Source organism: Haemorhous mexicanus, chromosome 1, assembly GCF_027477595.1.
Source record: "Haemorhous mexicanus isolate bHaeMex1 chromosome 1, bHaeMex1.pri, whole genome shotgun sequence".
Taxonomy (NCBI): Eukaryota; Metazoa; Chordata; class Aves; order Passeriformes; family Fringillidae; genus Haemorhous; species Haemorhous mexicanus.
Genome location: NC_082341.1, coordinates 41,709,438 through 41,828,645, shown reverse-complemented (window position 1 = coordinate 41,828,645; position 119,208 = coordinate 41,709,438). Strand labels below are relative to the sequence as shown.

The 119,208-nt window shown below is 39.9% G+C and overlaps 3 protein-coding genes and 1 long non-coding RNA gene across 4 annotated transcripts; 2 read left to right on the top strand and 2 right to left on the bottom strand.

Moving 5' to 3' along the window:
* Nucleotides 1-8,338: 8,338 nt before the first annotated feature.
* Nucleotides 8,339-40,696, bottom strand: CNOT10 (CCR4-NOT transcription complex subunit 10). The gene is made up of 19 exons (XM_059846949.1): nt 40,497-40,696; nt 34,818-34,909; nt 32,105-32,266; nt 31,451-31,601; nt 30,327-30,472; nt 29,347-29,433; nt 28,562-28,645; nt 27,702-27,819; nt 26,690-26,839; nt 24,776-24,978; nt 22,076-22,197; nt 21,304-21,480; nt 18,617-18,697; nt 13,860-13,973; nt 12,406-12,536; nt 11,623-11,658; nt 11,394-11,521; nt 10,082-10,157; nt 8,339-8,632 (listed from the first exon to the last, which is right to left on the bottom strand). Exons 1-19 carry the CDS (start codon nt 40,516-40,518, stop codon nt 8,478-8,480), a joined length of 2,235 nt encoding a protein of 744 aa, XP_059702932.1. The 5' UTR covers nt 40,519-40,696; the 3' UTR covers nt 8,339-8,477.
* Nucleotides 40,697-42,939: 2,243 nt separating this feature from the next.
* LOC132327608 (uncharacterized) lies at nt 42,940-67,068 on the bottom strand. The gene is made up of 5 exons (XR_009486560.1): nt 66,897-67,068; nt 54,529-54,621; nt 53,322-53,383; nt 47,535-47,711; nt 42,940-44,987 (listed from the first exon to the last, which is right to left on the bottom strand). It is a non-coding gene; the product is annotated as an uncharacterized LOC132327608 (long non-coding RNA).
* A 50-nt stretch (nt 67,069-67,118) lies between these two features.
* DYNC1LI1 (dynein cytoplasmic 1 light intermediate chain 1) lies at nt 67,119-92,838 on the top strand. The gene is made up of 13 exons (XM_059846930.1): nt 67,119-67,356; nt 67,651-67,724; nt 78,359-78,475; nt 79,973-80,203; nt 83,378-83,547; nt 84,701-84,794; nt 86,417-86,552; nt 86,931-87,042; nt 88,566-88,625; nt 88,753-88,797; nt 89,313-89,433; nt 89,602-89,760; nt 91,890-92,838. The coding sequence occupies exons 1-13, from the start codon at nt 67,190-67,192 to the stop codon at nt 92,000-92,002; spliced, it is 1,599 nt and encodes a 532-aa protein (XP_059702913.1). The 5' UTR covers nt 67,119-67,189; the 3' UTR covers nt 92,003-92,838.
* A 6,928-nt stretch (nt 92,839-99,766) lies between these two features.
* CMTM6 (CKLF like MARVEL transmembrane domain containing 6) lies at nt 99,767-111,814 on the top strand. The gene is made up of 4 exons (XM_059846897.1): nt 99,767-100,239; nt 105,011-105,187; nt 106,124-106,219; nt 107,677-111,814. Exons 1-4 carry the CDS (start codon nt 100,117-100,119, stop codon nt 107,830-107,832), a joined length of 552 nt encoding a protein of 183 aa, XP_059702880.1. The 5' UTR covers nt 99,767-100,116; the 3' UTR covers nt 107,833-111,814.
* The last annotated feature ends 7,394 nt before the right edge of the window (nt 111,815-119,208 follow it).

Genomic DNA, 119,208 nt, shown 5'->3' with positions numbered 1-119,208 from the left:
TACCTCTTTTCACCTGATAGCTAAATTAGTTTGAAAACAGTTACTGTTTCTTTTCATTAGTGCCCCTAATCTAGGTAACAGAAGAGGTTAGGAGGAGCATTGAAACAGGGAAAATCAAACCCTTTTGATTTACTTTCTTGTGAAATGACTTAGCGTTTTTTGCCCCTTCCCATAGAGAAACCTTAAGGGAATAACGTTTGAATTTGTTAGAAGTGGTACCTTTTTCCAAAAGTAAGAAATAAGCACAGCTTTGGAGATTCAGGGTTTGATTTGGAGAAGTCAACAGTTGTTTTGCTTTGTTTTGGGGTTTTTTGCTCAGAGAGGATTGCAATAACTCTATCACAGATTAATTTTTTTTTTTTTTTTTTTTTTGTCTTCTGGCTTCCCCAGAGAGCTGGACTGAAAATTTTGGGAATAGCTACTGTAGCTTTTAGGGTGGGTGGGATGGGCCTGGAGCTCCCTGCTGCAGGATCTCTGGCTAGAGATCCTAGTGAAGAGTTACCAGTACCAGCTAAAGGCAAACTGCATCAAGGTGAAACTTTGCTGCTTCTTTTCCCAGGGCAGTACCAAAGACTTCTGTGTAAAATTAAAGTATATGGTCCTTAAAGGCTTGGAGGCAGGGGGAAGTTTGTCCTTTCGGGGATATAGAAACTGGTGTTCTGAGAAGCAGAAACTTTTGGGGAGAATAGAGATCTCTTTAGCAAAATGTGACTTTGAGTCCCTGGAAAAATTTGGTTTTATTCTTCAGTTTCCTGCATTCCAGTTTAGCTGTTCAAGCAGATATGGTCTCTAACGACCTGTAGCTTCACCCTCTGGTGTTGGCAAACAAGAATTGTTTAAAGTGGGCAAGAGAGGGCTCTTCTTGCTCTCTGCAGTGGAAAAACTCATGTGTCAGTACTCGAGTTTGGAAATGCCATGGGATTTACCTTACTGTTTGCAAGAGAAGATCATTGAAATGTAAATGTGGTCGTTGTCAAAAAGTCTGAAGAGCCTTAACCATCCTGCAAGGAAAGGGTTCATCTCTCTGCCAGGCACCATGCACAAAAGTGACCTGAGGTTGAAAGGCCCTTTACAAATGTGTGAGAAATCACAAGGTGCACTTTCCTTCTTGCTGCTTTTCCCCTCCAAGAAGTGTTAACTTTCTGAGTTTTGTAGAAATACCAATGATGTGTGCAGACAGAGAGAGCTGCTGCTTTAGAGGAGGCTTAAACTAAATGACCAGAAAGAGACAAGAAAGATTCATGAGATGGCAAAACCTCTTTCAAAAGACAGAGAGAGGAAAACCACCTAAATTAAATGGGATAAAACAACTGTGCTGCCTTTCAGCCAAAGCCTCAAGGAAGCAAACTCTTCAAAGCAGTGTGTTTCAGTTAGGCTTAATCTTAGGATGGCATGGTTTAAAAACAGTCTTGAAAGGATAATCTTTTATACAGGTGTCTGTCAATAAATTTCTGTGGCCACACAAAACATGTATCAGAGAGAGCTAGTTTACCTTCAAGTTTTGCAAGTTCTGCCTTTGTGCATGCCTCCCTTCTTGGGGGTGGCCTTCAGTTGTGACAGAAGTCCATGGTTGTCTTGTATTATTCAGCCCAAGAATTATTTTCAGCTTGGGCTGTGAAAACTAATAGCCTGCAAGATCTACATACCAAAGAATAGTGATTTAAAAAGCTTTAATGTTTAATCTGCAGTGTCCTTGCATTTATCCTGTCATGTCTTAATGAAAACGCCAGGTCTCTCTCTAAATGCTTTGACCAGAGTGGCTGACAGTGTTGAAGTGTCCTAGAAACGCTCTTGTGCTTAAATGCTTGTGGGGTTTGCCCTTCTCTGTGGCTAGAAGGGAGTTGTTTTTCCAGGCATTAAAAAAAAAAAAAAAAAAGTGCGCAGTCAGGAATGTGTCGAACTGGAGGAACGTTGTGCCCCCCCCCAGCCTGCACCGTGTGGAAGGTGACAGACACTGAAGTTGCCCTTTGCTTTTTGAATGGAGCCATTGCACAACCCTGCAGCCCAGCTCAGTCAGGAAGAGGAACGGCTTAAACTCTTTCTGAGTTGCTGGCTATTTGACTCAGTGGGATTTGCTTGCAAACCGAACCTTGAGTGTTTGACCTCATGTTTTTGGGGAGCTTTTTCGTTTTAAAAACACTACTATTTAGCTACCCAAAAGAATTCCTTATCTTTGTGATAGATAGTGCTAAGCACACTTGGTCTCATTGAAAAGTGGTAGTGTAGCTTATAAAATGGAGTGTTTTATATGCAATGAAAAAAAGTAGTGCTAATATACAATGCCAACATCAGATGCCCCATAGAGGCCTATTAAAAAGTAATAAATGATATTCCAACCTTGCTCTGCTTTTCCATGCATGTTCTCAGGTTAATGCCCCAGTATCATAATGTACATGCATGCAGAGAGGAAAAGCAAGGCTTGGAAGCTGGCCTGCAAACCAAGCAAGCATTTAGAGTAACCTTCTTAACTAGGGGAAGTGGCCTGGAGAAGGGTAAAGTGAGTGTGAGCCTCTTGGTAGGGGAACAGCAAATGTGGGGGACAGAGCTGTCTACTTGAACTCCCAAAGGATTTTCTCTATGCCAGGTTAAACCAGTGGCTCTCTGTAAACCTTTTGCTTGACCAAATGTTATCAGTAATCAGTGTGGCCGGTTTGGGTGCTCAGCATATAAAGCAATCTTGTCCTTTCTCAGAATTATTAAAGCAGGAACTTTAGTAGCAAACTGAAGCAGATTCCGTACTTGATAATGCAGGTCCTTCACATAACTTGCTCTTTTTGATTTAGTACGTTTTAAATATAACTTATTTAAGGAGGCCCATAAACCTGAAACTTCCAAAGAAAGCAAGGAAAGGAAGATAACACCTGAAAAGTAATGCATTTTAGGGCCAGACACAACCAGCTTGGGAGAAAGAACAAGTCACTTGGATGTGGCTTTCCCTTGGAATTGGAGGAAAGTGGGCCCAGTCCGTTACGTTGCAGTTAAACCAAAATTGATTTCTGAAGAGAGCAGGTTTATAGACTCATCTTGCCATAACTTTGATCATAAGATTTCTTTGTTCAGTTCTAGTTAAAAAAAAAAATATTGTGCCAAAGTTTTGTTTATTTTTTAAAGGAGTGTAAGCCAAATGGTGCCAAAAGGTAATAGGGTATTTAAAAGTAGAGATATTTAGACAAACAGTTTGGAACTGTATAAAAAAGGAACACTGGTACTTGAGTTAGACAAATATTGTACCTTTGGTCTTTGAGTCCTTGGGAGTTTGAAACCCAGTTTGCTGTGGTACAAAATGCACAACTAGAGATGCCACTATCTTTTGCTTGAAGTTCTACCTCACTTTGCAGAAGTAAATCATCTACCTCAATTTAGCATCATACAGGTTTGGGAAATAGTTGAGATTCTGCCTGGGGGAAGGATTCATCCTGCCTGTTGGAAAAGCATTTTAATTGAAACAGAGATACTAAGTGTGTACTTTGTGGTGACTGCTTGCTTTTGTTTGCTTTTGTTTCTGCTGCCTGCCTATGGAGATATTAAGCTGCCCTTGCTAGAGAATCTGTAAACAAAACCAAACGTTCAGGCAAACTGGACTGAGACCTGAAATGCTTCCGAGTTTGTTCTGGTTTCACTACGAGGTATGGAAGTGTAAACTTTTGTTCAGTATTATGACACTACTGGCTGATGTGACATCCTTCATGTTCATTTGCAGTGTTCTTATGTCCTTAAGACCTTTAGGTCTTCTCTCTACAAGAGAAAAACTTTTATGCATGCCTACCAATGTGACCTGTTGGGCAGGGCTGGTGTTATGATTACTGTAAACACAATGCTATACCAAATGCTTGAAGGGAATAAGGTCCTGGGTTTTTATTTTATTGACTTGGTGATTGTATTAGTAGCTTGCTTGACTCAATGGGATTTTTTCCACCATGACAAGCCAATCAAGTTCCTATTCCTGGAGGGCAGCTTAGGTTCAGACATACTCAGGAGAGGCAGTTTAAAACCAGTATCTTGGGGTTTTAGGCAAGCTGAATAGTGACATGCAACATACCCCGTTTGTACCTGTGGAGTTAAGTTGCAGAAGCATACTTTCAGACTACTCTGTTGGAGGAAAAAGAAGTCCTTTTTCCTCCCCAGCTCATATTAAGGGGTGGCAGAAGTGGGTACAGAAGACCCCTAATAACAATAGGCTGTGTTGGGTTTGGTAAATGTTATGGTGGGAAATGTACATTGATGTCTCTAAGTGATCTTACGGGTTAACAAGCCAGACTGGCATCTTTTTCCATCATTGTTCAACCAATAATGGTTCTAAAAATGCTTTGTGTACCTGCATGGTCTTAGACCTTCTATTAATGATTGTATCAACTTACAAACTCAGGTAGATAATTTTTTAAGCTCTTTTCATAGAGCCTTACTGACTGAATGTTAAGTGTCTGTGTACTGATGTAGTTAAGTAACTTCCTTTTGAACTACCAGACTAGTTAAAAAAAAAGTCCTTTTATAGGTTTGTAGAGTACTTTTCAGACAATGTAGTAGTTTTTCCTTCAGAGGGAGAGATGCCTGTTTCTGAGGGGGTTTTTTTAGTGTTTTTTTTGTTTTGTTTTTGTTTTGGGTTTTTTTCTCTAAAATGACTAAGAGGTTTTTAACTAGTTTGTAAGGTTTGCTTAGTCACCTGAGTTGGTGGGGGTTTCTGTGACTCTTGTTTGTACTGTGCATTACCTGTCATGCCCTGCTCGCTTTGTGCACAGGTCCTTGGAGGAGTTGAGGGTGTGAAACACATGCCTGCAATTTAACTCAAATAGAAGTTGCAAGCCTTGAACAAAATGAAGCTCAGCCTCAAGAAACCAATGTCTAACATGCTGTTTTTCCCCCTCCCTCCCCTCCCCTTTAATTGGCTGTAGATGTATGCCCCATCTTACAAAATTTTCACTACTGATTTATAAGTGGTGTTGTCTCAGTGCAGGTTTGCATTGGGATCCAGGCTGATCTTGTCATTCTTTGGATGTTGGGCATCTTGAGTTGATTTGGTTTCTTCGTTTCCTATTCTGTTATTTCTTTTCTACTTTAGTAACTAATCATGCTGCTCTCCTAATAATAATAAAATATCTCAGGAGGTCAGACAGTGCTCTGCTTTTAATGAGCTGCTCAGAGCTTTTGTATCTAATTGAAATAAGTCAGGCTGTGACAAAAATCCCTGTGCTCCAAAAAGAGCATCACATTTCTACTTGGACAAAGAGTGATACAATTTTTACTTGTCAGATGTTGAGTACTGCAGAGAAGAAAGCATGACAGGTTATGTGCAAACTTTTACGTAGAATAAGTGAACAAAATTGTTAGAACCCTTGTGTTAATGGAGGCTTCTGAATGTATCTTTGTGGTCCATAGGGAAGGCTGAAGGATGTAGCAAGGAGACGATGTATCAGCTACTGGCAGCCTTAAAACAAACTCAGTGTCTCTCTGGACTTTAAAATGTTCCTATGCAGTTTATTTTATTTTTGTTTAATCAAATAAATGTGAGGTTTTTTTCACGGCAACTCTGTGTGTGTGTATGTGTGTTTCTGTACCACCCAGGAAAAGCCTTCTCTTCCATCAGGATGCAAAAAAGAAAAAGCCCTTCCTGGTTGTTTGTGTTATTGGAAAAAGTCCTCATTGTCATGACTGGAGAAAAGAGTTGTGATATTGAACTCACTGCTTCAAATTCCATCCTTTTTTTCCAATATTTTGCCAGGAAGTTTTTATGGTTTTAACTTTTTTAGGTCCATTTCTAGGTTTCCTTTCCTTCACCTTGGCCACTGAAAGAATGCTTCTCCTGCATGGCAGTGTAAAGCAAAACCACCAGAACATTGAATAAGTCTCTGGCATCTTACAGGACAGGTTGTCAACAAAAGTTTCGTTAGTGGAAAGCTGCCATTTTTCCTTGATACCTTGGAAAAGGTTTGAAAAGAAATGGTGAGCCTAGGAAGATGCTCTTCAGGTGAGATTTGAGAATGAAAGCCACTGACTGAATTCCCAGCACGGGTAGCAATGGAGGTAGATTCCAGGCTCTGGAAGTGCTGCCTGCTTTAGCTTTTCAAAGCCAAGATGCCTTCTGGGCCTGTACCACTGTAGGGCTTTCAGCACCATTCCTCAAAATCCTTCACCAGGCCATTGCCTTCTTCCTGCTGGAGCAGCTGGCAACATGTCAGGAGTACAGAGATCACTTCAAGTGGGAGGGAGGGAGGGCGAAGGCCCTGTGGAGGTGAGGACAAATTTGTCCAGCTTCCTGTGTTGCTCTGTGTTCCCTTGGCTCCTCTGTGCCCTCCTCCTGAAGACAACTGGAACCCAAAAGCTCCCTGAACACCAGGAGATGGCTCAGGACTCTGCTGGATGAGTGCTGTCCAGTCATCTGGGCCATGGGCAGAGCTAAAGGTAACAGCAGTGGCCACAGGCACGGAGCAGGAGCAGTCCTGAGGCAGCAACAAGGCTTGTGGTGTGTGGTGGGGGAAAAGGGAATGCACCCCTTTCTCCTGCTGTGGGAATATGAGCCAGTGTGCTGCTTCAGGGGAGATCCTGGAGGTAAGGGGAGAGTGGGGGGAGAGGGACAGACACCCTTTCCTTCAGGAAGGGGGCCCAAACCAAACTGCTGAGCATTATTGGGTTTACTAACTTAGCCCACTGCTGAGCCTGGGCTGCTCATGCTCCCCGTTTTACTTGACCTTCACTTCTTTCCTACCAGAGATTAAAAGGATTGAAGGGAGAAGCCAGGTCCTTGGCTGCTGCCTCCCTTGACGTGTTGTATTTATTTTTTTCCTCTCTGTTAATAGCAAACGCTGAAAGCTGAGCGCCGTCATCCCCGCCCGTCCGTCCCTCTGTGCGCTGCGAGCGGCGCGGCTGCTGTGGGGGCTGAGCCGCCTCGGGGCACCGGCCGGGGGCTGCGGCTCACGTGCGCACGCGGCTGCGATAAGATAGATGTGCCTTATCTGGGAAACAACTGCATCCTTCACCAGCCCCGGCACGGCCGGAGCATCTTTTGCATGTGAATGCCCCGCATTCCTGGGGGCAGGGGGGGAAGATTCTTCTCTATTCAGGGCCCGGGACCACACAGGGAGCATCTTGAACCTTTTTGTATTTATTCAGTCAATCTACTCTGAGGTAGAAGATCTATCAGCTCCCTTTCTTCTCTCTTGTACTTTTTTTATTCCTAGTGTTTCTAAACTGCTTGCCCCTACCTAAGGACAAGGGTGCGTTGCAGCGATAGAAAAGTTACTGAAGAAGGCTGGGCTGGATTCTGAAAGGATTGAAAAGCAGGGCAGGCAGTTATCTGACAGGAGACACAGTAGCAGGTCCCAAGCTGCTGCTGTCCTACTTCTTGCTGGAGAGACACCTGTGCTCACTCCACAACTTGCACATTGTTGAAGAGACTTGCTGTGCTGTTTCTGTCAGCTGGTTTCTCCAAGATGATGGATACAATCCTGCTGCCTTCCTCTCCTGGACGCATCCCTCACACACACAGGGCAGGTCCCAAATCCAGGGTGCTGCTGGGAGAAGTGACCTCGGTGCTGGCTGGAGACAAAGTACAATGCTGGCAGCACAGAGAGATAGGGTGGTAGCTCAGCTCTGCCCTGGGGATTATCAGGATAGCTGAAATGGCACAAAACAGCCCTGGAGGGACTGTGAGAAGAGTGCTGGGCTCCAATTATCTTATACCTCTCCCATGCTCACAGTAAGTAACCAGAAGGTCCTTGATTATGCTCCATCTTCCTTTGAGTAAAAGGCAATTTTTTTTTTTTTTTGGTTAAGAAGAGAGGTATTCCTCTACATTGGAAACTAGATTAAAAAACTACCACAATTTACCCCCCCCCCCCCCCCCAAAAACCCCAAAAAATGAAAAAAAAACCCCAAAACCCCATCAAAAACATCCCCCCAACCCCCTACTCCCCACAAAAAAAACCAAACCAAAACAAAAAAACCCTACAAAAACCATCCCAAACCCAACCTTTTTCTTATAGCCAGATCCATGCTTCCTCCATAGCTGCACCATTACACCATTCTGTTGGGCAAAGGAAAACCAGCGAGGGGGAAAAAAAAGCCACCAAAAAAAAAAAGCCAACAGAAACAGGCTCCCTCTTTGTCCAGGAAGAGCATGGCTTATATATGTCAAAACAGCAGCCAAAACAACAGCTCAACTGCTCCTTCAGGACTTTACTTCAGGTAAATGGTTTTTTCCACTCACTGCTCTCCCCTCTATTCTCTTCAAAAAGAGCTCAATTACACACTCGGATTTTTTTTTTTTTTGTAAATAAACCACTGCTCCCGTTTAAAGCAAGTACTAACCTCCCATCATTCATTTAATAACCTTTACAAACAAGTCTTTTGGTTTACATCTTTTATTAAAAATTTACATAAACAAACACACTCCAGCAATTGGGGTATTCAGGTGTCCTAGGTTAAAAAAATATACAAAATCCCAAGCCCCCCTGACCAGGGCAGCAGCAGGTTCAAGCACAACCTCACTTCCTTTGAACAGTGGTGAAAGCTGGCATCTGAATGGGCTGGATGGAGTGGACTGGCTGGAAAACAGGCTTTTTCCTCATGTCAGAGAGTGTTTTCACAGAAGGGAGCAGCTGGTTCCTCTTGATGATCTGCAGTGCCAGCTGTGTGTTACCTACAAGACAAGTTTCAATTAAAAAACCCAAAATACCAGTTAATGGCATATGAATTATTGTTCAGAGACAGAGCTGATGAGCCAGCCCTGGGCCCAGGCCAGGTACACCAGCAGTCCTTCCTCTCCAGTGAAATGCTGGCACAGATAGGAAAAGCAGTAGACAACAGGAAATTTGAAAAAAATTAGTTTTGATTGAGTCCACCTATTCTTAGCTGAAGACATCAAGCTTTTACCTCAGAGCTGGAAGATGCCAAAGCACCTTCTAATTTCCCAAAGGTCACCTCTTCTCTCTCCCAGCTGCACAGTGAGGCACTAGATCTCACACAAAATCCCCTCACACTGTGACACTGCAGACAGTAATGCGAATGCCAAAGGGATAAAAAGATGTTTTCAAAAGAAGAAATCTGATTTTCAACTGTATGTATGGTCCAAAGAACTACCAATATACATGGAAAACTTACTCTTTGTTAAAAATTAAACTTGTAAAATTACAGGAGAAAAGGCACTGAGTTGTGAGGAGAATATTTCTCCCTCATAATTTTCTTTCCCTGAAGTTTTCGTTTCAGAAGAGATGCACCATTTTCTTGTCTTTATAGGAAAAAAAAGTCTTTCGCCACTTTTAGTCGTGTACTTGAAGAGGGTGAGGGAAGAAAAATTTCTACTCTCTCTATTTTCTACTCTCTTCTGCTCTGTACAACTTTGTTGCAGAAATAAAGGTTTCCAAAACTCCATTTTAGAAACATCTTTGTAAGAAAAGCATTGTAGCAATCTCAATTCCAAATGCAAATGCTCAAATCCTCTGCCTGCCTGCAGTGCAACATCACTGAAGGGGAACAGGCACACAGAACATTTCACAGCACTTGGATATAAAGTGCTCCCCGAGGGGCACAGGTCTGCAACCATGACAGCTTCAAGCAGCAGCTGCACCAGTCTGCTCACAGTGCAGAATTCAAGTGCAACCTTTCCAGTTTCCCATTAAGTAGAGCTTTCCCCTCCTACCAACAAAGTGATCCTTCAAAGGAGAGCATTGAGGAAGAGAAAATTATCAGTATTATTATCAGCTTTGCTGCCATACTTGCTACACAACTTCATTGGGAAACTTGGATTGTGGTTGGCTTTTAATGGAGAAAGCTTTTCAAACCCTCTTTATAGTAGAAACTTCAAGGGTTTTACTGAGCCCATCCAAGACTGCTGACTTCTGCACTAAGATAGGAAACTTCAGCTCAGGAAATGAATGGTTAGGTCTGGAGTGTGTGAGAAGAGGATGGCAATAAACTATGGAAGTGAAGGTGCACATACATGGATGCACAGCAGTGTAAGATGGTGGCAGGGTCTAAAGGGTATTGTTCAAAATACTGGCACAACTCTCTCTATAGAGTAGGAATGATGAGCGCTGCCCTTCTCCCCTTGTATCCCAAACTTAGGTTGCCTGAACATCTCCCAGCTTACCGTTCTGCAATTCAAGATACACAGCCAGCAGGATGGCCTCTGGAGGGATCTCTTTGGGGTGGATCAGCGAAGCAGCCTTATTGAAAAAGAAGAGGGTGGAGAGAAAAAGTGCTTAAGAGAAAGATCCAGAACAAAGAAAGTGCCCCTTGACAAGATCAATTATCAACTAAGACCAGATTTTTTCAAACTCATACACTCCATCAGTTTTAAACATGCAAGGAGAAATTGCAAGATTATCTACATAGCAAGATTGTTTCACACTAATTAGCAGGACCATCTGCTGTTTGCTTATGTTCATATGGATCTGTATTTCTTGGGCCAGCCTAGCATGGTTTCCTGGTGAGGTGACAGGTGAAGAAGGTAACCTCCACTGCTCCAAAGTTCAGAATAAAAAGTTAACAAGGATTGTTCATTAGCTTTCAATATACAACCATTTTCTAGCTATGAAGTTAATGAATTTATTGTAGATGCAGAGCCCCACTGTATTTTACATCCATGGGTGGCCTTGCATTCCTCTGGACTTTACACAGGTGTTTCAGAGCCCAAGCAGACACGTGCCCCATCATAAGAAGCCTCAGGAGGAAAAAGAGCCAGACAACTGCCTTAAGCAGCTGAGAGCCTCATAGAATTCAAATCTGTTCCCATACACAACCACTGTGAAGTAACTTGGAAGCTGCTGTTTCAGTTTGTAGCTCAACAATGCACCCAAGCAGTCTTCCTGACAGACAGGAGTGGCTGCAAAAAGAGAAATATCATGACTGAAAGAGATGGGTCCTGGCCATGAAAAGGATCAAGTGACGTGACAGGCTAGGTGGAGACAGCATTTCAAAAGCAGTACTTGAGAATTCCTGGGACAAGAGGCAGACAAGGAGCATGCTTCCGGCAGAATTGTAGTTTGTTCTCACAGCCTTAAAGATAATAGTTCTGATGGTGAGTTATTAAATGACTAGGGAGAAAACCTTCTCTGAATCATAACAATTACTACTAGACCATTAAAAAGACCACAAAAAACTCAAACAAGTTAACTTAAATAACGTGAAAAGGCTTCCCAGCCATCTTCCACTGTTCTGATCTGACCTAAGAAAAATAAAATGCTGCCTATAGTGGTACTGAACTTTTTTCACAAGTAAGAAATTTGGAATTAATGTTTTTTCTAATAGAGACTGGTTCATAAAGACAGAGAAAAGCCATCATCTCAGCAGCGTCTGCAAGTAAGCTGGGCTGTGAAATCACCAGAATTCACTGTGATCTGAATGGCACTTAGAAGGAAGAAATTTGTTCCTGAATCTGCCTTGAGATTTGTTTTTCATACCTGATGAAGACACTTTCGAGCTTTGTCATATTCGCTCCTCAAGCAGTAAGCACTTCCAAGGTTAAATAACATCATTGTTCGAGCAGACGTGACCGAACTGGGGTAACATTGTGGTGTCTGCTTGCCAGCTGCAGTTAAAAGAAAATAAAATTCTTTCTTTCCTTACACTTTTATTCCAACTGGCCAAGTAAGTTCTTGTACTCTGCTGAATACAGTGGTTGGTACTTACAAGATTCCATTGCCTCATTGTCTCCTTTGTCAGACCCTGCAAAGAAAAAACAAACACAAACACAATGTTCTGTGACCTTTTTTAAAGGTTATTACAAAAATAATACAAAGATACAATTTTCTGCTTTCTTCACAGTCTGACATTAAAGAGGGAAAACAGATACATTTGCTCAAGAGTTTACATCATTCAAGACTTCCTATCTTCAGTGTTGTGCTTTTAGATTTGCAGATGAGTACAGGGAGTTTAAACTGCAGGCATGTCACTGGAATCAGAGCTGCTGTAGACTCCACTATACTGATATTCTGAAGTACTTTTCTCTAACAGAATCCACACTCCCAACAAGAGGACTAAGATTAAGTTCTCTCCACTCCCTATATCTCAGTAAAGTAAACTGCAGTGGTATGACAAAGCCTGGTTTAAAGACCAAAAAGCTGGAAGAGATGGTATAAAACCCAAACTTAACCATAACAGCACATTTAACAAAAGCAGCTTTCAAAAGTTTCCTTCAAATAAGTCAGAATACTACAATATGCAGTCGTATTAATGCTACAGAATTAACCACCTCATAGGAATGACAAACAAGGAAAAGACAGGCCAAACACAAAAGTGGGAACTGAAGCCAGGAAAATAAAAACACAACAACAAAAACACAACACCCTCCTGCACCCTGCAATAACCTACAGGGCTTAAAACAAAATATCTTAATCATCACTATATTTGTGTCTACAAAGTTACAGCAGGAAGGCAGCTGAAAGCATAACCAGTTATAATGAAGTGTGGAACCTTGATCCTGCTCATTTGAAGAGATCCCAAGGGAAACATCAGTGACATTCTCGGGGTTCAAGTGAGTGATGGCATCAGATATTCTGTCTAGAGAGATGAGAGCTTCTGCTGCATACAAATGCCCAAGAAACCTACAACAGCAAAGGGTCAGGGTATAAATGTCAGCACAGCAATCCCCACAGTTTGTTATGAGAGACAAACAGTGCAGTTTTTGTTGTGAGTACATGGGAACTGTTACTGGGAACAATAGCATGGAAGTTAACTTGCTCATAAGGTATTGCCATAATACCAGTTCTACCATTTACTGCTTCTGGCACCAAAGTTATAAAAAAATTCCACACCTGAATAATGACAATTCATCCATGCACAGGAGTTTCCATTCCACAGAGAAAGTACCTTGGTGGGGCCTTATTCAGACAATTAAGAAAAGCCACCCCAGAACATGGATATATCTACAATTTAAAGTGTTATGTTATTTTACATTCAATAAAAATAAAGCACCTGTTTTCCTGGGACCAAGATATATACGTTTTTGTCTTTGCAAAAGACCTGTTATTTGGCATTTCCTTCATTACATAACAGTAACACAAAATTATGTGTTACCTTGCAAACTCCTCTAAGATCTTGCTAATACAAAGACTCTGCAAAAGGATGAGCTGCAGTAGTGTGAAAAACAGAAGCCAAAGAATTTAATTGGCATGGGCCAGTTTAGAGCATGGTGCCAGCATATAAAAATAAGCACAAGTTTTGAAAAATATTACTACTGTAAAAACTGTAGTATACTACTTTATCCTGTGCATCAAATGCACAGTGTCAGAAGGATAGGACTGAAGTTGCCTTCTTTGAATTTGTAGAGCTGCATGAGAACTGGTGGGTAGAAAAAGAATGCACTTTGAATATCCTTCCAAAAAATACAGTGCCAAATGAGAGGTGAACAAGAGAAACTAAAGAATGGAACCTACATAAGCAGCAGTAGCAGGTGAAGTGACAGTTCTGCACACACAAGATCTGTTACCCTGAGTGACTGAGCAAACCTTCCCCTCTGAGGCTGCAGTTTCATAAGTAACCTTTCAGCTGTGTGGGTTTGGGCTGATGTTGGCTACCCACAGCTGCACATCCCTGCCACTTGTGCTGTGCCAAGCATGTGCAATCCTGCAGTGAATCACGAGAGACCTGATGGTCCTGCTGCTGCATGGGACCCAGAGCTGGAGAAACAGTAACAAAAGCAGCAATTGATTCCAAATTATGTGGAATTCATACACAAAGGAGGGAATTCATGTTCCTGTGTGTCAATGGACATTTAGTCAGGGCTTCAACAAGAACAGGAGCAGGCCAAGCAATTCTTTGCATCAGACACAAATTTGGCAAGCAACTACAGACATTGGAAGCTTCAACTCAGAACTGTCCAGCAAAAAACAGGGCTGAGAAAGAAGAAATGACCCCATCAGACTTACTTAAGAGATCCTGAGAGCTTTGGTTGCTGCAGAAGTTTATCTGCATGATTCAATGCCATAAGGTTATCTCCCAAAGCCAGAGCCACATAAGCACTACACGCAAGGATCGAGCACCTGGAAGGAAACAGACAAAAAAACAAAGGGGAGTCAGCATATTAAATGGAGAATTCTGTGATTCCAAATACACCTGTTAAATCTTCTTTCTTGTTTAGGGCTAAAGAAATATATCAAACTTTCAATAATGACTTCTTATCTAACTATGAAGTAAAAGAGTTTTCATTATTTATGGGCTCGATTGTCCTATCAATATAAACTAAGGATCACCATGGTGTGCTCAGTAAGATTTTGCAGTTTTCATCATAAATAACAGACTAAAAAAAGATGGACTTCACCATGTATCATTTTTCTCATGGACAGTTTCCCTTTCTCACACTCTTATTATTGGTCTTGCTTTGGACTCTCATTTGTACTCCTCTGCCCTCACCTTCTGTTGTAGAGAAGAGTAGCAGGTTTCTAGATTGCTGTAAGACACAATCTACAGACACAGAGTAGCTATCAATTAAGCTGTAACATATTTCACTCTTCTATTGAACAACATCTGCACACAGGGAGACAAACACTGGAGAATCTGGCATTTTCAGTTTTGTGTTCAACTGAAGGCTGTAACCCAGTGCCAAGACTCTGAGTGATTTTGTTGCCATCACAGACTTGCTTATCTTTCCAAAACCAGAAAATCTCTGGCAGTTCATTTAATGAAATCTGAACTACTCACATTTTCCATCTTCAAACAATAACCCCACATCAGGACGCCATCATTAGGCCAAGCTTCACACTTTGTAGTAACTGCCCCCCTCTCCAAACACTGTTCTTGGGGATATTTTCCACTTGGTAAAACATCTTTCAGTGCAGGCTGCCTTGTCCTCAGGGCACAAGCCTCTGCCCACGACACCCTGCTGTGAGCAGGACTCTGTTCTTCTCCAGGGAGGACAAGTGGATGCTCTGAGTGGGGTCTCACGTTGGGAGCGATGGGAGGAGAGCCGCGGGCTCCCCCGCTGGTAGGCGGGCTATTATTGCGCCAACCTTCTGGCAACTGTCAAGCCCACTTTCGGTCCAGCAGTAAGTCATGTAATTCATGGCAGGACCTGGGGTGCCTTTATTCCCCTTTCCCAGGAGGCATGCTCCTTAATTATGCACAAGTAGGATAAGAAACTTCTCCAGTGTTTTCCCCTACCCCCCACTTCCTCTCCACCGTGTCCACATGTCACATCAAATCTGAGCACATACAAAAGCTTGAGAGAGGGAGAGGAAAGCTTCCCGAGCTCAAGTCCCAAACCTAAAATATTTCTGAAAGGTTGTGACTGGGAAGGGGGATGGAATGGGGAAAACAATCTCTGCAATAACAGCCTGCTTCTAACTAACCTCTTTTTGTCTCTACCTCAAGGAAGTACAGCTTTTATATCAGCAGAGATGCTGCGTGTCACCAGCAAAATACCCTTAGACACAAGTCAGGGCCTGGAGAGTTGGTTATTACTGCCCTTCCCATCAATGTGTGTTATATTTCCCACAACTTTTTTAAAGCCTATTTTTATTTCTGCAAGTGTAAATTCAAACACAACACATGCTCCAATCACGCGACAGGATGAAACCTACTCCTCTGCTTTAAGCACTAACCACTGTTTGCTGCAACATAAGAGCAGGCAAAAGCCTTCAGCAACAGCCATCTAAAGAAGAAAACATTCAGATTTCCTCCCATGCAGTTGTGGTCTAGCACTTGGATCCATTATTGAGTTGGCTGAATCAAATGCTCAGGAGAGCTGACAGCCAACCGGAGCAGAAGAATTGCACCACAAGGGAAAAGACAAACTAGTTTTTCACCCCGGTCAGGATTCTGACAAAACTCCACAGGTCGCCTTTGAGCACGGCAGACTTCCAGCATCACCGAGCCTCCACATGCCCTAAATAAAACTGCCTTTGCACTAGGAAAAAGAAAAATGTTTTTTTAAACTGCCAGATTATGTCAAACAGCCTCTTGTGTAGGTCTAGGCAACAGGATTTGTCAGCCCACACAGACTGTAAATTTACGGAACCCAAGCTCCACATGTGACTTGCCTTATTCCTCAGGGAAATGGCAAGCCAGAGCAAATCCAGTCCTTCAAAACTTAGTATGAAGGCACCAAAAATGACTCTTCTAAACCATTAAGAGAACGTCACTAATCTGAAATAATTTTGAATAGCTAAGCCCAACAATGGATACAAAATACCTACTCTTTATGTTTCAACACAGGCAAACAATACAAAATATTAAGAAATACAGAATGCAGACTGTGCTTACTCCAAGGGGAAGATCAGCAGCAGCAAAGGGGAGATGAGGGAAGAACTACACAGTGGCTAAGAGTGAGAAAGAAGAGAGTGAAACAGCTATGGGTGATAATCACTGTAAGCTTCTAGTCTTGTGACAGGGCCAAATAGACCACTGCAACCCTTAAATGGATAACTGAGGCCAAACTAGGTAAGTGTGGAGAAAACAAATGATTCCTTTAACTCTATCTGCTTTGAGGGGCAAAATTGAGGTTCTCACACAAACACCTTCAATCTAGGGAGAAGGACAGCAACAGACCTTGTTGTAGTCTATCTCAACTTCTACAATAAAATCCACAAAATTTTCCAAATGTAGAACCATGGTCTACCAGAACATCTTTTCTCTTGATGTACCCAAACAGTATTAGGTGACTGTGGTGTGTGGAACATACCACAGCCTGAGAGCAGAGCAGGGGAATTGGTTTGTCCAAGGATGAGAAGCAGCAAGGAAAATTGTTTAGAAGAAACGCAGAAGAAAAACCTTGAGTTTCTGCTTCCAATGCATAAATTCTTAGCAATGATTGGTGTCCTTAGACTTCTGCTTGTTGCTTTTAAAACCTTGCAATTGAATTACTGCTCATTATGAGAATAGTCCACTCAACTAGTCCACCAATTTGTGCAGAAGTATCAAGCAATATATAGGACATGTAAACCTTTTCTAGACGATATTTTTAGCTTTTAAAAACTGTTCAAGGGCAAAGATAAGTCAGGCATTTTGAACTCTTACAAGGATGTTCAACTGTATAAAATCATCCAAAAAAAGCATTCACAGTCCCTTTTCGGTTCTAGAAGCAATAGAGGTTTTTCAATTCAGCGACTTGCCAGGAAAAAACTCAACAGATACCTATTCCTTAGGATAATCCTTGACAACATCCAGAATTCTTTTTTCTTAATTTTCCTGGACTCAACAAGAATTTAAATTTTTTCACTTAGCTCCTTAGTGAGCAAGCCTACAGGACTACTATTTGAGTGGAACATGTTTTGCTGTTCACATCTCAAGAAGCTTAGAAACAGTTTCAGCAGAATCACTTTCTAGGAATGTGTAGTCCTCTAAATTAAACCAAAGCATATAGTGGAGAAAAAAAAACCCCAAAGCTTTTCCTTTCCTTATATGAAGTTCTTTACCAGAAGCAGCTCACTTCCTGCTGAACTGCTAAGTTTTTCCTGACATGTTGTCAGATTTCATCAGTAGATAACAACAGCTGATTGTGAAAGATAAGACTACATATTAAAAAAAAAATCACAAAGTGACACCGTGTAATTTTGACATGTGTCAGCCACATTTTCAACAGTCAGGAGGAGAAAAAACCCACAAAACCCACAAGCAACCCATATCACTGTTTTTAATCCAGCATGTTATATTTCAAGTAGCATACTCTTGTACCACTCCAGAATAAATAATCGATGTTGCCTCACAGATTCCTCCTGAAATGCTTTTAAATGAGTACAAGAAGATTTGCTACATGTAGTGGAGCAAAGGAAAGGTTAAGCTGGTCATTATAAAACACAGGTTACCTGGGGTTAGGCTGAAACAGAATGTTTACCTAAGAGTTCAAGTGGGAAATTACTGTATGCTTTGTCCATAACAGAAACTTAAAACAGATTTCTTTTTTCTAAACAGGTGCAAGCTTTATAGTAAGAGATTTTCAACAGGCTGGAAGCCACCTGAAATAATTAACATTGCCAGTAAATGGTAATCTTGTTGGGGAAAAGTAAAGAGACTCCAGATAACATGATACTTATTTACACACATGTGAGTTATTCCACCTGCAGAACATTCAGACTCCTGAACAGGCAGTTTAAGGATCTTTGAGAACACAGACGAAATCTACAGTGAAATTTTACCTATATTTTTCCATTGGGAGAAAGTCAAATGCCTGGACAGAGGCACTTTTGCTTTCTATTTTATGCAAACTATGGATTTATTCCTGCTGAAAGGAACACCATTCTCATTGGTAAAAGCAGCTATGCTGCTTTCCACTTTCATTTTTTTTCCCATCCAACAAGCATATAACATGGGGACTGAATTCTTAGCTAGCCTTATTGTGGCTTTAATTGGAAAAGGTACATACAGTAATTTCCATCCCCTTCCACCAATGTCAACAGCCATTCTCAGACTTTTTAGACTTGTCCTTATGAGATTTGATATTTTCAGCTTTGCCCAATATATAACACCAAACTTACAATACTGGAATCAAACAGACTGATCTACCTAAGCTGAAATTCTGGATGGTTTCTATTTGTTCAGATTCAAAGCCCAGAAGAAAGGAACCACACACATTTGAAAAAAAGATTACCAGCTACAATTCAACATCACAGGTGGCTACAAAAAAACTCCTAGGAATCACAATTAAGGAAGAGGCTTTTTTAATGGTGGATATTTGATATTATTTACTTGCCTTAAATTCTCCAATTCCTGTTTCTTCAAAGGCGAAGAAGGAGGAGCTGCAATGAATTTATCCCCTTCATGACTTTTATTGCTAGAATAAAAACAATGTATTACTATAATAGATAATAAAAAAAATTCTCAGTGTATTTATTCACTCCATTTAAAAGAACATAAATTCTGCAGCTTAAAATAGAGGGAGTTGAAGTTATTCACAGATTGAGGCACATGCTCTTATCCTAACCATTCTAATTGAGAAGGAAGAAGTGGGACACTTGCTGGCAAGGATTTGACTGACAGACAAAACAACCCACACCATTCTTCACAGCCTTGAACTATTTTTGAAGTTCAGTGTAGGATAAGCATTTTTAACTGGAGGGACACAGAATGCATCTGTAGCTTCTCTTCTTTTAGCCTGTAGGAAAAGCAGTAAACTAGTTTTCTCTCTAGACCTCTGAAAACTAGTTACATAAATACTCTAGAAAGATAACCCACAAAATGCTACAGCTTCCTTTAGACTTCTAGCTTCCCTCTATTACAAAATGTCTCTTCTTTTTTTTTTTTTTTTTTTCTCCTTTCTCCAAATAAAATTCCACTTTCTTAAATTACACCTTGTTTTTTGGGGGGAGCATTTGCGGAGTATTCATTCTATTTAAGAAGTATGAAACTTCACCCTCCAATAAGCTGAAAGAACCTCCTGGAATGAGAATTGAAGAGACAGCTAATGGCTGTATCTTGGCAGTGAGAGACACCAAGGTCTAGAAAAAGATTTAAAAGAAAATTCAGAATTGAAACTGAATCTGTCCACTTAACAAGAACTTAATTTATGAGTTTCATGTCTCTCTATTACAAATAGGTAAGATAACTCCAACATTCAAAACATACAGTGGAAATCTCCAAGGAATTCATACTCAATACTGCTGTAGAGTACATACTTCATGCCTTTACCAAAAATTAGTTCAAAAAAATACCCTTAACCACTAAAAGTATTCGCTCTTTTCTTGTGAATAAGAGGAGAATCTGCCTTAAGAGTCAGCTTGCTCAATTAGTGGGATTTGCTTTAAAACCATCCTGTTCAATTAGTGTGATTTTCTTCACATGCCTTGTATGTTTTACTGTTCTCTCACAGAGGTTCCCTTGTCAGAAGGAACAAATCCTTAGAGAACCTTTCAGAATGTGACACAGAAATTCAAGAACAGCCTCCTTTGTTGGATATTTTGAAATTGGCAATGACTACTGGAAGATATGAGGGAGTCCTTTCTTTAGCTTTTTTTCAGCTGAAGAAGCATCTGGTTTTGAAAGCAGAAGGTAGCAAAGGATCTTCCCATACAGGGCATGTTTTCCTTTCCTCACTCCTACAAAAATAAACAAAAACCACCCCAATAGAAAACAAAAAGGAGGTCTTGTCTGAGTAAGGGCCACCACTTTGTTTTCATCACTGCCCCTTAGTGAACCCCAAAATCTTAAAACTGAAGTCCCATTAAAACCAGAGAAGCTTCATTTCAGTGGGCTGCATATATAGTTGCCAGAGAACCTCCAACCTTAGTAAAGAGAAAAAGAAAAAAAAAACCCTACAACAACCAACCAAACAAAAATAAAAACCCACAACCACCCCCTCCTCCCTCCGACTTCTATAAATCATTTGGTCACTTGACAAGATAGATTGTAAATGGAAAAACAGAATTATAGAGAGCAGCTTTCAAATATTATTGCAAACAGTAACAGCCACTGACCCCCAGCCACAGTCTATCTGCAGACAACCTCAGAATATATGAGGATGCACCTTGTGCCTGCCCAACACGGTATGTGTACAGTAAATCCTGCCTTGTGACAAATGGATCTTATCTTCTTAACATTTATCTGTACTCAGGTCTGACAAAACCAGTGTGTTTTTTCATTACTCTCTAAGTAGTTCAAGCTCTACCATAGAAACTTTTTCCAGATGAGTTATTGTAACATTTACCCTCAAAATGGTCTTTAATGAAAGTGTAGACTATGATCAAAAGTTATTCTTCAAAAGGAAGTCCAGAATGTATGAGGTGATGCAATAAATTAAACCACCTTCCTTTAACATACATGTCTACAAATTACTTTTTCTGAAATTTTATTGACAGGAAAGATTTTTCTTAAATTCTTTTCTGCAAAATATGATTTATTAAGCAATAGCTCCAACCTGATTTCCTACTTACTTTCTAAATCTAGTTTCCCATTTTAATGCAAACACAATAAAGCATACTAGGGCTGATGAATGTCAAATCTGATCATGGGGAAACGTTTACAACTGAGTTTCCAGACATTCAGATATATATTGAATCAAGTACACGGTGCACGTGCGCTCACACACAAAATCACTGTAACATGAAACTTCACTTACAATTAGAGAAATACCAATACGCACAGCAGGAGGGTGTGGGAAAACATAACATTTGCAGCACCGAAAAAAAATGATGGCCAAGGGAAAAAATAATTTCACTGTCTAATTTAATAAAAGCTGATAGGGACAGGAGGAATCAACTCAGTATTTTATTCTTAAATTAAAACAACAAGCAGCTAAACAATTTCCTTGAACATACCATTATTAAGAGAATTTACAAAAATGTTCTGTTTTTCTGCTGGCCAAAAAAGGTAAATCACAGACACTGACTGTTGGCCCAGAGTTCCTCTAGATAAAAAGAAGGGCTTATATTCAATTCTGTTTACCTGCATGCTTCACTGCTTTCAGTGTTTTCTGTATTTCCCCCCAGCTGATTATTAGTTTTAGATCCATTTTCCTGCTTGGGCTCCTGTTGATCTTCTGGCAGTAGCAGCAAGGCATTTCTTAGACAAATGGCTGCAAACTCCATGCTGGCTACAGGTATTGCTGAGGACTGCCCATCACTTAAAGAGACACAGAAGTTGACCAATAAGTAGCAATCCTACTAAATTAAAAATAAAAGCAGAGCTCCAAGAATACCTGAATGCAGAGAAAACTTCACACTAAAAATGTTAAATAACATCTTAATATACCGAATTTAATTTATTAAGATACAGTATCTTGTTATCTTTACATATTGAAAATACATCACAATGCCCAAATAGATTCACTAGATTTTTGATTTCACTTACTGAAGTTTAATGGCAGAGCAACTAGATTCTTCCTACATTTCTCTAAAGTGAATTACTGAAAATACATATTTTTAAATGAGAAAAAGGGGACAGATTTAGCTATCTGAAAATAAAATTTCAGATAAATAAATTTTAAGCTTTAATGCTCATCTTACTTACAATAAACACACAGTTAAGCCCTCTGCTGGCTATCACAGAGGAGGCACAAAATGATGTTTAAGACTCACCAAGCATTTTAGCATGCCTCTCTCTTCACTACATGAATGAACAGTTATTCCAAAATAGCTTTAAAATCTCTGATAAACAGATATATATCCTTAACAAAGCTATAGAAATAAAATAAATAACCCACGGAAAACATACTCACTTATACACAACATTCTGTATGGACTGGGATGCTAGGACTATCTTACGGTGGTAGCCTTGACCTACTATTGATTGCACAATTCCCTTTTTGCTGGGAAGACCTTTAGTCTCTTGTTCTGATGTCTAAAAGGAAAAAAAAAGAGCTTAAATATCAAGGCTATTGAATGAGAGCTTGACAAAGTAAGTGAAGGCTGAAAGAAGACCTTGAACCCTGCTAAAATATAAGAATAATGGATACAGTTTTAAATCTAAAGTACAATGAAGGATCAGGCACCTTCTATTGTCTTTGTGTTGCAGAGGGGTTTTATTGCACACAGTGTAAGCACAGATTAGTTCTGACAGCTTGCCTGATAGCCTACTGACCTAGTTTCTCCTCTGTTTTGAAAGCAAAAGAACAATGAACCAAGTCATATTAAAAGAACTGACAGGATATCTAAAAAGAAATAATTTGATCTGCCACATAACATTCAGACTTGGCACTGTAACGCTTGCCATCCTCTCTCCCTCTTACACAGCACTCAAAATGCTCTTTGGAAAAGCTGCTCCCAAACTGTTCCATGGAGAGCACAAAGCTGAACAACAACACACGCAAAGATACATTAAATTAACTTGTTTAATGGATTGTTGAGTATGCAGACACATTCTGGGGGTCAAATGAACTTAAAGTACCCTAATTGTCAGTCCCAAGAATTATCTCTACACCATGTTTATGGGGGTTTGTTTGGTTGTTTTACCATGAGCCATCTTAACTTCATTGGTAAGTTTAGTGAGTGATTAAGAGTTGCAGTTTTAAGAAAAAACTTATCATTCCAAATCTGGACTTTCACAGCTGTAATTTTTCAGAATTTATCAGAATCTACAAATAGATTGACATAGTAGCATAGTAGTAAAAATATTGACATGGTAGCATTTACTGCCAAATAAAAAATACATACACTGAGTTTGGATATGAAGTACAAATTTCAAAAAAGGTGCTTGAAATGCAGGTGTTTAAAAGGGAACCTTCTTCCATTAATATTTTATGTTTATAAAATACTAAAGTGGGTGAAAATCAGCTTCAGTGAAATTGCTCTTCTGCATGATGTTCAGAGCATAAATATGAATCCATGCTTAGATATAAAGGAATACTACAGCAAATTGAGTTAGAAGGTCAAATTGAACATATTATTGACTTAGGACTTCACTTGTCATGTTACAAATTTAACAATTTAAAGATACTTTCTCTTTGCTTTTAATATTAATAGCATCCAAAATATTTTTTTTTTCTTTTAAGGTTACAAATTTAGGGAGCAAGCTGGTTTTTTGACATGAATTCAAGCTCTCTGGTAGACCACACATCATCATAACTATACAGGAAGAAAGCCTCAGGAACCTGGCATAATCTACTACTTTGGCTAGTCTGCAGTAAATAGGGAAATGCCCCATAAGGATCTGTATTTCCCTTTTCCAGACTGCTAAACAATATCCTTGTAAATAGAATCCTAGCTTTGGATTTCTGCCACAAAACCACTAATCCACTCTCATACTCAGCTTTTCACTAGAGATGATCAGATGTGTCTTCTTTATCTATTTCTGACTTGCATCCAGTAGGATTGATACAGAAAATTGCAAAATTAGTATGAAGAAAGCTGTTCTTCCTGCATTTGCTTTATAAAACTCAGGCAATCTGACAAGTAGCACATACAGAACACAATCAGTCCAGTTTTGACCCAGCACTCTTGAATCTTCAGTGCTCTACCTCTGAAATCAGTATACAAGCAAACCTCTGGTATAAAGTTGTATTTTTCTTAAGTTCTCTGAAACAGAGATACCAAAATATTGAGTACTATTCAAATTCCCAAAGGGAAAGTTACTAATTTTGTAATTGGATAATGTGCAGTAAATAAATGCACAGAGGCAAACCAGAGAGGAAAAACAGAGAATTCAGGGGTGGGGGGAAAATATAGTGAATATAGCTATTTGCTCAATTCATCCCACACATCCTGTGTAAGGAGTGAAATGGGCATACTGTGGGAATAGCTGCATAGATCATGCAATTACAGACTACATCATCACTCCCCCACACTTAAGGGGTGAATTACAGTTTTTACAGGGAATCAAGTACAGTGTATCTTAATTTCACAGATGTACTATTTAAGTGCAGTTTTTTCTTCCTGTCCTCAGCCCTCTGAATTTTATCATATGGGTTTATCCTAAGCATACATGGATCAGCAGGTTGAAAACAAGATGTCCCAGAGCACATGCAATATGCCTGCCACCAGCCGGTTCCACCAACTTTGCCAGGAGAAGAAGGTGAAGACTTAGCAATTAGAGATTCCATTTCCCAGCAGGTGTGATCCCAACAGTTTCAGGATAGAGAAGGCTGATCTCTGCTTCCTCAGCCTCTGTCACTTTCAGGCTACCCACATGACAAAGTCTCACACCACTTAATCTCTAGTGGACAATGAGTGAGGAAACAATGAAACTTCAGAGGAGCTTTGGCTGCATGAAGAGAAAAAGACCACATGCAAAGAGTTCCCTTCACCTGTTGCAGCTCCAGATTAAACATGTAAAAGTACATATACACAAGAAATAATTAATCTGGATTTAAAGAGGTGTTACAACAACAGGCCTTCAAAATACACAGCTTAACTCTAGGTATTAGTTCTACCTTTCTGTAATCACATGCCATACTTTAGAAGAATTTTCCAAAGCTACTTACCCCTTTATTGGCAGCAATGCAGCATTCTGCTATTCTCAGCCACAGACGAGGGTTTGAGTGATAAACCTGGACTGCCTCAATCAGGCATTCAAAGGCAGCTAAGGGCCTCCCAATATGTAAGAGCTGAATTCCACAGTTATAGAGCAACTCATATCGTTTGTTAGTCAGTAGTGTACACATGGGTCTCCCTGAAAATTTTTTACCTGCAAAAAAGGATTACATTATATTGGATGTGCAACTCAAGACAGCACAAAACTAACAGGAAGAGGGAAGCTGAGAGAAACACCCCAAAGTTACCAAAAACCCCTCTCATTGCTGAAATCCACTAGCCTCCCTCTGCAAATTTCTTTCATATCAAAACTGATTTCAAAGACAAATTAATTGTATTCTTAACGAAGATTGAAGTACATTAAATGCTAACCTAATACGTTCCTTATCACACAAGCTAACTATACTATACAGTAGTACTGAATCCCAGATTTGTGAGAGTACACATCTACACACATTGCAGAGAATACAGATTCCAGAAGAAAACCACTTTGCTGTTAACAGCATAAAACACTTTGACTACGGCTGCACTTAGGTCCAGAGGACAAATGGGAAAAAAACCAACAAAATGCCTGATAGTGAGTATATTTAAAAAAAAAAAAACAAGATATGAAAACAATTATAATTTCATCATGAAATGATGAAGACTGAGTGAGGAGGCCCTCTATAGTCAGATAGGAGAGGTCTCACATTGACAAGCTCTGGTCCTGTTCTCTGGGACAACACAGAAGGGCATTAACAATCCAGGAGATTCCTGGAATGTGTTTATGATAGCTTCCTTCTCCAAATGTTGAAGGAGCCAATGAGGACAGGTCCTATACTGGACATTGTTCTCACCAACAAGGAAGGGCTGGCTGGGACGGTGAAATAGTGGAGTCTCACCCTGCTTAATCTCTAGTGGACGATGAGTGAGGAAACAATGAAACTTCAGATGACATGAAGAGAAAAAGATCACATGCAAAGAGTTCCCTTCATGAAGGGGGAAATAGTGGATCCTTGGGACAGTAGAAATATGCACAGGAAGCTCACTACACTGGACTTCAGGCAAGTAGACTTCAGCATCTTTGGGGGTCTGATTGGTACAATACTATGGGATAAAACCTTGAATAGAAGAGGAGCCCAAGAAAGCTGATTAATATTCAAGGATTACCTCTCCCAAGCACAGGAGTGATGCATCCCAACAAAGAAGTTTGACAAAAATGCCAGGAGGCCTCCTGAACAAGGAGCTTCTGAACAAATTCAAATACAAAAAGACTACAAAGGGTGGAAGCAAGGACCAGTAACTTGGGAGGAATACAGAGAAACTGAGCAACCAGGGATCAGGTTGGAAAGCTAAAGCCCTGACAGGATTCAATCTGACCAGGGACATCAAGGGCAAAACCAAAATCTTCCTCAAGTATGTTGGTGATAAAAGGAAAACTAGGGAAAATATGAGCCTCCTCCACAAGGAAACAGGAGACCTGATTACCCAGAATATGGAGAAGGCATCCTTCATGCCCTGATGATTCTACACATTGTCAGCAGGACTATAAATAACCTATGCAAAATAGGTCACAAAAACTTCTTTTGTCATACCTCCCTAACTGATGGACAAAGTCTATAAACAAGAGAGAAGTAATTGTCCCATCACCATAGTACATTAAGAAAAACAAAAAAATAAAGAACATATTTAATCATCATCATGTATTTCTGGCAACAGCAACTACATTCTTACATCAGGTTATCATCAAAATTCTCACCCCTCTTACCCTGCCCTCCACAAAGAGATGGAAAGGGAAATTTGCTGATAATTACTCAAACCTTCTGTTCTTTATTTCCTAGATTTGCCAACCCCTCTTCCATCATCTGTTTTAATCTTTTGCTTACCTGGATCTGAGCTGCCCGTTCCCAGCTGTGCACATGCATTATCATTTTCTTGCAAGGCTTTTTTAAAGTAAAAAATTCCTAAATTGTGCTTTCCCATTGCAAAGTGGATGCAGCCAAGATTGTTCCAGAACATACATCTTAAGCATTCACCTGAGAGAACAGCAAAAGACCATATTTAGAAAGTGAAAGTTGTTGCTAAACCCACAAAATGCTCCAACCACTTTCTCATGGGTCAGCATATTATGGCAGTCTATTAAACATGTTTTTCAGTGAGATGCTCATGGGCGCCAATGTTATATCCAATATGACATACACATATATTTATGCCAACCTAACCATACAAGCAGGAAATGAACTCTTCTTCCTAAATATATGTTCAGGTAACACTGTGAGAGGTTTTTTCTAAATAATAAAGGACAAAAAATTTAACTTTTCACTTTTCTGCTGGTGACTGAAGTTTTACAGGGTTAACATGGATAATAAAGACAAAAGAAAAAATAAACACCCTAAAAATAAAATAACCAGACTATTAGCAAATTAAACAGACATGATTTTAGTCATAGCCTAGGAAAGCTACTAAATGAACAATATACTGTGCAAAAAAGCTAATGCAAAAAAGTTATGTGACGGTAAAGCTTTCAAAAAAATTTTAAATAATAAAGAGAATTTTAAGCATAAAAACTGCCAGAGAGGCCTCAATTCTAGATCTAATAAGTTGCCTTTTGTTTCATTTATAAAGAGACTCAGTCATGAGCCTTGCATATATTACACAACTTTATAAATCCATTTTCACGGACAATCACAGCCTTCTGTAGAAGAATGTTCAATGAAAATCACTACAGTGTTTTGTGAGAGTACAAGAAGAAAGATGAAACACATCCAGCATATAAATCCATGACTTTCAGGGCTGACACTGCTAAGTAATCACTAATATCCTTAAAAGTGATATTAACAAGTAGTCCTATTATACTAGACATTGAAGTACCTGCAGGATGAAGGGTTTTTATGTTACCTGTTTTCATGAAGCCTGGATGTTCAGCAATGTTGGCACTGTTTAAAAGTTTGACAGCTTTACGGTAATTGCCTCTCAAATACTCAAAATTGCTCTTAAGAAAGAGAGAAGGAGCTGACTGTGAAGGAGAAAACAATAGTTAGTTATGTCTTGGTTGATGATTTCTACTGCTAGTGTTATATCACTTCACAAACTTGCTTCTGCTGCCATTTGAAAATAAATGGGTTTAGGCCGTGTTACTTTCAAGAACTCTGTCATGAACTTTAGAGAATCCCGTCATGGAAGTGGCTAAGGGCAAAGCCTGTCCTCTAATACCATCCTCCAGACACCTCCCCTCCCTGCAGAGTTCCTCATAGGCTGTAATCTTCCTAGTCTACCAACACAGACCTCAGAAGGTCTTCTGTTAAACCTTCTTTTCAGCAAAACATAAGCCTCCAAAAAATGTCAACAAAAAGAAAAAACCAACCCAAAAAAATGCCCACACATCCCAGAATTAATCCTTTATAAACTGGTTTAAACTACCAATTACATCAAAGTTTGTAATATGCATAACATCTATAGTAAGCTAAAACTTATTTCATTTCAATCATAAAGAATGCTGAACCTGTTTATTATACAATGTTTCACTGTTATTTTGGCACCACAGGGCAAATTTTTTTAGAAACTGAAAACAGCACAAATAAGAAAATTCTACATTAATTGCGTTTGCAAAGATATTATAAACCCAACTGACTACATAAACAATTACTTCAAACATCCACTTTCAATAAGAACTTTTTTTGTAAAGAACATTAGGAAATTCAGTTTTAAGTTACAGAACACATCTAGATTTGAAAAACAACAGTCTTAAGAATACTTACATTCCCAGCTGTATTCATAACAGACTTGATCTCCCTTTTGCATGCTTTTAATGACTTCATCTGGATATAGGCTCTCACCTTATACTGTCAAAAAATTAAATTTGTTAAATAATGTACAATAATTTCTGCAGGTTTGCAATACAAACTGTATCTAGATATTTACTGCAGAATATTTAATAACATTTTTAAAATAGGTAGCAAAAAGCTATTCAAAAAGTCTTCACAAAAAAGAAATTCTATTCAGATTTTAAACACCACATTTATAGGGTTTGTATTTCCAATAAGCAGATGAACACTTTGTTCAATGGCCAACAGCTGCTCCATATTCAAACAAAGATAAGAGCACTTAAAATGACAAACTAATTAAAATAATCTAACATCTTAAACCCAGACATTTACCTACTAAACTGAAGGTAAGTGAGTATGCTAATAGAGAAGCACTCTGATTCTCCACATATTTTTCCTTAGAACAGTACAGTGAAATAAAACCCAGCTGATTTAGACTGTTGGAGGTTCAACAGACAATTTCAATGCAGCAAACTGCCATGTAAAGAAATAATTATAACACACAGGGACTGAAATGGTGGTGGTGGGCAGGATGTCAGGTCAGTGTTTCCTGTACGTGAAACTTACAAAAATGAAGACTTAGATAAATTCGTTTTTTGTTTTACAACAAGGAGAGAAAGCATCATAATTTGGGCTGAACTGGTTTTGAAGGACATGACACTCAGATTTAGAAAACTCTCAAAGAAGTGTTCTTGTATAAAGAACATGCAGACCCTTACCTGATGTATCTTAGATTTAGCAACTTCTATTAAAGCTCCACTTTCAGCTTTTTGATTAGAGGAATCTTTATTGGTATTATTACCTGACTGTCAAAAAAAAAAAAAAAAAAAAGAGGAAGCATTACTGTTAGTCACCCTTTAAATTCAGTTGACAGATTCAACTCACATGAAGAAAAAGAAGTATTTAATAGTATTAATAATAATAATATTGTTTGAGTATTTAATATCAAAATATACACATCCTACAGAAACTAACTTGAGTTTAACAATCAAAATCCACAAACCACACCAGCCTTTGAAGAGCTGAATTCTTTACTAACATTAGTGTTACACTATGTTGCTCTGCAGTTAACAAGAATTCTTTTGGCTAGAAGGATGACATGCACATTCTAGAGTAGCTCTTTAATACTTCCTTCAGTAGAATTACTATATACTTAAAGAGAGAATATTTTATCTTAAGTGTGACATTCCATCAACAGGAAAACACTGAAATGCCCTTTCTTCACTTCCAAGCCACCACTGATTTTCTTGATTTTTCCAAAAGGCACATGAAAGATTTCATCTGAAAGTGTGCCTCATACTTTCAGATACTATGTAAAAAAGATACTTAATTTCCCACCCTATGCTGTGCAACTCAGCTCCTCTGACACTGACTTCCCTTTAAAACTTAGGATCTCATATGGTCATAGTCAAAGACAAACAATATTTGACCCAGAAGACAACTGTTTTTCCAGAGCAAGTCTCTGACTGAAGAAAGACATTTTAGCTCCCTGGAGTAAGAGAAAAGGATGAAAAAGAGGGAATAAACAGCTGTTGTACACAATTAACTCAGTCACTAAAATATTTAACCTGCTGGCTAAAGTTACAGGTGATCTAACATAGTCCTATAATTCCAAAGTCTATTAAGATACTAATTTTGGATTGAGCTAAACCATACTTCTGATAAAGATTTAAAGGCATTTGTATGATTTTAAGCTTACCTCATTTTTTCCATTCTTGCTGTTATTGTTGCCTTGTGAAATCATTTTTTCCAGAACAGCAAGCAGATGCAAGGCTTTCTCAGCTTGGTAAGTTAACAGGTATAAGTCTACAAGCAAGAAGCACACAGCCTGGGCAAATTTCTCTTCTGTGAAAAGCAAAGAAGAAAAATTTGTTTTACAGTTCTAATACCAATCCCTCCAAACATGGATGGAAAAGAAACTACTGTAAAGCGCCATTTATGCAACATTATGAGAAAAATCAACATACTACATAAGAAAAAAAAATGCAGCCATGTCCAACACACAGCTAAGTACATACTTAAAAGAAAGCTCATTTATTCAAATAGCATCAGCATAAAAGCACAGACTAAAGACAGCTTAACAAGTATTTCATGTTCATAGGTTCTGAGAACTGATCTAAGTAGATCAGCACCAAAGTTGTAGCATCCAAACAGACAGAGCCGTATGCAGATGTAGAATCCCACAGAACTTACAAAGATTCTGCAAAACACACCTCTGTTTAGCAGACTTCAGAGTAAGTCCCAATTATGCATATTGAAAATTGGGAGGAACTGAAGCAGAAACACAGCGGCATTTACTTAATTTACTGAGACCCACACACATACATCCTTCAGCCTTCTCACTTATAAAATTTAACAAGGATTATGAAATTATTTTATACAAGTATGGTAATTCTACTACATAAGGTATCATAGCTTATAAAAGTTGCAGACTTTGTATTCAGATATAAGCATATACAATTATGTATTACCTAATAAAGGTATTTAAAAATGAGTGCCCTAAAAAACAGACACCCACCCGTGAAGTTGCATGATGACTCAAAACATTAGATTTAAAATAATTTCATTAGCTTGTACATTATTATTTAAGTTGAAAGAATCCATTTCAGTTTCATAGCACTTGTCTGCTAAAGCTCTCTGAAGAACCTTCCCCCAAATTTGTCTGTTGTCCTTGATACAAGTAAAACATATTCATTCCAAACCCTACCTAATTTCTTAAAACCATATTAGACAAATTACAAATCACTTGTCTGATAGAAGAATCTTGTCAATTCAAGAACTACAGAAAGAAAATTCAGTCTTTTTCACTTTTTGCCTACATACCAAAAGGCTCTATGAACTGGTACAGCTTCTCCCCAACAGATATAGCTTCAGTATACTGACGGAGATGGTACAGGATAACAGCTTGATTGTAGTACAGCATACTGTTCTCAACATCATCCAAACCATCCATTTCTTCAACCACAGAGTGAACCTGAAAATAACCCACTTGTTTCATTAAACATTCAGTACCTATAATTTTAAAGTACTAGGCATTTAAAAAAAAAACAACTCCAAAGCTATGAATTTCTCTAAAGGTAAATTATAACTTACTGACCTAATAAACTTAATTGTTGTTGCACATTAACACAGAAAAAAAAAAACATACAATGAAATACAAAACAGTCAATTGAGGAGTAAAGTAATATTTTCACTTTTTTATTATTTCACAAACTATTCCACATTAAGGAACTTTCTGCTGGAAGAACATAGCAGGTCCTTCTGTTATAATCTCCATTTTCAACAATAGTTAAAAACACAACTACAAAAACTGTCTTACAAGATTAAACTGACTCAGGTGTTTAAAAGTAATGTCACTTTCTTATTTTGTTAAATCTATGGGACAAGGAGCAGAAGCTTTACTTCTACTTCACTGAAAGAATCCACCACCAGTAATAGTACTCAAAATCAAGTACCATGTCAATACAACTGCATTACCTGGTTTTTCAGCTGGTTGAGGGTTTGTCTCAAATTGTCTGTGGTAGTCTGATTACTTTTACAGAACTCTGCAACAGCAGTATTCAAAGTTATTTTGTAGTCATCTTTGTTTATGTCTTGAAGGGTGTTTAGGTGTTGTAAACAAGCATCATAGTTTCCAGCCTGTAAATCGCACACATACCAGAAGCATGCATTAGAAGATACAGTCTTTCCTTGATCAATACAAGTGAACTAAATGTGTATACACATATTTCATTATTTATGCAGATTAACATGGATGAGAAGCAAGTCTAAATGTTAAAGCCATATCCAAACTTCAAAAATAATTTGGTGGTATAAGGACAAATTAAGTAGCTGATTACTATTAACAGATGTTTCCATGAAAAGTGTTATTCTCATTTCTCTTATCATATTAAGTTTCAAGACTCTGTTTCCTCAGTTTTCATAATCTTTCCCCATTTCATGAACACGGAGCAGCTGCAGTTGCTTACACAAGTTCCAGCACAACATTTTATGTTCAGTCTTCAGTTCATCTGAATATATAGTGATTTACAACTTAATCTAGAGAAGTTAGCTCAAAAGAGATTGGAAAAAGAAAGTGTCGCCTTCCCAGAACAGGTTTAAGAAACATTTTTACAAGCCTTAGCTGTTGGATAAAGTATTCAATCACCTAGGAATGCCTAAACAGAAACTAGGAGCCAAGCATGATGCTCCACTGATGTGTGATCTAATGGAAAAATCCCTTTCTTAGACCACAGGAGGACTTCAGTGGCACCAAGGAATGAAAGAGTGGCATCACTCTTTAGGCCTGGATGATGCTTCACTTGCAATTGCTAAATTCCTACACAGGAATAATCACATTCACCTCTTCCATATCAGAGTTACTTCCAATGTGGTCAGACAGATAAGCAGATGCATTTCCATCTCTGTCAACGGTTCACACCCAAAAGCTAAGCTCTGGAGTACCACCCTCCACTTACTCCTCCATTTTCAGGTGCTGTTGTTCCACAGAGCTTCTCCTGGACTGCTGCGTAACCTCCTATTAAAGGCAGAATACAACAGAGAAGAGCTCTGGGGTCCTTCTGCTCTCCCCAAGAAAGTTGCCATTCTGCAACTCCTTTCCATGGAACCATTCCAGTTCCTTCAGTCTCCCAGGCAGGCACAGTTATACAACTTAGGGAGATGTAGCAGGACCCTGACACATTTTCACAACTCTAAGCACCAACAGCATGGATTGCCTTCTGATCATGTGCACAAACATAGGAACTTGCAGCTCAACTGCTGGCATGCTCCTTAGTTGAGACAGTTCATCTCCCAGTGGTTCTCTTCCTGTGCTCACACTTGGAGCTTCTCTTCAGTAGGAGCATTCAGATCACAGCAACAAGGCTTCTAATCATGGCTGGACTACAAACCTTGAACCTTTAAATGTTCGGGTTTTCTGATGTTTTTCATCAGTTAACAATCCTTTATGCCACTATACTAGATAGGATCTAGAATATAATACCCAAATTTATAGGAATTCTGTCAAGACTGAAACAGGACATGTAATATGATAAAGCAGGATGCAAGGCAGCCCACAATGCTATCTGGAGCCACTCAATAGCAAGAAATTGGCAAACAAGGCATCAAATTAATTCTGCTCACATCTGTTGCCACCTCACTCCATGAACTCAGGGAATTCCTAAAGCAAGAAAAAACTTGACAAGATAAACCAAATACACTGGACCAGGATAAAAGTAAAGATGAAATCATTAGCAGATCAAAAGTATTTTAGGCATTTAGATGTGTGGGCAAGGTGGAAAACAAATGACTCTCTCATTTGTCTTCAGTTCTCTCTTCAGTGTCTTCAGTTCTCAGGATCAAATGCCACTGATTAAAATGTTATTGAAAAAGAGCAGTTGAGCTAGACAGCTTTCAAGAAGACATCAGAGAACAATACAGTGTTAAGAACCAACCATATGCACTTAATGTAGCAAAATGAGTGAAACACAGAAGTATGAGTGAAACATTGAAGCAAGAATCTCAAAAGACAACACTTAAATTCTTCGCTGACTTATTTCACAAATTTAAAACTGAATTTAAAGCAAGGTATTTTGGAGACAGAGATACAATTCAAAGGAAAAGCAATTATACTTCCTGTCACACTATATAAAATTAGGCAACAATACAAAGAAAGAAATAAACGGAAACCTGAACTTTAACACAGAAGGAAAAAAATCTTCCAAGAAACACAAAACAAGTAATAGATACTGGCTGTAGGTGTTACACATTCAGAAATGTTTTATTGCAAAGTGACAGGATACAACACTTTTTGTGAAAGAATATAGTATAGCATGATGCTAAAACACAAGTGTTTGTTTCATTGCTGTTTTTTAAATACATGAGGTTCCTTTAAACACTAACACATCATTTTTAGCTTGATGTGATTAATTCTTCCAAGAGATCATGCATTTCCAATGCTGATGTAGAAGAGAAGCCTCATATAGCTTTTAAGGTTACTAAGTTTTGAAAATCAAGATTAAAAGTGCTTTTGTTCAAGTATCCTGTTCACTCTTTTCACATCACAGCAGATAGAAAATGCATGTTATGTCTTTATAAAACAACTAGCACTGCTTTTGAACATCCTCTGAATGTATTTGCAGCTGTATTAAGAAAACAGGAAAAACAATAACACAAGCCCACTTAGAAGTCCCAAAGTCTGACTTTGTCTTACCTGAAAAGCTTGTAATGCACTGCTCGACAATTCCTTTTCCTGATCAGTAATCCCAGAAGTACCTGCTCCTTCATGTTTTTCAGCACTTTGATCTGTAAAAGTGAACAGATTACAACAAAGCTTGCTAGTGTGATAACAGCTGTGCAGCATAAAAACTTTGTTTCTTCCCGTTCTCAAGGTCCTCCTGCCAATACAAGTAATTTTCCAGATAGTGTAGTAGGGACACTGCTACATTATCTATATCCCAAGTTACATCTCCTACCACAATATATCAAGTTATTCTATACTCCTAGTGAATTCCTCTCCATGAAATGTAAATTATGGTGCTCAACGAACAACCAAAGTCCTGCAAGTTAACTGACAGCCCATACATTTTAGAGTTCTCTTTAAAGCTGCAACCATACACTCGGATTGTCTTATTTTGCTCAAAAGTCAGCAGTAAAGGTACACATTGTGAAATATGTACCACAGTGGGTTAGATGAAAACCCACACAAAATCCTGTATAGTGCTTCCTAAACAGCAAGCAAGGGATACTCTAGGGTGCAACAAAAACCACAGCAAACACTGGAACTTTCCCACAGCTCCCTACTTTGGAAGAATATTTCCCCAAATAAGAGGCTGCACTTGAACCACCACTGTTAATAACCTCTGACAGATCTAATATATTTTTTTAAAAAACCACTTTATACTTTTGTATTCTTCAATATACTCCATGAAATGCTGTCTGGTGATTATATTGCAAGGCACAAGCACATGCTGCCTGCTCACTTTTTCAGCCTCACTCCAAATCTTACAGATATTCCTTTCAATCACATCTCTTCCAATGTGAGCAGGAGCAGTTTACATCTTCCTCACATTTTTTTCCCAGAATCTTCTCCAGTTCTACTACACCCTTTTCCAGACTAAGACAAGAACAACATGAAGCAACTACAATGGTGGCCCCTTTATGCATTTATATAGCAATGTAACAAGGTTTTAATTGCCTTCCATTTTTTACACTGAATTCCTAATGATTTATGTTGCAGTCCCTATTGAGCATATTTTTCAGAAAGAAGTCTACTAAATTCTTTTGTCATCATGTAATTAAGAATTCAGTGAAGTTGCATTAAAAAGCACAGTACACATTCCATGCCAAAGAAGCTGAAAAAAAACCTCCACTAAGCCCTTCCTTGTGCTGAACACAAACTACTGAGAAAAAAATGTAACAACCACACAACCACCACACTGAAGAAAGTACTTCTAGGAGCATTAATTAATGTGCTACAACATACAAAAATAATTTCATGTTTTTGAAACAAAGACTTTATAAATCAGCAATGGTTTCTGCTTCTGCAGAAAAGTATTTCTTGAATTTCACAGTGGAAGATCTGCTCTAAAACATGTTTTGCTATCTTAATAGACTATGTAGGCTATGTAAACTCAATGCCTGCTTTCTCTTCCCTATAATTTGGAGATATAATGCAAACTCCACTAATTTCGTTTTCACTTTGAACAAATGAAAACACTTAGCTATGAGCTCCTCTGCAAAATCCATTCCCCATAACCACCAATATCCGGATCTTCTACTACTGACCATGAAAATTTACAAATACAGGACAAATGACAATCATAAGGGGCAGCCAAACCTCAGAAGATTAATCATATAATATCATCAGTAAGAACAAAACAGACTTAGCAATCTATAGAGTTTGTGCCTGTTGCTGGGAAATAGTGAGATTCCTTCCACCTGCAAAAACACTATTGCCCCCTGCAACTGAGCAAGAATTGTAAATATTTGGTTAGGACTTTCATCCTGCATTAAGATGTCAACAAAGTAGAGATTTTAAAATCTCAACAAATCTTACACCAGCAAGAGTAACCCACTTGTTATTTGGACAAAATTCAGGGTTCAGCAATTTCAGTACTCTGGAGGGATGGATTCTCAAGGGCCTACACCTGCTATGAAATCTGACTGCATTGATCAACACCATTTGCACTGCCTTGTCCTTCAAAAGGAAAGGCAAAAGAGAAATTTAAACCGCAAAAAAGCTCAGAATATTTCTGATGTGCCAAAAGCTTTCCACATTGAAAGAGGAAAGGAACAGGAAGTACCTCTGCTTCAACCTAAATATAGCATAGATCTGATTCCAGCTCTAAACCTTGTGATTATACAGATGAACTAAAAGTTCTCACTCTCCAAGGATCTTTTGAACAGCAGCAAATAATCAAATGCATCTTCCCTCCAACTTTCATGCTATCAATGGCATTATCTGCTTTACTTGCTCAGCATGCCTGTCAGATTGTGCCGGTAAAGGTAACCACAGTGCAGAGCCTTGAGGCACTAAAGGTTTTGAAGCCGATAACACTCAATCGGATCAGATTCCTCACATACAGGTTTACCTAGCAGAGAGCCATCAACTACCAGGTACATTACTGATTACTGCCTTTGTATGCAGGTTTGGAAGACCAGCTTCTCAAAAGAAATCAGAATTCTGCAGTAAAATGTCTTCAGTGAAGTGACAGATAAATTAAGAGATACTAGTCTAAGGTCTGCCATAAAAAACTACATTTACATAGCTTGGTTGATGTAATTCCTGAGGAAAAATCAGGATGGATCTTCAAATTTCACTGTCTCTCTAAACTTGTTGCTACATTAAACAAACACAAACAAACCCAAAACATAAAATGAAGCTGGGGACTACTTTAAGCAAAACCAGAGCTGTCTCTGTAATCCAATCAACTGCACCTACTAGCACTCAGTAAACAAAGCAGGTTTGTGAAACCCGAACTGGAAGCTTATCAAGAAAAAAACTAAAATCCAGCTGATATCGTTCACAGCATAGCTCCTTCCTTTGAAAAAATTACAACAAAGCACTTTGGACAGAAAGGGTACAGAGTAGCCAAACACACCTGAAACTTGTTAAAGACCTAAAAGCCACTCCAGTTTAATGTGATACTGCCATTCTTGTTTAGACTGGGATCTACTGCGTCAGCTGATCTTTGCCATCAGAGATCCCTCCAAGGAGTCACCTGAAAGCTGGCTGGCACAAGGTACTGAACAGAACCCACCAATTCCACTGAAGTGGCAGGGGTGGTGAGGAGGGAGTGCTCCTGTTCTCTTGGCTGCAAATGGGTATTCCAGTGCTTGCACATAGAACTGTTACTTCCATGTTCCTTGAAGCACTTGAAAGTGAAACAGTTAGGAAACTTGTTCCCTGGCAAAAGAAGCAGCATGCCTTGCTCACTTGGGCCCCTTGACCTTTGGCATTCTTGCAGAAGCACGTGGTGAAGGTAACACATGGCACACCAGTCATCTCCAATGTACTCCCATCTGTACAGAAGCCACAACTGTCAGCTGAAATATCAAGAGCAGTGAAGATTCCCTACTTCACAAGCGAGAGAACTTGATTTATCTCTGGAATTTGTATTTAAACACGGACCTGTTTGCTTAACTTTTCATTTGTCCAACCTTCATGAGTACAGACCAACTCTAAAACTAAAACTTGCGTAGGTTCAAAAGGGGCAACCTGGAAAAGGATGTAAAAATCAACTGCTCAGATTTCGATCTAGAGGAAGCTGCTGCACTGAGTTGGAAGTTAAAGAATCAAGCCAGGAATTATCTTCCTAGCTATCAATCCTGGGACTGAGCAGCAGCAACACTACGTCACAGAGGCTGGTTTGCTTTGTACAAGCAGGAAGCTGTTCCTCCTGGAGAAGGTGCATCATGGTGGACAGCAGAACTTCAGGAAAACTGTCTCTATGAAAGGAGAACAAGGAAAAGTATGAGGCTGACACCTCAAAAGGAAGATTGCTCTCCTCACAGGCTTGCTGCCAGAATTTCATAAAAGGAACAAAAGTCACATCTCCCACGTATGCATACCTGATGACACCTGAGAGTGACTGCAATCATTATCCTTCTCATACCTGCTCTCCATTTCTCCAAGGACTGCTGTTCCTGAGCTCTCTTGTTCCTACACCCTGCAAATTACATCTTGCATGAACTGTGCTGTTGAACACCAGAGCATCTCTGGAAATACACTTATTTCCAAACTCTACAGGCAGAGGGATAATCTCTTTCTTGAAAGGGGAGGGATTTATCATATGATTCTTGCTCCAAAAGAATTTCAAAGGGTATGAAGCCCAGCTACTACAGGATAACAGTTTGTGGAACCAAGACTTATGTTTTAATTTTTGTATGAAGCCCTTCACTACCAGCATAGGTACAACAGGCTTCTTTGGTGCTGTGCAATAAAAAGCAAACACTTCTCAGTGGAAAGCTACCTATAGCTCGCTGCTAGAACAAGTGCAGCATGTGGAATATCTTGCCATAGCTCACATCTTTGATTCATTTCACACATACTTTTAAGAAAGTAAAACTGAAAAGTTCCTTCATCATTTCACAGAACATCAACAAAAAAAGTATTAAAAACTTGATGCCAATTTTTTGGTGTAGTTTAGCAGTTCTTACACTTACAGTTCTTACAAATAAACACATGACAGTTTTGTAAACATCACTCAGTGCAGTATACTTATTTTCCCTGTAATTTTTTTCCAAATTTTCCAAATACTGAGGCATTTCAGATTTAATATCCAGAGAAAAAAAATGCTAAAGGTGATTTTAAATAATGCTCCCCCCACATAAAAACAACTAGAAAAAAAAGGTGACCAGAAACAAGACCAGAAGGAATGGCATGAAGCTGTGTCAGGGAGGTTTAGGTTGGATATTAGGAAAAGGTTCTTCATTCTGAGAGTGTCTGGGCACTGGGATGGGTTCCCCAATTGGCACAAGCCAAACAGAGTTCAAGAAGTGTGTGGAAAACACTCACAGGCACATGGTGTGATTCTTAAGAGATGTCCTGTGCAGGGCCAGGAACTGGAATTTGTTAACCTTTATCGGTCTTCCAACTCAACATATCCTACACTTCTATTAAGCAGACCTATACAATTCTGTAAGTAAGGCTTTCCTCCACATCGCCCTCTTCACCATCCCCCCACAAGCTGACATCTGACGGGATGACCTTCCCTACAATGAAGACTTCTTGCATGACGGGGAGCTGTACAGGAGATGGATGAGCAGTAGTTTAGCAGTGCTACACAGCAACTGTATTTGAGATTTATTCTGTCTGTTTACCATAACATGGCTTATGTTTTAGTCTCAGTAATTTCTCTCTGCAGTGTCTTTTCAGGCCCGAGTTCAGTGAGGACGCACACATCCCCTAAAACCAAAGCAGCATCCCTGAGGGAATCAGACTGCACTCCAGCGATTAAGCAGCACCACCAAGAGTTATAACCTCCCTTGTACCTCCTGCATGCCCCAGTTTCACAAATTAACCCAGAAGCTCGACTTCTGGAGGGGTTATTAAGCTCTGAGTGACACAAATACACAACTCCCCCCCCCCCGCCAATACGAACATAGGGCCCTCCCCACCAAGCTCTTCCCGGCCAGGAGGGGGCAACAGCTCAGCGCCGCTTGCCGAGGGCACGGAGGGCCCGGTGCGCACACGACCCCGCCGGTGACCCGCAGGTGTCACAGGGGTCCCTCAGAGCGGCCCCGCGCCACGGAGCACTACCTCTTCGGCGGAAGGACACGGCAAACAGCCGCACACGCGGCTTTCACCGGTCGGCGCGTGTCCCTCCGCGCCGGGCGGCACAGGCCGGGGCGGGCACGGCGGGGCCGCAGCCGCTCCCCCCGCACTCACCCGCAGCCTTGTCCGCCGCCATCTCCGCCTCGGCCGCAGCTCCGTGCGGAACCGCGCAGCCCGAGCGCGCCGGTAGTTGTCGAGAGTCCCCTGCGCGCTGCGCCACAGGCACTGCCCGACCGCCACCGCCACCAACCGACCGCTGGCCCCCGGCACTACTTTGCCGCCGCCGCCGCCGCTGCCCTGCGCGCGCCGGGCCCGCCCCGCCGGTTGCGCCGCCCGCCCCGATTCGCCCGCCGCTTCCGGGTTCCCGGCGCGCCCGCGACGTCCGGTGGTTGCTGGGGCACCGCGGATGTGACGCCAGGACGCGGCGGGCGGGAGGGAGAGGCGAACGAGGCGGGGCCGCCATGTTGGCGAGTGAGGGCCGGGGTGTGGCGGTGCGTGGTCCTCCCGCGGCACGGAGCTCGTCGGCAGCTGCCGGCCGCTGTCTCGAACGGGTTTTGTCCTTTCTAACCCGTTGAGGCGTGCCGGCCCTCATCAATGGATGTAAATATCTAAAGGTCGGGTGCTAAGAAGATGGAGTCAGGCTCTGCTCGGTTGTGCCAAGCAATGGGACAAGAGGCAACGGGCAGAAACTCATCCGTGGGAAGTTTTACCTGAACATGAAGATGAACTTCTTTACTGAGCGGGTGACCAAGCACCTTAACAGATTGCCCAGAGAGGCTGAGGAGTCTCTATCACCAGGGATACTCAAAACCCCCCTGGACACAATCCTGTGCAGTGTCTTTGGACTGTCTTGCTTGAGCAGGGAGGCTGAACCATCTGAGCCACTGTGGTCCCTTCCAACCTGACCCATTCTGTGATTCCCTCTGGAGCAATAGCAGTGACCTAGAGGTTTCCATTCAATGTATTCTCTAGTTTATGTGGATTATCAGGCGGACTGTTTAAAGTGTTGTTAGGGTGCTTCTCACTGTTCTAATTAATGGCAATAAGTGCCCAGTGCAGATTCGGCACCTGCATCCCTTATTCCTTCCTAAGTTGCTGTTTGGGCACTGGACACCCAAAGCCTGGCAGGGGGACAAAACCCTCATCACACTGAAGACCCCAATTAGCCTTTGTAATGGTTGTTACTATATTTCTTAATAAATTAACAGGCATGGGATAAATGGCACTGGCATAATCATGAATATTAAAGATCTTTAGGTGTTTGTGTCCTGTTCCAGGCCCTTCAATTCCAGAAGGACATAAAGGTGCTGGAATGGGTCCACCAAAGGTCAGTGAAGCTGGCTAAGGGTCTAGAGGATAATGAGGAGCAGCCAAGGGAGCCAGGGTTTTTTAGCCTGGAGAAAAGGAGGCTCAGGGATGACCTTATCACTCTACAACTGCCTGAAAGGAGGGTGTAGTGAAAGGGAGGTCAGGCTGTTCTCCTGGGCAACCTGCAACAGGACTAGCCTCAAGCTGTGCCAGGGAAGGTTGGGCATCAGGATGAATTTCTTCATGGAAAGAGCAATTAAACAGTAGAATGGATTGCTCAGGGAAGTGACAGAGTTGCTGCCCTTGGAAGTGTTTAAGGAAAGACTGGACTTGGCACTTAATGCCATGGTCTCTTTGAGGTGCTGGACTTCCTGATCTCAGAGGGCTTTTCCAAGTAAATGGATTCTGTGATTACTTGGATCTACCATAAATAGTATTTAAGCATTCACCTTGGCTACGATGTATCTTGGTAGGCTCAGCAGCCACTTGTTCTGACTCTTTGGCAGGGACTCTGTGGATGAGTGCAGAGGAGCCAGGTAGGGGGCTCTCTTTTGAACCCTCATATTTACAACAGGAAGTAGGATGAGGTTAGAAGGCACCCCAGAAATGTCCCCTTCAAGCACCAAAAGGTTCCCTGTGTCTCTGTGCCTTAGAGTCAAGCTCCACAGACACAGGGACAGTTGCCTTTAATGGCCATCATCAATGTACACTGTGTGCTTCTTCTGTGTCACTGTGGGGTTCGTGTCAGACCCTGCTTACACAGTGATAGTCAACAGTTATCTGTTGATATGGGAACACTTTATTATTTCTCCAGACATGGCTCTCCAAGATTTCCCCCTCCCCCCACCCCTTCCTCATTTATTCCTGTTAAACATCACCTTGTTTTCCTACTTGTGACAGCAAGTGTAGATACACTCAGTTCTGATTAAGAGACTTCAGCTTGTATGGTTTTCGTCTCGTTGCCAGCAGACAACAATTGTCAAGACAGCCCAGAGTGTCTCACGCACACTGCACCTATGGTGTGCCTCTTGCACGTTAGGGGAAAGTTGTCCTTGGGGAAGTCAACAGCTAAAGGGATTCAGTGGAAGCAGGATTTCTTAGCAGTCTTCTTGCAGTGGCTTCCAGTGACAGTGTTCTCCCTAACTCTGCTGTCAGGCCTCTCAGAGAGGTCAGGTTTGTAGGTAAAGAAAAATTTAACACAGGGAAACAGTGGGGAAGAAATGCGCTCTTAACACACACCAGCTCTGAATACATTTAAATCACAGCTTTTAATGAGCCAGGCCCTGTAACATGAAGGATTCTGAAAAGGAGCAGGATTATTTCAGGAATTTGAAGAGCAGGATGATTCTTCCTATTTTGTACTTGAAGTTCTGAATGTTCCAAATTATGTCTAATAACTTACTATTTATCACCACTTCTTCAATTCATCTTCACTCAACTCTGATCCTCAGTCTTTCTTTTAGACATATATATGTGAAAGAATCACACAATCCTTATTCTTAAATATCTTATTCCAAGTCTCTGAATTTGTTGTATCTTCTTTTGTAAGAAAGAGCTGTTGGATGAGTATGTATTTGCAAGTATCTGCAAGTAAAGTTGCAATAGCAAGTCCTCCTGATGTGTATGTATTTAACATTGTAATTATTTATTAATGTTGCCATTCTATTTATTTATATGTGCATATATATATGTAAAAAACATGTTGCTTTGGTAAGAAATAAAACCTATAATGGGAAGAGCACTGTGCTACAAGTGTAACTGCATATTCTCTCTGATTTTATCAAAACAAGGAAGTCACCAAAAATCTATGCTGAGTGACCAAGCCAGAATCCAGAATGACCAATGTGGACCTGATATGGATGTCCATGTCCCTGTCTCCCATGCTTGGTCCAGTGTTTATTCCTAGTGCCTGAGCAGGAGCCTGCTTGCTCCAGAGCATGTCACATCAGGATGGGCACCATGGTGAATGTGCTGTGCTGTACTGTAGCTTTTCTTTAACAACCATGTCAAAAACTACTTAGCTTCAAGTGTGGCAGCCCTGGTATCCAGTTGCTCTTCTTCCACATTGTGACATCTAGAGGACAGTAAGAGTTTGCTTTATCCATGTCTTGGCTTGAAAAGACAGGTGTCTACTAAGGAAGGCAGGAGCCTCCTTTGAAATGGAAAATGTAAACCCCCTCCCTCCGAGTTATTATAATTTTAAATTAAGGGGCTCTCAGGCAAAGATATGGGAATAGGGACAACAGTTCTTTCCTAGGAAAATTAAAAATACAAATGCAATAGTACAACAAAAACCACTATCAGAATACAACCTGACACTCTGTTGGTCTGGGTGTTGGTAGCAGTCCTGTTAAATGGTGGCTGCAGCCCTCCTGCAGCGACAGGTGTGGTTCTGTTGAAGCAGTGATCCTGTAGAAGGGTGTGCTCTTCCTCTGACAGTCCAGTGGTGGTGTAGATGGACCTGGTCTTCCTCTGGGAATCTAGTGGGAAAAGGCTGCTTGTGGTGTTCCAAATCTTAGATTATATCCAGGTAGGAATGCTTGGCTCCTCCCCCTGGGTGGAGCAGCTCCCAATGGGATGATGTAATTTTATCAGTCATGCAGTGAGACTCAATGGCCCATTAACAGCAGGTATCTCCCAGAGGGAGGATTGCTCATGGAAGAGCTAAAGAAAACTGTCCCAGCTGGTTTTGACAGGTGGCCCAATTAACAGTAGATAACTGCCCCACCTCTAACAGATGGCAACAGAATACACACCCCCAGCCACATTCTTGCAACCTAAGACAACCCATCATGTCATAATTTTACCACAGGACTTGTTTACCTGAGGGGCACTTACAGCAAGCTTTGGTATAACTTCCATCACCATTTTGCATGTCTGTGGCTTGTAGTTCCAAAATAATTTCTCTTTTTCCATTTCTAGGGGGCAGACAAAGCAATTTTTATCAGCTGGCCTTTTTTTTTTTTTCAATGTGGATTATTTTTAAAAGGAACTTAAAACAAATAAAATCTTTTCTTATTAATACTCAATAACTTATGTGTGTGGAGGTTACTGAAGGAAAGGAAGAGACCTGCCCTTTATTACAATTCAAACACACAGTCATGCAATCAAAAATGTTGACATTTTTCCTTCAAAAATATTGTGGTAGCATCACTACTTTCTTCTAAGGAAAGAGAAGCAGGTTTCTTGCATAATTGTTTCTTATATTATACTATTGTTTCTATGTTATACGAGTTCCTTGTATCATTTGCATGCTGCTTGGGATCTCTGGTCTCAGGGAGTCAGGCACGCCATCTGCTGTGGAAGATACAGAATAAAATCAAATACCATTTGTGAGAATAAAAAATGTGTGTGGGGAAAAAAAAAAAAAACCACTCCTAAAATATTACCTCTCCTGGAATTTTTTTTTTTCAGGAAAGAAATTACAACAATTCAGGCTTTTAAAACAAATCCCATTCTGAAGAAAATAAACATGGTACAGAGATGGGCAGTTTTTCTAAGTTTCTTTTGTCCATTTCTCCCTTAAATTGTTAGAAGCCCAAAGGAGCCAACTGTAATTTGTAATTCCAAGGACAGTGGGGGAAGTGTTAGGAGGAATAAAACCTATCTGCTCTCAGACAGAGTAGTCTCAGCTTCTCATCCCTGCCTTGTACACTACCTTCCTTTAGCAGACTAGATTAAGTAGAAGTAGACCAGAGTTTTCTCTTTGCTTTTGGCCTCAAAAAGCAAACTTTTCAAGGCTCTATTTCAAGTCCTTGGAGACCCAAACACAGCAATACAGCAATCTCCTACGCAGCCTTACAGCAGTAATGAGATGTAGATAACCTCTCCACTGATCATACCAGCATGACCTGGCTAGCAGAGGAGAAAATCAGGATTTGTGGCATCCCTAGTCACTGCCAGAAGAGATTTCTCTCACTATGGAAGAGAGAAAAGAATATGGGCAGGTCCAAAGGGACCTGTGAAAATTACAGTTTTTTTCCAGATTCCACAGTATGAAAATCTCAGCAGTACTTTGTCTGCCTAGTATATTCTGAAAGAGAATTTAATGGAAGAAATTCTTTCTATGTTATTATTAAAGCTCCCTCTCCTTTGCCACTCTAGTTTAAAAGCCATTACCCCCTAGGTGGCACTGTCCAATAAAACAAGGCATGTTTAAATATGGAATGATCATTAAGAAAGAGTCATTAAGGTTGGAAAAGACCTTCAAGATCAACCTGTGGCCAAACACCACCATGTAAGTAAACCACAGCACTTAATGCTATATCCAGTCATTTCTTGAACTCTTCCAGTGATGGTGACTCCAGCACCAGGAGCAACAGGTTGTACCAATGCTTGTCAGCCCTTTCAGTGACAAAATTCTTCCTATATCCAACCTGAACCTCCACTGGTGCAGCTTCAGGCCATTTTCTCTTGCCCTGTCACCAGGCCTGGGAGAAGAGGCTAACCTCCACCTGGCTACATCCTCCTTTCAGAGGATTGTAGAGAGTGATAAGGTCCTGCCTGAGCTTCCTCTTCTCCAGGCTAAACACTCCCAGCTTCTTCATCTGCTCCTCACAGGACTTCTGCTCCAGACCCTTCATAAGCTTTGCTGCCTTTCTCTGGACACACTCCAGCACCTCAATGTCTTTCTTGACAGTGAGGGGCCAAAGACTAAACAGAACTTGAGGTGCCGAGCACAGGGGGACAATCACTGCCCTGGTCCTGCTGGCTACACTAATTCTTTTACAGGCCAGAATGCCATTGCCCTTCTTGACCACCTGGGAACACTGTTGGCTCATATTCATCTGGATGTCAACCAACACTCCCAGGTACTTTTCTGCTGGGTCTGTGGAATTCTTGTTTACAATGTAAACTAGTGTAAGTATGTTGAATTTAGCTATTAGCCTCAGCTTGGTAATCCTCTTTTTCTGAATCTGTCTCTCAAAGTCAATAAAACATGCTGCTGTGAATCTCATTTAAATACAGTATTTTTACTTTCAGAGTGCTTTGGAATATATTTTCCTGGAAAATTATTGCATATTGCATGTATTTGTTCTGTCTGTGCTCAGTGAATAAACTAGCAGAGGCTGTGCTTACTTTGGCAAGTCATTCAGAGCAGCAGGAGCAGATTGAGGTGTAAACTGCAGGGGCTGAGGTTCCTGACAGTTCCAGTATATATACAGAAGTTATTTTGCATCTGGTGGGAATTGGCCCAGCACGGCACATCATCATCACCTATTTTAAAACTACCTGAAAAAAAGCTGTTTCAAAAAACTTCCTCAACCACAGGACCTCTCAGAAGCACCAAGTTCCCCCTTCACCTGTGTCCCGTAGATATGTTTCACACCAGTCTCCACTATGTACATAAAAACTTCACAGGCAGGAGGAAGCCCTCTTTTCTCACTCTCCAGGTTCTGAGTGACACTATTTTACTTGTTTCATATCCTGCTCTTCACTCTGGTGCTGGAACATGGATTGCTTGGTGGCGCAGGGGAGGAGGAATAGCCTTTGCCCTCCAGGCACTGTAGCAGTGCCAGGAAAACACCTGAGTACACCCTTCTTACTCCTTGTTTTCACATACAAAAAAAGGAGACCAGAAATTTTCTGACAGTGTTTACCACTGTGACAGCTTTGTTCACAGCCAAATAGAGATGCTGAGCCTAGGAGACAAACTTAGAGGATGTTTGGGATGTGGAAAGAGAACAAGTGGGTGCAAAACTTCTGAGAGCAAGGGGGTACCACTGAGAAACAGGGAACTGTGGAGCATAAGGGATTTAAAGGAATGATGCCACAATATTCTCAATTAATTTCTGTAATTCCCTTTTGAGAAGAGGTGCTCTGCTTTTCTTCATATTATAGTACCTGGTAAATAACTCCATCATGTACATCCTCTTTGCTCATTCAAGATCTCCTCTGATTTTCATTGTATATGGTATTATGTGCTGTCCCTTCATCTGGCTCTCACAACAGCATCATTATCTTTTTCTGGTAATGGGTTTAAGTCCAGACATCATCCAAATTGTTCCATGTAAGGCTTTCCTAGGATAAGAAACAAAATACAGTTTTATATCATCTTCTTAATTTTTCTCTTCTTGTGTCATCTAGAAGAAATCTGCCTACCCAACTACACATATGTGGTGATTCACATATCACCATACATGTGGGGTTGTTTTCCTTCCTGTAGAGAAGGCTAGCAAAAATCTTACAGAACTCTGGTTTCCAGTTCAACTCTCAAATTGACTGGAGTACCTTTATTTCAACAAAAGAATGCTAAGACCCAATCCATAACTTGCAGAGGGGCAAAATTTCCAGTGTTACCCAGTGAGGAGTAAAAGGTCTCTAAAACATTTTGTGATTACATCAGCGCCTTTTAGTGCAAGCAGGAATTGATTTATTCCTAACAGGAGGATGTCTGCGTGATGTTTGTGTTTATGTCCAATGTGTCAAGCACTACTTTGTGCCCTTCAACATTGCAGAGCTTTGACCCTTTTTAAAACACAGAACTAGAAAGCAAATGTACCTGTGATGAATCAGAGGCTTTGAGGAAACATTGGTTCTTTCAACCCAGCCCTAAGAATTCTTCCTGTGCTGGCCCAAGCTGATATGCACACTTAGTAGAAAACTCCAATACTGGATGTCTTTGGTTTGCAACAGCTAGGAGGTTGGAGCTTATTAGGAAATTATATTATGTCTCAAGCACTGAAAAAGTAAATTCTTACTAATGACTTGTTTGTTGTAGTTATTATTCTCAGCATTTCTCCAGACATTCAGAAATTGATTATTTCTCTCTTGAGAAGTATAAAGCAAGTTTTTTCACTAAAGAAACAAACTATTTTGCTGATAAAGCCTATATGAGATGTTGCAAAAGCCAAAAAATGTGTTCAGTACAGTTTTTCTACCTTAACAGTGTACAGTAGAATTTTTATGTATGTTCTCATTATTTTTCCTCTTTTTTTAAGCTCTCACAGGGATTTGAGTAAATTTGAAGGATTTTTTCCTCTGAAACTTTTAGGAGCTCAGAAACATAAGACTGCCACACTATTTGTTGAAAGATGTTAAGTCTATAGTGATGGAGTTGCTTTTTTAAGAAATAGGAGGGGGTTTTATACATTATTTGTCTAAAATTGTAGGCCTCTGTAAAACTTGCATCTAAATGTCATCATGCTGCACATCTGCAGATCATACTGAAATATCCAATTTTTTTGTTGTGAAAAGCAACAGGAAATAGCCTGTTGGCAGCTACTATGTTCTCTCTGTGAGTCTGTGAAGTTCTGACTCAGACAGCCTCCAGTTCAATCAAAACCTCAGGTTTTAATGATACATGATTAAATACAAAGGGGGTTTTGTTGTTTTTTAATTAAATTTTAACTTGCTGTGTTACATCCCAGGAACAAAATACTGCATGTGATCCTGGATGAATGCAGGATAAAAATCCTAACCCACATGTTTTCTTTATATATAAAGATTAATGTAGACTTTATTTTATTTCAATAGTTCAAGTTGACTCTTGAATTTCCAAATATATTTGACTGCAGTAGTAATTTCTGAAAGCTATTTTAGCTTCTTTCTATCTGTCCTTCCTACCTAATCTAATTCAGTTGTAAATGCACATGGCTTCAAAGGAAGGAGGAAGAAAGCATAATGAAAATAGTCTATATGCTTCAAAATGTTAAGAAGATGGAAAACTATTTAAAGAACAAAACATATCTCGGGAGCTCGAGAATCATTGTGGACTGACATATGGTAATCGTATGTCAGCATATGCCTGTGCTGCTTCTACAGCATATCTCCATTTGCTAAATTCTATTTGTGTCCAAAGTTGTAGCAAGAAGATCAAGTTTCAGTGCACTTAAAAAAAAATGTACAAGCATGATTACATGTTTAAGTTTTAGTTTTCTGTAGAAGCAATCCTGCATATTTTTATTCTTTCCTTGTTTCCTTGCTCCTTTTTCTGATTTCAGAGACCATCTTGACACTTCAATTTACCCATCTCACCCCATGTTAATTTCTTAGTATCAAGAAAATTGGGACCAACTCCAAGATTAATAAGTATTTATTTAAAGTTGGTGGGGGGGGGGGGGGGGGGGAGATTCAAAAGATGCATTGCATAGAAACGTGGAATTAGAAGAGGGGAAACAGTTTCAGTTTCCTGCTCTAAATCTAGTAATTTAATAACCTAATCACTGAGTCATTATGTGTATTTTTTTCTGGTTCCTAGAACCCAGAAATCCCATTCTGAAATAAAGAAATCTCCCTTTGGAAAATTTTGCTGAAGTTAATATAATTTTAGTTTCAGTTAAATAGGACTATTAGAAAAGTGCTGGGAAATTTCAGATGCAAACTAGGTGTGAGTTATGAGCTAACCCCAATTCTCATGTTGTTTCCTAAGAAATATTCCTTCCTCCATCTCAAAGCTGAGGATATCTGTTTGTTTCAGTTTTATAACCTGTGTTAAAGCTGACAAACTATATATTGGACTCTTCTGGCTACTAGAAGATAAGTTATTAGGAGCTGCAAATAATGTTGACAATTAACAGCAAAAATACTGAGTATTGTATAGGGGTCTAAGATTCTTTCCATTACTACAGTGTAAATGGAAAGCATTTCACTTAAGGATACTGCATGACAGGGAAATAGGTTAGAGCAAGAAAAGATTCCAAGGGTAACATTGTGTTGTTTGGGTTACACAGATAAAGTAAATGGAGCACGTATTTCCTTTCTATCTGGAAACAAGCAGTGAAGAATTTCAATTTCCAGTCAGATGGGCAGGGAGTGGATTCTCCGCTCAAGATAAACCCAAAATAACTTTGCCAAAGGAATGTCTCTAGATTGACACTGCTATATTCCAGATGAGAAATCCCCCCACATTTCTGAGTCTCAAGCATGGATGAATGCAGCAGACCGGTGAAGCAATCATTTAATCATTCAGTTCCATTAAATGGGACATTGGTTAGCTACATGCATCAAGAGCTAGAAAAAGGAGAGCTACTTTGAACATGCACAGGCCTTGGGATTAGAAAACCACCACGACTTCTGCCCAAAGATTGCTGCACTGAAATCTCTTGGAGGTTTTTCTATCATAGCCCAGCACTGTGGGGGTGGCTGAGAGGCTGTGCAATAGTTGCTGCAGTTTCTGCTTCGCTGCATTACCTTGTAATGACATTAGCACATATTTAACATTCTGTGAGGGGAATGCTTCCCTCCTCCTCCTCCCTGCCGCTTAGAAACAGTGAAGAGATGAGATGTGACACTTGAAAATGCTATAGTACTGTGACCTCACCGGGGTATAAGATGGTCTTAGTGGAGGCAGAAAATTCAGCTGCCTGAAGTACTTTTGCTTCATCCAGCTGGTGTCCTACTGCCTGCAAAGCTGCTTCCAGACAGCAGTGCTTTGTTATTCACTTGACTTTACTAGCCCTTGTCAGAGTTAATTGGATTTGTGACATGGTCAGATGTTTATTTCTTGATTCTGTTGTCCTTTGCCTTACAGAACACATATGCCAGGGGAAACAACAGTACATCCAACAAATACCAAACTATGAAGAGATACATAGAAACGCTGTCCAACTTTTTAGGAGATAAAATTTAAGGAAATGTGTGCTTAAAATATTTCCCCCCTCTAATTTATGACAATATTGTCACTGATTTATTACAATAACTAAAGCAGTTATAAAACCTTATGTTTAAATATATCTACATCTCTCTAGACAGTCAAATATCACATTCATTAATGTTGTCATGTATAAGTACCCAACTAAACCTTATTGTAGCTGAATGCTGTTTTGGGGAAGAATGCACATAAATCACATAAACAAAGGTTACACTTCTGGTAAAATCTCAGTTTATTAAGTATTTGAAAAACTTATGCTCTTCATGAAAGCCACTGCCTACAGTGATAATTTTATTATCCTTTTATTATATTATTTTATTATCCTTTGTGTAATAACTTTAGTTTTGTATGTGAGATTATATATAATAGTAGTTATACAACTCGCTTTCTAAATCTTTGGTACTATTACTGATGTAGTATTTTGCTGTAAATGTTTTTAAATAAAATGAAAAATGTTTATGAAGTTATTGATACATCTAAATGATTTAAATCAAAAACCAAAAAATTACTTAATTTATAACTGCTACAAAAAGCATGAGTTTTAGCACGGAATCCCAGAGAAGGTTTTATTCTGAAATGCAGTCTCCCTTCTTACAGAAGTTTTGGTTGGATGAGAGGCCTACACGTGACCTTAGAGAACAGATAAACACACACACATGCTCACAGCACTCTGGAAGTCACAGTGGATGCAGTCTTTTCCTCAGGCTTGAAACAAGAGTAAATCAACCACAGTTTTATGTACAAGGAGTGTATAGCAATACCTGAACAGTCATGCATATGTCAGCACGAGCTAAATTTCATAGATGTTATATGATAGTAAGAGCAGGAAGAGAGGGGGAGAGAGAGACAGATTGACAAAGCAGTTAAGCATGGGCTTAACTTTAAGTTTGTATTCAAATCCTCATGAAGTCAACAGCTATGCAGTTGGAGCTATGCCAGGATGGAACTGAAGATGTGACCATCAAAGTCTACTTTATGTAAGCATGTTGTTACTAAGTTTGTAAGCAGAAATGGAGTTAGGCTAGTGCAAGAGAGTAATAAAATCAAAGAGAAACTACATATCATCACGACAGCAAGAGACAGAATGTATGATTTATTTCTATTTCATTCTAATTTTATTATTAACAGACCCCCAGTTCTTGCAATACACATAACGCTGCGGTAGCACAGGGGCGAATCAATTGAGCTTGGTGTCATTGTGGGCAGCTATTTGGAGGCATCTGAAAAATGCACAACAAGACTAACCTCCACTCCAACATATTGTACTAGCTGAGAAACAGAAGAGGATTTTTTTTTTAAATTATTGTACTTTCACCTTTTGTACTGATTTTGACAGGCCATTGGTTCCTTAAATAAGGCAGTGTTTAGTCCTTCATCTCTTGCCCTGTGAGGTAACATTGTATAAGCCAAAATAATGTCCACCTAGACTCTGAAACTGTTACTCTATCCCGCTAGGAACTTCAGGAATAGACTAACTGCCTTTAGTGGGGCAAGGTCTGAAGTAAAATCACTAAGCAATTTTACTGAAAAAGTTACAAAGCTGGAGAAATTTCATCAGAATATCATCTTCTATTGTATCACTGTTTCTATCTGCCAAATTAATTACAAAACTTTCTTATGCTCTACTGTATTATGTTAATTTAAAATTCTTCATTACATTTCCTTGAGGGCAGTCATAAAAAAGGTATCATCTCCAGACAACAGTCTATAAAATATTTGGTGTATCACAGTTCCTTCATTGCATTCACATGTGCCTTTCAATATCATTATTTAGCTTCAATAAAGTTGAGATTGATTGATTTATTTACATGACATCTAGTAGCAATCTACAAACAATAGCTGGAACAGAAAAAATAGTTCTTCTCCAACCCTGCCTATTATTGTGGAATTGATTTATTTTTGGAATAGAGGCCCATTAGGAATGCTAAGTTTTCTAGCAAGCTATTCAAAATGCAGCAAAATATTAAAGAATAATCAGGAAAAGGAAGAAAAATTGTTTTGTGCACTTTTATTATTTATTAACCTGAGTTGGCACTTACTTTGATACAAAAGTTACACATGTCAGAATGCTCCATGCTCTTCAATTGTACTTTTCTCAGCCCTAAAAAGATACGATAAAAAAATACTAAGGTCAGCAACCATGTACACACCAGCATAAAGCTTATCAGCTTCTATTTATTCTTACAGCTCTTTCACAATAGATTATTAATACCAAGGTTGTATCAACTACCATGAATATTTAACTAATTAAAAAATTGCATATTAGTTCACAAGATATAACTGATGCCTGATTGAATCTCAAATAAGATTAAATATTACTGGGGGTGGGGGGAGGGGGGAAAGAATGTCTGTTAAGATAAAAGGAAAGCACAAAACCTCAACAAAACCTAATGCTAATGTCACAAGCCAAATTCCAACTTAAAAAGCAACATTACTCTAGACATGCTGCTGCATTTTTTGTCGTTTCTTCATGAACCTTCCTCAGAAGCAGGACTGCTACAAAGTGATGTGTTAAAGGCATCCACCCCTGCTTTCAGGTACAAGGCCTTCCTTAGTGACAGAAATAGGATGTCCACTTATGAAACAATTTCTTAAAGTAAAGAAAGTGGGTTACTAAAAGCTGGCACAAGATAAAACATTTCCAGGCCTGGAAGTTCCTTAGCTTCCAGCCCTGCCAGGAAGCAGGAGGCACAGCCCCTCAGCCCAGGGTGACAAGGATCCTTTGGGAGAGAGTCCATCTGGCCACCTGCTCAGGGACCTGCAGCCCTGCAAGTGCTGCCAGCCCTGCCTCAGAGGCAGCTGCAGCTCTTGGAAGGCTGGGCCACCTGCCAAGTGGATGGGTAGAGAGCTGGCAGGCAACCAGCAAGTTTCTGGCAAAAATTTGACAAGCTTGGGTTCCACAAGATTTCTCTTTTAAAACATAAGAATGCTACCTTCTCTTTAGAACAAAATACTAAATAGTTTATGTTAGGAAGTGCATTTTGTACAAGTCCATTTTCTGCCTCCAAAAATACATGTTGAGTAAAATTTAACTTCACCACAGTTTGTGGTGAAGTTCAGATAAGACCAAACATTAAGCAATATATGCCTAATGAGAAAAACTAGTATTGAAGTAAATAGAACCACACAATCTACCTGGTATGTCTGTGTCACCTGTTGCTTGAGCAGTACAATACAGGGCACTGCAGAAATTCTGCAATTAGTTCTAAGAAACACTGAAGTATCGCAAGCAACGTATCTGCTTACCCATGGCGCTTCCTCAGGCAGAGGCAGGCAGACACTGACTGGAACAAGGGGTTAAAAATGTAACTCTCACAAGGTTTTGTTGACTTTCCTTAGCTAGAAATAGAAAAAACAATGTGATTTCCTGATATAGCTCAGTATGAAGTTGTCTCAGCATAATTTTTAATATGTATTTTAGACATAAATTAGCACATATTAATGTTAATAGAGTTATAATGCTTATTGTGTCTGAGCTAGAACCTTCAGCTTGGGTTGTGCAGTTTGCTTACATATTTAAAAGAGCAGGAAAATCTACAGCCCTCCTACTGCCAAATAGCATAAGTAATTAATCAGCAACTACTTAGCTCTTGAACTAGCTAAGCTAAAGAATTCTAGCAGCTATACTTTTGGGGATTGAAGGCTGAATCCACACAAATGGATCCAATATTCCTTCTGTGCTGGTGTCAGTGCTTTACACTCTGACAGGGTGGCTGGCAAGCCCCAACCCTAGTTCATATTATTCTATATTCATATATTGTTTTACAGTCAGGAGTTCACTATAAGGAATGCTGAAAGAGTTGTCCCTTGTGAGTACCTACATCTGACTGAATTTGGTTTTCAATATTCACCCTTCAGCTTTAAACAAATGCAGGTTTCATGCACTCAGCTAAGTATTAATTAGCCTGATACCTATCACTTGTGGGGAAAATAACTCTATGCCATGTTACGTTCCTTCAGCACTTATAAAATTGTGAGAACCAGTTTCAGCTGTTATATGCACTTAAACTTCTGCCTTTTTTTTTGTGCAGGAACCTAAACAATCTGTTAATGAAGGTAGAAATCACTGTAGCAGAGAATCACTGTTGAAAACACCAGCATTTATGGTATCCTTTTGCAGCCAGAAAATTCTGTTGTACCAGTACAAGACTTCCGAGAGAAAATACCTGGCAAAAGACAACAGAAAGTGCTAAGTCTTGTCTCAAAGTTTCCATTTTATATATTGCACTATAAAATGCAATACAGTGCAATATATAAAGATGGTAGAGTCCAACTCTTCTTCCTTGATAGCCAGCAGGAATAGAGGTAGTCAGTACACATTTCAATGTGCTGCTGTCTCCTGCACTGTCCAGACCATTGGGAGAAACTGTGCATTCCCTGTAAGGCTTCCACTTATGGATATAATGATGAATATAATATATTTGGCTGGCTTCCTAACAATACCTAGCAGCATCCAGCACACATCCTTATACTGTAGTAGAATATAAAAATTTTGTAAATGTGGAAAAGAGACACATTTTCTGAAGTCAGTGAGTACAGCTAGAAAAAAAAAAAAAACAAACAGGAAGGACTGCACCGCAGACCACTTGTATAAAGCAAAGCCTTTTCTTCAGAGAAGAACACCTTTATTTCATGAATTTATATTAAGCTGAATTTCTTTGTCCAGCTTGCATGTTCTTGGTCACTGGCATTTTTCATGAGACAAAGCAAATGCTGATCTTCTTTGGGCTGTAAGGGAAAACAGCTGCTAGTCAGAACTGGGGTATTGAGAGCACTTGGTCAACCCAACTTCACAGAAGGTTTAAGTACCTCCAGACTGTATCGCATCTGTCAAAGCAGCAGCAAATACAACATAAAATGTAGAGCAGGTCCAATTTTTAGTGTGTCAGTAGAATCAGCCTGCAGTTATTTTTAACTGTCTCGGAAAGCTTAGCAGGCAGATACAGTTAATCCTTTAAAGGATTTGCAGGTATTCATAGCTTTATAAGTAAATATAGTGGATTAAGCCAATAGGAGCTTGTAGACAGTCAAAGACAACCTCTACATGCTAACAGTAAAAAAATAAAAAGAACAGTTTATTTTATATAGTCCTTTCCTGACAATCACTGTTAAATTGTCAGTATGTGCCAGAATCCCATAGAGTGAAATATGACATAAAAGTGTTAGTCATTAATGTCAACAAGTGTGATATTTATCAGCAAGCAGTGAATTTCTCTTGTCTTCTATTTCCATTATCCTACAAGTGCAATGAAAAGCAGAGCTGCATTGTGAAAATAAATTAAAAATATATCTACTTATGTAATAAATAAATAAAACTAAAATGGCACAATTCATTTCAGAAGAAACAAGGCTGAATTATTTTTATAGGTCATATTTTATATTGCTTGTATTCTTTTTCAGGATTCACTGACTTAGGCTCAGCTGACAGATGTAGGCCTTCAGTATATTCATAAACATCGTGAAAAAGAACACACATAATTAGACAAAGGAAAAAACATCAGATGACACAAAACTATTAGGCTGAGGAAATCTAGGACTAGCTATGAAAAGCTTTGGAGGTGGTTCAATACTGAATGAGTGATAAAATGCCAGAGGCTATTCAGTGTCATTAAGTGCAATGCACATCAAGAAGGGAAGAGAAAATACACATATATGTATATATATGGGGTGTTAGTATCACCAGGAAAGAAATATGAAAATATCTGGTGCTAAAAGGAACAAACATACCTGGGATTTATTTAAAAATTAACAGAAAAACATGAAAAATCTGCCCTGTAAACACTCAGGCCACAAACACTTTATGAATAATTTGGAGCTTTAGTCATGACATTATCAAACACATTATGATAGAATTAGAAAAACATCTAGAGAAGAATATGAGAGCAATGTATCAAGTAATGAACTTTATTCAAAAGGTGATCTGGTAATAGCAATTCACTAGTTTTCCCAATATAAATATTGCAAGGCATGGAAGGCTTTTTTTTTTTTTTTAATAATAAACTAAGCTTACTTTCATTACATATTGTGAGGCATAAACTGTACATGGACCAGAAAAAGCATGACTTCATTGATTCAGCAGTTCTATTCAGTAGGTCAGCAGTAACTGTTAAACAAAAGAGGTTCCTAGTCACTGAAGGCCTGAAGAGCATGATGGAAAAATCACTGCAAGCATGACTGCCTCTGGACATTTTTTCCATAAGAATCTACTAACTAGGTTAGGTAGACTTCATCTTGTTGAATTCAGAGCTCTCAGGTCCTCATGACTAGAATGACTGAAATCATTATGTATATTGTTTGGCGTATTGTTACAAGAAATTTGGCCAAGAGCTCTCTGTTTCTATCACTGCTACTTAAAAAGAATCACAATAAAACAAAAGTGCTTCATTAACTGTCCAACTGAAGCAGTCTAATTCCCTACACATTTTTGAGGTTATATATTCTGGCTACCAGACAAACCACTGCTTTCACACCTCAGCTGTGTTAACTGAAATATAGTTGAAATATATGTAGATAAGAGATACATGAAATATAAGAGCAGGATATTACTCCACAAGGTTGTAATTAGGACCCTGCTCTTCCCAGATGAGTCAATAGTGGGATGCATTGTTGACCCTGATGCTTGAACAGAATTGTGAGACATACAAACATAGGACTAGAAGGGAACTCCTAAATCACTGCAAGTACTCAGCTCTTACACTTGCAGTTGCTTAATCACTTAATTTATTTCAGAATTACTTAATTTATTTCAGAAACTGACCAAAGTCCCTTTAGTAACTACTCTATCAGATGGAGGTCTCAATGTTTTGATTTTTAGAGTGAGTGCATACCTAGTCAGTTGATGACTTATGCTCTTCTACTAATCCAGTTCCTTGGCTTCAAGAGAGCTTTACCTCTGTGATGGTACAGTCAGAGAAGGAAATTATATCATCTGTTAATACTCATTTAGCTTGGCTCATTGAGGCAAGAGCTTTCACAGCACATCTCTCCTACCATGGTATGCAATGTGAAGAGGTCCCAGCTGGCTGTGACACCAGGCCTGTCAGAGCAGAGACACTGCAGACATTCCACACCCGCATGGCCCTGGTCCCAGGAGCTGTGCAGATAGGTTAGCACATTCCTTTCAGGCCAATGTGCCCTGTCACTGAGACAGCTAGTCTTCCTCAGCATGTATTCAGAGCCAAACTAAGGTGGCTGCACTAATTCACTTCTGGAAACAGTTTAGTGGTGATTAGATAATTATTTACAGACTTATACTTCACTGTGTAGTGTAATTACACTCCTAGTTTCCCACTCTACACTTCTAATCCCATGGATCACCAAGCTCTTTTTCCTCACCAACTCTGTAGTGATTTGCCTTTCTGAAATGCTGAATTTCCATAGAACAGACTCCAGTTTTTCCATACATCTCAAATCTACGATAACTTTTGACACACAAACTGAAAAGAATTTCAGCATTTGCTCTAAGGGCTTTGCTGAAATGCTGAGCCCTGCAAGTCACTACAATGACTCTGAAGCTTGGTGACAATTCTATTAAGAGAATGACATCACTTATCATTTTGGAAGAAGCACCTTAATATAGTAGTGACAGATAACTGATATCACCATCAGCAAATTCCTAAGAGATGCCTGAAAAGGGAAGAAATGCAGTTAAATAGTAGGAAATCAGGACTGACAGAACACTTGACAATGGTTCTGCACTTTCTAAGAGCAGTCTATCTTAATTTCTCACACATTCCAATCTTTCGCCTTTACAATCCAATTTGCTTAGGTAACCTGGACACCTTTCACTCCTCATGGTTTCTCTGGCTCCATTCCATCCTGCTGATTTGTTGCTGCAAGTCATTCTTACTAACAGACACTGCACAGAGAACACAGTTTCAGGAAGTCTACCACTTATCTCACTGAGTGCTTCACTGTCACATCAGCACCTTTTCTGAATTCAGGAAGGGCAGAGGTCTAGGAGTGGAAATAAGAGAAATTGCTTAGGCCATGGATTCTATCCTGACACAAGCATGAAGGAAAGGCCAGCAGAAAGATCAACATAAACCTCAAAAAAAAAAAAAAAAAGAAAGGATTTGAGGACATAAAAGGGCTCCAAAACTTGGAGATAGCATAAGAAGAGCTTTATCACAGAGGGAATGAAACATAGTATCATGGAATCACTTGGGTGGGAAAAGACCTCCAAGATCATTGAGTACAACCATTTACCTGACAACACTAAATCACGTAAATCATGTCCCCAAGTGCCACAACATCAGAAGCTCCAGGACCTTAATGGTCCAGAGTGACTTGGTGGGTGGGAGGATGAGGAGCATTCAAGTTTTATAGATGAGTAAGAAAGGGGTTGTGAAAGACAAAGTGGCTTAAGATAAATGACACACAGAAAAACACTTAAAATGAAGTTTTGGTTTTTTTTTTAATGTGTGGCCTTCTGCAGAAATTTTGATTTAGTTATTAAATGTAATAGCTGTGTATGCATATTTAGCCTTATGAAATCAAGCAAAATACTACTGAAGTTGAATGTACAGCCCATATGTATTTACTCCAATATGAAACTATACAATGCTTACCTTACAGCAATTTATACTCTAACATATAATTTGAAAAACTGTAACACATATCTCAAATCAGACTATGTAATTAGAAAGATCTGTGTTTGCTTAGCTGAGGAAGCAGGACAGTGGTACTTCCTCATTCCCTTTCTGCCATCTGCAATGTCCAATTGCCACTGTACCTGGCTGCTGTGCTCCTCACACAGTGAAGAAATGAATGAATATGAGGAAACAGCCTGGAGGAAACAGTCTGTGTTTGACTATCCTTTCATGCCCATTTTGCTTTGTTGCAATACCTCTGGCTTAATAGGGCTTTCACTTGATTTAGTTCAAGTCAAGGGAAGAATCAGACACACAATGTGCCCATACACCTGTCCAACATGGCCCTAACATTCCTGACAAACCTTCTGAACACCTGTCCAAAGGCAAAACAAAGCAACTGGAGATTTCAGATGCAATCTGAATGTAATGTGATGTGAGCTGGACAAATGCTTCAACTGACCTTGATCTCTTTCCAAAACATGGAACACCGCATTAATAAATACCAATAGTCATTTCAAAACCTTCAGAGTACTTAGCTGAAATACTTTCATTGTAGTCATATAATCAAGCGTTAGCAAATTTTCATCTTAAAGATAGATGCTGCATTGGTAGTTTGCAAAGAATTTAGAGAAAAAAAATTAAGCCAAACACAGGAAGCCCCAATTACAAACAGAATGCTGGACAACTATAAAGTTTTCTGGGGGAAATAACACCCTGATTTTCTTAGAAAACATGTAACATTGAATAAATCAATAATTTTTCTTTCCTTACTTTTCTTTGGTCCTTTTACTCACTCAGGTATACTTGCTGTGAATCAATTTCACAGAACAGTACTTCCCCAAATTAGGATTTGATCCTTTTTCTTTATCCTGTCAAGATTCATACCAAAGTAATGAGAAATTGTTTTTATGGTCCACCAGATGAAATATTTATTCTTTTATGATGAGCCAATACATTTATAAAAAAATCAGTCAATCCTCAACTCCATCCATAGATGTGCTCCCATCCTACAGGGATTAAGAATCAAACTGGCCTTTCCCTTGAGAGTGCCATCACTGAGTGAAGGGCAGGGGTAAGAACCTGGGAGGGTGCCGTGAACAGGACAAGAACAGAGCATCTGTTCCTGTGTGGATTTTTCTCTCCTCCTACACATTCAAGGGAGAAATGCATACCAAGTGTGTACAGTGCTTATTTTTAACCAGTCAGGCAAAGGGCCATGATGGCTCTGTCCCATTGCTCTGTTTATCTCAAGGACAGCTACAAATGCCTTGTGCTGAGATCTGATGCTCTCCCCTCGTGCCATGGTATCCCCCTCCCTATTCTTCAAATGTTGCCTTATGTGTTAAAAATGTGTCTCAACAACACATATTCTTGGCACTCTGCAGGCAGCTCTGCTCTTTGTTTTTGTGCATCACAGCTCTTAATACAACATAAGGACAGATCTCACTTAAACAAAAGCCAAAAAAAAAAAACCCAAACAATCAGGCCTCCTTCCATGCTAAAGAACCTTCATAATCCTGTTTATTGAATGTATTGTTTCTTGTAGGTTTTCTTTCAAGTGAGAACTCTCAATTCTCATTGCCAGTATTTCTCTTATCATATTAATAATTTTTTTGTTTGTTTTTCTGTTAGACATCCTAAGACATTTTAAGGCTATTCTAAGGCAGTTCATCAAATGATCAAATTTTGCTTATTTTCTGTTTGGGCTATGTTTTTCTACCAATTCACAGAGAGCACAGTACAGGTTAGTCATACATTCATAACTTGATTATACTAACCAAAGTCATCCATTTATACAGTTCTGAGGAGGAGGATGATTTTACCAGGCAATTTTATTGAAAAAGACATCATCCTCACTGAAGATTTTCACAGCAAGAGTAATATGGAAAAGAATATCCTCCTCCAACATATGAAACAACATACCATTTAGTCAAAATTGTAATTTCTAATCCAGTACTTTAAGGAAGAACACACACACACACACACACATATATATATATACACACACACACACACATTTGAACTCTGAATGGCTTCAAAGACTAGACTGTGAAAGGGAAAAAATGAGGAAATTACATGTATCATTCTCATTTTGCAGTAAGTGGAAGATATCTTACCTTATTCCTACTGAAGGCAGAGCAAACACAAAAATCTTCACAGATACCTTGAGACAACATGCATAAAGTATCTGCCACACCACAAACAGATCTTTCCTTATTTTATGTTAGCCTATCCAAGTAGCCATGTCATCTGGCAACCAAAAAGCCACCATAAAGAAAACCAGTTACTTGAGAAAGAGTCATTCAGCTCCTTGAGGTAAAGAACTCACTGAAAAAGCAGAACTGTAAATAAAACACAGGGAAGTGCCTGCTGCTGACTGATTTTACATTAATCTGAAAAAATTATTCATCCATATATATACATTCTGAATAAACAGTATTGTATTAAAGAACCAAACCAACCAACCAACCAAACCAAACAATCTGAGACATTTCTGTCTTGGAAGAAATTACCTGCTCAAAGCAATGGAATGATTGTACTTACACCACATGACCCTGAAAGAGATGAACGTGCCTTGAGAGGGAATGTACCTGGTCTCCAAATGGAAAACAAGGACACTTAGATATTGGCTGATCAGACCCTCCATAGTTATTTATCTCCATATATTCATAGTATGCACATGTTTTTAATCATCAATGAGACATGTAAAGCACATTTTAAGTCCCATTGATTGCAAGTAAATTTAGGGGTGCACTTAAACATATGTTTAAGATGGTCTGGTAACAAATTTACATTCAAGAAATCAAACATTTCTTGAATCTATGTGAAATACAACAGTTTTTTCCTTTTCAGCAGACCATAATATACTGCTTCACAGTTAGCTAGTCCTGACCATTCTTAAAAATTTACAGTGCAGTACATAGAAAAAAAATTTAGAATTAAGAGGTCTATAGCTTCCTGGTTTGCAGAGCTTATATTACCAACCAGCACAAACCACAACTGGATGAATAACAAGATTTATACCTGGTCAAATGAAAAATAGAAATGTGATACACAAAACTGGTCAGAGTCTAGTATTTCTTAGGATTAATTCCAGTAAGGCTCCTGAGACATGTTTGTTATTCTTAAGTATTGTCTATATAGTTTACATTAACAAATTTCAGCATACAGATTGAAATATTAATTCTATGCTGAAGTAATCCATTTGCAAATTGTGCTATAGCAACTATTCAGGTAAGTAACACAGTGTTTTTTTCATTTCTTGCCAGAATAACTTGAATGTTGTAAACAAGGTCAGTAATTCACTTTCAAGATTAGGTTTCACATGACTGGCTGTTAACACTACAAAAAAGCCACTTTCAAAAATCATTACCAACTTCATGAATGATTTCTGAATATTAACTGCACACAAATTCCAATCAGCAAATAATGACAAATCACCCTGTCTTTCTCTTTTAAAGACTTAGTTTTATATTTTTTGAATACATTGCAGCCAAAGGCAACAAAACATCTTCTTGGAAATTTTATGTAGTCTGCTTCTTCATTGCTGCCTTTTCAAAGGGAAGCTTTTTGCACATCAAACTACAAGCATGTATTGAGCACAGTGACCTCTATAATTCTGATTTCAACAACAAGGTCAACATGACTAAGAAGCCAGTTTTGCCTTAAAGGCAAAAGTCTCTTTAAGAACCCAAACTGGGTCTTTTAAATGTAATTGAACTATAACAATTCTTTTCCACAGGCTTGAAAAAAATGCCTTCTAAATTTGCAACCAATTTTATAGTATTTGGCCACTGACAATAGATGAACACAGGGAAGATGGACCATCACTTTTTGAATTTCATACACTGCTAACTCAGACAAAAGTTTTTAAGTGAAGAGAGACAGGCAACCAGGAGCCCCCTGTTCAGAACAAGCACAGCATAGTCAAAACACATGAGAAAGTGCAAAGGTACAGAAAGTGAGAGAAACTGAGGCTTCACTCCTGGGATCACCAGCCAGCTGTGCACAGGAGGTGTGTCCCTGTTGCTGCCTCCTTGGTCAGCCAGCACAGGTGACACAGCTGGCTCCCTCCCAGAGTCTGCTCTTCAGCATCACCCCAGGGCAGCTCACAGAGGGATGGAGAGCTTGCCTGTATTAGGAAATTACATTATTTCACCAGTGAGATGCTGCTGCAGTTGACTCTTGTGCATGTGGGTAGCTAAACTGTTGGCAGCGCTGTTTCCAGTTAGAACGGTTGTAACAATCACCAGCTGAAAAAAATGTGATTTCTCAGCACAGTTGAGGGACCTGTCTCTTCATTACCTTCATATTGTATAGGCATACCTATCTTTGCAAGTGTAACAGCCACTGAGCATAACATAGTATCAAATCAAAAACTTAACTTCAACTTCAAAGCTTACAATTTGATAGCAGGGAAGACCTTTATATATTTAATGTCCCTGGCTAAATAGCTACAGGTTGGGTAAGGTAGGAGAAAATGAGGCTTTAATGTTTGCTAGGCACCATTAATATCCATTCCTGTTCACAGTTACATTTTGGAAAATGCTACATGGAGTGGTTTTTACTATACATTCACAAGATCATTTCAGCAGACAGAAAGTTATTTCACAGGATAGGAAAGGAAAAAAATGTATTACTGATTTCCCCTCTGCTTTTCTATGGTTGCTTCATTATAGCTTTCCTACATTTGCTCTTCCTATCATGCTGTACAGCTAACTTATGAATAATTTAATTGGGATACTCTATCAGCATACTGCAGTTGATGAAGGCTTGATTCTCTCAACATTTTTGCTTCCATCCTGATTTTTTTCTAACCTAACCTGAGAGCATGATGACCAAGCGTTTCCATTTTCACCTTCTCCTCCGCAGTTCCCGAGACAGAAATAAAATGGAGAGGGGGCAGAATGGGAGGGGGTGGGATGCCTTCTGCTAAAGGCAGAAAACACATCACACAACCATCATCAAAACTTCATGTGTGACAACCTGGTAAACGAATCCTCAGGGAATTTTAACTATACACATCCCTTCACAGGTAAACAGCAAAATCCTCCATTACAAGACGATGAGGCAGTGAAAGCCACCTTAAAAAGACTCCAGAATGAATGGATGTCAGAGGAAGGAGGAAGGGAGAAAGAAAAGAGGCAGTCTCTCACTGTGAATAATCCTTGGTAGTTTTATAATTACCAGGCTTGGTTTTTTTCCCCAGATAGCAATATCAGCCTCTATAACAGAAAAAAAAATCAGGAAAATTGCACCATCTTTTCTCAACATCAATATGTTTCTAACTCAGCACAAAGCAGCAAGCTTTTATTATCATTCTTCCCCATAGCCTTTTATTTTCTACTATTTTCACATATTTAGATATTACTTCTGTCATCTACATTCTATTTTCAAAAAAGTCCTAGGGTTATATTATTTACATATCTCAATTGAATATAGTTCGCATATGAACAATATGACAAGGAACATAAATTATAATAACAAGCAACATGAAATAGTTAAAAACTCTCCTTACTTTCAGTGCCTCTAAGTGAGGTGTTTATAAAACACCTCACTTAGAGGCACTGAAATTTCAGTGATTTTCCCCTTTTAAATAAAGTTTCACAAAAAATCTAAAATTCACACACCTGGATAAACAGAAATCTATTTCTCATGTTATATTAAAAGCAATGTTATCCCTTTTGATTGAAGTGAATTCATGAATTTTGGACTCTTAGAAGTTGCTTCGGTTAGGAAACATGTTCCAGAATCTGTTGGGGCTCTTTGTGTGTTTTCCCCTTTCTCTTAGAATATGAACTCAACCTGCATCTGAGCTGATCTGTTTATTGTCACTGAAAAAGCAATCCCATGCCACTCTTTCCAAATTCAAACTTTGCCCTTCTTTTCCCCTTACTCTCTGGTCTTTTCTGTTCCCCACCCTTTGTATTGGCTCTGCTGCTTGTGAAATGTTTCCCAGAAGCTGAATCAGTTCATTAAATTAGCAGCATTATTCAGCCATTTCAGTAATCAATTTTTCTGCATTTCTGTGATTTACGTCAGTTGACCCAACAGTGATGAAAACCAGAGATAACAGATGAAGGCAGTTTACAGCAGGCCATAAGGAGGCCTTGCAGGGTCATGCAGAAAGGTTTTTCTTGGCAGCTTTTCAGCAGCATTCCTCTATTCAGTGGTCCCTATTTACAGGATAATACATCAATATCAAAACTTTGCAAGTCTTCTGCACCTACATTCTGTCCATGACAAACTACATTCTGTCCATGACAAACTACTTCTGATCAATAACTGTATCTACTGTGGCAGATACCTCCAATTCAGCAAATGGCTACCATTGTTTCACTTATTTTACACCTGAAGTACCGGAAAGAAACACACTTTCATGAATGGTGACCGACACGTTACAGCAGCTGATTCCTACTGAAACAATAAACATGTGAAATAAACATCTGTATTTTGGGTTGCAAAGCAACAGAGAGCCATTGAGAGAAACACATGGCTAAGAAAAACAGATTCCCCCCCCGGTTTCAAAATACTACTTAAAATCAGTGTTTTCCGGGGGGCAAAAAAAAAAAAAAAAAAATCAACACAGCAGCAAGAAACATAAAGGTACAAACTACTGACACACACACGGAGCTAATACACCAAATACCTTTCCGTATATCCAGAGTCTCTGGGAATGTGCATCCTTTGTTTAAAAGGGGGGACACAAGGAAACATCCCCTGCGTTAGGTTTTCGCTGAATTCCCCTTAAGGGACAAAACTCACCCACTGAACTTTTACAGAATTTACCACCATCCTTGTGTTACCCTAGGAAACGCACAAAGAAAGAGTTGGCACACTGGCTTGCTTCTTCTGAACTTCTAGCCAAAGCCGAGCTGTTTAAATGATGGTGATGTGACCCAAGTTTTCCGAATTCTCAAGCGACACACGTGAGGGAAGAACCAAGTAACGAGGCCTCTTGGAGAGGATGACCACCCTGTCCTCCCCAAAAGGCACATCTTACTGCTGAGCCGCACTTACTTCTCTTGGATGCGAGGTGCTTCCTGCAGGGCCGGGGCTGCCCGGACAACACCTGCCCACGGCAGCACCTCGCACGGGGGAGCAGCGCCGAAGGCAGCCGAGCCGGGAGCCGCTCGCTGCTGCGGGACGCGGCTGAGGGGAGGCGGCCGAGGGGAGCGGCCGGAGCGCCGCTGCCCCCGCCCCGGCCCCGCCCCCCCAACATCCGGGTCCCCGCCGGCACCGCGGCGCCGCCGCCCGCTCCGCGTCCCGGGGAGGCGGCGGGGCAGGGGAGGGAGGAGGAGGCAGCAGCGAAGATGGCGGCGGCGGTGGGGAGAGCTGGCTCCTTCGGCTCCTCTTCTTCTTCCGGGCTCGGGTCGACTGCCAGCTTTTCCTCTGCTTCCTCCGCCGCTTCTACGGCCACGGCCAACAACAACAACGCGGAGCTGCGGGCGGGCGATGAGGACGATGGGCAGAACCTCTGGTGAGTGCCCGCCCCGCCCCGCGGACCCGGGCGCGCTGGCCGCCGCCCTCGGGGCGCCTCGGTTCCCTGCGGGGGGCGAGGGGAAGGGGGCTGGATAATCCCCCGCCCCCGCTGGCGCTCAGTGCCTCTCAGTCGCTGAGCTTGGCGGGGGGTAACCTCCCCTTGGCAGTGGCAGCTCCTGCCCTGCCCCCCGCCCCTCCTGCCGTAGCCCCCCCTATCCCCAGTAGATGGCGAGGGTCGGGACCGGGAGGAAGCGGGAGACCCTTCCTAAGCGCTGTCGTCTTTCTGTGCCAGGTCCTGCATCCTCAGCGAGGTGTCCACGCGCTCCCGCTCTAAGCTGCCTTCGGGGAAGAACGTCCTCTTGCTGGGTGAGGAAAGCATCCTGATCCCTCTGTCTTCCTCTCCGCACACTGAGGAAAGCATCCCGATCCTGCCCCCATCCCCACCGCACACAGGCTGGCTCCTGAGCCCTCTTTTGGGTGCCTGGAGCTTCCCTTGTTCAGCGCTCCAAGGGGAGGGGGGAGTGATGGGCGGCAAGGCGCTGTCTTAACCCTCCTGCTTCCTCCCTTGCGTGGCTTTGCTTCATTTTGGAGATTGTCCACAGATGCTTTAGATACGCCCCTCATCGTAGGTACCTCGCCATTATACGCTCACTGTCCTTCCCCCACCCTGGCTCTACAGGCGGGGATGCCTTGGATGGGAAGCTGTTATTGTCTCTCCCCCGTGAGCGTTGGCCTCGGGGGGCGTGCGGCTCCCGGAGCCGGCGGTGCCGCTTGCCGTCGCTTGCGGTGTGTCATGCGGACAGAAAAACCGCTTCCGTGGCCCGAGCGGCATCAATGACGGTGCTGCCTGCGGGCCGGAGGGCGGGCTGGGCCGTGCGGGCTCTTCCCTGCGGGCTCTGCCCTGCCCACTCGCACCCAGCGTGGCGGCACCAGCGGCAGCGCTGCCGCCACGGGATCTCCACCCAGGGCCTTAGTCCAGCCTGGCCCTCGGCAAGGTGAGAGGTACGGAAGGGGACTTTGATAGGGCGGTAATGAGACACCCAGCTGCAATTCATGAAGGAAAATGATACGTCAAAATTAAAAGCTTCGTGGAGGAGAGAGAGAAATGGATGCTCTCAAGTGTATGAACAATGTACTATTATTAGTGTGGTGTGTTTTTTGTTATTTTGTTTTGATTTTTTTTCTCCTGAAAGACTATGAAAGACTATTACCAGTAGAAACATAATGAGTTCAGGTGTATGGATTTATACCTAGCTGCTTCTTCCGCTCCTTTTGCCAACCTCCCTGTCCCCGGAAAGAACCGTGTTAATATTTAGAACCAGGGTTAAAACTCAGTAAAGATATTCTTGCACACTATTATTCTGTACACACTATGATTCTGCTTAGTCTTGTGGCTTGTACTCTCTTGAGGTTCTTCGAGTTAGGCTTTTTTTTTTTTTCCCTCTGTAATCCTAAAGCAATCACTGTGATCCTTTTCTTCCTGTTTTGATAAGCTGAGTGGTTACTTAAAACTGAGAAGGAGTCTGAGAAGGAGAAAGAGAAGACTGTGCAAGGATGATAGCATGGTCTTCTGAAGCTCTTACAAGACTTCCTACCCTTTAATTTGTTGCTTTGTATGTTATGTAATTAAGTAGGATATTGAGATTGGAAGTTGCAGTGATATTAAACAGAGGAAATATTTCATAATGATTGACAGCTTTTTATGTGGCACTTTGAACCTAAATTGGATGATTGTCCTTGCTGAATTTGGAAGATTGTTCTTCAAGCTGTGATCCTTGTCAAGAAGATTACACTGTTTGTTTTTCCTCTCTCTTCGTAGGCAGGTAATCCTTAGTGCCCAGTAACTGGAGACTTCTTCCTTCAGAGCTAGAAAGGATATCATAGGTTGTTTCCAAATGCTCATTTAGTTTGTGCTATACAACCTGTTGTATATAAATTTTCTTTCTTACCATTTATATGGTATAGAGCTTATAGAATGGCTTAATGTAATGAATATCTTTTTTCCTTTATTTGACTGATGCACTTTTTTGGAAAATGTACAGATTTATAGAAGAAATTCTAATTCTTGCTGAGAAATTGTGTTTTCTGGGAAGGCCTTGATCCAAGAGGGGGTTAAAACCCCCCAAATTTGGCATGTATTTAGGAAAAAGAATGTCAAATCTGAGGACCGGCCAGAGAAGACCATGGCCATGTTTTTCATGAGAATACCTCATCTTTGTTGTTCACTTGGAAGTCATGATGCTTCTCCTAAAGCACACCATCACAGGAAAAAGAGAGGTCTTATGTATTCTGTATTGGACAGATTCAGTATGTGAAGTTCTGTTTTGATTCTTTAACTGTGTTTACAGTTTCTCTGTTATCAAACATTTCCTCTATGTTCAAGCTTTGTTCCTTTAGATAGTTTTGTACTAACTTTTGTTACTAATACAGAGCACTTCCTGGCATGATTATTTTCAGTTTCTTTATACTTTCAGTACTTTGGAGGAAAAGGTGTAAAGCTGACCAGCCTCTTCATGGTTTTCAGTCAGTTTGTGGCAGGTGAATATTTACTGTATAAACAGGCATATTGGTCAAAACTTGCCAGATGAAATATTATTTATAGTAACAAATGAGTGCTTATTTTAAATATAAATTGCATTTAAAAAATCCTTTAAACCTTCAACATCTCATGGCCCCACCCTGAAAAACCAACTGGAAAAACCCACCATGTAGTGTTCTTTTGTTTGCTAGGACAGGTTTTCTAATTTGCCTACAGCATTTTTATTTTTCAAACGGTGCATATAGTTCTATGCCTAGTTGTTCTGGGAACCTATCTGTGTCTGGCATGCTAATTCTGCTATTTCAGTATTTATATTTAGCTGTGTTAACATCTCATTTTTAAGAACCTGGGTAGCAGTTGGAGTTATCTAACTAAAAGAGACTGGAATGCCAAATGTTAATCTCTAGATATGGCACATAGTTTTGTGATGAGAAGGTTAACAAATAATGTGGTAATCATTTGCTCAAAATCAGCCCAAAATTACTTGACTTACAGTTTTACTTCTCCAAAGTTGTTCCACTTGCAGACATTTTTTCAATAACTATTTTCCTTTAAAGCTTAAACTCTGATTGGCACCACATGTGGCATGAAAGCTTCTCACCAAAGTGTGCTTATATGAACAAATAATAAAAGTGCAAGCTTTTCTAAACTTTTCTGTAAGTCTCTTATGCTCTGATTCCTAGGTAGCTTTGTCATGGTGGCCATAGCTACCTTGTTTAGCAAACTATACCAGCAGAAAATGTAAAATGTCTGTGCTTTCTTAAGGAAATTGAGTGCTCTCATTGACATTTCTAGCTACTTTTGTAGATAGCTGAAGCAGTGTTTTTGTTGCTCTTGCTTCATTTTTTTCTCTTTTTTCTTCTCATGGACTGTCTTTTGCTCACTTGTGTAATAAAGGTAGTTCACAGGAGATGGTTTTTGTGATGAGAAAACTGATGCTTATAGCTGAGAGCTCTCAGGTTCATTCCCTTTCTGATATATCAGCAAGTGGAGTAGAGGGGAGCAGCTGACAACTCACCATTGCAGATTGAATGGAATCCATAGTGCTGTAGAATGTCTGAAGGCTTGGATCCAGAGACCTGAACTAATAATTTATCCAATGAACTGCTGCATACATTCAAGCAGTAATGTTCAAAGTCATTCCAGGATGCACCAGAACACAGGCTTCCAGCTGGCAAGTGAATTGAATAGTTGTTTTCTATCTAGCTTTGTGTTTCATACATTCCTCTGTCTCTGAAGCACAGTATATTCTCTGCCTGAAATTTTAACAGTGTCAAGCCATCCAGTGACACTCGTGTGCCTGACTCTCTGTGTCTGTATTGCACAGTGCTTCTAATGAATCACTATTGGGCTTGGGTTTTTTATGCATTTGATGATAAAAGCTTTGAGTTTAATGGGCAGTGAGAGTTCAACTGCGTTGTGTCCACATTTTCCCTTTACCCCAGACATCTCACTTCCCAGGGCTAGACCTGTTTGTTTGAATCTTGGAGCTTTGCTCCTGGCCAGTGGCTGTGAGGATGCTTGGAAAGAAGCACAATCCACAGCTAATTTACAGGTACACTTTTCTGTGTGTACACGTGGCATTTTCTGCAATAACAGCCATTCCAAATATATCTTCAAGAGCAGGTGTAGCTTGCTGCTTTCTTCCAGTGGACCTGTGGAATATGAAGAACTCAAAAATTAAGTTTTGATACAGCAAATTTTCATGAGGCTATAAAATCTGCTTACTTAAGTTTGTACTCAATACTATTAAAATTAGTTTTTCTTTTATTTTTTCCTTTTCAAAAAGCTGACAGTTTCATTGTTGTCATTTGATCATTGAAACTGATAAAATACTGCTTGCTCATACTGTCCATATTATTAATCTCAAATATTTTAAATTCCCTAGTACTGCAGAAGTTATCTCAGAGGGTTTCTTTTTGTCCTCTTCTTGCAACTGATTCGCCTTCTGCAGGCAGTGAAAGCCTTGCAAATGTAGTCAAATTGTGTTTAGGTCAGCAGAGTTATGCTTCTAAAGTGTCAATTGTTTTGATGGGGCAATGACCTAGATAAAATTCTAATTGCTTGTTTTGTAGCTACATTTTTTTAGAATTAAGTAGTACTTCTTTGTTATGCCCTTCCTGGAATAATACCCTTCCAAAAATCCAGAATTACAAGGATGTTGTGTAGTAGAAGTCACTTAGAACAGCATGGAAAGTTCTGAAATTCTTGAATTGCATTTATTTTAGTTTGTCTCCTTAGTGTCAGAGGTGCTTCTGGTTACTGGATCTATCTCAGAAATAGCTCCAAAGGTGACGAACAGTGAAAGGAATTGTGCTTCTGTGTTCTCCAGGCAGGTTAATGGCAGGAGTACCAATAAAGGTGTCCTGTGGATAGTAATATGGGATTATTCTATTTTGGTAGTGAACTTGGATAAAATACACTAGACAGCTTCCTGCTATGTTTAAGGAGAAGGACTGAGTTAGGAATGGATGCTGTTCATGGTCACTGTAGAATTCTCTGCAATATTTGCCTTTCTCTGACTGTGGGTCTCTCCATGCACGGGTAACACCATTACTGCTGTACCTGTTTCCACAGTCAGCCCATGTCTTCTTGTGGTGCAGGACATGGCAAAAGACTTGCTGGAAGAGTTGTCTGCAATCTGCTTTCTGTCATGTTGAAAGGCTGAAGTATAATTAGGGAGCTCCTCAGAAAAGTTATTTAATTTTTCAGTGTCACAGATAGACCGAGTGAATCATATGTGAGGGGAAAGACTTACCTGGCAGAGTAAAATAAACTTGGAGAAGGAGACAATTTTTATTCAATGAGCAAATGAAAGTTTAGTGACAAGTTATTTGTAAACTTCTTATGGCCTACTTATTGTGAACTTCCATGTTGGTTTGAGAGATTGTATACTCTCATCAGCATAATGAATTTTGTTCTTTAATTCTCTGACAGCAAACTAAATTTGGCTTACTCTGATTATTTTGGTCTTGTTCTGTAAAAGACTTTCTTCAATTAGTATAGAATGTGTAAACAAGCCTCTTTCACTAATATGCAGCTGTAGAAAAGGCAGTTATTAGCTTGTGACAAGTATTTTAGCTTGAAAATAACTATAGTGCACATGTGCTTGGTTCTAGTTGGAAGATCATTATCTCTACACCACTGTGTTGGGATTCAGGCATTCCACATGGTATGGGACAGAGATTGCTCTGGGATTCTGGGAAGGCATCTTAGCCCCATTCAATAACTCATGTTTAGAGTTGATGGCTTTGTTCTATCATACTTAAGCAAGATAGATCTTTTCCTATTAATAAAAATACTCCGTATTTTATGCTGCAGATACTGGATTTCTGAATTTTTCTACCCAGAAGCTGTGTTTTGCATTGTAAAAGTATAAAGCTGATTCACAGAAGTATGCTTGGGGGTGTGCAGGAGATGTTAATCGGGACCATTACTTCTAGTTTTGTTTGGTGTAGTTTGAACATGATTTTTTTAGAGATGATTGTAGAATTCCCATATCAAACTGAATTTTAATTGATGGATTTAAAATGCAAACAATAAACTTCCTTCAAGGAACCACTAGGATTATAGACTACAAACAGTAAGGCATTCAGGGTCTTTGAAAGAGCTGTTGAAAAAAAATCACAATCCTGGATTGAAGAGGGGCATGCTACCAATAGTGATGACACAAAAGTATTCACTTCTTGCTTCTTTGCTTTGACATATTTTAAACACACTGGACATTTTACAATGGAGAAGCAGTTTAAACAGACAGTCAAAGCTCATGTCTGTCCTGGAGATTGATTGCTCTTCTATGTAAAGATTTCTGTGACAAGTATGAAGTGTCTTGTAGGGCCAGTGAAATTCTACTTCCATTTTCATTTGCTAAACTGAAAGAAATGTGGAAGTAGCGTGAGTAGTAAATATTTTGAATTTGAAAATGTTAATTGAAAGTTTGAAGTAGTTCTGTAATGGAGAGCCTGAGTCCTCTCTAATGTAGTAGATTATGGCTGAACAGTTGATGTAGGAGGACGCAGATAAGTGCCTGTTTGCCTGCACTTACAGAAGGAGATTCACTCACCTCATTGCCTACCCTTCCTGTCTGGGGGGACCATTCTGCTAAATTCCGTATTATGGCAGAACATTTAGTGCTGCTTGATTTTCTGCTCAGCAAACTTGATTTTTGCCTGAGTAGTGAGAAGGGAGGAAGCTGGGAAGGATTTCTGTTGTTACAGTTTCCTATATGTTTGGGGGCAGCAGCAAGAAGGATGTTTTCAAAACCTGTTTTGTGAACAGAGTAGCACCTTGGACAGAGGAGCTTTCACAACCCCAAACTGGAGCTCATCAGAGGAATGAAGTAGTAGCAGTGTGTGGATAAAAATACGACAGCGTTTGTTTAGTTGAGTATAAGACTTTCCATTTTGTTAACAAGACAGTGAAATACTGTGTGTAAGCAGATTGGTCTGGCTTTGTTTCAAATGCTTCCTAGCCTGACTTCTGTGCAAAATTAAATCTGTTGTTTTTCTTTTAGTTGTATTCAGCTTTGCATAGCACCGCTTGCTAGAAACATCACTTCTGTTTCCTCACTGTTGTATTAATGTTGTGAGTGCAGTTTGGTATAATGGAGAATTTTTGTTCTTTATAATTAACTCTGCAAAAGGAGGCCTTTTAATGTTATTTGCAAGAGAAGAATGCAAAATCTACCTGATTTTTATTCTATCTTGAAATGCTATATCAAAAATACTATGTCAGAAATGTTTTGCTCTGTGAGTTTATGTATGGAAGTCAGTTGTTAATTATCTCACAGTTAAAGATAAAGAAGAAGGTACAGGATTTTCCAAAATTCTGAAATGAAGTGGAGGATGATGGTAATTATTCTTGAAGGTGCATAAGGCTCTGTTTTCTCTATTGCTCCAGTAGCACTTGAAAAAAAATTGTTTCATAATATTAATAGGCAATGATGTTTGTGCCTAGGGAATATGAAATTTTCCTTTTGTCTGATACTAGGCAGCATTACTTTTTCATATACTTTAGAGGTATACAGAGACAAACAAAAAAAAGGTAAATATGTTAAATGTGTTAAGGTTTGTAATTTGAAAAGCCATATATGAGTATATATGTATTGCGATTGACATTTTTTCTGAACATACATACTTTTATATATGTCCCAGGTAGCAATTAATGCTAACTATATTAGTATGTTGTGCATTATCAAACCTCCAACAGCTAATAGACTTTAATTTCCTCACATATATTACCCTCTCCTCTGAGAGGGAGAAAAGATTCTGTACATAGTAAAGACATTACAATAAAATGTTTGAGTTGTGAGAAGTCTTAAAAGTTAGAGTTAATTTGATATCAAGATTTCTAAAAACTACCTAGGAGTTTTAGATAAACACTGGTTTAAGGTTTTCTGGTTTGATATTCTTGCTGAAGAGTAGCTACAAAGCAAAAATCTGCTGCTGCTCTTTCCTACCATAACTTAGTGTGTTCAAAGTGTGTTGACTTTTCAAGTGTTTTTTATTGCAGACTAAGTTGGGAAAAAAAATAACAAGGATACAAATACATTTGCAGTTGCTATGATTTCAAAAGGTATATGCAACTTACTACACATAGAAAGTAGAAGTAGATGAAACCTCAGATCTTAGCATGTTGGGCCTCTCTCATGTGGGGTTGGACTAGCTGACCTTTGGAGGTCCCTTCCAACCCAAACTATTCTGTTATGGTTCTGTGTTCTCTTGGCCCAGGTAGTTATCTTTGCCTCACCTTTATGATCAATTGTTTGGCCAAAAAGATTGAACTCCTTGTGTCATAAATGATGGTCCTGTTTTTACTTCCTCACAGCTTTTTAAATAATACTGACTCTAATTTGGCTTAAATATGTCAAGAACTCTGGATCTCCAGGGGTATGGCACATTTGACTAGGCAGCTATTTTGTACCCTTGCAGGTGGGTCATCCCGTTTGTAAACTAGTTGGTTTATGTATTACTAACTTCAGACTTCACTGATGCATCATTCTGGCTTTCCCTCATGAAAGATGAGAGCTGCTCTCTTCATGCAGTAACTTGTACAGCACTGTTATGTGTGTCAATGATCCACCTGCCTGATCTTGATGTTTTGAAATGTGTGAGTGTTTGCTAAGGACAAGAGAATAGACAGGCTTCCTTGTGGAACAGATTAAATTCAAGTTGTTATTAGAAGAAACTGATGGAAGGCTGAAATAACTGCTATGTGTGCATATGTGTCCAAATCAATTTGTCTTGTGCTGTAGTGGTAAAATTTCTTTCAGTGTAGAGGGGAAAATAAAATTCCAGTTCTTACTTTGCCATAAGGTATTAATTTAATAGTATTGAACTCCAATTTATTTTAGGCATTTGGAAATATGGGGTTGGAGAGGAAATTACATAACAGAGAGCCATGACAAGTAAGGGGATTGTAGGAAGTGTATTTCAAGTTTGCCTATATTGCTTAGCTTGAGCACTTTGTAACAATAGTTGTCTAGATATTAGCATCTGTATAAGTATGGTTTAGTTCAGACTGTTTAAGTGTATCTTTTATCAGGCGCAGAACTTTTTACAACCACAGGAGTTTCTCAGACATGTTGCAGCTACTTTAAGAACTGGTTGAGATACACAGGTGATAGCAAAGTTTCCCAAGTTCAAGCAAGTTGAAATCTTTATTGTCACCTGTGTGAATCAAACTGTAGTATGCAAAATAACTTAGCTGGAAGTGATCTGTTCTGAGAAACTCAGAAGGCTCTTAAATGCAACCCCTCATTAAAAGGAATAACAAATTTTGATTTGTCTTACCTATTGAGCCTTCTGCTGGCACATATTAATTGAAGCTATCAATTCAGAAAGGTAAAATAGCTCAATGAATCATACAGACACTGTTGGCAAAGTTAAAGCAGCTTCATAACTTGTCAGAGCAGCAGCGAATAAAGTCTTCTCAGTTATTTGTTCATGACAATTTTAAGAAGCTTGGATAAGTACAGAGGTGAGGGCAGAGGAGGAATTGTAATTCATCTATGGTGGTGAAGCTTGAACTCTTCACTTTTTCATCAGAATTATTTAAAAGATATTCCTACAAGAGGAAAAGCTCTTGTAGGAATATCTTTTAAATAACTCTGAAAGTAGCACTGCTTTTCAATGGTTATTTAAAACTAGCTGTAGTTGTTTGCTCAGGTACATCTTGATTTAATACAGGAGCTCACAAATGAACCCTTAAATTGTGGAAAAGTTAAAGGGATACAACTTAATTTTTCATTTAACTTGTCTATACTTAACAAGACTTCAAACTTCACTTCTGATCTTAATTCTCTCTCTTTCTCAGTCCATCGAAGTGTGATATCTCTGTTCTCTACAATAGTGGTTGTAGCTATAGTGTTTTTAATGTAGCCATAATGACATCTATAAGAGCATGGTCAGTTCTCTTTAAAGGGAAAATGTCATTATGTTTAGCAGTGAAAGTTACTGCCCTTGAACTTTTGTCTTTGTTATGTGATTGAAAGCATGTATTTAGATTCTCCCTCTATAGGAGAGACTTGGGAAAAAATGTGCTGTTTGACACAAGGTTAATAAAGTGCTTCTTAGGGACCTGGGATTAACCTTAATTTTATAAGCTGTGAGTGAGTTTCAAGAATTTTGTAATGTCTGTTACATACTCATCATTCTGCAAATCAGAGAAAAAACCAAACTGGCAAACTCCTGATTTGTGTCCACATTCAGCTTGATTACTCTTTTGAACTGGAAAAAATATACATGAAGTTTTCCAACTCTGAGATCTATGACTACAAATGAAGTTTTTCAAGAAGGGTCTCTGGCAATTGTTGTGGTGTTTACATTGTGCATATGCTGTAAGGTTCAGTGGTTATCCAAGCTCCCTTTGGAGGGAAGAGAACAGGAGTGAATGGATCTGGATTGCAGGCTTGTCTCTGTGCAAACACACACAAATGTACTGTAAGGCAGTGGGCTTACTATTTGTCTTACTATTCTTTTTAAGGTGCCTTGAGACTTGTAACAGAAAATATTCAAAGAAACCAATTCATAAAAGCTGAGGTAACAGATTTGCCTTATTCAGTGTGATGTTTGAAATGAGAGAGTTCTGAACTGTAAGAGGAGTTTACTGTGAATTAAACTCTATTTTAGAAAAACTATTACTAATTTGGTTGTAGTTGGAAGACTGAAATTGTTTGAGGTGTTTACCTACTCCTTAGCATATCCTTTTAAAGATGGGTATAAGAGCCTATTTCAGGTAGCATAGTTGATGGTATAATTGCATTTATCAATAAGTAGAAATAGTATTTGAAGCTGAAACATGCACTTAGGACAGATGGATGATTTGGGCAAAACCTGCTGTGATTCAAAACTCCAATGAGCTCAGTCACCCTGTTAGGACATGGTTTTCTTCTTGCCCCAGATGGTTTTTAATATGTAACTGTGATAAAAGACTGAGTGGTATCTTACTTTTATCTCTCCAGGTGAAGATGGAGCAGGTAAAACTAGCTTAATAGGAAAAATTCAAGGAATAGAGGAGTACAAAAAAGGAAGAGGAATGGAGTATTTGTATTTAAATGTGCATGATGAAGACCGAGATGGTGAGTCTGTATTTGTAACAATATCTTAAACCAGTTTGAAAGCAATGGTTCAGTAGTATGATATTTGAAATGACAGTGGGATTTTTTTGTGTCTTTATAGTATGCAGGAATCCAGCTTATGCCAGAAGTGATTTGTATCATAAGGAATTTTGTGTGTGTAATTTCTTCGGTAGATACCAGGAATGACCACTTAAGTGGTAGAGGAGGAGAGGAACCTGTCAAAAGAAAAAGCTAAAAATAAAAGACCAGGGAAGCAGACTTAGCTGCAGCATTCTGAATAGATGTGTGTTCCTCAGGCCTAGAGGAGGAAGTGCCCAGGCTTCCTTTTTCCATTTCAGTTGCTGTGGCAGTAGTTATCCTGAACCTACAGAGAAACCTTTGTCTTGCTGGCACACAATCTGCAAGACTACTGTCATCGACTGATGGGTAGGAAGTTGTGCACAATGCTAAGGGAGATTTAAAAAACAAGAAAACCCAAAAACTTGGTTGAAGATGTGGTTAGAAAGGAAAAAGTATGTTTAAGATCCTGTTTAATATCTCAGTACCTGAAGTTATAGGATGTGAATAAGGATATACTGGAAGCTTTGGAGAAAAATGGTAACTCTTGTGTATGGTATAAAAAAATCCCAAACATGTAGAAGGAGAACTAGAAGAAGTAGGCCCTTTTTTTTTTTCTGAAATCACCTGCTTTACTGACATTCATGTCTGGGTATTGGTCACAAGGATGGCTTGGAACCAGATTTAAGAAGGTTGGGAGTTTGCTTTAAATGTCTTCCTCAGAACTTCTGTAACAGGTAATAAAAATTTACCTGAAAGGAAATGTAATTACATGAAGCCAACTAATTCTGAATCAACATCTCTTCTTTTACTGCACAAGTGTTTGTAAATTTGTAGTATTGTGGTATTTTTTGGGGGGAAAACAATGGCATGGTCTATTTGTATGGTGATTGTCCTTTTGCAAATTGGAAGAGTAAACTCTCTATTAAGTCAAACTCAATCATTAAAAACTTACAATTCTTCAAGTTTTTTGAGTGGCTGAGGTACATTCTATACTCTTAGAGTTAGCCAAGAATGCCAGATGGAGTTTTGGAGGGGAGATGGCAATCCTGCTCAGGGAGAGCTGAGCAGGCCAATGGCTGCAAAAAGATGACTGAGTTCACCCACTTTGTCTCTTCTAAGTTGCATGTTGAAGAAAACATTTTTCTACTCAAAAATGGTGAACAACTATTTTGAAAATGTTGAATGCTTTCTCTGGATCGTCCCTTTCAGATAATGTATTTAAGATCTTCAGTATCAGCCATTAAACATCAGGGTTTGAAAGGAACATGTCTCCCCACAAGCTGCAGATTGCTGTGTCATTATGTGTTTTCAGTGGACTGATAAAACATCATCTGCTTTCTTCCTTGTATTTTACATGTCCAAAGAACATTCAATAGCCATTATGTAGTGATGTGTTTCAAGTAAATCTCATTAAATGTTTTTCCTTTTTTTTTGTAGACCAAACAAGATGTAATGTATGGATTTTGGATGGTGACCTGTATCACAAAGGTCTTCTTAAATTTGCAATGGAGGCAAGCTCTCTAAAGGACACTCTAGTTATGTTGGTAGTGGACATGTCTAGACCTTGGACTGCACTGGATTCTTTACAAAAATGGGCAAGTGTTGTAAGAGAACATATTGACAAGTTAAAAATTCCTCCCGAAGAAATGAAAGAAATGGAGCAAAAGTGTGAGTATTCTGCAAATATATGGGAATCCATTTCAATATGCTTAATGCTTTCTGCACCATTTAATCTCTCCATTGCAGTCTTTTTCATTCTTTGGAAGTGTTATTTAAAATTAGAACTTACCAAGCAAGTCTAGCTCCAGATAAGTCTTAAGTAGCTATGTGAACAATACTAGTACTTCTTTCTAACAAAGTAACAATATAGGGGGGAAAAAAATTCAGAATGAACACAGCCAAAATTACAGTCTTGCTTTTTGTGTATTTTTCTAGGTAAGATTCACCAAGGGAAAAAAAAAAACATTCTAAGCATTCAATTTTTCATTTATTTGTTTAAAGGCAGATCACTACATCAGCTTCTTAACTGTTCCTGTAGTTATCCAGTTAGAGAATCTGGGACATGTTCTGTGCCTACCAAAAGTGTAAATTTTGAGAGGATTCATGGCAGCATGGTCATGTCTGAGCCCTTTCCACTTGAAGAGTTTTGTTGTAATTATTATTGATGTTAACAGAGCTATGTGTTTGTTGCTCTGTCAGTGTCTTGTCTTTTTAAACATGCAGAACACAAAGATCTTGCAGGGTTTCTTAAACTGGCTGACTGAACTCACATTATAGCTCCATATTACTTTTGAGCAACCCTGGTAGTAGAATTTGAGTCTTTCCCATTCATCTCTCAGTGAATTACTACAAGGAAGAGATTTTAGAAGGCTGTGTGTTGAGATCAAATAGCATGATTAAACTTTCTTTTTAAGTCTGAAGTTGCACTCTGACTGGTACATTCTTAAGCAATGAGTGCTTATACTAATTTAGAAATGCAGGTTGTATCTGTGCTGTGATGAAGTGGAATGTGAGGTGACAGTTGGAGATACTCTGGAACGAAGTATGGGGGATATTAGTTGTTCTGTTTGTCCATTTAAGAGAGAGATTCTTCTGAGGGAGGTATCATCCTCGAGGATTGTTATCTTCCACAAGAAGTCGTTTAGAGGAGCTGAGCTCTCTTGGATGTATTTTTTGGTTTGCTTTTGGATGTTAGTGCATGTGTATTAAACATCCCCTCAAATACTTTCAGGATAGGATTTTGCTGGATGAAAGTATGGATACAGTATCTATGTTATCAAAGGTGTATAGCTGATAGTTTTGCTTCTTTACAGACTGAACAGAATAGAGAAACTCTACAAAATCCAGAAAATGTAAGCAATTAAATGAGTCAAGACAAAAATGCTACTCCATTTAGTTTTTGTGTGCTTTGGTTTTCTATCATCTGGTCTAATTCTTACAGATATAAGTAATCTGAACATTGGGTATAACAAAGGCTCTGGACACAATCCAGATGTGACTGGAAGCTGGTTTTTGTTTTGATCCTGTTGTGAAGTGACTTCATGTATTGCTAGGCGGGCAGGAGCTTGACACTGCCAAAAGGAGGGAGGGAACATTGCTTGCCTGGCTTTTGGCTACAGGATCCCACTAGATTCCTGCGTCAGGCTCAGTGCTCCTGAGAGCTGATTTAACTTGCTACCAGGACTGAAATCTACTGAGGGTTTGTGTGTGTAGTTTTGTGGAGGCATGCTCCTGTGTTTGTCTTCATTTCTAGCAGCTTAACTCCTCTCAAAGACAGACCCTGCAAGGACTAGAACTGGTACAGAAAGACATTTGTGGATACATAGCAGCAGTGTGTGAAGGGTTGAAATAGCTCTTCCTCTTCACTGAATTAATCTGTTTTTAATGAAATTGTGTTTCTAAGGAAGACCTGAGATAGTATTCCACGGTTTTGAAGTTGTGATATACTAAATTAATCCTCCTTTTTACTGCTTTCCATACTTACATAAAGATTAGTGTGATCACACATTGGGAATTTTAGGAGTCCACTGGAGGATTTATGCAATTATCCCAGGACAGGATACTATGCAGGAAAGACACTGTAGAGTGACTGGCATATTGTGGTGAGAACTCTGGGTTTCAAATACATCCAGTTAATCTCAGAAGCTCTTTGGAGCAGACTTGAATTAGCAGCATTCTCTAAATTAGAGCCTGGGTTGACATTTTGAGATGATAACCTGTGCATGTGCTTTTTGTTATTGTGAACTGCAAGATCCGCAGAAAAAATTGAATAATCTTCACCTAATATAATTTTTCCTTTAGGGCGTTGAAATAAGTTTAACTCTGTTAATTGCACAGATGCTTTTCTAGGTATGAACTCGAGGGCTTCAGTCAGTTTAGTGACGGTAGCAGTGGATTAACACAGAAGTGAGGGTGTTCTGCTGTAGTTCACCACCCCTGTGCATGATGCAGCTGAGCTGCCTTGCTGCCTGACTTCCTGTGCTGAATCAGGATGTGCTACTCGTGGAATAGTAGGCAGTGCTTTGGTTTGGAAGAGCCTTGTTTCTGCTGTGTGGAACAGGACATGTGATGTGAAAAATACAGACATTTTATGCCTCACATGGCATCCCTGACTGTAGGAATAGTAAGTGACTGTGTAATTTGAGGCTTGGGCGTGTGCAGCAGAACATGACAAGGATTTGCAACAAGAATTAGGACAAAGGAAAGTTAGAGTGTAACTTACCCTGTTTGCTACATTTTAAAGTAATATCTGATAATTTTAAAGCATACCAAATGTTTAATATGCTATTAAGTAATTATAAAGCTAGTTAAAACTAGTGTTTATGTATTCTATTATTTTTTGTTATACTACTGTTGAGTCACTGTACAGAGAGTGAAGTGTGGACAAAGGGTCTGTAGGTAAAACCTGGTATACAGTAGCAGCTAAGCAGTTTGTGTGAGGCTTAATTCTGTTTATTCTGACAAACTGTTCCATTAACATTGGCATAAGAATGGAAGGAAACTAATGTCCTTTAGGAAGCAGATCAAACAGTAATCCTTAGTAGCAACTGCCTAGTGGTTTCACAGCGATAAAAAAAATATGCTTTCATGTTGTCCTTATGGGCAGTTTTATCTCATCATGTTCTTCTGCTGCTGATCCAGCAGATCTCAGACTTGCTAGTTCTCCTTTGTGCTGCACAGAGCAGCAGCTAGCCAGGGCTAGGTGCATGCTCCGTTTTTTCAACACCAAGATGCAGAAGTACAGTGCTAGAGAATCAACTGTGCTAGAGATCAATGGCAGTGGAAATCATTGTTGAAATAATAAAGCAGCTGATGTTTTAATGTAACTTTTTTTACTTTCAGTGGTAAGAGACTTCCAGGAGTATATAGAACCAGGCGAGGATTTTCCAGCTTCTCCACAGAGAAGAAATACTTCATTACAGGAAGACAAAGATGACAGTGTGATTTTACCCCTGGGTGCAGATACACTAACATGTAACTTAGGCATTCCAGTAGTAGTAGTTTGTACAAAGGTTTGTTTCACGTTTTAGGTTTTTGCATATTTTATTGAAGTAATTCTGTCAATTGTGGATTGGGGTGGGAAGCACATGGTTATTAAGTTATTCTGAATACCTCACTTAAGAACTCCTTAAAAGTGTTTAATATTGAAGACTGGTTATCTTCTGGAACCCGTTATTTAATGTTATTTTGGAATTAGCTTTTCCTTTAGTTCTACCAGTTTTTAAGGAATTGAGAAATACCTCAGACCTGGTTTTGCTCACAGAAATGAGGTAGTCAATAAGCAACTAGAATTCCCCTTGATTTCCACAGTCCTCCATATTCTGAAAATAGTGGGTTTTCTTAATATTTCTGATATTTTTCTGAAGATAAACTTCTTTGAGAATTGTAGTTAGTGAAGCACTGCACTTTTAACTTTTCTCAGTTCTTAGGGTGTTTACGTGATCTGTTTTGGTTTCTGTTAGATACGTAACCATATTAAAGAAAACAATGGTGTGGTTCTCCTGTGGCTATTTTTTATCTGGTTTTGTTGGTTTTTTCCCCCCAGCTCCTCAGTTCTCATTGGCATTAAGCATACTGCTTCTGCAGCCTCTGCTGGCCCCCCGGGAAGGCATAAACCTTTTGATGCATATGCTGTTCCTTCTCTGGAAGGCTAACCCTCTCATTTGAGCAGCATTTTTTTTCCCACCTGCTAGTTTCCTTTTATTTTTTTCTCTACCTCTACACCTTTTTTCTTTTTCTGCTTCCATATTCCTTGCTTTTGCCTCCCTTTGCAAAGAGCTAGTTAGTAACTAGATTAAGAACACTGTCTTTTAATGCCACAGTGTGTGAAAAACATTGGGTAAAAAATGGTGATATCATTTAGTGGTAAGTTTTCAACAGATATTTTGAGTGGGGAGTGCATTGGAGTGGGGAGGGAGAGTGAATGAAAAGTTCCAGTCATTTGAACTCTCAAGTTATGCTGATTCCATATACATCCAGTTATATATTATTAAAACCAAAAAGGTTCAATTGTGCTTCTAAATTAACTTAGCAGGTTTTTGTTTTCCTCTGCACTACCCCACCCCACTCCATCTCCCTTTCCCCTTGTGAACTGGATGTGTAGCAGCACTGCTATTTTAGCAGATGACTGGAAGCAGTATATTAATTTTGTGTTTATTTTGACAGTGTGATGCCATCAGTGTTCTGGAAAAAGAGCATGACTACAGAGATGAACACTTTGACTTCATTCAGTCACATATCAGACGGTTTTGCTTACAATGTATCCTTTAACACATCACAAAGATGATATAATTACTCAAGTCAATGTTTATATTATGACAAGCTTAAAAGAATATTTATGTCTGTACCAAAGTAGGATGCAACTCTTTTACTGTAGCTTGCAGTCTGCTTCAGCTACCTCTATGGGCAACATTGATTTAAATTTTTCTGTTTCCTTGAATCTTTTTTTTTTTTTTTTTACAGGGCTACTAGGGTTTCTAGTATGTCCCCTTACCATGAATTTCCTTATTGCCTCCGTTTCCATATTTAGGAAATCAGTTCTCAGAACAGCACATCTTAGCTGACAAGCTCTCTAAAATAACAACAGGATAATTCATTTAAGTATGATCTTCCTCCAGATGCACATAAGGCATGTCATTAATTTTGTCCCAGATATGCAGTCTTCTCCATGTTCAGTAATTCTACAGGATGAGGTTAGGATGGAAGGAAAGAAGTGTGAATTGCCGTAGGCAAGGTCCACTGACTTTCCTTGTATTGGTACAGAGACAATGCATAGAAGCTGTTGCTGTGCTATTATTATTTTTAAACTTAATTTTTTAGAAGAAGGGTATAAAATACTGTCTAGTGTTGTTTAGTCAGATAGACATGCTGAGATCTAGATTTTAGATGCCATTAACATGCCTATATTGTGTCATCATTTGTGCTGTGGTGAAGGGGAGTTTAAATTATATTGGAGGGACAACAGGTGACAATAGGAAAAATTAGTTCAAGAGCCAGAGACTTCAGATGAAATGGCACTTCCTTCAAAGGGCTTCCAAGACCTTATTTTTCAAGATGGAATTATGTAGTAACTCTTGTGTGTGACGGAAGAATATAAAATAGTAGGGATTAGCCTCCATGATTGCATATGCCACGTACAACTTGAAATTCCATTCTAAATTTCACAGAATAGGAATCAGACCCCATTATCTAAGTTTCTTCTAGGATTTGAATTGCAGGCATGCAGAAATAAATTAGGCAATTTGGTATTTTTATAATCCCAGAGTAAAAATTTCTCTTTTATTAATCCTGTGCATATAATGTGTTAATTTGATACCAAACCTTGCTAGAATACTAAGCATTCTCTTGGTCTCTTAGTAACTGATACATAGTAAACTCATTTGCCTTCATTTCCTTTAAAAGCAGATCACTGTATAATGTAAGTTTGTTCCCCTAATTAAAAAAACCCAGATGGGAAAGTGGAAGAGCTTTGGCATTTTTGAAGCTCCTAGTGTTAGTGCTGCAGTGATTGCAGGGTGGGATAATGAGAATATATAAGGATATGGCGTGAGAATTTTTGTTCACTAAAAGCAGAAGACTGTTTTAAAGGCATTGTAGTGAAACCATTGGTACTGGGGGCTTTGACAGTGAGAAGAGCCTTTACTTTACTTGAAAATCAATAGTTGAGCCGGCCAAAACAAATGCAGAAAAAAATATTGATTTAAATTACTTAATAGCTTATTTCAGAATGAAATATTGGAAGTTACTTGACCTGTTTTGCTTTGGTTTTGTATTCCCTTTCAAAAGTCTACAAAGTAGTTGACTCTTTTTTGATAGCTTAAAGGTTACTTAATTTTCTTTTACTAGCCACTAAACTGAGTTTTCTTTAACATGTTTATTCAGATGGGGCAGCACTTATTTACACTTCAGTAAAAGAAAACAAAAACATTGATTTAGTGTATAAATATATAGTCCAGAAGTTGTACGGATTTCCTTTCAATGTTCCAGCTGTTGTTGTGGAAAAAGATGCGGTATTTATGTAAGTTACCTGCACTATTATGTGTATGTGACTACAAAATGTATCTGTGCAATGCTTTAAAGCAGCACTTAGAGCCTTTTTTGGTTTTTGCTTTTCAAAATTCCATATAACATTCTTGTGAGTTGGAATTTGGTGAGGGCCAGTGGATGAAGATTACAAACAATCATTGCTCCTAAGGGAAATATTAGAACCAGAGATTTTTCTCTTCTGTTGTGGTGAACTAGTCTCTACTTGCTCGTACTGATCAATAACCAGTTTGCATAGGAGAATGGCCACTGTGACAGCTTTGCTGGCTCTCAGTTGTGTGCAGTTCAGGAGTGCATGCAAGAATAGTCTGAAGTAGCAATAGAATTTTAAGCCAAATAACCCTTTCTCTAGTCCTGCAGGTTGGGATAATGACAAGAAGATAGGAATATTGCATGAGAACTTCCAGACACTAAAAGCAGATGACAATTTTGAAGATATCATAACAAAACCACCAGTCAGAAAGGTACACTGATGTGTCTTTGCATTTAACTGCTTTGCTATTTATTTGCTTGCAGTTTTTTTCTCTTTCATTGAGACTATGCTTCCAGCTTATCAAAAGTGTCATGTACCATGGGAGGGGTGGTGTTCTTATTTTGTTCCTAAAGTTGCTCTTTAGTTAACAAAACAGATCATTATGTGATTTTGTTCTGTATAGCTCTTCTTCCGCTTACACCTTTTGTTCTTCCACTGTTACATTATTCAAGACTACAAATACACTTGTTTTGCTTTTAAGGCATATTTGGCATTGAAAAGCCGAAACATGATTTACCAGTTTCTCAGCTTGAGTTGTTTGTTTTTTTTTTTTTTTTTTAGGAACATTTAATTTTGCTCAGAGTTGTTTATAACTTCATAATACTTTCTGTTTCTTTTGGAGTATTTAAAATAAGAAAGCTTGAGACAGTGTAAAACGAAAAATAAACATGTGCAAACAGCTTCTACATATATTCAGTGTATTTTCCATTGTACTATCTAACGAAAAGCCTTGACAGAATGACCCGCAAACATATGTGAGGTTGTTGAACAAAATACCTGCAGTGGACTCCCATGCACTCAGAGGTTATTGAAGGCAAATATTTATAGCTTTTTTCTAACTAAGCTAAGAGTTTGTGACCGATCTTATTTTCAAGTGGGAATTATTTTAATGGAGAAAACTAATACTATGTCCTTTCTGAAATCTTTAGGGAAAATATCAAGACATTTTAAATAGGTATCCAAGGAAAATATAACTGACAATATTTCCTCTTGCACAGTTATAAACTTCAGGCCTGGATTATAAACTTTGATATTTTGATATTTGCGATGCTTGCTTGGGCAAAATTTTTGATGAGCTTATTTGGAAAGGGAGTGCTTGCAATTTGATGCATAGAACTGGGATCTGAGATGTCTGTGTCCAGTTCCTGCACCAGTGTGATGCAACACAGGTGAAGAGTCATGTGTGCCATAGTTACCTATAAAGTAATACTGAGGTGAGGCCTCAACAAATTACCAGAGACAGGGGCATGATGCAGAGTGTGTGCATCCATGAATGTTTCTTACTGATCCTGAGGCCCCTGAATGAGCCTTGTAACCATGAACTTAATTCCTTTTTACTGAACAATTAAACAAACTTTTTAGTAGGTCTTTCTACAAATGTATCTACAGCTTTATGCCTAACAGGTCAAAGGAGTTAATGATAATTCTATTTCTCTTCTAATTAACTTGGCCTAAATGAAATCATGAGGCAGCGGTCTTAAATATGAAAAACGTGATATGCAGCAATCATAGTATTTTAGACATGTACTTCATTATGGAATGTTTTGGTCATATTCACCAACAGATAAAATAACCTTTCTCCCTCTCTCTCTTTCTCCCTCTCTCTCTTTCTCCCTCTCTCTCTTTCTCCCTCTCTCTCTTTCTCCCTCTCTCTCTTTCTCCCTCTCTATCTTTCTCCCTCTCTCTCTTTCTCCCTCTCTTTCTCTAATTTATGGTCATGTTTTTGTATTGCAGTTTGTTCATGAAAAAGAAATTGTAGCAGAGGATGACCAAGTGTTTCTTATGAAGCAGCAGGTAATTTTCTGTCTATAAAACAAGCAACAAGAGTTTCATTTAACAACACTCCCAATACAAATTTGGGGGTGCATTCTTAGTCACTATAATATCTAACACTTCATGCGTATGTTTGTTTTTTTTGCAGTCACAGTTGGCTAAACAACCACCTACTGCTGCAGGAAGGCCAGTGGTTAGTAACAAAAATTTTAAATATCATCACATGAAAATCATTAACTTTTATATATTTAGAGGGTTGCTTTTATCTACACTGTCAAAGATTGTTTGATCTGTTTTTAACTACATAGTATTTAAAGACTCATAGTGCTCTCAAATTATGACACTCCACAGTGAGTCACGACAACTAGTATTGACAGCAATGGCTGAAGGCCCTGGCTTTCTTTTTTGTATGTTAGAATGCATTTAGGGCCAGAGGCACATGAATTTTCAGGTTTCTCATGGGGATAAAATTAAAATCTTCCCTTGTGCTTTAATAACACCAATGTTCTACAAGTGTGATAAAACTTGTACGCAATCAGCAAAATCCAATCCTGTGTCGTTTCAATTGCATGAGATACTACATTTAAAATACAAAAGCTTAGGAGGTGTGAGAAATAACAAAATGCTTCATTTAATCTGTTCTTACACTTGAGGTTTGTTGTTCTGTTGGTTTTTTGTTTTGTTTGGTTTTTTTTTTTTCCTTAATAGGATGCCTCACCAAGAGTTCCTGGAGGATCTCCTAGGACACCAAATAGATCTGTAACATCGAATGTTGCCAGTGTTACACCTATCCCCACTGGGTCAAAAAAGATTGATCCCAATATGAAAGGTACCTTTTCTTGTGAGAGCACGCATGCAGCTGGAGAAGCAAAATAATTGCTTTGCCTGCTTGCTTTAATGTGCTTATTTAAATTTATTAACACACTAAATAAGTATTTACTTAGAAAATCTGTGTTGGTTTTGTGTTATGACTTTTCTTTACTTCTTTCCCTTGTAGCTGGAGCTACATCTGAAGGAGTCCTGGCTAACTTCTTCAATAGTCTCCTGAGCAAGAAAACTGGTTCTCCTGGTGGCCCTGGTGGTGTTGGTGGCAGTCCAGCGGGAGGTGGCACTGGAGGTGCTGGCAGCAACTTACCACCATCAGCAAAAAAGTCAGGTATGATTAATGACATTAAAGATCGACTCAATCTAAATTGAGTGATGGATAGTTCCTGTTGGTATAGTTTGTCAAAAGTATGAATACTACTATATTTAACTGAATGTTTTTTATATATATATGCTTTTATATTCTATATGGCTTTTTGCTTTTGTTTTCACAGCACTTTAGTATTGCCTTTCTGTGGCTTTCAGAGGAGGAAAGAAAAAATCTTTATGTAGTTGTTTAAGCATGAATCGTGTCTACATGAGTTTTCCCTTTGTTTCCACCATTCTAATGAAATGACTTAGGCCATAAGCCTCTTCTAGTCTTAATTAAATAGGTTAGGACCATATTTCAAGCTGATTCTTTTTAACTATACTGTCAGTATTAAAATAGCTTTAAATTTTCTTTTACTAGAGCTCTAGCTCTGATGTGATTTGAGTTTGGTGGCAGCCTGTAAAAATACTTGTTTTTCTTTTGACAGCTGTTTATATATGAGGCAATTAATAATTACTATTAATCTATAAATGTTTAATAGTGACTGTGCTAAAGCTAGATGCAGGACCATGCTGGCATTTCTTGCTATTCCAATTTAAAATGTTTCTGTATTACTTAAGATCATGTGTACACAGACACCTTCCCTCCCTGCTTCCCCAGAAGTTAATAATGCTGCTCTTAGGGGAGAATGCTGGTCTTTCATCGGTACTTCACACTTCCCACTAACATTTTGTGTAGATTTACCCTGAATTTTTTTTTTGCCTGTGCACACTTCCCTTCTCTAAGTGCAAAACTCAGTGGGCTAAGCAAAGTTTGAGTGCTTCCTAATGTGCTGTAGGCAAAGTCAGCAGTGCCAGTTTGAACAGCATATGGAGATTGTTCAAACAAATGCAGCTGACGCAATATGAGGCACAGAGAGCACCCACTGAAAAATCCTGTGGGGAGTGGCTGGCAGCAGGTTTGGATGATGACAAGCAAACAGAGGCAGCACTCCAGAAAAGTGTTCTGTCTGGGGCTGTGGCAGAAACTTTAAGGAAAAAAAAAAAAATTATTAAGGAGCAAAACAGTTCTCAGATATTTCCTACTATGCAACAAATGAAGGGTTAGGGTTATAGCCAGTTTAATATCAGAAAGGACTATGTTTTCAAGGAATTACAATAAATACGTACAAATCTGGCTTAGATGTGGCCTCTTCACCTTCCTTAGTGTTTGCTGCCTGTATTTAGTGATATCTGTGTCACTCACTCTTCAAATCTGAAAAATGTCTGTTAAGACAGTAGTTTGGGATTTGAGAATTACTTTTTCCTCAGCAGCTTTGGGAAATTTCCTCTGCTTAGTAGTTGGAATGATAGCTGCTTTGATTCTAATACAGTATTATATTTTGTTACATGATTTGAAGAGCAGCAAAGTACATCTGGCTAAAATTACCTTTATGGATAGTTCCTGTTAATTTACATCTTCAGAAAGAATGCTGGGACACTTCTGACACATTTGCAGTTGTAGCACATTCTTTTACAGATACTGTGCACACTTGTCATAGCGTTGGAGTCCTAATCCTGCACTGCCTTTTCCCATGTTGTCTCCTCCATTCTTGCTATACAACATAGTGGGACAGAAACCTAGACTGAGGAGTAGGAATTAAAAGAGTGGGAGGAAATGGTGTGGTTTGAGTTTGAATTAGGTTAGAGTGTGGTTGCACAAATGTTTGTGCCAGTTCAAGTTAGGGAGGAGATAAGTGGGTGAGAAGAGAAAGGGCTTTGCCATCTGCAGGTCTGTGTGCACCTGTGAGCAGTGGTGTCAGGTTTATGCTGATCAAGTACACAAAACTGGCTTTGCTGGGCTTGGTGAGACCACTGATTTTTACATTCAGCATTATTTCAAATTCAAATTATACAGAAAATTGTGTAGAAGCAGTCATAACTGCAAGTCTTAACAGTCTTCTTTATTTTATACTTTAACTGTTCAGAAATATGAAAGGATGTGACTTTCTCTCTACTGTTTCCTTTCTGTTTCTTTTGGGTTTTGGCTTTATGCCTTAGTTGTGCACCTAAAGCATGCAGTAACAATTACTAGGATTTGTCTGATTTGAGAATTGAAGATACCATAGGCTTTTCATAAACATAACTGAATGGTACACATTTATTTTGTAGGTCAGAAGCCAGTTTTAACAGATGTTCAGGCAGAATTGGACAGAATTTCACGAAAACCTGAAATGGTCTCTCCTACATCATCTACATCTCCCACAGAAGGTGAAGCATCTTGAAGACACCAAATAAAACCAATTGTTCAGTTTTCTGGGATAATTCAAACTTGCCTCTGCCTCTTCCTTCAGTGACTGGAACTAAAGAACGGAAATATCTTTCAGAACACAAACCATTGATGTCTGTCTTTCTTTTATATGTGTTGCCCAACTTTACAAAAGGGAGCTGTACAGATGGAAAACGGTTATCACGTGTAGGAGCACTGCTCACAGTGCAAAAACAGTAAATTAATTTTTTTTTCTGGGTTTTGTTGAAAAGTCAGTGTAATTCTGTAAAATTGCAAGTATGTCCACCTAAGTGATAGGGGTTGCTTAGAGCAAGAAGCTGATACACACCACGGGCACTTAATTTATATTGATTTCCCAATCTGTTAGGTAAGTTTAATGCTATCTTAAATAGATTAACCTCTACACAAAAGAACTACTGCTAGTTTTTGAAAGAGAAAAATAATTGCACAAGTCTATAATAGCAACAAACTCCAGTTATACTTAAACACTTCATTGGGAATATGGTTAAAAAAAAATCTGTTTGATCTCCACTGAAATTTAGTCTGCATTCAAAAACCCATGCAAAAATTCATTCCAGGTATAAGACAAAATTAGTGGCTGGGGTTTTTTTATTGTTTTTTTTTCCTCTTTGATTAATTGCAGACACTGAATAAAAGATGTATAAAGAAAAAGCAGAGGTTAAATGTACAGAATATCAGTATCCAGATTTGTCTATATATATATGGCTCAGCCTTAATGTCCCCCACTATGTTTCCCACACTACTTATGGTTTAAAATTGGTCATCAAAACTGTAATCAGTTAATAAAGTATTCTCTGCATTCAAATTTAAGTAACTTTCATTGAAGCCATGGTGTTCTTGTCCGTTTACAGTTACATCTAAGGATGTGGTGTAAAACATCTTAAAACATGCTTTTATGTTTTTACCTCTCAGTGAATAACATCAGTGGCAGATATTTAAACTTCCTTAAAACATTGTTTCTGGAAGGAAGGGGATAAATCTGCAGTGTTTGTTCCTAGGAGTGAAAGTAGCTTATCTAGCTTGGGTGGTTTGTGCTGCAATGTTTTCAGAGCACACTCATTAGACTAAGGATCCTGCTGTTGGCTGCAGTGTGTTGTCTAAGTAGTAGTTGACCAAGGTTAGGACTTTACTTAAGCTTTCGGTACACAAATGTTGAACATCACTTTTTCCTCTGTGAAATTTAAGGTTACTTTCTATTTACAGCCTCAGTCTAGGAAATGTAAAAGATATATCTTTATCAAATGATTGCCAAGACATTTTAATGAGTTCAGGTTTTCTAGTTTGTTTTTTTTTTTTTTTTAATCAGTCTTAGTTTTTCTGATTAGTTAGAAATCTCTCTATTTTGAACATGGTGGTGCTCTTCTTCCCCAATTCCTGCATTCTGTAGTGGTTCTGGCAAATTCACAGAATGGGCCAGGTTTGAAGGGACCACAATGGGGGTCACCTGCTCCAACATCCCAGCTCAAGCAGAGCCCTCCCAGAGCACATAGAGTTGTCCAAGCAGTTCTTGAATGTCTCCAGTGAGGGAGACTCCACAATCTCTGGGCAACCTGTTCCAGTGCATAGTCACCTGAACAGTAAAGGTGTTCTTCCTCACATTCCAGAAGAGCTTCCTGTGCATCACTTTCAGCCTGTTGCCTCTTGCCCTGTTTCTGGGCACCACCAAGAAAAGCCTGGCTCCATCCTCTTGGCACTCCCCCTTTGGATACTGGCAGACAGTATGAGGTCGCCTCTCAGCCATCTCTTCTGAAGGCCCAGCTCCCTCAGCCTTTACTTGTGAGAGAGATGCTCCCTTCCCTTAATCATCTTTGCTCTCCTCCAAGGGACCTGATCCAAGCTCCATATCTTGTCCTGAGGAGCCCAAAACTGGACACAGCACCCCAGGTGTGGCCTCTCTAGGGCTGAGTAAAGGGACAGGATCACCTCCCTTGACCTGAGTTACCTCCATATTTTCAAAATAGCTAAATTTATTTAAGAACATTCATATATTTTGTTGTGCACTTAACTCCCTCAAGTTAAGCACACTTGTTAAAGTAGAAGATTGAATTGTGGACTGAGAAGTTTCAGTGGATGTTCTTAGCTATGTCTTTAACTGCAGTCCTGAAAATTTTGCTTATGTCAACATAAAGGTTGACATAAGCAAAAGTTCAGTAAAAGTTTTGGGGGGGACACATGGGGAAATGCATGACCTGCTGATGAACCACTGTGTAAATTGTTTGGAAGAAAAAAATTAGGCTTCTAATTATGGATGCATGGCACACATCAGTATCAGAACAGTTGTCAAGGTTCATTATGTAAACTTGAAACTGAATTTGGAATGTGCTTGAGAAAAAGGATCCTCTGATGATGAAAGCAGGACCCATTTTCACACAACTGCAGTGATATGTGTCATTAAGGTGGAACTGGATTTTAAGGGCAACATTTTAAACTAGTGGATATTGTCCATATTTTTGAAAGACAACTGCAGTCTCTAGGTTAGTTCATTTGAGCATCTATCAAAGCAAAAAACCTTTTATGAAGCTGGGAAATTGGCCATATGATGCATTAATAGCTATTACACCAGATGCCCTTATCTGGGGAGGCTGGGACGGGGGAAAACCTTAGAAATGACTCATTATAATTTCACTTCTTAAAACAGATGTCACTTCTGTGTATTTGAAGCTTCTAAATGTGTTTTTCCTTAAGCCCCCATAGCTTTGGAGTTTTTTGGTTGTTTTGATTTTTAAATTCTTATTTACACAAAGACTGTCCCCTACCATGCCTTTTCATTCTAAAAGACTAAAGTAGCCTGCTTACCTCCTTCAAATTCTCTTAATGCTACTGTTACTTCCTATCTGCAGCCTGCTCATGCTGTCTGGGGGGAAAATTTACCACAAAAGGAAAATACCTGAGAATATTTCTGTGTAACCTGATGTCTTTGGCTTCTTGTTTCCCTCTGATGAGACCAAGGCTTCTGGGCTGGTTGCTTTGTCCTCTTGAGCTGCAGTTCCCCCAACTCCTGCTTTGGTGAGAGTAGACAATTAAGGTGGGATTTGCCACAACTATAATGCAAAACAGTCTCTGTGACAGAGGGCCCTCTTCACAAAAGGTAGTGCCAGTAAACCCTGCTCCCTGTTCTCCTTTCACCATCAAGTGAAGCACCAAATTAAATAAATTGGGTGAAAACACTGAAGCTAATTTAGCAAGAATACTTTTTTGCCCTAGGCTGGGGAGGGGTTAGGTTTGGGATGACCCCAATTTTTTGAAAGAGTAACAGTACAAATAACATTAATTTTGTTCTCAATGACTCTTCTGTGCCTTCAGTGCAGTTGGGTACAAAGTTTCAGACTAGATGCAGAAAGCAAAGAGGTGATACAAGAACTACAGGGCACAATTTTAATAACAATACTTTTTAAATTCTTTTCAGTACGAACACTAAAAAAATGCTAAATAAATCAACTAAATCAACTTTAGACTTTCAGGGCTAGTTCAATGTAGACAAGTTGCTGATTACACTGAATCTAAAAGGTTTCAGGGGAATTTTTGTAAATCTTCTCTTCCTCCTTGTCTACCCTGTTCCCATGTCAGTTCTTTTGAGTATCCTGGTTCTAATAAAGCTGTTCTGCAAATTTTAAGCTTAAAATTTTTGAGTAAATGTCCACTTTATTTCCAGGCAGGTCATATTTTTCAGCTGAAAATTGCAATCTCTGGAACGTGCACATGACTTTTAGGTTTTATGTACTAGCTACTATATTAACCTTAAATTTCTAGTGATACTTCTGAAATGCAAGAATTGCTGCCTGTTTGGCTGCAGTCTCTTCTTGCGGAGCAAACAGTTTGCAGTGGGACAGCTACAGCAGCAGAACTGTTGCCTATCAAATACCTCATGGCTTAACGCTTCTCTGTGCCATGCAGAAAACCACTGAGAAAAGTTAGCCTAAGCTTGCATTTGGAAAGTGCGGGGATTTCATCTCTGCTGCCATAAGGGATACTTAGTAATAGCTGTTGAAAATGCTAATTCTTCATCTTCAGCTGTTTAAAAATCACACATTCGAGCCTGTTTAGTGTGGTGTCACGGTTTGTGAAGTTCAGTTGCGATATTGAGCACAAAAATAGAGCCTCAAGAGCTAAAGAAAGTTCAGCAGATGCAACACATTGAAGTCTTCTCTGAGTTCATTGTTGCAGTACTTGGAATATTCCATTTGCTAGCTAATCATGCTGTATTTACTTCATGTAATACATGGGGATAGTCTTGAACAGAATATATTGAGATTTGATGTTTTGAGAACATCAAAATGAAGGAGGGAGATGTGCCTCAGACATGCTGTCTTCAATGGAGCTCCCTGAATTGTGCAGTAACACACACTTCTTCCTCGTCCTCATCACTCTTCCAATGAAACTAAGTCTGTCTTTCAGTGGTTTGGGCTTCCAAGCTGCTTTCCCATTTTTCTACTTCCTTCTTCCTTGCCTTCTGGCAAGAAAAGCAAAGAACCCCATAACTGCATTTATGAAAGTGAGAAAAGGAGAACATGAATTCATGAGGCCAGTGCTGCCAATTCTGAGTGTGAGGGACTCAGGCTTTAGTGTTTCACTGTGACACAGCACACAGTGCGTGCCAAAGAGCCACTGGGGCTCACTTGATGAAAACAGCAACGCAGCTGAGGCCTGAAGCCCCCTTATTGCAGTAGCTGGCATTTACTCAACTGCTTCAAAGAACTCCAGTCACAGTTTTGGAAATTATTTTAACATGGGGGCAAGAAGTGGCGACTGTCATACAGCTATACTGTGTACACTGCCATCTCCTCTAGTGAGGGGGCTTTCTCTGTTGGTATTGCTTTTTGGTCACTATGGAGGGTGTCTTGGAGGAGATGTAATGAGGTAGAAAAGCAGATCACTCATCACTAATCTGCTTCCACTGTTGTCCCTCTCTGTGCCTGGCTGTCTGGAGATGTTAGATGCTCAGCATCTAACCATGGAGTTGCTTCTCTGGCACCATGTCCTGCCTTTAGCTCTGCTCCTGCCAATCCAGCAGAGGCTGTGGCAGGGTGCAAAAGACTTCTTTTTCTGGAAAACTGTCAGGTGGAGCACATAACCATACAGCTGTATACCTGGAATGGGATTTCCATCACATCACAGCCACTTACTGTTATTGGCATTAAACCCTATTGTTACTTACAGTAATTGTTGTTTTAATCCCCTCTTTAAAGGAAAAATACTGTACTGGAAGGTTAGTGTGATAAAAAGGGTGAGGAACACCTGCTGTACTTCTGTGAAGAATAGCATAATATAATGCTTTAAGTATTTTCAAGATACCAACTGCTATGCTGTTGTCCAGTTTTCATTCCTTCTCTGTCACATGACCTTAAAATTCCCTAGCTTTGCTGTAGTTTCACTTTTCCTTAACCTCTCATTAAAAAAAAAAGTAAATTGGCCTCAATAAGTTAGGCTCTAAATGGCAAGCTAACCTTTATCATTCATGCATTGTTGATATGTATTTCCTGGAGAGGAAATACATATACACATGTACATATATACATTATGTATATATGTATATTATACATATTATATATTATATTATATTATATTATATTATATTATATTATATTATATTAATATTTATTATAGTATAATAAATAAATAAATATAATATTATTAATAATATTAAATAAATAAAATAATATTATTATATTTATACTATTATAAATATTATATTATATTATATTATATTATATTATATTATATTATATTATATTATATTATATACATATACACATTACATATACACATGTTTTTGTGGCTCCTTGAAAAGCAGTCTGTCCTCAAGACAGTTGTCTTCAGTACTAACATCTGTATTCATAATCTAGCAATGCTGCATGAAGGCATTCTAAAGACTCACAAGAGAAGGGCTACAAAATAGCCTTAGATGCTACTGAACATCCTAAAAGACCTGACAGCTGCTTCTATCTCGGTTAAGTCCTGTCTCTGTCAGACCACAGTATAGCCTAGACATATGCTTTGTGGCTTTGGAGTTATTCAGCCAGTTGTGAAATATTATCAAGGAAGAAAACAAAACAAGAAGGAAATTTCCTTCAGAAGAGATGATGCCAGCTTCTGTAATGTAATCTAATTTATAATGTACTAGTGTGAAAAAAGATAGTGAAGGCACTGGGAAATTATAAGCAGTAACAGCAAATGTTCCTGACTACACCTACCTGCTCAGTCCTGTAGTCTGGGATGCTGCCAACAGAGCCGTGTTAGACTCACCCCAGTCCCAGGCAGAAGCTGGGGCACACCCATGGTGATACCTCATTTGTTTTAGAGGAAATGCCCACGCCTTGGGGAATCACAGGACTTGCCCTACTCATTTGCCTCCCAAGCCAATTCCTGCAGCCAAGCATTGTTTTTGACAGTGGCAGGTCTGTATGATCCTGCCTAGTGACACCATGTATTCCCCTGGACTGTGCTTTCTTACTGGGAGAAGCACAGGGCCTGCTGGTAGACACTCAGCAGGGAGCATGGCCCAGCTGCTTTGGTCTGGCCCATACTTCTGCATCTGCCTGGTTAAGGGGGTGTCCTGGCAGAGCTAAAAGCAGCCCCAGCCTCATGGGGCTCTGTAGCACATTCCCACTACACTGTGTGGTTCCCAAAGAGAAGCAGTATCTGACAGACTGACCTGTTCCTTAAGCAGGGAATCTGTTTCTCTACAGCTAACCTTAAGCAAGCAAATCTCCTCTTTTTCAGCCTGTAGCAATCTTCCATTTCCTTGAATTTAAACAAGTATAATCGAACTTGGCTACAAAGGACCATAATAGCTCTGTGGGTAATACATCAATAATATAGAAGCAAACATAACACACCTTTGCTTACATATAAAAGGTTCAATCTACTCTTAGTAGGCCACTTTTAAAAGCTGACCTGGGCAAAGGTATGGGAGTATATTAGAAGAGGCTTGGCGACATAAGTATTTTCTCTCAATGACAACAAGGAATGTCTTCAAAGACAATGATTCTTCTCCTGTACTCAGCATTGGTGAGGCCACACTTCGAGTGCTCTGTCCAGTTCTGGGCCTCTCAATTCAGGAAGGACAGTGAGGTGTTGAAGTGTGTCCAGAGATGGGCAGCTGAGCCGGTGAAGGTCTGGGGCACGAGTCCTGTGAGGGAGCTGGGGTTGTTTAGCCTGGAGAAAAGGAGGTTCAGGGGTGACCTTGCTGATATCTGGAACTGCCTGAAAGGAGGTTGTAGCAAGATGGGGGTCAGGATCTTCTCTCAGACAACTCATGACAGGACAAGAGGACATAGCCTCAAGCAGCACCCAGGGAAGGTTTGGATTGGACATTAGGAGGAATTTCTTCACAGAAAGAGTGATTAGACACTGGAATGGACTGCCCAAGGAGGTGGCAGAGTCACTGTCCCTGGAGGTATTTAAGGCAAGACTAAATGTGGCACTCACTGCCATGGTCTGGTTGACACTGTGCTGGTGTTTGGTCATAGGCTGGACTCGATGATCTCAGAGGGTTTTTCCAACCTAATTGGTTATGTGAATGTAACCAGGCAAAGCTTTGGCTTAAACCCCCTCTTTTGATACCGCAATCTCGTGTGACAAGTGAATACTCGTGTAAACTTTACTTACCAAGCCCCGGCTGGCGAACTGAGCCAGGCCGGGCGTGAGGGGGCCCCGCGGTCCGGGCCGTCCCTCACGCTCCCGCCCGCGGCCGCTAGGGGGAGGAGGGCGCCGCCGGCAGCGCCTTTGTCCCGCCGGGACCAACGGCCGGTGCAACCGCCGCCCCCCGGGGCCCCCGGGCTCCCCGGGGCCTCTCGCCCTTCCCGCTCCCGTCCCGCCCGCCGCCCTTTTCCCTTCGGTTTTTCCCAGCTGACAGCCGGCTGCCCGGCCACAGAGAACGGCATCAACCAGACCACGGAACCGGAGGCATCTTCCAACCTCCCGACCACTTTCTTGAACTGTTTCCCAGCTGGGAGCCGACGGCCCCGCCCGGCCACGGGGCACGGCTCCGCCTACAACCAGACCAAGGAACCGGAGGCGAAGACGCCCTGCCCGCCTCCCTTTTGCTTTCGGTTTATTCCAGCTGGGAGCCGGCGCCCCGGCCCGGCCATGGACGGCAACGTCTACAACGAGACCACGGAACCGGAGGCGAGGACGCCCCGCCGCCTCCCCTTGGGCTGCACCCTGCGGCACCTGCGGGGATGGCGGCTGCCAGTCAAGGTGGTCCAGACGGTGAGTGCCTCCTCCCCTCGCCGTGCGAGACGTGCCGGGCCTGGCGCGGAGGGAGCCCCCCTGGCAGGATGGCTGCCCCCCGGGCCGGGGAGAGACTTACACTCTCCCGGGGCTGAGCCCGGCGGGGCGGGGGTGCCCCAGTCTGGGATGGAAACGAGTGTGTTGTGGTGACCTTCGGCTTAGGACGGTCCCCTGCCGCTTAAAAATTAAACTCCTCGGTGAACCAGGGCAGGCTGAGGAGATGGCCGCGCGCAGGCTTCGAGGGAATGGATTCTGCCTGTCGGGAAGGTGTCCTGACTTAGGACGTGGCATGGAGTCACTAAAGTTGTGCAGACCTGTAAATCAGGTGGAAAGCTGGCGTGGTGCCTTATAATGCTAGTTCAGAGTGGTTTATGGTGGGGAACTGGTGGGAGTGTTCCTTCCTCTTGTCCGAGCTGCAGGAGTAGGTGCCGACACCGGATGGTGCCGGCGTCGTGCGCCCGAGGCTCGGTGCTGCAGCCGCCGTGGTCCAGCTGCCTCCTGACCTTAAACACCACCCACCCTGGCTCAAAATGAGAGGGAAGCCTCACAGGAAATGTAGCGCTTTCTTCTGAGGGCCGGATTGTATGAAAAAAGGAGGAAGAAGCCTTTGGTTGAGCCTCACCGTAGGGCAGTAGAACTGGGAAGGGCATTGCTGGGTAATGAGCTCTAGTCTAGACCTTCCTCTCTTGCAGCTCCTGTAGCTCATTCTAAGTCTGTTAGTCTGTGCTGTCCATGCTAAAATTAAGAAGCCTATTTCTCCCATGATTTGTGGTAGAAAATTGCACCAGAAACCTGTAATCATGGTGGCCTATTGCATGAGACATCATGTCAGGCAGCCCTGGGCTCACCAGGAAATAAAAGGCTTATTTTCTGTCTTTTATACATATTGTTGCTCCTGAATCAAGTGGTTGGGCTCCTGCTGCAAGGTCCTGTTCAGTGTTTGGTGGTGGGCTCTTCACAAATGTACCAGTGTGACTGCTGATAAGGATGTGAGGAGCATCACTCTTATGTACTAGCAGGAAATGAGTGAAACCCGTGGTGGTAAAGGGCAGCTGACTGCAAATGTGTGTCAGCCTGCATTTTGCAGCCAACACAGTGGCTTTTTAATCAGATGTGTCATGTTCACAGGAATTGTAGGTGATTTCCAACCCTTTCTCGTTACTTCACCATTGCAGAAAAGAGGACATTTGGGTTTTAAGCTTCATCTCACACACAGTCAAAACCCTCAACCAGAAATGTAATATTCTTAAGTGTTTGTAAAGTGGTAACGCTGCCAAAAATAAAGTTTTCTAAGAGTGTTTAAAAAAAATCACAGCCAAGAATGCTTTAAATAAATATAATGGAACATAAACTTTTAATTCATCTACTGGAGATTATTAAAGCAAGATCTGCTGGGTTCTGCTCCCTGACAAGCAGAACGTTTATACGAATAGGTTCATTGACTAAAATAAAATAAGTGATTATGTAGGCAAATCTACTGATGTACCAAAGCCTTAAACTGTTTAATTATTTAAACTGCTTTCTAAGTAGAAAAAAAGAAAATTTATTATTATCCTAGGCAGGATGAATAGCTGCTTGACATGTTCTTAAAAAAGCAACAGTTTGTGGCCTGAACCTGTTAGTCAGTGAGAGGAAAAAGAAAATGGAGTTATAGTTGTTCACCCTTCTAATTTCCAACATTTTTCCCTCCTTTTTTGTAACCTTTATCAAAATGCAGAGGTCTGAGTCAAGACACTTTAAACAAGCCCCGGAAAGTCCTGAAGGTGGAAGCCTCCGTCTCTCTCTGCAGTAAAAGGTCCCAGTTCTGGGAAAGAGTTGATTTTGGAAATGTCAGTGATGGTCATTACCTTTTGGCTTTGTGTTACAGCAGTGGTTGTTACTGGGATTGTGCCCTGATAATTGCTCCCAAGGACTGCTAAACAGGGTGTTGCAGTCAGAAAGTGGGCTCTGTTCATTGTAGAGGTGATCAAGGGTTTTATAAAACACCCTGAAATCACCTGCAGAAAACTGGCTTCTAGACCTAAGAAATACTTTTCTTCAGATAAATAATGGCATGCTCTGTAACCTTAGCCAGTTCTTTTGATCAAATGAAACAAGGAAAATGTCACTGCTAAAAGTCACAAATGTGAGTGCCAAAAGGATGCTGGGAGGCACGTTATTGCACAGGTTTCTAGAATGTTGTTGTTTTGTGGTTTGGTTTTGTTTGTTTTTTTTTTTTTTTTTAATAGGTGGAATGCTTTTGTTAGTCCATGACTGGTTCAAATTCAGCACAAAGGTAAATGGCACAATGTGTATTGTGCCAAGATTGAGCTAGAAACAAATTCTTACTTAAAGCAGGACAAGTTGTCATCGACTATTGTTTAACTTGATTCAAAATGCGGTAGCTGGAAAGGAAAACTGTAATTCAGGCTTAAAAATCAGCTCCTTTTTGAACTTTTAATGTCCTGTAGTAGCCTGAATTGTGCAACAGAGATTTTGTACAGGGAATCCCAGTATCTCCCAGATGCCAAGCATCTTCACAGGATTGTTGGCAAGTTCATTGATCTGCTTTATTTTTGTAGCAATTCATTTGTTAAATTTTTTGTAGCAATTCACTTGTTAAATCTTATTAAAATTGATATTTGTTTAGAAGCTTCCAACAGTAATGTCAGTATCAATGAATAATTTTTTGCTGGTAAGAGACAGATGAAGATGTTTAATTTCTGGTGTCTATACAGACAGGACAAATAAAAAAATACAGAACAACTGCTTCTCCAACAATGCTTTTGGTGTTGAAAACTTTCATTTTTTGGTGGTAGTAGGACAACAGAGGAATACTTTTTTTTCCTGGAAGTGATATCAAAGAGCAAGTAAAGAAATCCAAGCAGAGCTCTCTGGCATCTTATAAATGTGCTGCTGATACATTAACTTAATCGAAGCACTTATTCAAAGTTCTTCAAGCCAACTTTTTTTAAATTGATGTACTCTATTTTATTACTCAGCTTATTAATAAAAAAATTGAATATCGACAAGTCCCACACAGGATTGTACTTGGTAAATCTCAGTTATTTGACACTGAACCCTTTATAACTGCTCTTTGAGTGGGATGTTTTTCAACTTGTACACTCAGTGGAGAAGCTTTTTTCAGCTATTTAGATCATATTATTGTTATCTGGACATATACTTTCTTTTAAGGACAAGTTTATTTTCTTTCTGCTCTGTTTCAGCCCAAGTGAAAGTGATGACTTTCCATTTCCAGTGCTTAGAAAAAGAGATAAGTTTTCATGTACAGTGCTATCTCACAGCTGACCTTGTGAAAAATGTGAAATTGAAAATTCATTGGATGCAGCTATAAGCCCATCTTTAGGAAAAAAAAAAAAAGAAAACCAACGAAAAAAACCCCAAAACCCAAAACATAAAAACTGGAAAGTCAGAGTTTAAAACATTCCTGGACTGATATTGTAGTTCACTGGTTTAGATGCAAGGGCTGCTGAGAAGTTTGTGTTGCCAGCCACTGTGGGAGAGAAAGGAGCATGTGAAGGCCTGATAGTAATATTGATGTTTCCCAGCTCCTGTTCTTTCCCTTTCTGAGCTCCTGTTTATATTGTTGCATTTCCAAAATGTGGTTCTCTGAAGTGCTCTTCTGAGACCTGGCTTAGTAAGGGGAATTTACACTTCCTACTGCTAAATTGTTGTTCTTGTTTTTACTGTGAGAAAACTGAAACTAAAGACTGGTGGTTATTTTCCAAGAAAAATTTTGAATCTTAAATTTAGATTTTTTTTTTTTTAAACAAAGAACTGTCAACCTCTTTATTGCCTACATACTCTTATTAAAAATACGTTTGTCATTCTCATATCAGTCTCAGTTCTATGACCCAGTCTGATTCCTGCTCATGGTTTCATTTTAATTTGGTGAACTCCTTACTACGAAGATCTGTAAAGCTATGCCAAGTTTATGAGATGAAGGAAATGGTGCTATTCATGGGATGAAGGAACTGGCAAGAAGTGGCCAAAATAAGCGAAATTTATTTTTTAAATAAAGCAATATTCTTTCTTGTACAATAAAATAGTAGAAAATCCAGCAGCAGGGATATGGTGACTGTATAGGAAGAAAGTCACGTTCTTTTCTCAAAACACACTCTGGCAGGAAGGTGAAGACCTCTGCATAGATTAAACATTGTCCAACATGCTTGAACACAGTGTAAGGTTTCAGTTCCTACAAGAGCAGTTGAGCTTCTGTCATTACTGGGTCACAAGCATGTGAGTGTTGGGTTCATGGACTTTCTCTGAAGTTTTATCAAGTGAGGTAACATCAGCTGTGAACTTTAAGGGAGGTAGTTGAGTGTGTCAGGGCTGTCCAGTTTCCCCCACTGCCCTGAACCCAACTACATACAGAACTGAGTGCAGCTGTATGTAGTGAGCAGCAGCACTTTGCAGGATGTGTGTTCTCCATGCTGCCTCGGCTGCGTCAAACTGGCAGGTGTGCAAAACCACAAAACAGGAATCTTGTCTGTCTAATCAAGAAGCCTCTGTTTGGCTGTGTGCTCAGCTTACCTGAGTGTACTTTATGGACCACCTTTAACAACCAAGTGTAAACCATGTCATTGTATAATTATTTCTGTCTGTAAGGAAATAGTGCGGCACTTCCCCAAACTCTTCGTAGATTGAGAATTTTTGTCACAGCTAGCTTTATTAATCTTCCTATCAGAGATGTCTGTTTGTTGAAGATGTTAGAGACTTGATCCAACTCAAGCCTGTTATTTGTTTGCAGATTTTCTCTTTTGTGGCTGTAGTTTGTGAAGAACTTGTGGAAGAATGCATCACTTGTAGTGGACTTTACTTCTTTGAATTCATAAGCTGCAGTGCCTTTCTTTTGAGCCTGCTGATTCTGTGTGTGTATTGCACTGATTTGTATGAATCACTGGGGGAAGATAAAGTGCAGAAACTGGTAAGAAAACTTTTTTTGTTTTGAAAAACAAACCTTTTCTTCTAAGTGCAAAAAGTCTGCTGTCGAGTAAAAAGCCTATGCAAAATGAATCTCCTTTTCTTTTCCATGTAAAGGGTAGATTAAAGTATTTTGTAGCTTAAAAATGCCAACTTTGAGAGTTTATATTGACATATTTGTCAAAGCTGGCTACCTGCAGGATTTTAGGACTTGTGTGGAAGAGTCTTTCCACATTAATGCTGCTAATACTACAGCATAGCTATTGCAGATCTGGACGCACATGGAATACAGTTTACCAGCAGCATGATGCTTGCAATTAAAAAAAAATAATTTATATGTTTACCCTATCTGTTTCCCTACTGGGTGTAAACTACCTCCTTTTTGGCAATAATCATAGCTTCTTACAGTTTATGGCTTCATACTTCAGATGATCCAGCAGTGCAAGAAAGTTGCTCTGTAAAGTCAGTAGGATCGTTATTCCATCTCACAAGTGTCCCTTCCTGTGTGCCTTCAGAGCAAACAGTGGTGTCTTTATGGGAAGGTACAGATAAGGGAGTGTAGTAAAACGTTTGAATGAGCACATTTACTTATGGTTTTCTGATTTCTTAAATGTTTTATATAAGGAACATAGCTACCATGGTTGTCCTGAGCTTGAATTTGATGGTGAAAAAAGGTTAGATAAAACTAATTAAATACTTAAAAAATACAAAAAAAAAAAAAAAGGCAGACACCTTTAAATAGCTGATAATGCTGTTTAAATAGCTGATAATGTTGAATGTCATTTGGAATTTAGTTGTCAAATGTATTTTCTGAAGCTTCCACTAGCATCAAAGTATCAAAACATAAATTCACAACTCATCTGTTGTTATGATGTTTGTTCTTTTTAGGTAACCCATCTACAGTTAAATTATATATATATATTTTTATATATATTTGCAGAATTTTTGGGCTGTGCTGGTCATAGGTGCCTGTTTTCTGTTAGCATCAATACTGTTTTCTGCAACCTGCTCTGACCCTGATGAAATTGCTGCATGTGTAAGTCTTAAAATGGCAAGATTTACTTTGTATTTATCTGGTATATTATTTTCTCTGCCCTCTAAACGTCACTCAATTTGCAGAGAAGAAACTAGGCAGGGAATTGAGCTCCATGCATTGTGATGTTTCAGGAGGAATTAGCTATTTCAGATCTTCCAGAAACTTACCATAGGAAATTCAAAGAGCTGGCATTCCTCAGGGTTGCTGGAAAGTTGTGTGTGCCCTTGCAGCTTCCCACCTTTTGCCTGCTTCCTCGGATTTGCATTATTTCCTGTCATCTCTTGCTGTTTAACATTGTCATCTCTTGAAGCTTGTCCAGTTCTGTGATACACTGCTTCTGAAATTTCTGTTTTTCCTCAATTGTCTTTTCATAATGTTACCCCGCCACAAAGTCATCAAGAAATCCTGTCTTTTGCTTTTACAGAGCACATGTGGGCAACACTGACTTGCACAATTACAATAAGAGCAGCAGATTCCTCAGTGACAGAAATAGTAGAGCAACAGGGCATTCATCTCCTAAGGAACACTCAGGAGGCTCAGGGCAAGGCACTAAAGGGGCTTTTGGGATGCTGTCGATGTCAAAATTCCCTAGTCATTTGAATACTTCTTTTGAGTAACCTCGGAATTGTGAACATGTGAGTTTAAAAGATCAAATTCTTGAATGAGAAGAAATTATGTGGAAAAGAAAGCAAGATAATTCTGTTCCATGGCAGCATCAGCTATTAGAGATACACACTTTTGTATAGTCATCTTATGTGATGTAGATCTATTTAGACCTAATAGTTGGAGCATAAATTATGTGTCAGCTTTGCTTTTTTTGGTACAGGAAAATTAAAAACTACTGTGATTTAATACTCATTAATGTCAAATTACTTTGGTCCAAACCAGTTGTGTGAAATTTAGGTAGAGTTAGAATAATGCATATGTTTCTTTTCTTGTTTGAAAAAAGCTGCCTTCTCTTTACCACCTCTCATCTTTCCATGACTGGTAACAAAATGTCATTCACAAAATGTCATTTCATTCTCCCTTGCTGACCCAGGCTCTGCAGATCTTGTCTTCCTTCATCATCTGTGTGTTATTCTTCATTTACTCTCATCAATTATCCTCTCTTGGATAAATAGTCTGCTACATGCTATGCTATTTTAATAACTGATTTTGGCAATGCAACTAATTTTTAACTAAAGTTTTGCTATTAAAGGTTGATTAGAACACAGTATAAGGTTCACACTTGATTCAAAGAATGACAACTGTAAAAACTTCCACAATGAATGTGCTAGAATTATGATTTCTGATCTATGTCTAATTTAAATGAAACTATTGATTTAAGGAGGACTGTAATCTCAATAAGTGTTATTAATGTGTATAAAATGGTACAGTGAATCTTTCCAAACAGTGTTAGAATAAATACTATTACTGTTTATGCATTTTGAAATCACATATTTCTGTCCTTTTCGCAGGTATTTGGATTTTTTGCAACTTCTGCATTTGCAGCTGAATTTGGTATAGAGCTCTGTCTCAGGCGAAAACAAAAACAGAACATCGATGGACGCCCTGAAAAGCCTGGTAACACTCTGAGTGCCACAGAAAATCAGCCACTGAATAAACAACGATAACTTCCTGAATTTTTTTTTTTTTTAAAATTTTTTTTTTTAATTGGAGCAAACTAAAATGAACTTTCAGTGCACTGTAGGTAACAACTTCTGTTTCTTTCTTCTAGTCGATTTTGTACACATTTCTCATCACAAATTTTTATGTATTCTTGGTCAGGTAATGGTATTTTGGGCATCATGTTCTAAGGTACCTGGTCCTGCCACCTGCTGGGATGACAGGCACTAAAAAACCTTGGGTCTAAACAGAATAACTTCAGGACAGTAGTGTGCTGATTTGATTTTGACAGAGATGACTACTAAAGGTTAATGTCTGAGGCATAAATTCTGAGCTATAACCTAAAGATACGTCCTGGTTAAATAGACCAGATGTTTTTGTTGCGAGTTAAAAATTAGGACAGCAGAATTCATTTTTGCACTTGGTGAAACTGAATGCAAAAGGGATACCTAACTGGAATTTACAGGAATCTTTATCCTTAAGTAAGGGTTTTTGGGTTGTTTTTTATTATTCCTGTGTCTCAGTTCTGTCTGTGGAGATCAGTTTAATGGTATAGTGACTGTAGGGAGTTTATGGGGAAGGTAATGTAAGTGGTATATTGAGGAGACAGTTTTGCACCCCATGATTGTCAAAATTTGGACTTGTATGCCAGAATGTTCTTTCAGATGGTTTCAAAAGCTGTAACATTTGCAGGAAGAAACTTGAAAAGCCAGCAGTGGGAGGAATAAGATAAAGAATAAATGTTTTACATGAAGCAGCCCCAGAAGCAGCAATCTGAATGTGAATGGAAAAAACCTTAGAGCATGTTGGTTCTACCCTGGTGAATATTACTTGCAAGGTTAATGCCATATGCAGCTTGTTTATGTATAGATAATGCTAAGTTTTGCCAGAATGGTTTTAAACCTCACCATTTTCTGTGTTTATGGATATGGCAGTAGCTTGAGACTCCTTGCTGCTGACTAAATCTGTTGGTAAACAGGTAAATGAGCACTTGTCCCCTTGATTTGTTTTGCAAGCAACAGTCTGTAGGACTGCAAGGAAAACTACTGATGGGACACGTATCAGAAAAGTGACGATGTGTCCGACCAGATGTTGATTGCTGTAAAAGAAATGAAGTGCTGAAAAAGCATTTTTCTGATGTCTGAGGTAAAAGCAAGACTGCTGTGCCTCTCTTAAGAGGAAAGCTTTCAAAAGCTGAGCAAATTACTGTAAGCCAGGAGATGTTCCAAAATACCAAAGCAAATGAGAAAAACCTGATTGAGTGCTTGAGACATTTGCTGTGTCTCCCAAGCATTAAGTGCATTTCACCGATATCCCAACCTGGTGTGTTCCCAGTCCTGTAACCTAATGTGGCAGCATTGAGACCAAGCCCTCCAGAAACTGCCTGAGCTGTGTTTAGGAAAGGAAGAGGAAGCTGTTTTAAGACAAAAGACTGTAATAGCAAGTCAAAATTGGTTTTTTTTCCCCATTGCTGCCACTTTCTGATGAGTGTGATTTTGTGATGTTCTGTCTCTCTATGGCCTGAGACTTAAGCCTAACACTACACTTTGCTTGGAGGATGCCAAATTCTGCTGGGTGGTGTGAAGCACCAAGTTAAAGCCACAGTTTGGTTTTAGAACTATGCATAGAAGAGATACTTTCCCTCATAGAATTTTCTATGTTGTAAAGAAGAAATGCTCTTTGGCTGGCTTTTTTTTTTTTTTCTTGTATTTATTAGTGTCTGTTTGCACTAAAATCTGATTTCAGTCAGTGCTTGCTGTAGCTGTCTCTGATAACTGGGTAGATTAGAGATGTTTGGTTTACAAGCAGTGTTACTAGTGATACAAAATATCCATAATGAGAAATATCTCCTCTATGATCTGTAATATCTTACTCTGGGGACCATGCCCATATAAGTAACATTCCAACAGTCTTGTTTTGGTTTCTTTTTATTGCCTAGAGTCCTGCTGAATTTTTTTTCACACCAAAATGTCTATAGTCTTTAAATCTTCATCTGTAATTGTTAGCTGTAAATACAGTGTAAGAGCAACACTGTGCTGCTAAGTGTTTATTAAGCAATGCAGCACCATGAAAGGACTTTTATCTTGAGGTAATTTCTCCTGTTATTTTTCTCAGCCTGAAGATGAGTTAATGGAAGTCTGGGTTTTGGTTGTTTTTTTTTTTTTTTCTATAGGCTTTTCCCCACCTAAGTGATGTGTTACTGATATCCATTCTTGGAAATACAGAAAGGATCTGTAAAGTCATCTCCTGGCCTTGGCAGTTTATCTGGCCATAGTCTGTCACATAGTAGTTAAATATAGGAGCAAGTCACAGAATGGTTATAGGTTTAAGGCAGTTGCCTAAAATGTTGCTTCCAAACCAGTTATTGGCTAACATGCATGATAGTGCTGTTAATCCTTGCACCTCATAAGGTGTTTTTGCTCTGTTTTAAAATAGTTGAGAAGCAGATTTGCGTGTGTGTATGTGCTGTTTTCTGCTTCTGTGAGGTTATTTTTTTAAACTGCTTTATCAGCTTCCAATATCCTAGCTTTCCTTATCACTCCTAGGTCCTCTGCCCTCCCAGTCTAGGGGGGGGAGAGGCTTCTTTGCTGCAGTGACTGAGCAGACTTGTCTGCAGTCTTGACATGCCCCTTTGATGCCTCTGCTGTCAGGTGCTGGCTTTAAATGTCTGTCTCTTAATTAGACTGATCCTAGAGAATGCTGTTGGAGCTGGATTAAATGTCTGGTTCTGTAGGAGCTCTCTGTGTATGCTGGATGCCTCTTACCCCTCGTGCTCTGTCAACAAAGCCCTTTGCTTGTTACCCAAACTGCTTCTGATGAAATCAGCCAACCTTATTTAAACCACCTATTTAAATTGCTTCCATTAAGGTGGCTGATTTTGGCTTAAGCAGATTAAGGATTGTTCAGGAGAGCAATAGGAGCTCTGGCAGAAGTGCTGTTAGATACAACTGCCTCAAATTTCTTCTGTTGGCAAAGTGAACATCTCTGTACATCATAACTGGTAGTAAAGCCTGTTGGAAAGAAGCAGCTGGCCCATTACATCTGTCTGGGGATTGTCTTCTCCATTCTTCACCACAGTGCTTGGCAGTGGTGTTGGAGCCTGCTCGGACACTCAGCTTTGGTGTTTTCCAGCTGAACCTGTCAAGGTTAAGGCTCTGCAGCCACTTTCAAGGCTTTTTTGCAGTGCCTTGAGAATCAGTGGAGAGGATTTTTCAAGATACGTCTGAACTTGTCTGGCTGGACTGTGAATTTCTGCTCTGAAGATCTGTACTGGGCATTGTGAGTGTTGATTTTTGTGTTTGATGTTTAGCTCACGGTAAAATCACAGTGCTGCCAGTGCCTTTTGGTTCTGAGTATGGGAAGGAATTGTACCCTGTGCTTGAAAAGAGCAGGGAAGGGTTGTGGTCTGTTACAGGTGAGCTCTATCTTTGCACCTTCCAACCTGAAAGAGCAGTGAACGATCTCACGAAATTCTCAGAGCTCAGCACAAGATGGTTTCGCATAATGGCTGTCGTGGTGATCCTCGTTCAGATTTGTGCAATAAAATACCAAGCTTTCTACACGTCAGGGAAATTCTTAGTGAAAATTTTCAAAGGTTCTATAAAATTGTAGCAAATAAAGATGCTGATAGTGCCTTTAGGATAGAAATTAATCTTTTTTTTTAGTGTATTGGTGTAAACATAACCAGCTCTCTGGATATTAAATTTTATGCTGAACAGAGCTATATGTCACTTTTGATACCATAAAGAATTTAAGTGATTTTTAATTATTATTAAAGCAGGGTGATAATACATGAATTTATATATATAAAGCAAGAATTTTATAGTTTCCAGTGTTGCCTTGAATTTCCATCTAAATAATTCTTTAATGCTTGAATATTTTTTTATCATCCTAAACCTGTGATCTTTTTTAACACATTATGTTTTCTTGATCTAAGGAACTTTATAAAATATTTGTAATCATTTTTTTAAATAAAGGTTTAGTAAATAAGTGTTCCTTGTTTTTGCTGCTGTGATTTGGTGTTGCTATGTACTTCTCCCAAAACTGGCCATAGGAAATAACATCATTCTTTTGTTCCTGGTTTGGAGGAAAGAGCTTGCATTGTGTTTGCCTGTTCCTGGGGAAGAGGGTCCAACTGGCTGGATATTCTCACTAAAAGTTCCCAGGAAAAAAAGATCTAATAAGGTCAGTATTGCCCCTGACCACAGGGTCCAGCCTAAGTAGTTTGCAGTAGCTTTTATGTGTGGTCTGTAAGTTCCTGTGAGAAGCATAATCAGGTGCTGCTTCCTATGGTCTTGATTACATGGAACTGAAAAAATAAAGGAGCAGACGTGCTAAAGGAAGGAGCACAACCTAGCAAAAGGTGTTGAGAGCAAATAATTTATTCTGGTGTAGAAAAATGGAGGTCACTGACCTCCTTGGTTGAGGGAGAGCTGCTTGATCTTTAAAAAATTGTTTGGCTGATTGTCAGTGGTAAGGGGTGAGGAAAAGGAAGCAAACCTGCATGTTTTGCTTTTTGGCAGGGGAGCACATTTTGTTTCATAATCCTACAGATTACTTATTACCTGGTGGTTGTCTTGTACACAGAAGGAGAATGATGCTTCCCTCATTGCTGGCACAGAAACTGGAATGCCACAGGATGCTTTCTTTTATTTTGTAACATGAAAAGATGAAATAATTTTAAAGATGAAATTGTGTCTTTGATGAAGTTGCCAGAGATGAATGTAATCATAAGGACTCAAAAGGGAAAAAGGTCTCAAATGCTTTTAATTACCTACATGCAAGAAAACAATCAAGGCAAAACGTTGTATTAGAAAGGTATGTCAGTGGTGGATTTTACACCATGAGAAAATAACTCAGAAACACTAGATTTAATAATTTGAAGCTGGACCACACAGTTTAAGTCGTGTTATTGCTAGAATCATGACAACCTGCTTCTCAGGAGCCTAATCCAGGCTGGTTCACTGTAAATGACAGAGAGTAGTGCAGCAGAGTAGAATATGGGCTGGTAGCACGCAGCTTTCCTTTGTGAGTGCACAGGCACCACCTGGTCACTCTGTCTGTGCATCCCCCGGCCAAGGCACAGATGTGTTTCCTTGCTCTGGGATGGCTTTTCTCCTTACAGGGAGGAGCAGGACCAGCCATCTGCTCTCCCACACAGCTGCGGTCATGCAGGAGCCAAGCGAGGGTCACTGCCTGGCTGGGCTTTGGGCATGGCTGCCCCTTGGGTTGGGAATGGCTATTCTTAGCCCGCGGAAGGAAGCGCAGGGAAGGGCAGAAATGTATTTTGCCTTGTTCCCGCCGTCTGCACAGGAACCTGCAGAGAAGCTGCAGGAGGGAAGGTTGTCCACAAGAGGGCAAAGATGATCCTGGGATTGAAATTACTTGGTCTGAAGGACTCCGTCTTCTTCCCACCTGTATTTCTAGTGGGATTGAAGCCTCCATGTCCCTCTGTTGTCAGTGTGGCTATAAATTGAACTGCGCACTTTAGGGATACTCTTTCCATTAATTTTCCTATTTCTTAATATGTAGCATGAAGTATTTTTGGCAATATAATCTCATCAGTATTGTCCCAGGGAGATTCTTTGCCTGAGCAGTTTGAAAGGGTTTTACTTGCATTACTTGTGTTTTGTAACTGCCAATAAATGTTTTTAAAAATGCAAGTTGAGCTTCAGCTGCATGACAGCACCCGCACTTGAAACACTGCACTGCAATCTTGGAGAACTTTGTGGTCTGTATTATGCTGTGGTTTTCAGTGAAAGGCCTGTGGATCACAGGTGGGAGAGGAATGGAGTGGGACGTACCTGTGCATTTCCTGGACTCTTAAGAAGTTAAATGAGGGAAGCTTATTATCCAAAAATGCAAATTATGCATGCTGGAAAAAAAATCAGGGCCCACAAACAGAAATGTTGGCAACCATAGCTGTAAAGCGTGCCAGACGGGACTTCTTGCAGTTCCAGTCCTCTCCAGGCATCCCAGTGAAACTTGCTTTGGCCAGCCCACGAGCCCTGATCACTTACTCAGTTTGTTTCTTATGACCTGTTATCTCTTGGCTGAATTATTGATGGGAAAATAAACCAGACTTGGCTCTTTTGAAGTTAGCAAGTCCTGAGGTGAGAGTCAGGCTTCATGAGGAGGTGACAGCACAAACACATTCTTCTGCAGCATGGTGCATGCACAGCCAGATGGGGACAGCAAATCCCCAGTCAGGTATGCACTGCTTGGTGTGCTGCAGGGAGGCAGGCACTGTTCTGCAGTGCTAAGCTTGGGCTGTATGTCAGAGCTCTCTTTTTAGTCCTCACTTGAACTTACAGGAAGCATAACATGGTAAGACAAAAAGGATGACAACTTTTCTGTTACCATATGCTCTACCCTTGCTTAGAGAATGGTGCAGTGTTGCTCAAAATAATGCAAGCCTGTCTGCACTACAGCCCTCCTTTTAACTACTTCCTTTGCACCAGCTGTTCCTCTCCCAGAAATATCAATGCAGACCAGATTCTGAAATCCCTGCTTATGTTGAGGTCTAGGTGAGGAAGGGACAGTTACTTAATTGTTCTGTGGTCTCTGCACTCCACTGAACAAAGGTGTGGAGCTGCTATGCTGATGTGAGCAGCAAGCCATCCTCAGCAAGGAGGACAGACTCATCACTCCTATTTTCATTAACACCCACTTTCAGTCTCCTTTGCCTGCCTGCTCAGTTTCAAATGCTTTCAGAACACTGGGTTTTGATACTCACATTGCTAAAGCCCTGCTTCCCATTCTTGTACCTCAAACCTAGACTAACCCTCCCTATCAGTGCAACTCATAGCAACAAGAGCCTTGGCTAAATCTCTGCCTGCTAGTTTCTCAAAACAGCTGGGATAAAGAGGCTGTGGAGGCCTTTCTGAGAGGGTACAATACAGCTCCAGAAACAACTGGCTCATTAATGTAAGCCTGTTTTCTGCCTCATCGTCCTTTTGCTCAGAAGGGCTTGTTTTATGAATGAACCAATGTTGTCCTTGACTTGATACAGTTTTTGTTTTTTTTTAATTGTAAGCGCTTGTTTCTGGCAATTGTGCATCTCATTTGAGGGTAACAAGGGCATAATTATTCAGCTCTCATGCATCACAAACTGCTGAGCATGAGGTATTAATGGAGTGCTTTGCTGCCACCATAGCTTAATAGCTACAGCTGCAGCATTGTGCTCTTGTTTGGCAGGGGTTCATGGAAAAGGGGGATGCAGATCATTAAGCTTTATGTTAAGAGTGATTTACAGATGTAGTAATAAGAGTAGACTATGCTAGACAGACAAAGCACTTCTGGTGTAAAAGGAGCTGTTACACCAGCAGAGCTGTAATTCATACAGTGGTGGTACAAAGCCCCCAGCACCAGTCCACCTTATATAACCCACAATAATCATAATAAAGGAAAGTTGTGTTAGTATAATTGTGTATGTGTGCTGGCAGGGGGAGGAGGGGAGTCATACCCTGCCATCACAGCAGGCTTGCAGATGGAATAGAAGTGCAAATGGGTGCTTTTGGCTAGCTACAGGCTTTGAGGGGGTATCAAACCCCTAGCCTGGTCCTTTTCCATCTACCCAGCTACAGCACCAGCTCTGTCATGTGCTGAGATACAAGTGCTAGAAGTAAAAGGTGAGTGTTGCCCCAGCTGCAGATGGGAAGGTAAAAGCAGTGTCCCCTCAGCTCCACCCTGAGATGTTCCAGCTGAGAGGCCAAGCTGCCCTGGTAGCTGATGGAGGAAGAGGCACATCTAGAGGGTGAATCAGAGGGGAAGGTAACTCCTGCACTCTGACTTGCTGCTATGATTCACTCTTGCCCTTCTCTTCATCAGTTGTGCAGGGAGAGTGGCTGAGTATTAAGGCTAGTCCCATGCAAATGGTCTCCAGGATACTATGCTTTTTCCTGGGACAATGATATTAGCTGTCTTTGAGCTGTAAAAGTAGTGCAGAAGGATCTCTAATTTCCTAGTCTGACCTCATATGCCAAAGGGTTATATGCCTCAAGTCTGCACCTACGGAGTCTTCTTCCCCTCATTCCAGTTCCTTCTTGTTACAATTCCTCCTGTGCAAAGAGGGCTGCCTGTCTGTGTTGCTCTTCCTACACAAGTGCAAACATGTAAGCAAAGAACAAGTGGCTCAGACATACTTAATTTAGCAATGACTCTCCATTAGTGGCCTGGGGATATTCCCCTCTGCGGGGAGGAATGCCCCACCACCCTGCAGAGCTGCCACGTTATTCATACACACGCCAGCTCTGCCTGAGGAGCTGGTGTGCTCTCCCTGTCTTTCAGGGAGCCCCTTCAGCACCCACAGAAACACACAGGTGCTTCCTTCACCCTCCTTCACTACACACACAAGCACAGAGCACAGCCTGCTCCTTTTCTTCTGTGCTATTCCCTCCTTCCCAGGTGCTTGGCTTGCTGCACAGTTGCCTGCCTGCCTTTGCATGGCCCCAGCTGTCTGGAGTCCCCTGGGAGAACAGCTCTGAAGTGATAGATGTGACAGTGCCTCTGTGCACCAGGCAGGGCTGAAATCACTGCAGGGCCAGGCAGAGTGACCTGGGGGCTTTGCAGCACCAAGTGTTGGCACCAGGACACCTGGGCATTCCTGGGTTACATCACACTGCAGGCAGGACTGCTGTTCTTTGGGTTGGCCTTTAGAGGTTGCAGTTTATTCCTTTCAAGTGGTTGCTTTGTGTCTTGCTGTTATTCTAGGTCTGCAAACATCTAAAGAGCAATAAATGAAATGTACACAATCTTGGGCACTCTGAATTCAAATCAGTCCAAGCCAGGATTATCAAAAATTAATTTTAATTGGAGCAAATTTATCTATGCCCTAATCCTTTTTTTCTGCTTCAAAAGTTCAGGCCTTTATGGCTGGCTAGTGCTCTGAAGGACATACTTCACTCAAACACGAGAGCCAGCGTTTACCCAGTGACAAAACTGCTTTTGAAAATACTATTGTGCCTTTCTGTAAGGCTGTAGTTCAGCAATATGGAAAAACAAGGTGCTGCTGGAGGTGGTGTTATGCTCAGGAAACAATATAAAAATATTAATCCAAGGAACATCACTGTTCTGAGCTGTTCCCTCAGGAAAGGTTGGGTAGTACTGCTACTCTGCAGTGACCCCAGGATTTTAGCTCTTTCATCTGCACTTTCTCTTTGAGCTCTGCCCTCATTCCTCACCATCACCACACAAAAAGCCAAGGTCCCTCACAGCCTCCTTTCATGAGCCCTCCCTGAAATACTGCTGTCCCCTGCAGCCACAGTCAAATCAGGCCTTTGACTATTCAACTCTAGAATCTTAAAGCTAAGCTTTCACAGCACTAAGCCAGAACAATGCCAAGGATTTTGGTACCTAAATTCTGCTTCCATATAAAACTGAAAGCTCACCTGAAAAACTGAAAGCTGGCAGCCACCTCATCCCTGAGGCAGGTAACTCCTGTGATGCTGCAACTCTTCTAATTATTGTTTTCTTCTTCTTCCCTTGTTTTTTTCTTTTTTTTCCCCCTAACTTTCAGTCTTCCCTCCTATGAAGTGCTGCTTCTGGGCATGGCTAGACAGCTTCACTTTCACTATTAGCATGGCTCAGGCAGAGGTTTGGGAAAGGGCAAAAAGCAGACAGATTTTTTTTTTTTTTTTTTTGCCAACTGCCCCAAGGCAGAGGGACTGGTTCAGGCACGTGATGAGGGCTTGTTTGATCCTTAATAAATTGGCAAGTCATTTAGACAGTAGAACAGATATGAGATAACAAGAGGATGAATCATCAGTTATTTAGAAATATGGCCCCTTTTTTTTTTTTTTTTATTTTTTTATTTTGTGAGCACCCTGGGATGGTGGGAACCCACTGCTGATGTTGATCAGTCCCTAGTAACAAACACTGATGTGTACTTGCCATATTGGCTGTGAGAAACCAGCATGTGACCCAAGGGACCAGCTGAGGCTGATGGACTGGACTCAGAGACAGGCAGAACAGAAATAAACTCTGGAGTAGCCTGCTGTGGGTAATCAGTGACCTCTGGAAAAGACATCATTCTTTTCCTGTTTTCCAGCTGCTGTTGTGCTGGAAAAAAGTCAATGTTCTTCTCCAGGAGAGGGAGATAACAAGCACTAGTGCCATTTTCTGACCTGCTAGGGTTAGAGAAAAGCCCTGGGACCAGGGACTGGAACCAAGAACCACCTGTTTCCAACAGGGTGGCCTCCCAAGTGTGCAGCCCTGTGTGTTTGCAGAGGAGTGAAAGGTAAGCCAAGGGCATGGCACTTGCATTTGCTCCAGTGTGAAACTCGAAACAGCCCAAACAGGTGGGTTGCTTAAGCACCCTAGAGCTTTGTGGTGAGGGCCCTCTCCTGCCACTGGGGTGTAAATCTCTGCAGGCAGAAAGAACAGGATGTGGGCCGCCCTTTCTCTGGTCCCCACTTTTCCCTGGCTCACACAGCCAGCAGCACCTCCAGGATGCCCAGCAGGGCCCAGGGATACGTAAATCCAGCTTTCCTTGGCTTTCTGATGGCACTCAGTCCAAAAGTAGGTCCATGCTTTGCCCAAGCTGCAGGGATGGCCAAGGCCCCTGGCCAGCACACAGCCTCAGCAGCACCATGTGGCTCCATGCTGTCTCTAAGCACAGTGGAGCCCACAGCAATTGTAAGTTAAACAGGGCACGTGGCAACTTGCTGCCACGTTCCACAGCCTGTGGTCAGGTCTCATGCATCCCCCCACAGCTTTAGCAGAACAGGAAAATCCCAGACACGGGGTAAAAAGTGCAGGCAAGTAAAGAGGCTTCTCTGTCACTCCAGGCAGATCTGCCCTTTGATAACCAGCACAGAAACTGTTCATATCTGCCACCACTTCTGTTAGTGCACAAGACACTCACATTAGTTCCCCCCCATAAGCTTTCTATGGATGTTTGCACCAGATCTTCCTCCTCTCCTGCTCCTTTTTGTCCTAGAAAGTTCCTAATCTTCTTCCATGGAGCATCATTCGACACCCCACCAGCACACATACACTTCCTTACAAGTCATCATTATCCTGGTGTCCTGCTACCCCCTTTAAACCCCACATAGTGAACTGTTTCCAAACAGTGCAACCAATTCTCAGTAACAGAAAAGGTGTGCAAGTTATGCAGGTCACATAACCTGCAGTGTCTTCATCCAGCACTGTGGTCCTCAAGCTTTTCAAAGCCACTCTTCCTCTTTTTTGAAAGTTTCATTTCCCGTTCTCATTTTCCCAGTTTCCACCTGACAAAAGCACCATTCACTCTCTAGTTTATTTCAAGTCCCCAGAGCTCAAACATGAGGTTTTGGTTTTTTCACAGTATGAAACAGTTTGTACTACCAATTTTCTTCTCCCAACACCAAATTTACACTTTAATTTTTCAGTAAAAAGTGAATCTC

Excerpts from the sequence above, each read along its gene's own strand:
- CNOT10 (XM_059846949.1), bottom strand. The coding sequence starts at position 40,518 with ATGGCGGCGGACAAGGCTGCGG. Across the intron at positions 28,646-29,346 it reads CTAAATCTAAGATACATCAG|TATAAGGTGAGAGCCTATAT; the intron begins GTAAGGGTCTGC and ends ATTTTTTGACAG. Across the intron at positions 13,974-18,616 it reads CAGGAATTGGAGAATTTAAG|GTGCTCGATCCTTGCGTGTA; the intron begins GCAAGTAAATAA and ends GTTTCCTTCCAG.
- DYNC1LI1 (XM_059846930.1), top strand. The coding sequence starts at position 67,190 with ATGGCGGCGGCGGTGGGGAGAGCTGGCTCCTTCGGCTCCTCTTCTTCT. Across the intron at positions 80,204-83,377 it reads GAAAGAAATGGAGCAAAAGT|TGGTAAGAGACTTCCAGGAG; the intron begins GTGAGTATTCTG and ends TTTTACTTTCAG. Across the intron at positions 88,798-89,312 it reads CTGCTGCAGGAAGGCCAGTG|GATGCCTCACCAAGAGTTCC; the intron begins GTTAGTAACAAA and ends TTTCCTTAATAG.
- CMTM6 (XM_059846897.1), top strand. The coding sequence starts at position 100,117 with ATGGACGGCAACGTCTACAACGAGACCACGGAACCGGAGGCGAGGACG. Across the intron at positions 105,188-106,123 it reads AAGATAAAGTGCAGAAACTG|AATTTTTGGGCTGTGCTGGT; the intron begins GTAAGAAAACTT and ends ATATATTTGCAG. Across the intron at positions 106,220-107,676 it reads CTGATGAAATTGCTGCATGT|GTATTTGGATTTTTTGCAAC; the intron begins GTAAGTCTTAAA and ends TCCTTTTCGCAG.